The sequence below is a fragment of the Diplotaxodon limnothrissa genome, linkage group LG22 (assembly GCF_057381915.1).
Source record: "Diplotaxodon limnothrissa isolate DT_005_m linkage group LG22, D_limnothrissa_male_GT1.1, whole genome shotgun sequence".
Lineage (NCBI taxonomy): Eukaryota > Metazoa > Chordata > Actinopteri > Cichliformes > Cichlidae > Diplotaxodon > Diplotaxodon limnothrissa.
The window spans coordinates 8,956,367-9,097,929 of record NC_140616.1 but is presented as its reverse complement, the minus strand read 5'-3'; the positions used below and the strand labels follow the sequence as shown (position 1 = coordinate 9,097,929).

At 40.5% G+C, this 141,563-nt stretch overlaps 11 protein-coding genes across 15 annotated transcripts; 5 read left to right on the top strand and 6 right to left on the bottom strand.

Annotated features, from left to right (window-relative positions):
* Positions 1-857: 857 nt before the first annotated feature.
* Positions 858-14,327, top strand: LOC146609384 (sodium/hydrogen exchanger 3-like). The gene is made up of 16 exons (XM_085347010.1): positions 858-1,119; positions 3,375-3,677; positions 6,061-6,221; positions 8,125-8,203; positions 8,394-8,571; positions 8,691-8,911; positions 9,003-9,205; positions 9,315-9,404; positions 9,485-9,555; positions 9,638-9,767; positions 9,873-10,018; positions 10,294-10,414; positions 11,406-11,576; positions 13,309-13,363; positions 13,442-13,525; positions 14,056-14,327. The coding sequence occupies exons 1-16, from the start codon at positions 858-860 to the stop codon at positions 14,325-14,327; spliced, it is 2,547 nt and encodes an 848-aa protein (XP_085203136.1).
* A 6,227-nt stretch (positions 14,328-20,554) lies between these two features.
* ago3b (argonaute RISC catalytic component 3b) lies at positions 20,555-43,864 on the top strand. The gene is made up of 20 exons (XM_085346999.1): positions 20,555-20,666; positions 20,837-21,128; positions 26,904-27,075; positions 27,246-27,366; positions 28,282-28,490; positions 30,403-30,539; positions 33,497-33,631; positions 33,797-33,884; positions 33,981-34,128; positions 35,459-35,578; positions 35,668-35,790; positions 37,826-37,959; positions 38,223-38,407; positions 38,605-38,764; positions 39,993-40,083; positions 40,762-40,956; positions 41,252-41,386; positions 41,993-42,094; positions 42,509-42,708; positions 43,087-43,864. Exons 2-20 carry the CDS (start codon positions 21,110-21,112, stop codon positions 43,193-43,195), a joined length of 2,583 nt encoding a protein of 860 aa, XP_085203125.1. The 5' UTR covers positions 20,555-20,666; positions 20,837-21,109; the 3' UTR covers positions 43,196-43,864.
* A 6,086-nt stretch (positions 43,865-49,950) lies between these two features.
* Positions 49,951-50,913, bottom strand: LOC146609382 (free fatty acid receptor 3-like). The gene has a single exon (XM_085346482.1). It carries the CDS (start codon positions 50,911-50,913, stop codon positions 49,951-49,953), a length of 963 nt encoding a protein of 320 aa, XP_085202608.1.
* Positions 50,914-56,805: 5,892 nt separating this feature from the next.
* On the bottom strand, positions 56,806-57,783 carry LOC146609381 (free fatty acid receptor 3). Its single transcript, XM_085346973.1, has one exon. It carries the CDS (start codon positions 57,781-57,783, stop codon positions 56,806-56,808), a length of 978 nt encoding a protein of 325 aa, XP_085203099.1.
* Positions 57,784-59,960: 2,177 nt separating this feature from the next.
* Positions 59,961-71,208, bottom strand: tekt2 (tektin 2). The gene is made up of 9 exons (XM_085346515.1): positions 71,050-71,208; positions 70,816-70,941; positions 62,795-63,000; positions 62,569-62,712; positions 62,071-62,185; positions 61,346-61,453; positions 61,111-61,254; positions 60,951-61,030; positions 59,961-60,168 (listed from the first exon to the last, which is right to left on the bottom strand). The coding sequence occupies exons 1-9, from the start codon at positions 71,206-71,208 to the stop codon at positions 59,961-59,963; spliced, it is 1,290 nt and encodes a 429-aa protein (XP_085202641.1).
* Positions 71,209-73,958: 2,750 nt separating this feature from the next.
* Positions 73,959-82,592, bottom strand: usf2 (upstream transcription factor 2, c-fos interacting). 2 transcript variants are annotated; one of them, XM_085346817.1, is made up of 11 exons: positions 82,200-82,592; positions 81,474-81,517; positions 80,934-81,049; positions 79,605-79,724; positions 78,902-79,064; positions 78,733-78,820; positions 78,401-78,445; positions 77,439-77,497; positions 76,408-76,499; positions 75,848-75,976; positions 73,959-75,247 (listed from the first exon to the last, which is right to left on the bottom strand). In XM_085346817.1, the coding sequence occupies exons 1-11, from the start codon at positions 82,235-82,237 to the stop codon at positions 75,158-75,160; spliced, it is 984 nt and encodes a 327-aa protein (XP_085202943.1). In that variant the 5' UTR covers positions 82,238-82,592; the 3' UTR covers positions 73,959-75,157. The 2 variants fall into 2 exon arrangements, with proteins under 2 accessions (XP_085202943.1, XP_085202944.1); XM_085346818.1 differs by lacking the exon at positions 78,401-78,445.
* Positions 82,593-85,484: 2,892 nt separating this feature from the next.
* Positions 85,485-92,224, top strand: LOC146609378 (lamin-A-like). Of its 2 annotated transcripts, XM_085346816.1 has the most exons (13): positions 85,485-85,538; positions 85,942-86,297; positions 87,836-87,992; positions 88,278-88,403; positions 88,505-88,675; positions 88,900-89,025; positions 89,764-89,984; positions 90,076-90,349; positions 90,451-90,558; positions 90,647-90,766; positions 90,911-90,967; positions 91,873-92,070; positions 92,189-92,224. In XM_085346816.1, exons 2-13 carry the CDS (start codon positions 85,960-85,962, stop codon positions 92,222-92,224), a joined length of 1,932 nt encoding a protein of 643 aa, XP_085202942.1. In that variant the 5' UTR covers positions 85,485-85,538; positions 85,942-85,959. The 2 variants fall into 2 exon arrangements, with proteins under 2 accessions (XP_085202942.1, XP_085202941.1); XM_085346815.1 differs by lacking the exon at positions 85,485-85,538 and having other exon boundaries at positions 85,951-86,297.
* Positions 92,225-94,828: 2,604 nt separating this feature from the next.
* On the top strand, positions 94,829-99,753 carry naxe (NAD(P)HX epimerase). Its single transcript, XM_085346186.1, has 7 exons — positions 94,829-94,953; positions 96,539-96,728; positions 96,807-96,915; positions 97,844-97,954; positions 98,073-98,183; positions 98,525-98,672; positions 99,310-99,753. Exons 2-7 carry the CDS (start codon positions 96,556-96,558, stop codon positions 99,507-99,509), a joined length of 852 nt encoding a protein of 283 aa, XP_085202312.1. The 5' UTR covers positions 94,829-94,953; positions 96,539-96,555; the 3' UTR covers positions 99,510-99,753.
* Positions 99,754-102,788: 3,035 nt separating this feature from the next.
* Positions 102,789-111,300, bottom strand: scn1bb (sodium channel, voltage-gated, type I, beta b). The gene is made up of 6 exons (XM_085345941.1): positions 111,252-111,300; positions 111,000-111,166; positions 108,498-108,735; positions 106,795-106,936; positions 104,408-104,482; positions 102,789-102,825 (listed from the first exon to the last, which is right to left on the bottom strand). Exons 1-5 carry the CDS (start codon positions 111,298-111,300, stop codon positions 104,413-104,415), a joined length of 666 nt encoding a protein of 221 aa, XP_085202067.1. The 3' UTR covers positions 102,789-102,825; positions 104,408-104,412.
* Positions 111,301-115,335: 4,035 nt separating this feature from the next.
* Positions 115,336-120,813, top strand: zbtb22a (zinc finger and BTB domain containing 22a). 2 transcript variants are annotated; one of them, XM_085345940.1, is made up of 4 exons: positions 115,336-115,483; positions 116,792-117,010; positions 117,680-118,451; positions 118,843-120,813. In XM_085345940.1, the coding sequence occupies exons 2-4, from the start codon at positions 116,804-116,806 to the stop codon at positions 119,916-119,918; spliced, it is 2,055 nt and encodes a 684-aa protein (XP_085202066.1). In that variant the 5' UTR covers positions 115,336-115,483; positions 116,792-116,803; the 3' UTR covers positions 119,919-120,813. The 2 variants fall into 2 exon arrangements, with proteins under 2 accessions (XP_085202066.1, XP_085202064.1); XM_085345938.1 differs by having other exon boundaries at positions 118,840-120,813.
* A 5,577-nt stretch (positions 120,814-126,390) lies between these two features.
* Positions 126,391-134,343, bottom strand: mbpa (myelin basic protein a). Of its 2 annotated transcripts, XM_085346652.1 has the most exons (7): positions 134,100-134,343; positions 132,349-132,444; positions 131,828-131,854; positions 129,431-129,451; positions 128,961-129,019; positions 128,070-128,153; positions 126,391-127,608 (listed from the first exon to the last, which is right to left on the bottom strand). In XM_085346652.1, exons 1-7 carry the CDS (start codon positions 134,217-134,219, stop codon positions 127,452-127,454), a joined length of 564 nt encoding a protein of 187 aa, XP_085202778.1. In that variant the 5' UTR covers positions 134,220-134,343; the 3' UTR covers positions 126,391-127,451. The 2 variants fall into 2 exon arrangements, with proteins under 2 accessions (XP_085202778.1, XP_085202777.1); XM_085346651.1 differs by lacking the exon at positions 128,961-129,019 and having other exon boundaries at positions 127,493-127,608.
* Positions 134,344-141,563: the final 7,220 nt, after the last annotated feature.

Here is a 141,563-nt window from a genome sequence, read left to right as displayed (position 1 = left end):
AAACAAATGTTCTTGGTAACTTTGACCCAAAGTGGTCTGTGATCAACAGGATCCTATATTTTATCCGATTATTGCTTATAGTCAAAATAATCCTGAAATGATCCCTTTTATAACCCGAATTCAAAGCATATAAAGTCAGAATATTGACACATACAGGGCATAAAGTACAAACACATGTTCAAAAACTGTAATGTCCATAACAACTTAGGTTGATAAAAAGATCAACACAAGAAGTAGTGATAATATAGCTATTATAGTTTTTATGAATAGTCTTAAAGGAACAGACATTTTTGGGACTCATTGTTGTAAATGTTCCTGTCATAACACCATACTAAGTGTGAACCTAGGAAAGAAAATATGTTTGGTGGCCAAAGTTACAGTATTTTCTTTCTTTTGAATTGATAAGTTCACATACACATGCTTCAAACAAGCTCATATTAACATGTGTTATTTACAATAGGATTAAAAAGAGCTTCATAAGTTTGTAAATAAGATGTTTCTTCCAAAAATATTTTAATCAACTCCATCAGAGAATTTAAATATTAGTGAAAACTTGGTAATAAAGGGATTCACGGACTTTAATTATACCACTGAATGATGTGGCCACACTTACTGGTCTGGGTACACGAGTGGGAGGAGAAAGACCAACATCATAATGGGCTGAGCTTCACCTGCTGTGAAAAGCTGTATCCTTATCCAGAAAGTAGATGTTGGAGGACAATGAGAGTGATCTGAGTGAGAAGAAGGCACAGCAAAGGGAATGAGACTTTAAGCTACAGTCTGAGGCTGACCTGAGCATTTGTATTAACGGTCTAAATAACAGTTTGATTACAATTTTTAAGGCATTGTATCCAAGAATGGCAACTTCTTGGCAATTTACACTTATTCTGTGCATGCTGCTGATGGCGTGTGGAGGCTTGAGCCTGGCTAGTGAAGAAGCAGAACCCCGAAATTCTCAAACAGACACTGGGACGGGCTCAAACTCTAACGCAACTGAAGAGGGTGGTCATGGAGCGGTGCCCATCACTACACTGCCTATTGTGACCTGGAAGTGGCATCACGTCACCACACAGTACCTGGTGGCCCTGTGGATCCTGGTTGCCTGGCTCTGCAAACTCAGTAAGTCTTGCAAAGCCAAATTGATGGAAGTGCTCTTCTTCCGGCATTATAAACTCCTCTGCACCCAAGAAATTTTGTAATTTTTAAATATGTATGTAGTTTAGGGTTATTCTGATCATCTATTTTTGTCACTGGGTCAATTTCTTAATTGTTTTAATTATTTCTCAAGGAAGTGCTCACAAAATAAATAAAAATAGTTATGAAAAAAGAGTGTGTAAGTTCACTTATATTCAAATAGGGCCAAATCTTATATCACAAGGGAGGATTCAGGGTCATCTGATCCAGGCCTAACAGTATGCTTAGCAAAACGGAAAGTTTTAAGCCTAATCTTAAAAGCAGACATGGTTTGCTACAGGCTCTCCCTCCCATTCTATTTTTAAATAATCTAGGAACCACAAGTAAGCCCACTGTCTGAGAGCAGAGTGTTCTAATGGGGTTATATGGTACTATAAAGTTATTAAGATAAGACGGGGCCTGATTATTTAAGACTTTGTAAGTGAGGAGCAGGTTTTTGAATTCAATTCTGGATTTAACAGGGAGCCAATCAAGAGAAGCCAAAACAGGAGAAATATGCTCTCTCTTTCTAGTCCCTGTCAGTATTCTTGCTGCAGCATTTTGGATTAACTGAAGGCTTTTCAGGGAGTTTTTAGGACATCCAGATAATAATGAATTACAGTAGTCTAGCCTGGAAGTAATAAATGCATGAACTAGTTTTTCAGCGTCACTGTGAGACAGAATGTTAAAAATTACCCCAAGTTTGGTGGCCAAGCTAATGTCATCCAGAGTAAGCATCTGGTTAGATACCATATTTCTATGATTTTATGGCCAAGTACAATAACCGAATTTTTCTTTGAATTTAGAAGCAGAAAATTGGAGGTCAACCAAGTCTTTATCTTTAAGACCTTTCTGCAGTTTGTGTTATCTGGCTTTATGGATAGATAAAGTTGTGTTTCATGTGCATAGCAGGGACAATGTAAGGTATGCCTTTTAATGATATTGCCTAAAGGAAGCATGTTGATCATAATCAGGATTGAAATATTAATTAATGGTAGGACTTCTTTGAGCAGTCTTATAGGAATGGGGTCTAAAAGACATGTTGATAGTTTGGAGGAAGCAATAAGTTAAGTTAACTCAGAAAGATCAATTTGAGAAAAAGACTAAATGAATATCAGTGGTACAGAAAGTGGTTACATCTGTGAAATGATTATGAGTAATTTTTCTTTAATGGTTAAATTTTCATTCGTGAAGAAATTCATGAAGTCAGTACCAGTGCTGTCAGCGTTAATCTCGTTAAAACCGCTCTAACGCTTTTACGCCGTGCAGCCCCGCACACTGCGCTAACTCGCTAATGGAGATTTGCCGCGTTAATGCAGTTATGGCGTTAACATCATTTTAACGAGATTAACGCTGACAGCACTAGTCAGTACCAGTTAACATTAAATGAATGGCTTGTTCAACAGAGTTCTTACTTTTTGTTCGCCTGGAAACAAGGCTAAAGAGAAACGTAGGGTTTTTCTTAATTTCTTTAATCAGTGATGAACATGATTGATGAAGATGTTCCAGCTTCCCAGCAGTCGCAAACACTTTTTAGAGGCTAAATGATGATCTTCAAAATTAGTGATACGCCATTTCCTCTCCAGCTTATGACTAATCTGCATTAAGGCACATCTTTGACAGTTAGCAAAATGTTATAACTTAACATTGTTGACCTAATGAGACAATTTTTATTAAGCCATCAGGTAGGACTGAATAAGGTGATATTATATTGCTTATATTGTAATTACTGATAAATTACAGCTGGTGACATGACTTTTCATGGCTTATTGGAACTCACATTCTCCACCTCTTCAATTATTTTCCCCCCATGTCATTCCTCATTATTACACATGACTTAATTTCTGAACATCTATAGTTTTATTTCATTGCATATGTGAATTGGATGGGTTGTTACCAAGATCTGGTGAGAATATCATTTCAATAGCACCTTTAGAAATATATTTGCTTAGAAAACTGGTGACTTATCTTACCTGCTATATATCTGTCCACAGTCCCTAAATATAAATAAAATATTGCAACAGTTGCAAATGATCAAATGGAGTTTTATGTATATGGTTTTACTTAAAGTGCAGTGAAGGTTTGAATGTTTGCCAGCTCCTACCTGACTACAAGCAGACTGGCTTAAAATCAAAGGTTGTTACAAAGGTTGATAGTATTGATTAATGGTTCTTGTCTTGATCTTTTTTTTCTCCTCTCAGTCATTGAGTCCAACCACCATGTCACCAACGTCATACCCGAGAGCGTCCTGCTCATCTGCTTCGGTTTTGTTTTGGGTGGCATGATTTGGGGTGCAGACAAGATGCAGACCTTCAGGCTGACCCCGACAGTCTTCTTCTATTTCCTGTTGCCTCAAGTCATTCTGGACGCAGGCTACCACATGCCAAACAAACTGTTCTTCACCAACCTGGGTGCCATCTTGGTCTATGCTGTCATTGGGACCTGCTGGAATGCTGCCAGTTTGGGGCTGTCGCTGTGGGGGTGTCACATGGGAGGATTCATGGGTAAGAGAGGATTTTTATTTTGTTTCATTTCAGCAAACCTGCTACCACGGCTCACATAGAGGAAGTGATGTCAAAGCTCAGCGGCCCGAGACAAGAGATGGACTCAAACGCAGATTCAACCTGAGACTCGAGAAAGTGATAAACAAAAGAACTTTATCTAACAATGGCGTGATGCACAAGGTGAACAGAGCTAAGGTTGTGAACTGAGCAGGGACTATGAACATGAACTGTGAGACTAAGGGAAGGTTGCAAATAACATGAAGTGTGAGAGGACACTATGCTGGCTGGAATTGGGATCTTGGTGGGGGAAGCAGAGACAGGTCAAAGGTAAAAAAAAAAAAAGGTCAAGAAATTTCCAGTTAACTCTGTCAAATGCTTTTTCTGCATCTAAAGAAAATATTGTAGTTTTGATGTTTTTACTGTATGAGTAGTCTATTAAATTAAATAATCTACGTGCGTTTGTTGATGAGTGCCTACCTTTTATGAAACCAGTTTGGTCAGGATGAATTAAGAGGGGGGTTATTTTCTCTAGTCTCTTTGAGAGAGCTTTGCAGATTATTTTAAGGTCTACATTTATAAGGGATATTGGACGATAGCTTGAGGGAAATAAAGGGTCTTTTCCTGGTTTTAGCAAGAGATTAATGTTTGCAGAATTCATATTTGATGGAAATCTGCCGTCTTCTTTGATTTCCAACGACGTTCTGTAAAAAACTGGTGCTAAAATCGTCCAGAATTCTTTGTAAAATTCTGCAGGAAAGCCATCTGGACCTGGAGCCTTATTATTGGGCATGCTTATCAGGGCTTCCTGGAGTTCACCTGATGTCAGTGGCGAATCCAGTGCCATTGCTTGAGTGTCTAATAATTTTGGAAGAGTTATGTTGTCCAAAAACTGATCAATTTCCTTTTTAGATGGGTTTATTTGTGGTGAATACAACGTCTTATAGAAATCCCTGAAAATGTTGTTTATTTGTTTCGGGTCACATATTGTGTTCCTAGATGAATCTTGAACAGCACATATAGTTGTTTTTTCTTAATTTATTTTTAGCTGGTTTGCCAGAAATTGACCGGATTTATTACCATGTTCATAATTTTGTAAGCGTAGTCTTTGTACTAAGAATTTTTTTTAATCAATCATCTCATTTAAATCTAGTTTTGTTTTGCGTATTTTGTTCAATGTTTCCTGATCTTGGTGGGACACGTAGGCTTCTTCTAGTGATTTTTTGTTTTTTTATCATTTCTGAATATTTTTGTTTTCTTGTTTCTTTTTATGTGATGGGAAAAAAAATTTTTCTGGTTTTTCTGGTTCTTGCCTGAGACGAGTAAATGTTGATCCAAGGCCTAAGCTGAAAACACAAAGACCGAGAGGTCACACAAGGTTTTAGCTGATGATCTGGTGGAGAGTGCAGGTCAGAGTTGGTCTTAAATACTGTGCACTGATTGCGGTCAATGAGCCAGCATGAGTGGAGTCAGGATCTCGGGAGAGAAGTGGAAAACTACTCCAGGAAGACCAACACTCACTGGATCATGGCACTTTTAATGCTCTAAGTGGGAGTCTATAGAGATTAATTTGCCTTTGGAACGAGCATCAAGTGGCCACTAGAGGAACTGCAGTTTGTAGTACTTCAGCCTTGGCTTTGTTTTTTTTGCCTTGAAATTTGTTCTGGAAACAAAGACACGTCACACAAATGATATTTCTACATCCGTGGTGACTCAGGAAAGCTGCCTGAGAAGAGTTTTCTTTAGTATAAAACCAATCCTTTAAAACATTCCTTTTACTCTTTGTTTGGATACATTAAACATCGACATCACTAACAGCTAATTTGACTTCCTTTTAACACTTCATCAAAATGCAGACAAATGAAAATAAGATTTAAGTGGATTTTTAGTTCATTACAGCTCCAGGTTTGTCTGAGACTTTATACCAGGAGCCCCCAATCCAAGTCCACGAGGGCCGGTGTCCCTGCAGGTTTTAGATGTGTCCTTGATCCATCACAGCTGATTTAAAAGGATAAATTGCCTTCTCAACATGTCTTCAAGTTCTCCAGAGGCCTGGTAATGAACTAATCACGTGATTCAGGTTTGTGGACCCAGGGTGAGATCTAAAACCTGCAGGGACACCGGCCCTCATGGACTGGGATTGGGGACCCCTGCCTTAAACCTTTGGGTGAAGAATACTGAGTCTGACCACTGCCAAACCAGTGCACTGGATGAGACTGGAGAGAGATTTGACATGGACTTTTCCTACCAATAAATGAGAATGTTTTACCAAATGACACAGCATTTCATTCCAGCATTTCAGTTTGCAGCAAAGTGCCAGATTGATCATAGTTACAGTACAATTGAGCAAAACTGAATATATTTCCTGCTCTTTGTATCTGTACAGGTGACCTGGACATCAGTCTGCTGCAGTACCTTCTTTTTGGCAGTCTGATGGCTGCTGTGGACCCCGTGGCCGTCATCGCTGTGTTTGAGCAGGTCCACGTTAACGACGTCCTCTTTATCATAGTGTTTGGAGAGTCGCTGCTCAACGATGGTGTAACAGTGGTTCGTATGCATCATTGCTTTGTTTAGCGTTACTTAAGTAGCATAACAGTTTGTGAGTTTGCTGAGACACCCATCATAGCAATGTAGTAGAGTAAGTAAACACTTGGGCCCTCTAGTGTAAGAGTTTTACAAATTGCACATGCAATGTGCAATTTGTAAAAGGAAACTATGAAAGGTCAGTTTGGTAACAAAATGCATTTATGTAACTATAGCATGTTGTACTGCATAAGGACAGTGAAACAAAATCTGACCAGCTGAATTCTTTCCTCCTTCCTTCGTCTCTGTAAATGTACAGTCGTGGTGAAAAGAAAAAAGCTCTTTTACGTATCAGGACATAGTAAATAATATCTGGTCCTTAATAGTCTCAAAATTAGGTGAATCAAACCAGAGGTGTCATGAGTTTGCAGCGCTTGCAGACCCATTTGGAGTGTTAAGTTGAAGACCAAGATGCAGATATGCAGAAAAAGAAGAAATAAACAGAAAATACACCTTTATTGGTTAAAATGTCCAGCAACAACATAACATTAACAAAAGCAGCTGGAGTAACACTAGGGAACACACTGGGAGTAAAGAGACAGTCTGACAAGGACTAAGAAGAAGACAGAATTATTTATGTACAGTGGTGTGAAAAAGTGTTTGCTCTGCCATGCAGGCCATTTCTGCCCAGTGTCTAACTTATGATGGAGTCATGAACTCTGACCAGGACTGAGGCAAGTTAGGCCTGCAGTTATTTGGATGTTGTTCTGGGTTCTTTTGTGACCTCTTGGTTGAGTTGTTACTGAACTCTTGGAAAAATCAGAATCAGAATCAGAGAGACTTAATTTATCCCCAAGGGGCAATTAAGATACAACAGAGCAGCATGATGTTAAAAACAAGGACGGGGCGTAAACAGGCAAAACGAATGAGAAAAAAAATACTTAAAATACACAGTATATACACAGTTTTAAAATTAAAGTCACTGAATAAGTGAATAAAAAACTGTAGGTGACTAAAAGTGAATAAACTGTCGGCAGTATAAAAAGAGTGTAGAGTAGTTTATGTTTATGGTGTGGGAAATGGGCTTATTGGCTGGAGTTAAAAAGCAGAGTGGCTTTCAGACAAAGGTGGCTCGCTGCATTTTCTCCTCCTGCAGAAAATGCAGTGGAGGCGCCGCCCAGAGAGGGAGCCGTTGAAATGCGGCGTGAAGAATGTGAGAGGGGTCATTAATAATTTTGGCTGCCTGTCTAAGGGCCTGTTGGCTGAAAAACCTGTTCAACAGTTCTGACAGGCAGGCCAATGATTTTAGAGCACACTGATGCAGTGTGCTGCAGTCTGTTCCTGTTCTGAAGGCTGAGGGAGTGGAGCCAGCAGGAGATGGAGAAGGTCATGATGCCTTCCAGGAAGGCATAGTAAAAAGTCATCATGATGGGTGTGCTGACTCCAAAGTAGTTGAGTTTCCTAAGGAGGTATAGCCATTGGTAGTCAAAGGAGCTTGCAAAGAAAAGCGACTGAGAACCTTCACAGACATATAGCCATTGGTGGCACCTCTGTGTTGGCAGAGAATTTCAGGAGGTTGTCAGAGATGGTTCCCAGGTATTTGTATACCTCAACTACCTCCACTGGCTTCCCATGGATGGTGGTGGTGACTGAAGCAGCCAGATCCCTCTGCCTACTGGAGATGGTCACCACCATCTCTTTGGTTTTGCTCACGTTCAGTTCAAGTTTGGAGCTGTTACACCACTCTACAAACTCCCGCATGCTCAGCACCCTCACCTAAATCATAAGGCGTTGCCATGTTGAGAATGTGATAGAAGTTTTTCTCCTGTTGAATGGTACAAGCTAGAATGGACAAGTCTGGAAAACATTTTTACCAGATGACCAGTCATTAATTTTTCTTCCATCCAATTTTTCTTTCATCTCTTAGGTGCTCTTCAATGTGTTTGATGCATTTGTGTCACTGGGAGGATCCCAAATTGATGCTGCAGAAATTGCTAAAGGAATAGGTAAGACATGACATTTATTAAGCTGTTAATAGAGAATTTATCAGTGCATGCAGCTGACTGCATGTTTCCACAACCTTATAAACTAGGGCTGAGTGATGAAGTCACTTGCATGAATCACAAAACATTTCTTCCACTGAAAATGATTTGTCCAGATGAACAGAATTTACTTTTTGGGACTCTCTCTCCACAGTTTCCTTCTTTGTGGTTGCATTTGGTGGTTCCCTTGTGGGCATAGCATTCGGCCTACTAATTTCACTTCTGACCAGATGCACAAAAAATGTCAAGATCATCGAGCCAGGCTTCATCTTTGTCATGGGATACCTTTCCTACCTGACTGCTGAGATGCTTTCTCTGTCTGCTATCCTTTCGTGAGTATTTCACAATTGAAATATCATTTATTTTGTTGTGTCTTATCCATTTTCTATATGTAAAAATGTAGTAAACATATTTAGATGCACACAATTTATATTTGTGTTTCCTTCTGTAGGACTACATTCTGCGGTGTGTTATGTCAGAAGTACGTCAGAGCAAACATGCATGAGCATTCAGTCCAAACTGTCAAATCTGCCATGAAGGTTTTCGCCAACGGATCAGAAACCATCATCTTTGTTTTCCTCGGTATCTCGGCCATCGATAAGGTTATCTGGGTTTGGAACACGGGCTTCATCCTCCTCACAGTCTTCTTCGTCTTTGTGTATAGATTCATTGGTGAGATTTGGTCCTTTTGCTATCACATGCACACATTGTGATTTAAAGGTTTGTGTGTTATACAAAGAAATTTTCTGTGTTTGTACTGCAGGTGTGTTTTTCCTCACCTGGATCCTTAACAGGTACAGGCTGGTCCCGCTGGAATTCATAGATCAGGTGATTATGAGCTACGGTGGCCTACGAGGGGCTGTTGCGTATGGCCTGGCTGTGATGCTGGATGAAAACAAGATAAAAGAGAAAAACCTGATGGTCTGCACTACACTCATTGTGGTTTACTTCACTGTCATCTGGCAGGTAGTGAAAGTTTGGTTTTTGTTATTAAATGTATACATTATTTTCTTTCTTCTTACACAGTCCGCATTAGAGCTAAAGGTTTGCACATTACTGCTTCACATTGTTGCAGGGAATGACGATGAAACCTCTGGTCACGTGGCTGAAAGTAAAGAGAGCTGAAGTGAAAGAGCTCACACTCCTAGAAAAAATGACAAACAAGGTAAATCTTAAAAAACATCTCATGTTTCACCTACACAACCATTTTCTGTCCAGTTATTAGAGTCCTTCTCCTTTCTTTAGATGTTTAATCACACTCTGGTCGCCATAGAAGACATATCAGGACAAATAGGACACAACTGTCAGAGGAGCAAGTATGAAAAGACTTGATACATAAATTCAAAATGCCTTTTCATTTTAAAATAGGCTACAGTGATCTGTTTTCTTTTTGCTAAGGTGGAAGTATTTTGAGGAGAAGTGGATGTCGAGGATTTTGATGAAGCCGTCTGCAAGGAAGAAACAAGACCAAGTCTTTGATGTCTTCCATCAGCTGAACCTCAAGGATGCTATGGAATATGTGACTGAAGTGAGCATCATTTGTACATTTTAAGTATATTTTGCTGAAATGCTCATTTTGGAAAACTAATAAGTTTGCCGCATGTAAAGAAAGCTCTGTCTTCTTCTGTTGCAGGGCGAGCGTAGAGGCTCACTGGAATTTATCCGTAAAGAAAGTGTTGCTATTGATTTCAGGAAAAAGTTTGAAAGTGAACACTCAGAGGACATGCCTGGCATGAGGGCGAACATGTCAAATGGTCACTGTGCAAAGCCCACTACGAGGTAAGCAATCTGGATTTTTCTGATAATAAGAGGAGAGCTAAAAGCAGACTTACAAGCCATTATATAATTGGGTGGTGATGAATCAGAGGCCACAAAAAATTATTTTAATTTGAAGAAAAATCTAACTAGCTAACTAGGAGCACTGCAACTATTCAGTGCCTGAAAACAGCTCATTTCACAACCATATTTTAAAATATAAACCAGAGGGAACATAGCCCTTTTAATATTCTAGTATTACTTTAAATCACTGACACGATTGTCTTCCTCTGTACTAGAGACCCTATTCCATCAGTAAGCGTGGAAATGCACGAGCACGCCATGAAGGCTAAGAACGAAGCTGAGGTAGTTAACGCTCACAACCTTCTGGATCAGCATCTTTACAAGAGCAGGAAGCAGGTAATGAGCACATTCAGTCATCACATGGAGGGCTTACTAAAGCAGCTTAGTGCTGCACTTTCATTTCATTGGAGACAAAATGTTAAATGTTGTCATTGTGTTACTTAAATTTGTAAGTCTTAGTTCAAGCACCATGATCAAAGACATTCCTTTGTTTCTGACCTCCCCAGCCTGTTGGTGGGGGAGGCTGTAGTGTTTTATTATGGGCACATCCTACGGTTAGCGTTCTGTTTCTTATTTAGTGAGGATGTTTTACTTCCTGCCTTTTTGACCTCACCTGTGTTTGTGTATGTTGAGACCATTGGAGGGGTTAAGCCATATACAGGGTAGATGATCCTTTTTGTGTGCAGGAGGTCACACAAATGCACACCCTAACACAAACACACACACACGTGCACACACACATTCTTGCACATGCACACACACACACAGATGCTTGCACATACATGCACACACACATACACATTCACACACACACACACACAGATGCTCGCACATGTATGCACACACACACACACACATAGATGCTCGCACATACATGTACACACACACACACACACACACACACACACAAAATCAAAGTAAAATCAAAACAAAAAATGCATATGTAACACTTTTCTTATGTCCTGCTCATGCCAGTCACTCAATTCCCGTGAAAAGATATGAAAGGTTATTCTACTGTTCTCCTTAAAGGTGACACTAATAAAACGAATAAAAAATATATATATATCAGTCAGGACCACGGTAGAAAGATATTTCCAGGAATCAGCATCAACAGATGCAAATGATCAAGTCAGGCACAGCAGTTACAGATGCAACTGTGAGCAGTTTCATGCACCTCAAATCCAGCTGCCTGAGATTTATATTTGTAGAATTTGTATATTTGTATATCAGCACTGAGACCAGCTGAATTGCCTGGACTGTGGCTGAGCTTGACTTCATGGTCTTCATGGTTTGTTTTTATCAGTGAGTTTTCTTTTCTTGTTCATAGCATCGCCACAGGTTCAGTCGCAGCAAATTCATAATCAACAAAGATGAGAAAGAAGTCCAGGAGATCTTCAAGAGAACCATGAAGAACCGAATGGAGTCATTCCAGCCTGCAAAGACGGGCGTTTCACCAAAGACGGTCATCAAGCACACAAAGAAGGAACACCAGCAGAAGGTAAAGAGAAAGAGAGGGAATGAGTTTACCACAAAGAGCAAAGAGCTGATTATGTCTTTGTGAGGTTCAGTGAAGAAGAAAAGTGTCTTTTGCAAATACGGCCCTTACTGATTCTTTATTTTCAGTTCTGTTTTTTGTTGTACAAAATAGTAAATAATTCCCTATTGAGCCTTTATTAAACTTCCTTGAAATAATATTCATAAACTCTCTTCCATGTGTGAAAGTGGACAAAAATATTGGATTTTGCTTCTTGAAGTAAAATTTAAGTAAAATCAATCTTTTTTTAAAATTTTTCTTTTGTCTGTTTGGTACAGTTTCAATTCCAAAAAAAAGGAAGTTGTTTAAAATATATTATTATTATATATATAATTACTACAAAATTCCAATGATTTGTACATCTCACAAATCTATATTTGATTCAAAATAGAGCAAAATAGAATCATAAAACATATCATATGTTTAAACTGAGAAATTAAACTCAGAAGATGTCAATTTTTAAGAAAGATATTTATTTTGAATTTGATGGCAGCAATACATCTCAAAAGAGTTAGGACATCTCCATGTTTACCACTGTGTGCCAGCACACAGAACAGCCCATAAACTTCCCGACATTCCCTGAAAAATATGTTGTCTGGTCAGTCCAAAACTCAGGACCATGACACTTTGGCCCAAAGAAGATAGAAGTGTCCGGATCATGTTCACAAATGGCTTCTTCTTTGGAGGACAGAGCTCTGACCTGCATTTGTTGATTAACTTGATTAACTTGTTAATGAGCCCATGCAGTGATTTCCATGGCAGAATTGTGTTTTTAATGCCGCGCTGCCTGAGAGCCAGAAAATTACCTAAATCCAATATTGATTTTTAACATTGCCCCTTTTGCAGATCCTTTACATTTCTTGTTGATATTATGTACTATAGATGCTGAGATATTCAGTGTCTTCACAATTTTACATTAAGGAACTAGGAATTAGTGTGAAGTTATCGCACAATTTGTAGACCCAGATTTTTGCAGATTTGTGCCCATCTTTGCTTCTGAGACACTGAGACTTATTTAAGGTGCTCTTTTTCCTTCCAGTCATTACTGACCTGATGCCACTTAACCTAAAAAGCTGAAAAATGTTCCTCCAAGCTTTTCTTATTGTTTTTATAGTTTTCCAGCTTTTAATTGTCCTGCTCCAAGTCTTTTTGTGTTGCTGTCATCCAATTCAACATGAGCTAATATTGTTCTTAAAATGGCAAATTATTTCTGATTTATTGTGAATAAAATCAAGGCGTTGCTGTTTTTTTACTGGGATTATACCATTTTAGCAGACATAAATTGATATTTAAGTGCTTCTGTTTTTTATCATGTTAAAGTATTGTGTAATAAATGTATCATATTGGTTTATTACCAGAGCTCATATAGAACTTTAAGACCGATACCTACACAGATATTTTTAAAAAGTTAAATATTCTTTTATACCTTTTTCTTTTCAGATACATGAAACACTAGTAGACATGATACATTTGTGATGTCTAATTATTTCCTCAATTCAGCTGGTTGTTGTTTGTAGTGTTGCAAACATGCTTGTTGCCATCAGGGAAGTTGCAGAGTGCCCTCTGCTAGACAAAATATGTAACAGCAACATTGGTAGCATAGTTGAAGGCCATTGGTCTTGTCTCTTTTTTTACTTCACCTTCCATGTTTTTTGAAACATAGCGTGTGATCAAATGACTCTTCCTCCTCTTACAGATGCCAAAAGGAAAGTCAATAAGCCAGACTAAACTCTCCTATTCGGGTGATGAAGGTTTGTACGTCTGCTTTTGTTGTTGTTGTTGTTGTTGTTTTATAGATTTAAAACAAATTTTCTCATTTTCATTTATAGATTTTGGGTTCTCAGAGGGAGATAGCGCCTCTGGCTATGACTTGCCATACCCTTCTTTCCCCATGAGAGATTCCAAACCAGGAGGTAAAATAATCCACTTTCTACATCCCGTATGAAAATGAGAGAAAACATATTTTTCAGAAATAATTAAGAGCAGAAAATGCTTTTACTATAAACACAAAGATTACAACATATAACAGAGGGAACTAAATAGACAGTACATATGCAATACATTTAAAAAAGGTGAAGTACATGTGTGAAAACAACGCATTATCATAGGATTATTATAGAATTGCCTAATTCTGTTCTCACTCTGCAAGCGAACACTTATAAAACATTTTGACAGCACTGAGTCATGTTGAGTTTGATTTATGTACACAGACAAGAAGGACCAAGCACAATGAAAATCTGCAGACATAAAGAGTTATATAGATTTAGCATCTAGAGAACAGAGGTAATCTAATAAAATATGAAGTACTGCTCAGGTGCATTAATAAAAAGGAGCAGCCAATAATAGTGTCACTTGTATAAAAAAAATAATAATAATGCAGAGAACAGCAATGTCTCCAATATTGAACCCTGAGGTACTAATTCAGTTTTTTTCTTTCATCAAGGTGGGATTGAGAACTCAGCCTTTGTGTCAGATTTGTACCCCACGGAGTCATTGCAGATCCCTCCTTGGCTGGCAGAGGGTGAGCTCGACAGCAGCATGGTGGCTCCGTCACTGCGAGCCCAGGCAAGCCCGCCCACATCACCGATGGAAATGCGCCACCTGGGGCTTCTTCGTGTCAGCACTCGCTCCACTGACACAAAGCAGATGAACAATGATCAATTGCCGCTGCCACCAACACATCCTCCTCCTTCACCTCCCAGTAGCCACATGTAACTGGATCCCAATCCCAACACCCTGTTCTGTCTCACTTGAACCTGGGACAAAGACATAAAACAAACCTCAGACATCTACTCTCATATTGACAATTTTCCCTGTCAATGTGAGACATACTATTACTATTACTTTTCCGTAGCTGTGTTTAGCTTCTGTGTTTCTACACAGAACATACACAGTTTCAAACCTCTGTGCTCTTCAAACAACCCCTGCTGTTTTTAGGTTCAGCCTTCACTTGACAAAGAAAAACTGCACTGAAACAAATCCTTCATGTTCAACATAAAAGATATGTTGAACACCCTCATATAATCTGTGGTTTGTAGTGAATCTGCCATTGAAAACCATTATTTAAGGATTTTTAAAAATATCTTAATATGATGCCAAAACTTTTCAAATGATGTGGATTTTCTCTATATAGCAATAATAACAACAGGGTTTAAATAGAGTGATTTAAAATAGTTTGTGAATCTATAATCCATAGATTCGTATTGCACAATACAACGAAAGCTTTCACCACCAGGGGGCACTATTTTCCCTGTCAATGTGAGACATACTATTACTAGCATAATAAAATCCTGCATAGGTCAATGATGCACATGGATGTTCACATCTTCCATTCATCACGCAGGATCTTTGTAAGCTTTCGAGTAGGCGTAAGGATGGTTCCACAGTATGTGGCATCAACTTTCACACATGGGTGGATCTACAAGGGGGCATGGGGTCAAATAAAATACTTTTTATTATTTTTATTTTTTAAAAATAAAAATAATCTCTTGCCATCCCTATAGTGCAGCCCTAGTTTTGCATGCGATGGTTTTGTTTATAAAAAAAAAAAAAAAGCTAGCATTAACACTTTGAGCACAGCTGAATATAAACTGAATATGAATTCTAAAACTGAATTTATTGCATAGTGTTACCGCCAACCCCCACCCCACACACACTTCACCCTTAAAAAATGGTTCATCCCATAGTGGTGCCCAGCTTTAATTCTTGTTGTCAGTAGCAATCAACCTATGATTGTGCCAGAGCACATTTTGAATGAACACCATGGACATGGATTGTTACACTCTGGAATTGGAGTGAAGGTGAGTGTTCTTAACCCTCTGGGGTTATTGGTATTTTTTTGTTTTTGTTTTTTTATTTGGTTGTTAAGTAAGAGGGGAACGTTTGGGGAGTGATTGCAGCGAGAAAAAGTGAATTATGAGATGTGAGAGATTTGTGACGTTTAGCGTGTTTGGAGTGTGTAGTTCGTGCGTTGTCTTGTCTTGTGTACACAGTGTAGTGTAGTTGTTGTTTTGTGTGTTGTGTGTGGCTTCTTATTCAGACACCTGATTGCTTTGTAATTTCAATTTTAGTAGTATTTTTGAATGGTTGTACAAAAACACCTGAGGCATTGGCTGCATTTTTAGGTACAACTTTATTGTTTAAAAAATTTGCACAAAACATTTTAAAGTTTATATTTGCATTTCAAGTTATGAAAATAATTCACTAAAAATATTTGTGGTTATTACATTATATTAAATTATATAAGATTTTCCTACTAGGATTTTATGTTTGTTTTTTTTGTGTGATTTCAGATAAACTGTGTTAATACAGTATGTCAATAAAAAAAAATAACTATAAATTTCAACGTGAAATTGTGCTGAAAAGGACGATACCAAGCAAGGCTAATCTAGGTAAATATAAAGGTCAAATCAAAAGTAATCAAAAATGGCCAATTAAATTGTGGGCCTTAGAGGGTTAACCAAGTAAAATATGAAAAATTAGGTTTAAATTTTTGGTCAAAAGTGTGTTCATGAAAGTGCAGATTTCTGTCATTTTGTTTAAATTTAAGCATGAAACAATTTTAACATTTCTAATAAAAAAAAGTTTGAAACTTAAGTTAGAATTGTGTTTGTAAATGAACCATCCCATTTTGAGTAGCTTTCTGGATTTTGTACTTATTGGGCTACATACTTATTATATAGGCTATACAGTATATACAATCAAAATTCACATGTTTTATTGCATGTTTAATTATGTGGGCTAAAGATAAGAAGAAAGTTGTAGACTATATTTATATGAAGCATGTATATACTTACTGCATTTGATGTATGTTAACCATATATGGATGTAGCACTTGCATACGTGCAAACAAGAAATATGGCTTTGATTTTGATTTCCATGTCAGCCTTAGAACATTTCTTTAGATCTAACTGTGAGGCAAACACACTGCAGTGGGAACTATTTAAACATTTGCACAGATTCAATGCACTCATCTCAAGATTCATAGCACAGTTCAGATTCTTAGCATAGCGATACCGCTTTTTAAAAAATCTTTTTAGGATTTTGGGGGGTTCTGTGGTTTTATTTGGGGGGGTGGGGGAGACTTTAGAACCTGAAGTAAATGCTCTTGACACACTCACATGCGCTTCTGGACAGAGACCTCAGATGTTGTTCCTGGGTAAGTATCAGAGTAAGAATCTGGTTAGATACCATATTTCTAGGAATTTTAGGGCCAAGTACAACAATCTCAATTTGATCTGAATTTAGAAGCAGAAAGTTGGAGGTACATCCAGGTCTTCACGTCTTTAAGACATTCCTGCAGTTTAACTAATTGGCGTGCTATATCTGACTTCATGGATAGATTTGGTAGAAAGTTGGGTGTCATCTGCATAGCAGTGAAAATGTATGTTATGCCTTCTAACGATACTGCTTAAGGGAAGCATCTATAATGTAAACAGAATTGGTCCTAGCACTGAAGCCTGTGAAACTCTATAATTAACCTTAGTGTGTGAAGAGAACTCTTCATTTACATGAACAAATTGGAGTCTGTTAGATTGATATGATACAAACCACTGCAGCACAGTACCTGTAATACCTACAGGATTGCTTTAATCGTGCTAATAGAATATTATGGTCGACAGTATCGAACGCTGCACTGAGGTCTAGCAGGACAAGCACAGAGATGAGTCCACTCTCAGAGGCCATAAGAAGAGCATTTGTAACCTTCACTAAAGCTGTTTCTGTGCTGTGATGAGCTCTGAAACCTGACTGAAACTCTTCAAATAAGCCATTCCTCTGCAGATGTTTGACAACTACTCTTTCAAGGATTTTTGAGCTGAAAGGAAGTTTGGAGATTGGGCAATAATTAGCTAAGACAGCTAAGACGTTTAACTACACCAGCTTGAAGCCCTGTGGTACATAGTCGATTATTAGAGATAGGTTGATCATATTTAAGACTGAAGCATTAATTAATGGTAGAACTTCTTTCAGCAGTCTTGTAGAAATGGGGTCTAAAAGACACATTGATGGTTTGGAGAAATTACTGGAGTTAACTCAGAAAGATTACTGGTGCTGAAAGTAGCTGTAGATAATTTTACATCTGTGAGATGATTATGACTAATTATTTCTACTAGTTAAATTTTTATTTGTGAAGAAGTTCATGAAGTCATTACCAGTTAACGTTAAAGGAATGATGGGCTCAACAGTACTCTGACTTTTTGTCAGCCTGGCTACAGCGCTGAAGAGAAACCTTGTTCTTACTTTCTTCAATCAGTGATGAACAGTAAGATGTACTAGCATTAAAGAAGGCTTTTTAAGTACCAAACTATTTCTCCAGGATAAATGATGATCTTCTAAATATGTGAAACGCCTTTTCTTCTCCAGCTTACACATTATCTGCCTTAAGGTGTGCGTTTGAGAGTTATACCTGGGAGTCAAGTACTCCCAGGTATAAGCTATAGTATCCCGAGTCATAAACAGGTCAATTTATTTACAAGATAATCAACCTGTCAATCATTACTAAGGTTGGTGGAAATGTTCCTAAACTAAACGTATTCATTCAACAACCCTAACAATACCATGACAAACTGGAACAAATGGACTGGAAACTACAAACGCAGCAATGACCAGTGAATGTTTAAAATGTCACTGAATGACATCCTTTACTCCTTCTTTAATTCTTCAACCGCACACTCATACATGACCTTACTCAAAGAGGAGTAGTATACATATAAAAGGCTCAGTCCAGGATTTCTAGCCTTTCTGAAGTCACTGCTGACCACAGACTGTGTCAGGACTGAGGACACAAAGTCGCAGACAACGTAGTGAAGCGCGACAGTAGAAAGCCCTTCTGAGGTAATACGGGCACGAGAAGGCTTCTTTTCTTCAGTCAATTTATTTTTTTAAATGCTACACTGTGGATATGCACACCACTGTCTGTTAGGGTCAGTGTTGTTGATCTGTTTTCTTTTAGAGCCTAGTGTTTGATAGAATTTAACTAATGTATAGCCATTCACTACAGACTCATTATTCAGTACTTATCTGATTAATTGCTCTAGCTTTTTCACAGAAACTCTAAATTTCTTCCTCTTTTCATTATTGCAGAAAGTGAAAAGTCACTCTCATCTTTATCCATAAACAAGTTGTTTATCATAAAGGGCTCACTTCTTTCCTATTCTTACTTGTATTTGCCTTCATAATAGAATTTCCTCTATCTGCCTGTGCATTCAGTCTGTATTTCCCAGGTTTATGATTGAGGCAGATGTAAAATTATATGAATGGTTTCTGGGGACATCTACAGTACGGAGTAAGCAACTTGCATGAGGTGTGTCACTGTGTCTTTGACTTGCTCTGACTGTTACAATACCTGAGCAAACAGGTCAAGCCACGGAAAATTACGACAGCTAAAATGCAAATAGAATACGTCTTACTTATAAACCTGACGTACATACTTTAGAAAAAAGTTTCACGGATGTGACGTTACTGCCTACAGATGGTATTTCCTGATGGATTTCCCTCAGTGGAGGAGGAGAGGAGGGACTAAGAGCTTTGTCAAGTTAGACTCAATGAAACAGTGGAAATCCTACAAATTATCCTGTTTGCTTTATATGGTTCAAAATTCTAGCTTACTGTTAAAGTATAATGTTAAAAATATATATTAACAATCACGACAGGTAGAATTTTTACCACTCTTCATTACAATGTTGCTTCAGCTCATTGAGGTTTGCAGGCATTCATTTCTGCACAACTCTCTTAAGATCTGATCACAGCAATTTGCTTATTGCAACACCTTTCCTTTCTGTTTCAGTTATTCTGCTGCAGATTTGCTGTTGTGTGGAGGACAGATGGCCTCGTGTAAAATACTTTTGTATACAGTTTATGGTTGACAGGTTCTATGGCTGCAGAACAAGGCCAAATCCTCAACCTTCCACCACCATGCTTAATAGTTGGTATGAGGTTGTTCCAGAGGTCTTGTGCTTTGTTTAGGTGCAACTTAGCAAACTGATGGTATGTCTTTAGAGAGGAAAGGCATCTTTTCATCTTGTTTGTCTTTTTTAAAAATATACCATTTTAGCAGACAAAAAACAAAGGAAACTAAAAGTTTCTCTTTGAACACTAGTGATATTTGAAACTTAATTTGAAGGTGCTAATCATATTGTTAACATGCACTAGCTATGCCCTACAATCTATGTGGTGGATCAAATGTTCAATAAAGGATAGTAAGATGTGATATATAGTGGATTAGAAGCAGAAAATTGCAGAAAATGAAAATGCTATTCAACGTACAATACAGAAAAAAATGTTACTTTGTGTTTTAAGTTTTGATATAGCTTTTCAGTTAGCACCACTTTCTCAAAAGAACCAACAACTACACACTGTTGAAAAACTGTCACTTCTTCCTGTCTCTAATTCCCTGCACCTGTGCCCTTTGTGCCTTCCTTAATTAGGTCTCAGCTAGTCAATATTAGACACATCAAAACTGGCAATAATACAGGTCTTTTGGGCGACACTGTTGAAAAGAATGTGTTCTTAATGACTACCTGATTAAATAGAGTTAAGACTGACTCACTGCACCATCATGTGATATAAGCATTATGTGAAGGTGCAGCCTGACCCTAGTTCAGCCTCAGTTGGTTAACGCAATACACTGACCTTCTGGACTCAGCAGTTTTTTGAGAAGTAATTTTGAAAAGTTTTAAACTGAGTGTTTTTACGTATATTACTTGTGTAAGTTTCTGTAACATGAGTTTCATGAATTTTAGCCTGTGTGTATGTTTTTTTTTTTTAAAGAATGAGTCCCAATGTTTGTAACACATAATACAAATAAGAAGAGGAGGAAGAAGACTTGAATAAGTATTTTGTTTTGAAAGAATATCCCGGAAGTTGCTATGTCTCGTACCCGTTAGCGTTCCCTTAAGTATGACAGAGGGCGGCGTAAGAGCAGATTTCAGACCGGTTTATCGCCGACGCTGAGGAGGACGCCGAGGTAGAGAGCCTCTTATATTTGTTTGAAAAAAGTTGAAATCGGGATTGTCACGTTAAACAGACTTGACAGTAAACTCAGCAGTCGAGCAGGTAAATATTAATGTCAATCTCGGGTTGCCATTTAGCTGTTAGTTGTCGCTGGCTAAAGCTAACTAACGTCGTTAGCTTACACACAGTTGCTAACGCTACCGTAGACATTTCACCAACTTCGTGTCTTAAAAAAAAGCTTAACACCGATAATAATTCTGCTCTTATTTCAGTTACAACGCCAAAGTCCGGAGTTAAGACATTTCATTCAACTTTAATCTGCCAGTTTATGTAGGTCAGGTGTAGTGGGGAGACAAGAAGACTTCTAACCGACGGGACAGCGAAGCGGCCCGGTTCGACTTCACCGAACGAAGCCGGGGAGAAGATATCACGAACGGCGGAGCTTGGCTGATGCGTGCGGGGCCAGCGGAACCACACTGAACATTTTAATCTACGAGGATTATTGATCATAAAGTGCCGGTTCATCCGGACAGACACCCCCATGAATGGAAATCGGAACAACAGGTGGGATCCCGGACTAACTAACCACCGTGCCTAAATGTGCTAATGTGGTGTTCAGGTGCTGCCGAGTTATTTTGAGCCCGTATGTGGTACTTCTCATACATTTAACATTACAGGTTTTTGAATTAGGAGTTTTCCTTTAATCAATTTGGTGTCATACGTTTTTGTTTGTTTTTGTTTGTTTTTTTGTTTTTAAAGTGTTCAGGTTATCATACAGAAAAAAAGCTCAGTGGTGTCTGTTCCCAGAGATTACCGGTCAGTTGAGCGCCTTGCACAAGGGAGACATTTGACCTCGTGGTTTTCTACCAGTTTTTCTTAGACTGGGTTTGAACCCCAAGCATAACCAAGGAGTTGCTGTTGCCTAAGCCTGAAAAATGTTGTATTAACAAACCCTTAAAGGCAAACTTAGCCCCTTAGTATTTGCGTGTTTGCCCCCAAACCAGTCTCACGGGTTTCTTTTTTGACTGTGTAGGTTGTCAAAAGCAGGTGGTGATGCCACCAGGTGTGCTTGAAGACTGGGAGGGAGGGGGTATGTCCCATCCATCCATCCACCCACCCACACTGCTGCCATAGTTACTCAGCCTACTGAATGCTGTCTTTGTTAATTATGAATCAGATAGGCATGGAGGGTCATAAATCAATTTACTTTTTGCCAGGGGTAGCAGTTTCTGTGTTAATGATTGTGTTGGGAAAAGTCCAGTGGTGGACTGGGAGGGACGAGGTATAGATGTTGACTGGTTCATTGAAGCTGACCCATACTTTCTCCATCCCCTTTACCCGTTTCAGATTTGGGCCTTTTTCAAGCCTGAAAAGTTTTAACAATAAACTTTTTCACTTCAGCGTGTCTGTCTGTTTTCAGACATACCGGCACTACTTTTTTCTCTTTTGCCAGGGCACCATTGTAAATACACTGCTGTGAAAAAGTATTTGTTCCCTTAATGATTTCATATTTTTTTTGGTCATGTTTTCAGGTTTGGGTGTTTCAACTCATCAAACAAATTCTGATATTAGATTAAGAGAACCCGAGTAAAGATAAATTGCAGGTTTGAAATTATTGAATTTATTAAAGTAAAACCATCCATTACCACAGAGTAATGGGCTGTGCCACCCTTGGCAGTGAGAACTGCAATCATGTATTTTCCATAACTGGCAATGACTCTTTCAAAATTTGACTCATTCTTCTTTACGGGGTTGTCTTAACTCATGATTGCAGGGCTTCTAAGAATGAATGCCTGTTTTTAAGTTCATGCCAGTGCATGTCGATCAGATTTAAGCACGAACTCTGACTTTAAGGTCACTCCAAAACCTTCATGTTTGTGGTTGGTGTTTGTTTTTGTTTTTTTTGTAGAGTCTTTCAGTGTTGGATTTGCTGGTGTACTTTGCACATTCTCCTTCAGCATTTTGTTAGAGCAGAATTAATGGATTCAGAATTCAATTATGGCAAGTCATCAAAGTCCTGAAGTAGCAATGGTAGTAAAGGGTGGTAAATGTAAGACGAGCTCAGCAGTGGTTCTTTTCTTAGAACTCTCCCATGGATGCCATTTTTGCCCAGTATTTTGTTGTTGGTTGTTGTGGTTGGTGGTTGTTTTTGTTGTTCTGGGATCTGTGACCTCCTGGGTGAGTCATTGATGTGCTCTTAAAACAGAGAAAACCTGGAACCATTGTGAACCTATTTGCAGTTAATGGAGTGGTTCACTGGAGTCTCAAAGACTGATAAATGTCATTGACTTTATACAGCACCTTAAGCTGTAAGCGGCACAACCCCAGCTCAGCTTCAGTTTATAATTTTTCTATTTATTTATTAATTTTTGTAATGCAGTACACAGATATTTTGGAAGTGAAGTTATTGTGGTTCTCTCATATCCTGTTTAGACTTCATTCTGGAAAGTTTGTTTTTTTTTTTTGTTTTTTTTTAATAAGTTAAACACAGGAAGTATCTGTTTATTTCCTTCAGTAAGCAAGGCTCTGTAATACAATGCAAATTTTATTATACCCAGGATCTTTGTTTTGACTTTGCTTAACCAAACATAAGCAGTCAAGATAAATGATCACACAAAGGTGAATATCAACTGCATGACTGACTGCATGCATGCACGTCTTTATAGGTTGCGTATCCCAAATCCTTCACTCTGCATAGGCTATGCTATGCAAACAGAAGCATGGCAACATGAAATTCACTTTAGTCTGAAAAAGTGCTACTATATTGGTCTAATTGAAGTGTATTTTAAGAAAAAATGGCAAGATCTTTTGTCAACAGATTTGAGTGTCGCAGCTCCATTTTTAAGACAGAATTATTCATATGGCATTGAATTTCTGTTTAAAAGTTTGCAATACTGTTAAGTCCTAGTCTTTCATCTGCTTCTCTTGGGAGTGTGTATATTAAGGGTTTTAGAATAATAAAATTTTAATTGTTTGCAGCTAGTATGAAAATCACAGAATAATGTTGCTTCAGAGAATGTATTTCTTACCAAGGCTCATCAGGAAAATGACAAACTTTAGATGCTCTATAAAGAAATGTTTGACTCCCTTGCATTCCCTCAGAAGAGGTCTTAATGGTGATGCTACTTTTCATAGAATTGATTGGCCAGTAGTTGGTAATTTGTCACGCACTGATCTCTAATCTTTAACATAATCTGCTCTGGTGCAGGGTTATATTTGCAGAGCTGGTAACCATGCCAATGTATTTGTAACAATAAAAACTGAGGCTGAAGTTATCCTGCGGTAATCCTGCTTTCAGTTTTCCCCTCATTAGAGCTGTGATGTTGAGTGTGATGGTAATAAGATGTTTGAACAATTCATACCTATTTATTAACTTGAGAATGAGACATTAAAAAGAGTTCATCTTCAGATTTTATTTTTTCTGCACGTGAGGATTGACTCAGCTTTGCCTATTAAATTCTACTTGATGATCATACTTTGCCTGCTTAATTAAGCAGATTATATTCACACCACAACTATTTAAACACTTGTGTCCTATAAAGTTAAGGAGATTAAACCAACACTTGCTTTATTATTCCAGGATGCACTTTAAAACTTTTAGCTTCCAGTGTTGGTGCTGTGGTGGCTGTACAGTATCTCATCAGTGGAGTTCTTTTAAAATATGTGGGTTAACTACAGCCATGTGTGGGTGGCTGCTGGTTGTGTGGTGCATTTGTACATTGAAGCAGCCTGATAAGTGGTTATTAATCTCTCCATTGTTGCTCAGGCTAAAGTGAGCCTTTGTCTTTTTGGGACATTACTGGTGCAGTAGCTGCTGCCTGTCCTCTGGAAGTGCCAGTAATGGACATTTCAGTTCAACACTTGAAATCAACTCCAGATCTCTTATTTGCCTTAATTTTTCATAAGAATGCAAGGGAACAAAACAAAACTTGTCAGTCAATTGTCTAGTTACTTTCAAGTTTCTGAAAATGAGGGACTGTATTAAGATAATTAAATCCTAAAGATGCTTTTATTAAACCCCTTGAATTAAAGCTGTACATTAATGATATGTTGTTAGTTTATACCATCACAGTGCGCTTCAAAATCAAAGGGGCAACAATTACAAAGATTGTGACATTGTCCAAATACTCATGGAGCTAAATGTCAGCACTTCGGTTACAAAATCCATACTCCGAAGCTTGTTGGGCTGAAAGTTTCTGGGTAATTCCTAACTCAGAATGGAGCTTTTTGGAGAGGCGACTGCATGTAAGAACTTATTAGTCCAATAAACTACATATAAAAACCATGGAAAGTGATAGAAGAGTCCGATATCTGAATAGAAGTCTAATTATAATTATTATTTTTAGTTTTTGCCTTTAGCTGAACTAGAATTTCAGTTGATTAAACCAGACTGGTGGGGGGGGGATCTTAAAATATTTCGTAATTGTGATTTTCTTTAGTCAAAGACGAAAAACCTCTTTGATAGATGCTGGAAATTTATTTGAAAGCAGGAAAAACCCGGGTCATATACTCACACTGAAGACGAAAAGAAATTGCATTCATTTTTTTTTTTAAAACGGCACATATTTAAATTCACCCCCCCCCTTGTTTTTTTTGGGGGGGTTTTTTTGGTTATTTTTTTGTTTTTAATTTTTCACATCTAGTTTCGGTTAAGTGTAGTAATCCTTATCCTTGTGTTGAATAGACATATACCCAACTAGTGTTTTTATAAAAGCTTAAATAGAATACATGATTTTGACATTTTTGATCTTTTATTTTGCTATACTGATGGCTCTTAAATAGATAATGGGCACCCTGTTACCTGCCTGAGCTATCATATCTCTCAGGAAGAACCTTTTTTTTTTTTTTTCTCCTTCTTCATTGCAGCTCAGGGATAAATAAGGTAAATCCATGTTGGCCTGCTCTTCCCTCCTCCTGTCGGCACGGTTGTAGTTACCATGGAGAATTATGGCAGCATGGGTGCCGTCAACATGGGAATGGCACAAGGGAATAAAACAACCTGGGGTAACCATCATGCAGAAAGTGTATTGTTTTAGTCAATAATGCCTCCTTATCACACATTCAGATCCAGATGAGAGTTCAGAACCTGAAACAGTTTAACTTTTTCAACCCCCAGTTTCTCAGTTGCACTGATTTCATAGCCATAGTCCTCACTTCATCACTGTTGTAGAATTTCTTTTCTCTGATTCACACTTTCATTTCAGCAGCAACCAAGTGCTCAAAGTCTTGGTGCCTTTACAGCTTCAGCTGTGTATGTATGCGCAAACATTGTCTTGCGGATCCTCTGAGTCACTTTCGTGGAAATTGTGTGGTTGTGTGATGTCATTTTCATTTTCTTTTTTCTTTCGATGTGTATTTTCCAGTTTGGTATTTTATGAAAATTGATGTCAAATAAGCGTGGTGTGTCACTCGCCGCCTTCTCCTGTCTGGCAAAGGCCATGTCAGTCAGAAATCTGTGACCGCCAAGCTGGTCTTTATTTTAAAATGTCACCCAACTCTGTAACCTTTCCTACAGCCATTATCAGATTGATGTGGGAATCGCAGTGTTCGTCTGTGTCTTTCAGTTTTGTCGGTTTAAAATGAGGCAATGCTTAACATCCCTGACCATCAGAACTGGCTTACACTGTCTGCACTTTTCCTCCTTATTAACCACTTCCTTCCTTCAGTTTGCCTTTCTCTCTGTAAGGGTGCTCTACACTCGGTGGTACTGTGGTGCAGTGGTTGGCACTGTTGCCTCATAGCAAGAAGGAAGGTTGTTTTGAACCTCCTGGTAGGTGGGGGCCTTTCCTCCCCCTCGGTGTACTCCAGCATCCTCCCACAGTCTAAAGACATGCACATCTGGGTAATCGGTGATTCCACACTAGCCGTAGGTGTGAATGCAACATAGATTATGTGCTTTCGTACAAAGAATAAGTGCTGTATGAATTTACCGTACACTGAATACATTTGTGTATAAGAGCAAAAATTGAGAAGTGAGATTAGATTTACAGTAAATACTAGTCGGTAAAAGCTAAAACTCTGCTGTTGCTTAACATGTCCATAAAACTGTTTCCATTCCTTTGAGCTTTTTCTGCTGAAAATATAATTAACAAAATAAACAAATATAGATAAATGTAGACTAAAGTAATCCTGCAGCTTGGGAGTGACTTGGGGGTTACTGCAAAGGAAGGGTGTGTCTCTTTTGGACAGACACCGCTGTCAAATTGAAATAGCATCTTGATGGTTTTATTTCAGTTGTCTTGTAATGATTCATTGTATTAACTGCCCAAGGTTGTGGCCTCTTGGCTACTTTAATTTTGGAATAAAACAATAATTATAATTTTATTGTCACTGCTTTAGGAGCCGTTGAAGCCCAAGCGCTGTTCACATTGCCACGGCGACCGGGCTATGGCACCCTTGGAAAATCCATCAAGCTTCTGGCCAACTGTTTTCAGGTGGAAATCCCCAAGATTGATGTCTACCTGTATGAGGTGGACATTAAGCCTGATAAATGCCCGCGGCGGGTCAATAGGTAAGGGAAAATCCCCAAACTTATTTGGTAATTTGGCTCATATTTAACATTACTGTCTGTGTAGATTTTTACAGAAGAACTAACAGGACATTATTTACTTTTCCTTTGCATTTTACACCTACACTTTTATGCATACATTAATAGTGACGCTGCAGTGTGATCATTTGCAGGGAGGTAGTGGACTCCATGGTGCAGCATTTTAAGGTGACCATCTTTGGTGACCGGCTGCCAGTTTATGATGGGAAGAAGAGCCTCTACACTGTGAGCCCACTTCCTGTGGCCACTGGTGGGGTAAGAAACTAGATCCTCTGTGTGGTGTTGGTTTGTTTAGGTTGCACCTGTCAGCAGCTTCTTATCTATGATATTGATTTCTAGTGCCCGAGAGTTGAACTTGTCAGTACGCATTTGTATGTCTAAAACTCACCTGCTCAGGTGGTTCTTATTTTTGGTAACCAGAGTTTTAGTTCAGTTTTCACTTTTATTGATGTGAGCTTGAGTCTTTTATTTATTAATTAATGTAGGCATTATCAGAAGCAAAATGTAACAAATTGGAATTACAGAAATTGGAATGCAAATAAATTGTACTCCCAGCATCAAAGTAGGCAGTGTACACAAATGTGACCACTTTGATGAAAGGGTTAAATTTGAGCTAGTTTTAAATACACAAGTTTAGGTTTAGTTAACTCCAGCAACCTTTTACCCTGGACATGGGGTTATATCAAAGTATAAAGCTGTTTAACAGTTTAGAAATAAATTCCCCTCTTCATTTCTAATCTTGTTCACCTCCACTCAAGTCTTGGTCCCTCCCACCAAAGAGATGTGCAGAGAAAGCACGGAAAAGAAGTCAAATTGAAACTTGCTTGCATAAAGCGATGTCAGTTAAATATGACGCCTGACTCAGATGTTATCTGATTGGTTTTAGCCTGCTATTGGATTTAATGTTGTCGAATAAGCACATCATGTTCACTTTTATGCTTAGGCCCACTTTTGATGAAATTCATAAAGTGCTCCAATGTGACATGATTGTACAGATAGTTTTTATTCACACACACAAATTAAGGGCAAAAAGTTTGATCATCATAAATAAGTCATATTTTGTAGAGTCCTAGAAGTTTTTGTCTTTTAATTGAGAAATGAGAACTCAACACTTGGTACCACTGATTAAGTATAACCCCTGTATCATTTTTTTTCTCTTTTCTTAAACAGGTTGATCTGGATGTCACCCTGCCAGGTGAAGGTGGGAAGGACCGACCTTTTAAAGTCTCAATTAAATTTGTGTCATTAGTCAGCTGGCACATGCTACATGAAGTCTTGACAGGACGCGGAGCACCAGGGCCAATGGACCTGGATAAACCTCTGAGCACTAACCCTGTTCATGCTGTGGATGTTGTCCTTCGGCATCTGCCCTCCATGAAGTGAGTTTCTTGTCTTGCACATGTGTGAAGGTTTGTTTTGCTGATAAACACCTTTCTAAACTGAACAACTAGAAAATTATATGAAACATTTGTTCGAATTATTTAATGTTATTTCAAAATAACTGGCATTGATGTCTACTGTTTAGCAAGTGTCTTCAATTGGAAACATTCAATTGGAAACTTCCTGGATATTAAGTTGAAGCCTTTGTCTGAATTGTTCTATTTAATTTCTGAAGGATGATCTGGTTTAAAAATCCAGCAGATTATCTCTAAACTATTCTGCAGTTTACATATATAAGGTTATAGCATCATAAATTGCTCAATCCATCATGCTGTCCTCACCATCTTTGGTTAATTCCACCAAAGCACTTGAGCAAATGAAATGCTAAATTACATTCTGAATACAATAAGAATAAGTACACTTACCAAGCTCTTATGAAAACAAGTAGATTTACCTGCAACCTCACAGCTGAAACTGCTGCGAAGCTCAGCTGTGTACTCATGTCCTAACAATGTACTTTTTTCCCATTGACCTTGCTGATTGTAGGGCTGCACGATTTTGCATAAAATGAGAATCACGATTTTTTTTTGGCTTAGAATTGAGATCACGATTCTCTCGATTCTCTTTTCCAGTATAAATATTTATTGCACTTATTAACTGCACATCAACTTCGTAACAGTTGAAACTGAACATAAAAACAATAAACATAAAAACAACAAATGTCTTACGTTTTGTTGTTGCCGCAAAATGTTGTACTGCTTGAAATTCCGTCTCCACCGTTGCTCGACACTGCGTGTATAGAGCAGGTAGTGCAACAATAGAAAAATAGTTGCGGGACGGCACTGTGTAGCGTTTGTCTAGGGTGTTGATCATTTTCCTAAATCCCTCGTTTTGCACATTGTTGATGGGAGCCATATCTTTGGTCAGGTGATAAGTGATGGCCTCCGTAATTTCTTTGTGCCTTGGACGGGGGAAGCGCTGTATAAGGTTCCCGTTATTGATGTTTGGGTGGTTGACCGGGACGGATTTTCTCCTGTCACTTTCTCGTCATCCCTGACGTGTTCTCCGTCGTTTTTTCCCTGCTAATTTTAGCATCACACGTCACAAGGAAGAGTGAGCGCTTGTTTTCATGCAGATTACGTCCCGGGTCAAAATGCGGTGTCGTCGTCGTCTTTTTTTTTTTTTTTTTAAATCGTTGTCATTTGGAAATGAGATCGCACATAAGTATGAATCAAGATCGCGATCTTCTAACGATTAATCGTGCAGCCCTAGCTGATTGGCTCTTAGGGCTGTTCATTTGCCATCTTATTGCATAATTTAATCATAGATTTCGTTCATTTGTCCTATTTCTGTCAGAATGTCTTTGCTTCTTGTTTGCCATTACTCTGTTGCATTTTACATTTAAGTGATTAAAAACTGTAAAGGCTAAATAATGTAATCTGAATTAAACATGTGAGTAGTGTCTTTGTTAGTTAATTCTCAAGTCAGGAAATATGATCCAAAGATGCTCGCATCCTGGAGATATACAGCTCCCTTAATTTATTATGCAGCATTTCAACCACAACAGAGTTGCACATTTCATGTATTGCATTTCATCTACAATACCTCAGGTAGATGTATTTTTAGATTAGTAGATGACCCCACTGGGATTTGAATTTGACATGCAGAGATGGATTAAAAGCATCTTTTTATGTAATCTACCTTGGGATGTGTCATTTGGTGAATCCATTAACCAAAATAACTTTCAGTAACATGAACACAAACCCTCTGAGCCTCCTGTGGTTTGAGACATGAAACTCATGGCTTGTTTTGCTGTACCCAGTGAACTCCACAGGGAATGTCGCTTCCTATCACAGTAAGTGTAATTTCTGTTCCCTGCTTACCTCTGCGTGTCCTCTACATCGTCACCAGGTACACCCCTGTTGGAAGATCCTTCTTCTCCTCCCCAAAGGACTATGACCATCCACTAGGTGGAGGAAGAGAAGTTTGGTTCGGCTTCCATCAGTCAGTACGGCCAGCCATGTGGAAGATGATGCTAAATATTGATGGTAAGGATGGTGAAAGCAGGAACATTGCACCTTAGAACACACATTGCACCTTAGAACACACATTGCACCTTAGAACACACATGCATCAACACTACAATGAGCGGGTGGAGGGAGGTTTGGAGTCTTCTCTCACCCCCATTCTCTGCGGCCTACTGGAGCGGGGGGGCTAGGAGGAGTGGGCCGTCCGACTGCGGTCTGGGGGCCTCCCTGCTGCTGCGGAGTCGGGGCGGTCTGCCTCTCCCCACCGCAGTGAAAAGGGTAACACCACCTGGGTCTGGGTGCAGTCCCCCCCTCCAGGGGCAAGGGTACCTAGACCCGGTTAGTAGAGTACGCTTGGGGAGTGTGATCGTGTATACAGCGTCCCTTTATGTCTGTCTCCACGTCGGTTGAGTGTGAAGTACATATGAGAGCATGAGGGTGGGAATGGATGTTTGTGTCTGTGTGTGCCTGTATGTCTGTGTCTATATGTCAGGTTGGGTATCAGACGCCACCTCTCTGGGGACATCTCGGGCCCTCCAAGGTTTGGAGGCCTATCTCCACCCACCACCACTTCCCCTGCCGGTGGCGGACTCCCTCAGGTATCGGTGCGTTGGTGGTTCTTTGTATCTGGGGGTGGGCGTCCGGGTACACACCGGCTCACTCCTTGGCGGCCGCTTATTGGGGCTCGCTCGGGCCACTTCGGAGGTGGGGTGCCCCCAGGCCTCTCGACCTGGGGCTCGGTCACTCAGGCACAGCTGGCTGCCGGCGGAGCTCACGGGCGCGTCACTGCAACTCCCCCTGGCTTCTGCTCCGCGGCTGCTGAATGAGCTCTCATCTGGGACTCTCCTTAGCTCTTACTGGGACAGTGGCGCGGCTGCCCCTCTGTGGGTCTTCCTTGGTCTCTTGTGTTCTGGGGGCCTCTGGATGTCTGGAGTTTTGATCTCCTCCATACCTGCTTGATACCATAGAGGACAGGGCTGTGGCTCCCCACACTCTCTAGCAGATCATTACATGGAGAAACCTTTGGAATGCAAGCATGCTGATCCACACAGGTATGCACACAGGTGTACACATGGGTATTCACAGATGCGGACTACAGCTTTCTTGGCTGCTGCCTCAAAGCACACTGTGCGCTGTCTATCTTGCGTGCTGCACAATATCGTTTATTATTTAGTAACTATTGATATCTATGACTAGCTAGTTTATTGTGATGGTGCTTTTTTTTTTTTTTTTTTTTTTTTATTATTATGTTGCTCTTTGTTGTTTGCTGTCTCCCCTGTTTTTTTTGTTTTTCTTTCTCTCCATACAGGTGACCCAGGAGGTTTTTTTTTTTGTTTTGTTTTGTTTGTTTTTTTTTTCTCTCTTCCCCCCCTTCTCACAGTCTCTTCTCCCCTTTGGTTTTCTTTCTTCCTCTCCCCCTCTTTCTTTCATTCTTTCCCCCTGTCCTATTAAAAAAAAAAAGAAAAAAAAAAAAAAAGAAAAGGATGAACTGAAGCTCCGCCATCACGTGATGTCACATGCTGCTGTTTCTGATGTCACTTCCAAAAAGAGAAAAAAAAAAAAAAAAAAAAAGAAAGCAGGAACATTTAAAAGGAATGCATGTAGTGAATACGCATATGCTTTCTTGCCCAGATTAGGATGACATGATTGTTACTGTGTGTGCACTAAACTTAACTACTACTAGTTAATCTGTACAAAAGTAAAGGTCTTAAAATTTTTACAAGTTTTACCATTTTTCTCTTTTCTGAGTTTTTTCAGCTGTCTTCTTTTTAGTCACACAGACTTGGAGACAGATTAGCAGGTTGGGGAATGGCTGCCAACCAGTTACTCAAAGAAAATATGATTCCTGATTGGTTGTGAGTGGGCGCTAAATGGTGCAGGCAGTCATTAGATGAAACTAGTTGCTTTATGATTACTTTGGTCACCAGCAGATTGCTGCGGTTGCCCATAGTTTGCGTGGAGGATGCAATTTATGGACCAACGCGTTTGGAAGTTTCACTGCAGTGCAGTAGTGGAACCTCATAATGTGACAGAGGCTAAGAATGTTTGCCTTCAGAGTAAAAGTTGCATCTTATTGCTGAATTATTTCAAAAGGTATGTCTATTGCTTTGATGACAAATGTTCTGTTTTCAGTTTCCGTCACACTTTCAGGAATTTATCACAGTGTGGGTAGTTCGTGAGTGTTGGCAAGCAAATTGGTGTCTTCATGCATTCGGTGGGCAACCAGAGCAATCTGCTAGCAACCAAAGCCATCACAAGAAGGTTTTTGCTGCTGTACTCTCTCTGCAAATGATTTCGGAGACTGCCAGCAACCACTCGCCAGTCAGGGAATTAATTCTGCCTTCCCCTTAGTCACCTATCCATAACCAGTCAGTGATCCCTGCCACGTTGAAAGGCCACACTGACTGGTCTCTAGACCTGTTTGACTTATAAGCAGGTTTGCAAATTCCTGTAAACTTCAGTTTGATTTTAATTCTTCTAGTTGAATTCTTCATGTTAATTGGTAAGCTTTGGATGTTTTGTGTTACATTTCATTACATTTGGAAAGGTCTTCTGAGTGTATGCACATTAACTTACGTATTATAATTCTTTTTTTGGCACGATAGTAAAAGCACAAAACTGTAACTTTTAATGTCATTAGGAAATTTTGGGAAAAGCAGACATTTCAGTATTTGTTACTGTTTTGTCACAACAAAATCCAGAATGTGCTACAGCTCTTGGTGTCCAGCTGTTTAATGACTTATAATCAAATTCAGATTTCCCTTTTTGTCTTAATCAAAGCCTCTAAACCAATTCGGCATGTCTTGGCTGTCTACATAAGGCTTCACCATTCTTATATTGATCTGATTTGTTGTTGTGGCACTGGTCAAAGTTGCAACAATTAGATTTTCCCAAAAGTAACTTTTGGTTATGTGACTGAAAATGAATCTTTCTGGCCTACCATTTTGACTGTCCTAACTCATCTTGTGTTTTCTCAGTGTCAGCCACAGCTTTCTACAAAGCCCAGCCAGTCATTCAGTTCATGTGTGAGGTTCTGGACATTCACAACATTGACGAGCAGCCACGCCCTCTCACAGACTCCCACAGGGTCAAGTTCACCAAAGAGATCAAAGGTACATCACAGAGGAGTGACAGCCTCTGCTTGTTTTTTATCACAGTGTCACAGTAATAACATTTTGTTTATTGCTGCAGATAATTTAAGATCGTGTATGTAATTGAGGTATCAGTAGTTCCACTGTTGGGGGGGAGCTAACTGCTTATCATTTAAATCTTTACAGGTCTTAAAGTGGAAGTGACACACTGTGGAACCATGCGTAGGAAGTACAGAGTCTGCAATGTAACACGGCGCCCTGCCAGCCTCCAGACGTACGTTTCCATATTGCTCCCCCAGTAGATGTTAACTCGCACTCAAAGCTGTTGCTGGCTTACAATAACACATTCTTGTTACTTTCAAATCCTCAGATTTCCATTGCAGCTTGAGAACGGTCAAACAGTTGAGCGCACAGTGGCTCAGTACTTCAGAGAGAAGTACAATCTGCAGCTGAAATATCCCCACCTGCCTTGTCTGCAGGTGGGACAGGAACAGAAACACACCTACTTGCCTCTAGAGGTAAGAACTAATGTTGATCGTAGGAGTTTGCCCTAAAACCCTAAAAGAACAGTCTCTGGATTTTAAATCATTAGAGGTTACTTGCTACTGGGATTGAGAACAATGTGCATTTCTCGCTCTACAAAAGACAGTCGACACACGTTGATTCCTGAGGTCTAAATGAATTTTGTGACATGAATTCTTGGGACTGCGAGGTTTAAACCTGGCAGGGCCCTTCTATGGAGTTTCCATGAAGTTGGCATCTAAGAATGTTAGGTTAATGCTGCCTATGTTGGATGACGACACCCTATGAACACAGATTGTTAATCTCAAGTTTCACTTCCTGGTTAAATAAAGGTTTTAGAAAATGAGCTTTTTTCCGCATCTAGGGTCATAGGGTCGACTGTTTGGCCAGTAAGCTCACAATGATTGTGTTGGATTCATAACAAGAAACGCACTACATTAGTGGGGTTTTTTTGTTTTGTTTTTGTTTGTTTTTAAATGGCACTGACACATTATTTTTAACACTCAGAGCAGCGCACTACCAGTGAAACACTGCCATGTCCTCATCTGGCCTACTTGTTTTTGATTTATTGAACCTGGGCTCAGTTTGCATGTTACTACTCAATAGGTAGGTCATATTAAAAAAAATTAACCTACCTCATCTTGGGTAGCCTACCTTCATGTTTAACGTTTCAAGCCTTTAGTATTATAATACCAGAATCCTTGAATAAGTTTGGTCTATGACACTATGTGGCTCAAGCCACAGCTTCAACAAGCTCCACTGTCTCCTTTGAGAAGGATGGATGGTGTTAAGCAGCATTGGGCCTTCTCTTTTGTGTAAACTACCCTGGTTTGAGAACGGTTTCTTGATGATTAAGATCATACAGGAAAACTCAAAACTTGTAATAAGTCAGGACACTATCATTTTAACTGAAAGAATTTCCCAAATACAGGATTAATTAGGAGGGTTTGTTTTTTTTGTTGGTTTTTTGTTTGTTTGTTTGTTTGGGGGTGGGGGGGGGGTTGTGTTTTTTTTTGTTTTTTTTTTTTTTTGTTGTTGTTCTTACCATTATATCCATCTTGTGATGCTGTTTGTTTTCTCCTACTAATGGAAGTTTAGAAAGGGGTTCTTTTGAGTAGGTAGTTGGCTTGTTAAATACATGAAAATGTAAAATATAGCTTTACAAGTTGATTAAAATTTCACAGAAAAGATATAAATGTGAGATATGTAACTCCACTGCAGTCGGTCTACTGTAGTTTCCATTTTGTCAGTGACTCGTTTGGGTTCAATACCTTCCTGAGAAATGCAGCTGATTAACCGCTTCCACACTTTTGTTTTTACTTTCAGGTGTGCAACATTGTAGCAGGACAGCGCTGTATTAAAAAGCTAACAGACAACCAAACATCAACCATGATCAAAGCCACAGCCCGCTCTGCACCAGACAGACAAGAGGAGATTAGCAGGCTGGTGAGTGTCCTGTAGGCCAAAAGTAATGCAGCATGGGAGATTTAGTTTTTTGGTGTCTTTGAATAAATAGACTTTTGTCCCCTTCTTAGGTGCGGAGTGCAAACTATGACGCCGACCCGTTTGTCCAGGAGTTTCAGTTCCGTGTGCGAGATGAGATGGCTCAGGTGACGGGTCGAGTCCTGCCAGCCCCCATGCTGCAGTATGGTGGCAGGGTGAGCTCTGAACCCTTTATGGTACCTTCCCCTTTAAATCACGCTTCATACGCATGTGTGTGTCCTTCTACATGTCTCTGTGTGTGTTGCAGACAACAGGATTTCCTCCACTTAGCCACAGGAAGAGTTTTTGGGGGTTTTTTGGGTTTGTTTTTTTTTTTTTTTTTTTCAGTTTTATTGATACAGCGTCAAACCATAACAGTCGCCTCAAGGTGATTTATATTATTAAAAAACTCCAACAATTAAATGAGCCCCTATGAGCAAGAGCTTTAGTGACAGTAGGAATGAAAAACTCAAATTTAACAGGAACAAAACTTCAGAGGAACCAGGCTTAGGGAGGGGCGACTTGCTGATTCGACCGGTTTGGGGTGAGGGGAGGAAGACGGGACAAAAGACATCCTGTGGAAGAGAGACAGAGATTAATAAGAACCAATGATTAAATGCAGAGAGGTGTATTAACACATTGTGAGTTGGGAAAAGGATGACTGAATAAGAAATACTCAATGGACCATGGGAATCCCCCAGCAGCCTACACCTATTGCAGCATAACTGAGGATTCAGGGTCACCTGATCCAGCCCTAACTATATGTTTTATCAAAAAAAAGTTAAATCTAATCTTAAAAGTAGAGTGTGTCTGTCTCCTGAATCCAAACTGGACGCTGCTTTCGTAGAAGAGGGGCCTGAAATCTGAGGGGGAGAAACAACCTACACAACCAAAACAGTATGGTCTTATGGCGTGTTTGCAACAAACTAGAAGCACAGTTTTCCTTCAGCGCAGTTGCAGAAAGTATGTGTAATGAGGCAAATTTGCACCAGGAAATATCAGCAGAGATGAGGTTCAGCCAAAAAAAGTGCTTGCCGTTGCTTTGAGAAAACCAAGTGGCATCCTGGGATCGTCCTGATTCCACTGACAATCACAAATGGGGTACAATCTTTGTGGCACCTGTTAGCCTCTGCTTCACCTGGTTTCCTTTTGCTGCACTTGGGATCAGCTGTTTGAACCCTATCTATGCAGAGTCCAACACAGAAGCAGCAAAACCAGAAATGAAGCAAAATTGCCCCCTTTAGCACACCTTTGTGCTACTTTCAAGTTAAATAAACCTAAATTGAGGATGAAGAAAGGAGCTGACTGACAGAAAGCGTTCCCCAACATGTATTTCAGCCATGAGATTTCATATATGTGAAGGTGTTGGTGATTGTTTTTTGCAAATTGTGTATATTTTTTCATGTTAAAAAGATTTGTTCTTATGATTAAAAATGTGCAGTTATGCAACTCTCTCTCAAAGGTCAGTGTGCCGCATAGTCAGAATTATTACATGAAAAACATTTATAAAGCAGGTGAATTTCACTTCAGAACGGCTATGCCGTACCACATCATCCACAATAATACAACTCTAAATGTTTACATGATGTTTAAAAAAAAAAAAAGTTATCATCCATCCTTAACAAAGCACAATACTTTCCAAAATATCCACGAAATCTGTGGCTCTTGACACCAAAATTGTGTGAAAAGGAGGAGATGCTAGCAGGTGGAGATGTGCAACACAAAAGTAAATGAATTTAATTTACTAATTTCATTAAGTAAATGAATTAGCTAGTTTTCCTGTGGAGAAAACCCTGGGAGGAGAAATCATCTTTAATTTGCTTCCACTGTTCGACTACAAACTAATTCAGCTAACATTTTCTCATCTTTCTGAACATGTTTGTGATTTCTGTTTAATTACACCTTAACTCATGAATGCTGTTTAGGGAGATTATCTACACAGATAATGTTGATTTATTTTTAGTGGCTCTGTTTTGCATGTCAATCATAAAATTTTTTTCCCTTTGCATGTGCATGACGAAAGAAAGAATAAAAGCAGCAAAAATATTACCGTACTAAATAATGAGCCAATCACTCAGCCGATTAAGAAAACCAGCTGAGCTCCCACTAGCTGCTTACGTTTTATGAATCCATACATTGTCATTGTCCATGTATTATATTTGTTTGTGTGACTGCCAGCCCCAGCGGATCAACCCTACACTGTCATTGCAGAACCGCACAGTGGCCACACCCAGTCACGGGGTTTGGGACATGAGAGGGAAGCAGTTTCACACTGGAGTGGAGATCAAGATGTGGGCCATCGCCTGCTTTGCCACCCAGAGGCAGTGCAGAGAAGAGATCCTCAAGTGAGCTTGGTTTGGTTATTTATTTACAAAGTGGTTAAACTGTGAAACAGCACTTAGTGGATATACATATGTTAGACTTGCTTTAGAAGTTAATTTAGTAACAATTTGTTGTAGTTTCAAAAAGTAAACTGAAACAAAGTTTCATTGGTTATTTAAGGTATTTGATTTGTTCTATGGAGGTATAAGTTAAGTACGGATTGTTAATCTTCAGAACCATACTGCTCATTAAACTTTAATTCCCCCCCCCCCTCTTCTTCTTTCAGGAGCTTCACTGACCAGCTGCGGAAAATCTCAAAGGATGCTGGGATGCCTATCCAAGGCCAGCCCTGTTTCTGTAAATATGCCCAGGGAGCTGACAGCGTGGAGCCCATGTTTAGACACCTGAAGAACACCTACGCTGGACTACAGCTCATCATCGTGATCCTACCTGGCAAAACACCAGTCTATGGTACAAAGATCTTTTAATTTCTAAACCAAGTGTTGTTTAACAATAATATCTTTGTGTTCTAAAAAAAAAAAAAAAAAAAAAGAGATTTTGAAGTTAAACTCTATCGAAGCAGAAAATGGCTTTATATGTCTGACATATGATTATCAAGCATGCCTGCATAGAGTAAAAGGATGACTAATATTTCTGATTACCCACAGCTGAGGTGAAGCGGGTGGGTGACACCCTCCTCGGCATGGCCACCCAATGCGTCCAGGTGAAGAACGTAGTAAAAACGTCCCCTCAGACCCTCTCTAACCTCTGCCTCAAGATCAATGTCAAACTGGGAGGCATCAACAACATTCTGGTTCCACATCAGCGGTAAGCTCACAAAACTTCAAACTGAAATTAACAGACTTTGATGGTTTTTTGTTTGGTTTTTTTAAACACATTCTCACTGAAGTGCTTATATGCAGTGTTGGGGAGTAACGGAATACATGTACCGCCGTTACGTATTTAAAATACAAAATATGAGTAACTGTATTGCGTTTCAGGTACTGTTTAAAAAGGTGGTATTTAGAATACAGTTACTTTGTTGAAATAAATGGATTACACGGCGGTACTTTCCTGTTTCATATTGTGGCGGTCAGGACCATTTCGGTTTTGTTTGACAGTAGTTCCAGGCGGCAGCGTTGCGGTTGCCATCGTTACAGGGTGACGCTCTCGCTCTGCGTGTTTCCTGGGTGAGAGAGCGCCTTTTTGTTGTTGTTGTGCTAAGCTAATAGGCAGAATGCTACAGGTATCGCTCTAAAGAATGTAGCCTCATGGGCAGTGTAGTCCGTGCTGCAGGGAGAATGGACTGCCATACTCGTTATGTGTCTGTGAGCGCGAGGTGGGAGAAAAAGGGGAGTGGAAAGGTACGAGTTGTCATCGAGCAAAAACGGGAGCTGGAAGCATGTAAATGTAATAATAACCACTGCAGCCAAGAAGAGTGCCTGACGAGCCCAGTTGTAAGTAAGCTATTAAGACTCGACTGTACGCTGTGTTCGTGTTTTCCTCCGAAACAATAAGTTCTGTTGCAGCAGCCTTTCAAGGTCTCTCTCCCTCTCTCTCTCTCGCAAGAAAAGTTGACCCACACAACAAAGTAAAGCTATTTTTCGGCTACGAGCCCGACACGAACCGACCTATTAGCCAGAGGTCCCTTTACCTCCAGTAATAGTAATAAATCACACAGCAATAGTTCACGTAGTTGTAAAAATGCATGATAATATATTAAGCAATCCAAAGTATTCAGAATGCGTTACTCTCATTGAGTAACGTAATGAAATACGTTACAGAATACATTTTGGGGCATGTATTCTGTAATGGAATACATTTTAAAAGTAACCTTCCCAACACTGCTTATGACATTATGAGCTAGAAAAAGCTGTGAAATAAATGATTTACAATGTTTATTTGTTTCAAAGTTTAAAACTATGAAAACAGTTGGCGCTTTTTCTCCTCTGTTTTTCTCCTTGAGGTTTGTTTGCCAAAAATCGTTTGATCTGTGTCATTTCATGACACATTGGTTGGTAGATAATTTTTTTTTTTTCTTTTCTCTTACTTCCAGACCCACTGTGTTTCAGCAACCTATCATCTTCCTTGGGGCTGATGTCACTCATCCTCCTGCAGGAGATGGAAAGAAGCCATCTATTGCAGCGGTGAGTCGTCTCGTCAGGAAACATCTTTTTCCTGTTCTGGTTTCTTTCGTTTAAGAAACACTTATAAATTGCAACATATTCCCTCCTTAGCTGAACTGGAGGAAATTATTCATGTATTGGTGTCATCGTGCTTGGATTACTGTAATGCCCTGATTACCGGCTTGGATAAATCTTTTTAGGCAGTACAAAAGGCTGCAGCCAGGATATTAACTCACTCTATTAAGCAAGCTCACATTATTCCTATTTTTTATTTTTAATATTGACTCTCAGTAGCTCTTTGGATTTATTTTTAAATTCCTGTACTTGAATACAGAGCACTAAAGAGCATTTCACAGGCTCAGAGTGTTAGTTCCTCTTACAAGATTTAAGATTTGTGAGGTCAAGCTGCGACTACAGTCAGCTGACTGTGGGGACCTTTTAAAAAGCAATTAATCGTTGTTGTTGTTGTTGTTGTTGTTAATAGTGGTTTGAGTACTTGTTCTCGGGCTCATGTTTGCAGTGATGAGTCACAAAACAGGCCGAAATGTATCGGATAAATAGAAATGTTGTTGAAGATTATTTGCACTGTTGATACTATTTAATTGGCTAGGTTAAAGTATTACTTTTGAATTTTTAACAGAAAATGATGGCAGGGTTTTGTTTTTTGTATGTTTTTTGCAATTGTCTACACTCCTATAGGTGGTAGGCAGTATGGATGCCCACCCCTGCAGGTACTGTGCTACAGTGCGGGTCCAGAGGCCTAGACAGGAGGTCATCCAGGATTTGGCCTCTATGGTGAGAGAGCTCTTAATCCAGTTCTACAAGTCGACCCGCTACAAGCCAACAAGGATCATTTTCTACAGGGATGGAGTGTCAGAGGGCCAGTTCAGACAGGTACTTTAAAAAAAATATATATTGTTCAAGGCTTATTGTTAGTTTTCCTTTGGGTGGAAACTCTTTCAGGCACCACATAAACACCAATTTAACTTGTACACGAAGTTGTTTATTATTTGGTAAATAACACCAAAGAAATGCTGTTTATTTGTTATACCATGAATGTTTAACTAAAATTAGTAACAGGTAATGTGCACATCAGATACGAAGAATAAGTAATTTTTCCCCACTTGTATTGTAATAAGATTTTCTAAAATCTACTTTTTGAATGTGTACTGTATTATTTTGTGTTTAGGTGCTGTACTATGAGCTGCTGGCCATCAGGGAGGCATGCATCAGTCTCGAGAAGGAATACCAGCCCGGGATAACCTACATCGTCGTGCAGAAACGCCATCACACACGCCTGTTCTGCGCAGATCGCACTGAGCGGGTGAGAAATAAACTACCACTTCTCCCAATTGTCCCATTCCTCCGAGGAGTTAATTAGTTAGTCATATTAGAAACTTACTGTTTTTGTATAATGTGGTTAAAATCTGGAAACAATGGCCTGTAATGGTTAATGGAAAGCTGGATGGAAAAACAACCTGTAACTTTAAGTTAAAGGTACAGTGTGTAACCAGCTGATGATGTTTAGTCAAATCACTGTAAGGTGTCTGGAGACAGGAGGGTTGCATGTTTAATCTGCTGGCAATAAGTAATTGTGATAATACTGGAAAGAAATAGGAATGTTTATGCACGTTTTTGGTTATTAGAGCCCTGACTTCAGTTCAGGAGATCAGGCTTGAGGTGGAGGTGTGAGGGGGGAGGAGGAGGAGTACATAATCAGAGAGAGAGAGAGAGAGATGATGATGATGAAATTATAAATGTACAAATTGATCATATGTACTCTTGAAATAGATTTGGGATCTTTAAAAGATAAGATTAAAAGATGTAATTGGACACCAGTCAATGCATATTTGAAAAAGACTTGCTTTTGTAATAAATAAACTCAAATTATTTTCAACCAGTATATTGTTACGTTGTTTCTTCTTATAAGGTGGGACGAAGTGGAAACATTCCTGCTGGCACCACAGTGGACACAGACATCACCCACCCATACGAGTTTGACTTTTACCTCTGCAGTCACGCTGGAATCCAGGTAAGATTTTAAGGACAGACGCAAACTTTCAGGTGACTTTGTTTCAGCTTCACTTTAAGGCAATCTTGGAGCACGTCTCTCATTTGTGAAAAAAATAAATTATTTGGCTTGTGACGTGTTGATCAATCATTACTTGTTAATTACCAGAATTAATTTCCCTTTCTGCCACCTGTCAGTTAAACCTGGAATCTGCCTCTTTCACTCATGTTCATGTTTGAAGCATTTCCCTAAGAACTACACCTCTCACTCTACTGCGTAACTGAGACCTCAGCAGCTGTTGGAGAAGGGAACCCTGTTACTGTCAAACACACAGGCCTACCAGCTTCACCTAATTTTAGCCGCTCATTGTTTGCTGCCTCTCGCTGGAGCTGCTTTCTCTCCTGGGTGCGATTAACTCCGCTTTCCTCCCTCCAGGGTACCAGTCGTCCTTCTCACTACCACGTACTATGGGATGACAACTGTTTCACCGCTGACGATTTCCAGCTCCTCACTTACCAGTTGTGCCACACCTACGTCCGCTGCACACGCTCCGTGTCCATCCCAGCACCTGCCTACTATGCTCACCTTGTAGCCTTCCGCGCTCGCTACCACCTGGTCGACAAGGAGCATGACAGGTGGGGCCCGAATATTTTAATGTTTGTATTTGTGTTTTTCATGAAACCCCAGAGGACTTGAACTTCTAATGACTAATATTGCCTGTACCCTTCGAAAACAGTTTCATATGATCACCTTTTTGTTTCAGTCAATCCAAATTAGCATTAATATTTTGCTGTTATCTCTGTAGTAGTTTTTGTAGCTTGATGTAGGCCAATAGTATGACTTTTAATACAACAGCATATGTCGTCCAATATGGTGGTTAAACCGCATCAGTGAGGGTTAAATAATCATAGTACCATAGGTTTTCTGGGGGCTAACCATTTCAGGTATCTCTGTATACCTTTGTTATCCTTGTACTTATTTTTTTTAATAACTTTTTTTTTTTTTTGTCATAGTGCGGAGGGCAGCCATGTCTCAGGGCAGAGTAACGGCAGGGACCCCCAGGCTCTGGCCAAGGCTGTTCAGATCCACCACGACACACTGAGGACCATGTACTTCGCCTAAACACCCCTCCACTTCACTCCACCTCCCAGTTACTCAGCCAGTCTTAGTGCCCAACTTCCTCCTGATCCGGAGTGACTCTGTGCTGGCGCAGCTTTGCTGAAGCCAAACAACGACGACGGCTGTGTAGGAATGTCCTAGAGGAGTCCAGCCATGTTATGCTCCGGACCTCCATCTCATTCTCCCCGTGAGCCGTGTCCTCGCCTTCTGCATTTTACAGACACTCAGTTTTATTTTTATGGGATTATTTGGGGTTTTAAAGGATGGTGGAGCAGCCAGTAATCAAAAAAAAAATATTATTTTTGGTGCATTGGTGGTAGAATCACAGAGGACCTGACCTGCTTTGTAACCTCATGTTGAGCCTAATGTTCATGTTTGTTCTTTGGCTTTCTAGAGCCTGTCTGTGTTGTTTCTCTGAGCAAATGTGTGATCGACGTGGCAGCATGTTAGCTTTGGCACCTTTTGTAAATGGGCGGGCTGCCTTAGTGGTTTCTCTTCTGTCTCCCTTTAAGCCAGTTCTGTGTGGTTCCTCAGTCTGTCAGCCAGACAGTAAGCAGCATAACTTTGCACTCTACCAACACAGACACTGAATGAAATCTTCATTTTTCTAAGCAGAACCACGTACAGCCGTTTTGAGGCTTTGTCGCCTTATTGTGAGGCGAGGTGCATAAACAGAACTATATAAGATTCAAAGTCATTGCCATGAAATGGACTTTGTTCTTGTTTGTCTGACTATTTATGATTTTTCTTTTTCAACTTAAATTAAGAATAATTTACAGCAATAGTGTGTAGATGACCACAAACCTTTGGACTTTTCCCAGTTTTTACTTTTAAAGAGAGGGGAAAAAAAACTGACCGATTCAGTTGTGAAGAACTCCTTCAGTGCAATAACGTGTTAAAATGGAGAGCGCAGGTGTGTTTTCATGAGTATTTGTGTTGTTCTTAATGAGATCTGGGAAGTGACAATGAAGATGGAATCAGGAATGTGCAGTATTTGACATTCTGGTGACCGTGTAGGACTGATGCCTCAGACGTGAGGCTCGGTCGTGATGAGGTCTGATTGTGTTTGAGGAGGTTTGTGTTGTTAAAGTGCCTGATATGTTTAGAAATTGAACAATTGGTGGGATGGAAGGTCTTTTTGAAACAGTTTGGGTGCCTCAAAACAGTCGATTTGTTAACAACACACACAGCACACTGGATTGTAGATGATCCTACCGCCAGCCAAGTGTGATTGCTAATGTTTGCTGCGTTTTTTGTTTTTCTAAATCACAGATCTGAATATGAAAAATGTTTGAGGTCCTACAGACTCATCATGTTAACCAGAAAAAATTGTTTTCATGATTTTTACAGCTAATCTTTTTTTTTTTTTTTTCTTCTTTTTTTTCGGCACATAGATGATTTGAACAGTAATTATACTTGACCGCTCTCCTTGGTCATGATGTTTTCTAAATGGTGCTTTTGGTCTCCTGGTTCCAGACCTCTAAATGCATTTCATTTGGTTTATTTACTAAAGAAAACCTTTACATCGGCTAAAAACATCAAAAATACACTCACTGTTCACCAACCTGGTTTTCCCGATGATGAAATGATCAAACTCAAGGCAGCAGCTTTGATTCTTATTTATTTTTCCCTTTTTTTGGTAAATGTATTTAACAATCTCAAACGAGATTATAAATTTTGTGTTTGAGAAGGATTCGCTGTCCCAGCCTTTGAAATTCAGCTTTTTATTGCTGGTTTCTGTCTCATTTGTTTTCACAAACAAATTTGGATTAGTGCAGCTACAAAGGCCTTATTTTCAGTCATTTGCATGTTTAAAAAAATAAATCAGAAGTCTGTAAACTCTGAGGGCGATGCATCAAATATCTTTTGTTGGCCCCCAAGAGTCTAAAATCTAAATATGTGTGGTTCATTATCATGTATGATGAAGAACGGTAACGTGTTTTCCTTGAAATATAATGAAATTAAATAAAAATGCACAATGCATCAGCTGCTATTGGCCCTGCTGACTGATCTCAGCAGCTATAATCACTGATGCAGGGCCAGTATTTATCTGGTGCATCCCATCCATTTTGAGCTAGCCAGACATGAAAAATTTATGGAAAGAGCTTTATTTAAAAGAAGAAGAAATAATGACAACAAAAACCAGTATCTGACAAGTTGATATAAATTGGCCCCGAAAATCGACTAATCGTTGCAGTTTGAGTGCCAAGATGACACTTTTCTCAAAAGCAGAGTTATCTTTACGTTTTGTTTTTTCCCCCTGGAGGGTTTTTCCTCTATTTGGATTTGCAGGTGGTGATGTTGACATCTTTGTTTATTTTTCAACTTTTAGTCCGTCATTGACGTCTCTGCACTGCTGTTATTGTTGGACACCCAGCCCCACGCAGGCTGTTGCTCATCTCAAACCTTCAGTTTACTTTAACACACATGAAGCCTTCAGGTTTCATCCCTTGGACCAAACCCATGTGCCTGGTCGGGGTGAGTGCTGACGCTCTCCTTGCCACGTGTCACCAGAATCAGCTGCTATAAGAGGAGTTTTATTTAATATTTCAGCAGATAAACATAAATACTGTATATTTATACACAAAAAGCAAAAATGATATTTTACTGCACTTAACAGAAATTCACGGGGGAGAGAAGTGCTCGTTAGGTTTCTTTATGTTTGGCCGAGGCTGTTTCTTAATGTCAGACATTACCAGCATTTCTTTTAGTTGTTTTTGTTTTGGGGGGGTTGTTTGCTTTTTACTTGAACAATAGCAAAAGTAATGGCGGGCATATTTAACGTTGTTTGCTGGTGCTCTGGTCGTCTCTGTAAGTTGACCTTTAGACAGCCTTATTACAGGAACCCCCCTTCTCCACTAGTGATGCCACAGGACTTCAGATGCCTTTTTTTTTCCCCCTTTTAAAGAAAAAAAAAAAACATATTTATATTTACATTTAATAATGAAATACATGTATTGCTTATTTTTCTAACAAAGTCCTATTTAAAGCAGAAGCCTAATAACTAATAACGTAGAGGTCTGCGATAACTTTCCAAATTTAGGTTTATGTATGTGATCGAGGTTTGTCTTGTCATAGAGCGATCAGATGAATCCTCAGCCCTCCGCACACTCTGTTTGTGTTATCATCTCAAAAGCTCATCTGAGAAGCTTTAGGACATTGATTTTTATTCATATACTAAACCTTTTATTTTGCATATTAATGAGAGGAGGCTTTATTTTTGGGGGGTTGTTTTCCTGTCCGTTACAGACTGTGCCTTTTTCTGATGGTGCTGGAAAAAAAATGTTCAAAGTGTGCTGAGCCCAGAGTCTACATTAATACGTATATATTAATACCTGGAAATACTGTAATGTGTGTGGATACCTCTGACATGTATGCCAAGAACACAAAAATATGCAGAATTTATCCGTTTTGAGCTGACAGGACCAAAAGGCCTGCAGGGATTGGTTTATTGAACGGGCACTCGAGCACAACCTAAAACCAAACATTTTTCAGTAATACAAATCATAACTTGGGCGAGTGGGTTGGGTAAGAAGCACTCATGACTCGTGGGTAACGAATATCTCAGTGTAGACATGATGTAGCATATTTATTTATTTCTGTGAGGCGTACTGCATGTTGTCCTCGGTTGGCGTTTTGTGTGTTCATTCTTAAATGGACAGCAATAATGAAGCAGCTGTAAAATTTCTGTGCAATCGGTTTGGCCGGCCTTCCCTTTTCTCCGTGTTTGCGTGTCTCTGTATGAAAACTTCATTTTGTTTTCGAATGCGAAGTTCAGACGTTTACAGACTTGGACAAAGAGCTTTTGTTTCTCCACGAGTGCCCGTCTCCCATGTTAAGGGATTCCCCACAAAATGAATGAATCTTTAGATGCCTCTGAAGGTTGGCTGCATATCATTCTTGAAGGAAAAAAAAATTTGAGTTTGAAAATTTTTTTTTTTTTTCTTAATTTATGATATTAATAAGTACAACTGTATGTTAAAGGACTTTTAAAGTTTGTCTTAACACTCACCTGATCCTGGTCCTAAGTTGAGCCTTTTTTCTTTTTCTTTTTTTTTTAATTTGTCATATTTAATTTTTGGAATAAATACTCTATGTATAAAAGTCGTGTTGCTGTCGTGATTTGAAGAAAGTGTCACATCCAGTCTTTGTTTCCAAACATCACACTGAGGCTTTTTGCAAAATCTGAGACGCATGAGTCTAAGGAGAGCTACTTCTGTCCTTCTTAGCTTTAAGCTGAGGCTGATTCTCCAATAATGGCTTTACTTCCACCACCTGACTGCTAGACTAAAAACTGAAGGGAGCCCTCGGTCATCAGTGAAACACTAAGGCTACGTTCACACTGCAGGCGAAAGCGCATCAAATCCGATTTTTTTGACCCTATGCGACCCATATCCGATCATGCTATGACAGTGTGAACGGCGCAAATCCGATATTTTCAAATCCGATCTGGGTCACTTTCGTATGTGGTACTGAATCCGATACATATCCGATGTATTAGAAAGCGACTGCTGTTTGAACGGTCAAGTCGCATTAAATCCATCTTTTACATCACCGACACAAGACTGAAGCCAATTATCAGCGCCAGAGAAGCGCCCGAGAAGACATCGCGAACGCTTCCTGGCCATCCAGTGTAGATGTAAGTGAAACTGTTGGGAAGACAACGTAAACATTTTATTTGTACTGTATAATCTGCAGATTCTGACAGAAATCTGCAGCTATCCTTTGAAGCACCGCTCCTCTCTTAAACAGCAATAAGGATCATTATTAGGTTATTTACATTATTATGTAAATAACAAAATAACTTAAAGCAAAAATTGGGAAACGTGAAGTCCGAAGTCTTTATATTAAGGGCCATCAGTCAAACAATACTGTTGCTCTGGGTCTAAACAGAGCGCGTTGTGTGTGACATCTTCTTTTGCGCATGCGGGCCGCTTTGAGCGTTCACACTAGAGCGCGTTTGCTGTCGCATTTTATTTGTAGTGTGAACGAGCAGACAAAAAAAATCGGATTTGATCAAAAAATCGGAATTGAGCATTAAGACCTGCAGTGTGAACGTAGCCAAAGTGCTGTTGCATCCAAATATGGATGGACTTGCCCTTTCTTTGTAAATCAAGGTGTTGCTCTTTGCAGAAACATTACAAATACTATGTTGTTGTTATTGTGATATCGAAAAATGCTGCTGTAAAATAAATCCCATTAGCTGCAGTCCTAGCTAAACTAATAAACTAGCTGAGCTCTTGGTATGCACTAGTATCTTACTACGCAAGTAATTAAGTAGTAATAAAAGCAGTCCAGAGCAAATGTTTTCAAAATGTATTTCCAGTTTTCTTTTAAACACGTTAGTATTTTTACAGTGCATTATTCGTGTTTGAGGTATTTCTACATCCATGCAAAAACCATGTAAGTAGTACTCAAACACACCTGCTTCCAGCATTCAGCCTGACGGCTCAAAATAAACTTTGTGCACACTGAGTGCAGTGTATACTTGGATACGATAAAGGGCTATGAGCTGTGTGCATCTCTGCACCTGCGCACGAGTGCGGTGTTCATTATTATTGACAGGAAATGGCCTGAAGTCGGTTATCAGTTACTGTCTGAAGTCTCTGCAGAGCACAAATACACACACTTTATAACTGTGTCACTACATCCATGTTTAATCTGTGTCTACACTTCCGGGCCGTCTGTGCTCATAACTTCATATTAGCTCAGCAATGTACAGTCTCTCCGCTTCCTGCCTATATGGTCTAACGTGGGTTTTTTAATTGCTTTATCTCTATAAAACACTTATCTTTAATTAAACGGTGTCCTTGTTGAACTCTGAGTGACATGAGTACAGCACAGTGTATACAGCAGGTGCTCTGAAGGGCCCGTTTCCTGCTACATTTATAGCCAAAAGACAGACGGAGTGCACCTTTAGCCTCTGAGTAAAGATAATAAGCTTTAACTTTATAACAGTCTGGACCTCCATAGATTACCATTCCACCTGAGCAAATAACTAAAAACAAACAAAACACCTTTAGCTATTACTGTATTTAAAGTGTAATGATAAAGAAGTGTTCTTTTTCATCATTAAAATAATAACTTTCATTTTCAAAAGCTGGTCCACAGATCTCAACCAATCCAAAATGGGCTTCCACAGGGCTCCGTCCTTGGCGCACTTATTTTTGCATTTTTCTAATAAGTTATTTCTCCTACTCAATTTTTCAGCATATTATCCACCTAAAAAAAGACAAAACTTCATTTAAAATACATTATCCTCCTTTGGAGAGTTTTGAAACATTTATCAGAGTTTGTTTTCATAGCTTCTTATTTCTTTGGTTGTGTAGTTCTACTAGTTTGGTTTGCAGACTGTGTTTATATCTAATTGTTTTCATTTTCTCAGATCTTAATCACAATAAGACCTGATTCAGGGGGAAAAATAATAATTACTGTATTTTTAGGAGATAAAACTAATCTACTAAACCAGATTTTTCTTTAGCTCTTATTTAAAGTCCTATTTAAGTTGGTAACGAAATACTATGGTCATTTATGACATCAGTTTATAAAATCAACAGTAACACAGTTAACACACATGACAATACAGAAATTAATTCATATCACTCAAACTCAGCTTTAAATATTTTACCTTAAATAAATTAAACCACTGACACCAACAGGAACTGACTCAGTCTCACAGTGGAACAACATTTCCTGGCTTTTCATTTTGTCCATATCTTTTGTATAAAATAAATACGTTCAGAATTTCTCTAGAACTTTCAAGAAGGTTCCGCTTTCTTGTATTTTTCAGTTTCTGGTTTCTGTTGAGGACGGTGTTGAGTCTCTTCACACCGCAGGATGTGCAGCTTTGCTGTGATGTTCCTGAAGCAGTGCTTTAACATGCTTCTAACGGCTGACGAGGACAAGTAGAAGATAAATGGATCCAGGCAGGCATTTAAGGTGCTGGAAAGCAACGCCACAGTCCTCCACTCCTGATTCTCCTTATTGACAAAGCCTACCACATGGGAGATGTTGTAAGGACCAAAACAGACGCAGAATACGATCAGTGTGCCAAGAGCCAGACCAATGCATCGCAGCCTCCGCCGCCTGCTAATATTTGGGATACGGGACAGGATAAGGATTAGGTTGACGTAGCAGAAGCAGCAGATGATGAAGGGGATGCAGAAGAGGACGAGGAAGAGCTCGAGGCGGAACGGCAGCAGGATTGCAAGCTCTTTGTCGGAGAAATTCAGGTAGCAGCTAGGTGGAGGTGTGGCGGGAGTGCTGCCATTGGTGTGTCTCCACTGGAGGTAAGGCATGATGTAGACGACGATGAGGTTCAGAGACGTTAGCAACCAGAACATGACACAGGCCAACAAAGCATAACGAGGCCGCCGATGGAGGGAATGCCTGATGGGGTGGGCGACCCCTAGGTAACGCTCCACACTCACGGCGGTGAGCAGCAGGGTGCTGTTGTAGATGGTGACATAGAAGAGAAACCCAGTGAAGGGACAGAGGGAGTAGGGCAGCAACCACTCCATGTCATCAAAGGCCTCCTTCATTTTAAAAGGCAGCAAAGCCAGGAAAATCAGGTCGGAGATGGTCAGGTTGAGGAGGAGGATGTCTATCGGGGTTGGCTTGCGATACACCTTGCGGCAGAAGGTACCAAATGCCAGGATGTTGGCGGGAACTCCCATGAGGAAGGTGATAATGTAGACAGAAAGCAACAGATTGTATGCCATGGTGTCTTCTTAGGGACACACTCTCACAGACACTGCAGGGAGGAAGAAAGCAAGTTGTGATCAAGTAGCACCAAAGACTCAGAAACAGCTCATACTTACATTTTTCTTAACTTTACATCAGAAAGAAAGAAAGCTTAATAGAAAAACAGCTAATATATTTCATCTGCCATAGAGATGTGAATGTTTATATAACTCCATGCATCAATATTAATAAGTCAGTTTATCTTGTTTGCAAAGGAAACCAGTTCTTGTCTTTTGCATTTGTTTGTTTTTGTTTTTTAAGCTAAAATGTTTAAAAAATACACAAAAGAAGGTTTTTCAGAAAGTCATCAGCCTGCTCTTTCCTTGCCACTACCAGGTAAAGGCACTGAACTTTGGCTTTAAACACAGAACAAATCAAGCAGCGGTCACAACAGCACATTATCTTCTCTAAAGCTTCACACGCTCTTTGCCATCAGATTCAAACATTTGCAAATAATAATTTCCGTAAAAGAAAAGAAAAAAATCCACAGTGGAATATTCTAACACATCAGTTGATTGCTACCTTACCATCTAGAAAACATTTGAATTTAAAGATGCACAAATTTGTTTTTTCTTATTTAAAAGTAGAACATCAGAATTAGTGTGGTGTATGAAGTGTCAACGTTTTTTCTGGGAAACAAAAAAAAAAGGAACTGGAGCAACTGGTGAGCTCTCTGCTACAGAGGAATAAAATACTTTTTATTCTTCTTTGCAATCAGAAAGAAACTCCCCCAAACTTTCTAACCACACAGACTTTTAAAGCTGACTGTTAAAAAGTAACAAACATCTGAGTCCATTTGGCTCAGATTTACCTGCAACATCTTATTGTCAAAGAAATGGAGAAAGTGGGACAAAATTTCTGCATATAAAGACATCCAGAAATAAAATACGCCCCGTCCGAAGTTAGCTGGAGATAAACTCACCTCACTCAGGCTTTGAAATCCAGCCTCTCCATCACAGAGTGCTCTGTAGTGCTGCAGCTCTCTTCACCTCTTGGAAACAGACTGTTTGATCACATCACAAGACTGCCCCTAATATTGTCATCCTTCTGCGCCTACAGTCTCTCCTTCGCCAGCGGAAATTTAATAAACTTCTGGACATTTCGTTCTCACCATTCTCCAAACATCATCTCCCAGCAACCGCTGAGAAGCTCGGCGCAGCGTAGGTGGAAATGATTAATCAGAACTTCTCGTGTAAAAGGCCAAGGCACTAACAAAGAGAGGAGGAAGATTGTTTCCTCTCTCTGCTCTGCTGCGACCAGAGAAGAGAATTTACCTTTTTTTAAAAAGCAAAAAATTTTTTTCTATATCAACACATTTTGGCAAAATGCTGCAGTTTTGCAGAGGAAGCTACACTTTCCTTTTCTTCATTTTTTCGTTGTCGGATCCCACAAAAAGATCTGTAAGTGCATTAAACTACAAGATACCTAATTTTGAAATCCAAGTCAAAATAAAAAAGAAGCCGTAAAAGTGCTTCTTTTTGAGCCACCCCTGATTTCTTTAAGTTTTCTTCAAGTTTCATCTTTCAAAGTTTTTCTTTCAGTCCAGTCCTTGTGCCTAACCATTTTCAGAGGGAGGAGTGTTTAGTTTATTTGTGTTTTGTTCTCTTGTTTTCTTTTAACACTGACCTATGAGTCATTCAAGCAGAAGAAGGCACCAAATTCAGGAGATGAACCAGTGTTGTGTTTACACAACTAGTTTTTAATTGTTTCACTAGGGAGCGCTGATCCATTTACTCTTTGCCAAACCCCCATCAGAAATAGTCTCAGCTCTTAGGCTGCCAGTCTTAAAGGAGGGAAAAGGGGAGAAAAAGCACAGGTGTGCCAAATTACACAACAACTGGTCTGAAAATCAGTTGAAGCAAGTGCGATAGAGTGATGAATCCAAATTTTGTACATCGTATTTCCATTTTATGGCACGATGACTGTCCAAACTCACAACTGTTATCCCAGCTGCTTTTGTGACAAGTAAAAGCAAGCAAACATTTACTGAACCATCCATTTACAAATACATGATTAAGATAAAGCAGCACTATTTCAACAAGGTCTTTTCCAGATTTAGTCTGTTGTCATTACTCTCACAGGGGCTTTAGTGAGAGGACCCCAAAACAGAGAGGAGCAGTTCCAATAAACAAAAGCTAGCCATTTAAAAGTCCAATAAACAAAATAGTAGAGTCCAAGTAGAAGTCTAAAAGCAAGACAAATAAAATCCACACAAGAACACATACACAGCAGAACAGCAGACAACTCTACAAAGGATGGGGGGAGGACTATTTATACACAGACTGCTAATCAGAGGAGTGGAAATATCAGGAAAGAAATGAGACATATTTCAGGGTAATCATGCAGGAAGAAGGGGCACAAGAGATAAACACTATCAAAACAAAGCAGGGGATCAATAAGAGCTGCACTGAAATAAGGACAAACATATAACATGCATGAACATAACAGAAGAGGTGACACAGAGAGGTATATAATGAGTCCACAAACACACTGAAGACCCATGATGCTCTGGAATAAATGATAAACAAACCCTGAACCATCAATAAAACTACAAACCAAACAGAGAACAGGGATTAACTGTGGGGTCTGTGACAATTACATGTACATTAAAAAACATGTACAGACTCCAGTAATGACGATGGAATTGAATTCTTAATGAAGCAACTTGGGATACAACAAATTTCGATCTGATCTGATAACGTTGGAGTTAATTAATGATTTTTCAGCAATCCAGTGAGGTGGGCCAGTTTTGGGCCACGTTTAACACCTGGAGTGTAGCAGAACCAGCTCTGCTTGCAATGTAAAATATAATAAGGTGGGTTTATTAAAAATAATGAAAAATATTTTTTTCTAAAAATATGAAGAGCCTTGTTACTGTTGCCTAACATGAAGCTTGTCAGTCACATTCCTGATTGCATTTCACTTATAACTTCAGCAAAGTTAAAAACAAAAATATGAAACGCATATAATACATGAACAACGGCTGTAAGCTGGTTACACTTTTTAAAATGTTTCTAAATCCTCACTTTTCTATTCATTTCCAGATTTACCTGAAAGTATGACTTTGAGTCATTTTTGATGTCATATACGGCACCAAAAATTCAATAATAGGGATTAAATAAACATGATAAAGACACAGATGGTTTGGTTTACCTGACGTGATGTGATCAGTCTGCTGCCCACTTAGTCCTTCAGCTCCGCTGTGCTCTAACACTGGGTGTGTTTGTGTCTCAACCCCTCCCACCAGCCTCTCTTTTTATATCACTTCAGAGCACATCAAATCTCTAAACAACAAGGATTTATGTGCAGGACAGCGTCAGATGACCCCAGTCTGATGTGCATAAGTGGAAGCTGAACATTATAGGCACATTAAGACCAGATGTGTTTATCATGCGGTGGCTCGTATACAGTAGCGCTGAACGCGAGCCAAGAGTCCGAGTGTTTATTTGGAAATTTTCCACTAAAACCTTTGCATGCAGGTTATCCAAGAGGAACACAGAAGCTTATCAACACGTGTGTTTTAATTGTGTTTTAGTCTGTATGTTATAATTTTTTATTTTTACTTTGCATTGTTTGTATTTATTTATTTTACTTAATACATATTGGTTGGAAGTCTGTTAATTTATTATTTTTTATTTATTAAACACAAAAGTACAGCATAATTTATAACTGAGATATGTATGTATTACATATCTCTTTATTTAAGTATTATCATATGTGTGTAGTGTATTTACTTAAACAGTCTATGTTCTTTTAGCATGCTATAACAAAACAGGTGTTTCCTGAGACCCAAGCTATTGTTTAGGAAGGATCTTTAATTTCTACTAGCTATTTGGGATTAGTGTTACCTGATTGGTGTAACTCTAAGCATCTTTTTTGAACGTTAATAACATTAGTAATTTTTAATGTCCTCATATGAAGACAACGGGTTTATTTACAGCATCAGACAATAAAGTCACCAAAGTATAGCACACTTTAGCCACAGCTGCCCTGAGGCTAAAGTGTAGCTTGCCTCCACCAGTGTGTGAATGTGAGAGTGAATGAATAGTGGAATTGTAAAAGTGCTTTGAGGGTCTCGAAAAGCGCTATATGAATGCAATCCATTATTATTATTATTATTATTACTTTATTGACCAGGAGGAAGTATAAGGTTCAGGATGAGGACACAGGGTCTCACAAAGGTGACAAACTAAAGAGAAAACTTGACCCTAACACTGTTCTGCTGTGAGGAGTGTAGTTATCCCATTAGAGGGATATGTGTCCTGTGATGAAACATATCTATTATAATGGGAATCTTTATTCAATCATTATATTTTTACAAAGTTGTTTTGCTCTTTTTAAGACGTCTTCATTAGTCAGTCTGTCAGTGCACGATGACTCACATCTCTGCTGAACTGATGGTGTTCATAGGTTTCTTGTTTAATATCCATACTTACATGAGGACAGGTATTGTAGGCATCTAGGACTTTCTTTGTTTTCTTAAAGCGAAATGGACTACGATCACTACAAGAGTCTGCCCCCGGATACACTTTACAAGCTTTCACTGAAGGCAATGTCATCTATTTCCAATGATATAGTGATTTTGCTTTATCTGTCCAATAAGATGCTGACCGCTTTTATTTCTTGATCCAAGACTTACCTCTCATCTCCAACTTTGCATTAAAGTCACCCGTGATTGATCACAAGTCAGATTTATTATTTTAAATTTTCTGAAAAGACAAACAACACAACACATTTGTAAACACACTGCTTTATTAGTCAAGAGACTCAACTTTTCAGGAACTGATCAATTTATGCACAAACAAAAAATTTATGATGTTCATTTAAATGTAATTAATTTCAGACATCATATTTTTGATAATTAAAGTTTATCAAAAAGCTGTTTAAAACACACACACAGAACACACATCACACACGCCACACACACACACACGCCACACACACACAAACTCGTTTTCATATCTTAGTGAGGACATGTTTTTAACATAATGCTTTCCCCAGACACTTACCCTAACCTTGACCCTTAGACTAAACCTAACCATAATTTAATTGTAACCCTGACACTAAAAACACATTTTGAGCCTCAAAAGTGCCTTCAAACTTGAGGGGAAGGGCACTTTTTCCCAATAAGTGACTATTAGTCCCCACAAGTAGTGGGGACTAATAGTCACTTATTGGGAAAAAGGCATATTCTGTCCTCAAAAAGATATCTAAACATGTACACACACACAGGTGTAACTAATAACATTAAAGATTTGTTTCATGTTGCCGTGCTGATAATTCTGCCACTGAAAATCAAGGCAGCTGTGTTGTGATTAGCTTCACCTGTGAGAAATGTCTTATAATACTGAACACTTTCCAAAACATGACAGATTTTAAAGTGAGCTTTTACAGCTTGAGACACCAGATGGAGCCATTTAAAATCAGCCGATAAACATTCCTCATGAAATCTGAAATAAAATGTTTAAACATACACAGTGTGCCTGGTCAAAAACAATGATTTCACATACTATCCACACATCATTTTAATCCAAAACAAGGATGTTACAAGAATCAGCAAAACATTACATGTGACACAGCAGTACCTTACAGCTGTATTCAGTCTGCAAAATAGGCTTTTACATCATCTCTTTTCTTTAGAAACATTTGGTCTAAACAGGTCGTTAACGCCTGACGACACAAAGCTTTGAAGAAGTCAGTCAGCTCTGAATTAACTTCATGTAGCTGGACAGTCAGTGTGGAGGAGGTTTACTGGGTCTGTTTGCAGAGGTTACTGGTACATGAAGAGTGGTCATATCAGACTAAATGTTTTTGCACCATTTCTTCTTTTGAATTTGTTGCACAGTCTCCTTGTGACACTCTCAGGTCATCTAAGCCCCAGGTTTGCTCCCCTCAGATGGGACAGTTGGTGGTCTAACTTTTGAAGCTTCACTGACGGCTTTACACCGGTACCGAGAACCCCCCCTGTGGCTGAACTGGCTTTGCCGTCCACAGATTCTTCCCAAGATGCCTCTTGACATGACTGGAGATAGCATCAGCATGACCACAGGGTCCAGGAATACGTTACAGGTGCTCGTCAGCATAGCGTACGTCCTCCACTTCACGTTCTCCCCCATCACAAACCCCACGACGTGTGAGGCGTTGTAGGGTGCGTAGCAAACCACAAACACAGCGAGCGTGGACAGCGCAACAGCCAGCACTCTTCTTTTTCCCATGGGGGACAATTTCGAGCGCCACACCAGCGTGACGCAGCGCATCGTGCAAAAAGTTGACACAATCAGAGGCAAAAGAAACAGGGTGATGGCCATCTCCAGGCGGAGTGGCAGCAGCACGGCCAGCTGGGACGCACTAAAAACTTCATAGCAAACTGAGGAGTTATTACCTGTGGAAACAAAAAACCCCCCTTCTTCGACCATCACGCCAGGGCTGAGGTGTAGCACCACCAACAGCCACAAGACAGCGCTGATGATGCAGGAGTTACGAGCACAGCGCCATCTCTTGTAGACAATCGGGAATGCTATGCTGAAGTAACGACCCGCTGTTACAGCAGTGATGAACAGACAGCTGCCATACAGGGACGAGAAGAGGAAGAAGTTGTAGACAAGACACACGGGAGCAGGCAGCCTCCAGTCCTGAAGCAAAGTCTCCAGAGTCTTGACAGGCAGCCAGACTAACAGCCCCAAGTTGGCCAGACACAAGTTGAGGGCGTAGACCACGTTGGGTGTGGCACCATGTTTACGAGCCTTGCGCATGTACACAAAGAAGACGAGCAGGTTGGCAGGAAGGCCGAGCAGAAAGGTCAAGATGTAGATGATGAGAGCAATGCAGTCCTTGACAGCCAGCTGCATCTCTTCAGATGAGTTCACTAAACTGGTAGCACCGCCTCCAGTTTACCATGACATAGTTTGAAGGTTGAAGAAAAGTCCTGCCTGGAAATATGCACACTGCTGACCTTTTGTCCTCTCCGTTTATCTACAACGTCTTTAAAACAGCAAAGTCTCCGTTTGGAATGTTTTCCGAGGCGGTAAAGTGGCTGCAGAAGAGCCGGGTTTCTCTCGCCATCATGTGCACAAGCAGGTCTGAGGCACAGAGACAGGTGATGCCAAAAAAAAAAAGAGGTGGTGGCCACAAATGGGAGGATGTGTATGGGCACACAGGGGGACGAGGTTCATACGACATCATGACAGAGATGCAGATAACAAGACGTACTCACCCATGCAGAAGCTAGGGGGCATTTAGCCGGCACCAGGCCACCTTAATTGCCTTCTCAGTGAAGGGCAACAGACAGTTAGCATCTGGGCCCTTAAGTGAAATGATTCAGAATAATTCAACCTGTCAGGAAGCACATGCCCATCCTCTTAAATTCAAGGCTGTGTAAATGAACTGGAGGGCCAGGCAGTAAAGTCATAAATGTGCTGAAAACCGATGGTTAGTGCGAGCAGAGGATGGGTTGGGCTTTGGGAAATGGTGATTTGTTTGTGACATGAAGGCACTTTGAACAGTTTTATGGTGGACGGTGTTTTCCTTATTGTGGGTGTTCTGTGTGTGCATGTGGGAAAGTGTGTTAGGCGAGGTGGGTGTGTCATGCGGGAGGCTGCTGGTGAAGAAAATGGAGCAGAAAATTCACTCGACAATTTTTTTTTTCTAAGAATGGAGCTGCCGCCATTCAAAACACAGCTATTAGGTGTTTGATCAGTCTATTGATCCAGTCTTTAAAACCAACGTCTACAGCGTCCAGTCTTCGGATATTTGATCTGAATGTTTGCAATGAACTGACGACACTTTTCCTGTATTGTTAAATGAACGTGACAGTAGCACAGCTTTTATTTACCAGTCTGATTTTGTTTTTCCTTTCAGGCCGTTTCTGTTTGCACTGTCTTGCGTCATTTTCTCCGGTAGCGCTTCCATTTCTGTTATTGGTATTAATGCAGCACCATTACCTATTCGAATGCTCACTATGTTGTAGTTGTGTTGCCAAAATTAACTGCTTGACAAATTTAAAATACTTCAGTTATGCTCTGATGTTTTTCTGAGATATTTCCTGGAAAGAACAGCTTAAAATGGTTCCAATTATTGGGAAAACAGGGGCATCACAGATCATGTCTACATTAAGAAATGGGAAATTTAACACAGCTGTGCAAAAATGGAGAGTTAAGCACTGAAAAGCTAACCAGTAAACAGTTTATCTGTGTTTAAAATGAACCTTTCTTTCACAGAAAGAACTATTTCTGTGTAATTTGCACCTGGTGCAGTAATCGTGTCCTAGAAAGTAACTTCTTTTTTGTCTCACATGGGAGGGTTTTTTGGTTTTTTAGTGTTATTTTCATACAATTTTTTCTCTTATCTGAGCACATCTTACTCACCAAACATCTGTTAAAAACAGCTCACCCGAGATCATCTGGTGACTCATAAAAAGTCAGTGAATGACACAAACACATCCATCTGAAGACTTTACTACAGCGCCGGGTGAGGTTTATTATTTTAGGCAGGCTGTTTACCAGGTTATTTTATCAGAGTCAAAGTTCCCCTCATTATTGCAGCTTTTAAGCTGCCAGCAGCGTCAGTTGATCAAACAGTGTGGCAAAACTAAACAAAGCCATTAAAGCATAAAAGAACCAAACAGACATGAAAACGTGCACTTTCACGTGTGAATTTTGGATAATTATATGATGCCGGATATAGTTTGAAGAGTGAATTTTTATTTTACTCAAAAGACTGTTTAATCCACAATTTAGAGATGATAAATCAATCATTTCTTGCTGGATTATGATACACAAAAATGCAAATTAACCACACAAAACAGAGGTCAGGAGAATAATTTTACAAGAGGAGAAAAGTTGCAGCTGGAGTAAGTTTGTTTTTTTTCTTCGGGACTACTTTGTGAAGCGAACTGTGCCCAGACTTTTACTGAGAGTGTGAGTAGATTTTTGTGTGTCCATTGGTTGTTTATGACTGCAGGGTTAAACAAATTAAACTTAAAATAACTATTCGATTTTTTTCCCTCAAAAACATTCAGACCATCTTCTCACTGAGCCAGCAGCTGCAGGTTGCTCCTCCCACTGGAGTTTGCCAGCGGGACCACGAGCGCCGAGTTTTTATTGTCGGTGCTGGAGGTTGCTGTGAGGCGAGCGCGGGTGTTCAGGCTTCGTTGTTCCAGAGACAGAGCTTCCTGTTTTCTGGAAAGATCCTGCAGCATGCGGGAGTGATGCAGCTTCATTTTCTGCAGAGAGTGCCTGAGAGAGGATTACAGCAGCGAGCAGGGATGAATATCAGCTCCGGTGGCATGCATGCTCGAGAAGTTCTTCTGAATTTGGTTTTATGGTTTATCATTACTTTAAAACATCACAAATCCATAAAATGTATTTCTCTTTATATTCAAGATTGTAAGAGTGACAGATATATTTTTATAGTCCTATGTTATTTCAGCGGTAACTCTATAACTTGTCTGTTTCTCTTCCATTAGATTGTTTATACACTTCCCAATCTAATATTCTATATTATATATAGAATACATATTCTATAATTGGACCTAATATTTATTTAACTGGACAAGCTTGAGATGTGATGATGCCACACATAGTATGATTTCAATAAGATCTCATATTGGTGATGGGAGAGTCAGACCCTTCTGTCTCCAGCACATCCCTCTGATTCTCAAGGTCTGGACATTGTCATCTTGGAATTTACCTGTGCCATCAGGGAAGAAATTGGTGGAAAAATAGTAAGCTGACCTAATTTTTCGGGCATTTAACGTCATTCAGTTACAACCTGCTGAACTGAAGCAACCTCCAGTCATAACACTTCCTTTACAGGGTTATGCAGTAGGCACCAGGCTTGATGAGTGCATCACTTCATCCACCTCTATTCTTACCCTGATGCTTCAACACTCCCAAACAGGGTTGAGAGTATATTACACAAACACATATATGTTTTGTGTAATATATACAATACTTATATATTATTATTATTGTTAATACTACTTAGTTTGGCCACACAAATAAAAATGAAGACTCACTGAGCTTCAGAGAGCTTCTGCTTCAGAGCTGCGATCGTGGCCTCCAGTTGCTGGACTTCATTAACGAGGCCGTGCTGCACCTGCAAACCATCACGATAAAAGGAGAAAAGACTTCTAATGCAATCAGGGACACATCTGCTGCTATATAACTGATATATACCTCGTCTCTGCACAGGTCCACGTTAGGCCTGTTGGTCCTGGTCTCCAGTCTGGTGTGAGCAAGCTTCAGGTTGGCTGTCTTCGCCTGCAGATCTGCATCCAGCCCGTGGATGTCAATTTCCATTTCTGCCATTTCCTCCTCAGTCTACAGACGGATGTACAGGCAGTGGGAACATGCGATGACAAACTATACTCCCTCACCCTGCTGCTAACAGCTATTATTTATAAGATCTTACAGTTTTTATTTGCCACTCCAGCTCATGTCGGGCCTGCTCTTCAAGGTGATTACGTTTGCGGAGAGCAAACTCTGTGGCTCTGCGTTGAGTCTCCAACTCATTCTGCAGCTACGAAATAAAAAGAAAGAAAGAAATTAACAGCAAATATGCCCCACCTACTCTAAGCAAGATTAGTGGACAATATAAGAAAACCAAAATAAAAATAAATTAATCAAATTAAAGAAATCCTTTAACCATCTGCAGCGCCCCCGGGTGTTCAAACACCGACATGTGAAACAATGTTCTTATTAACATGTAAGTAAAACCTTTATCCCATAGATTAAAACTGCCTAGAATATCAATGATTTTTAAATTAAATGTGACATCAGAAGATTTTTTTTAACAAAATAAAAATATAATACACACATTTAATACACAAAGCGCATCTTTGTGATTAATAAATGTGGTAACTACATATCTCCTCTTTAATTTAAGCTTTTAAACATGGATCTATGATGTGTGCATAAAAAGCTTTTAATCATTAAATAAACATTTGTCAAATCTGGAGAACACAGACTGAGCACAGAGAGAGGGTTGCACCAATATTTGTGCACAGTTTAATGAATATTAAAGTCATTAGGTGGTTATCATTTTTTAATTTTTTTTAATTAAATAAAATACTTGAATAGTACTTGGTCGTATAATAAGTCATATTCAAGAACTCCTACTAGTTGCAAACCACCTACCTGTGCTCGGGTGAGGTTCATATCCTCCCTTATTTGCTGGGAAACCTGCATCGCCTCATGGGCACGAGCCACATTATGCTGGCTGAACTGGACCCACTCCTGGGGGGTGGAGGAGCTACACCAAAGACAGCAGTTATAACAGTAGTAGCTGCTATGAATGATACGGTTTAAATAGACAGCGGTAACCAAGCATCACAAAAATGCATAATACACAATATTACAGTGACACTCAGTAGTTATGGTTTTTGTGTGTAAAAGAACAAATTTTGTATATAAATTTCATGTAAAAAAGTATATATTACAAAAGCTTTATGAAAAGTTCTAACACCTTGTTGTGATTTGGCTCTATGTAACTGAAGTTGAATTGAATTTCCATAGTTTAGCAAATGAGGAGTAATATTCAACCAATCTTTTAATTATGATAATAATTATATCATACACTAGCATTTTATGATCTGCATACTTCATATTTCATGCACACCCTCATCTGAAGATTACCCTGATGGTATGCGAGTCGGGTTGGTCTTTAGGGAGATGTGGGGCGATTTTATCGTAAGTGACAGACAGGACATGTCAATATCCAGAGCATCCATCTTGTTCTGGAGATCAGCAGTCAGCTGGTGCCGCACCTCCTGCAGAATGCTTAGCAACCAGGAAAAAGGGAGGAGCTTAGAAGTTGGCTAAAGTCAACATGCATTTTCAGCAGTGGAAAACAGAAACGTACCATAGCTGCTCAAAGGCCCTGCTAGTGTGCTGCTGCAGAACTTGCTGCACTCTTTCAATCAGCTCCACCTCTTTCTTCAGCTGTTCGTCCACGGGGTCCGTTACCAGCTCGTGCCCTTGCCGTCCCTCCCTCAGTGTCAGGCATTCAGTGGTGACCTCCAGAGGAACAGCAGTGGCAGCCAAAGCTTGCTCGGTGTGCTCTTTGGACTGACACCAGCGTGAAGCCCACATAAATGAAAGTTATCTCAGAGACCAGGAGTAAAGATTTTATGAGCACTTGACAAAGAAACACCTAGATGTTTCTTTAAGTATGACACATGTGCACATGTACAAAATGGACAAAGGCACCTCTCAGTCATACTGGGGCCATCTTGGATTTTGAAATCAAAGATTAGCGAGAGGCAAGCTGACATTTCCACTATAGGGCACTGTTCTGAAGGCAGGACTGTGATGCAGTTTTCTGCCTCGCCACTAGAGGGCGCGGCCGTTTTGTGAGTAATGTTTGACTGGGATGGAAAATGGTGTTCATGAAGGCAGTGTGAATCACAAGTTATGCTCGGGAGCAGTTTATGTGGGTTCAATGAGAGTGTGCGTCCATAAGACTGGTGAGTTACAGGATATTTCTTGTGTAAGAAGGATAGCCTGTATGTTTCTTGCTCTGGACGTCCTCTGTTTGTACATTTTCTATAAGCTAAGTTATCGCTAAGCTAAGCGGGCTAAGCTAAGCTAAGTTCGCCTAGGCCAAACTGAGTTCAGTTTGAGTTGGGGATTTGTTATGTGTATTTGCCTTCTTTAGTTGGCATCATAAGTGAGTGGGGCACAAGAGTTAAGTGATGGGAAGATGTTTATTTTCTTTGTTGTCAAATATGGTTCAGACTATAAGTAAAAGCCGCCAGCTTAGTATTAGGGCCTATAAGACAAGTATGTGGCTGTAATATGTTATATGGTGATTATTGTTGTCTATAATTTGATTGTAATTTGTGTTCTATTTTCCATTCTGTTTGTAGAACCACACACACACACATACCCACACCCACGCTAAATCTGCCATTAAAGAGCTGAACGATCATCCCCTGTCCTCGTTAATTTCTGGAGGGTCATAGTGGCACTTGACCTGTGCACACCCTGCGATCACCACCGTAGAACTGAACCTCATATCAGAAATCATCATAACAAAATTGGTCCTTCGAGCCGGATAGGTGATTACAGAGTGAAGATGGATTATGACCCCCAGAGAGCAGGTGCACGTCCACGGAGGGCTGTGCGACCACCAGGATGGATGACTCAGTATGAAGGCTACACACTGCCACCCACTGCTACATTGGAGCAACAGCAGGCTAGAGAGGGATACGCCAAGATGACGCCCCTCACCCAGACTCCTGGTTCTATTGGAGCTGCAGGACAGACTCCAGTGTCATCCAGCATCCCTCAGGAGTTCATGAACATTGTGCAGCAACTGCAGAAGGACAACAGGCAACTTCAGATGATGGTAGGAGACATGAGGAGGCAGATGGCTCGTAATGTCAGCACGTTGGAATCCACCCGCTTACGTTCTGCCCAGCAACCAGGGGGCTACATTTCAGCTGATAACACTTGGGTCTCCACACCTCTAACTACACAGCCTTTTCCCCTGAGACCAGAGCAGCACAATATATCCTACACACAGGATGCAGCTGAAGAATGGCCAGTACCACCACCTCCAGTTTTTCTCCCAAGAGATCATCCTGATCTACCAGAGGTACAGTCTCTTCCACCTCCACCGCTACCAGCCATTGCACAAGAGCTTAGCCAACGCTTACAAGAGCTACAGTTACAGCAACCCTCAGCCACTGAAGCTCCTGAGTTTCAGCCTCGTGCGCCACAGTCCACCCCCTTATCTCAATCACTAGCTGGACCTAGTTTCGACGCGAACATGCTCCCCCCAGAACAAGTGCTGGCTCCCACTACAGCCATAGGTGTAAAGGAGAAGACCTACAGAGGACCATCGCCCTCCATCCCAGAGTTCACGCAGGGTGATCCCAGGCAGTTTGCTAGATTAAGGCTTGCCCTAGACAATATTCTCCCCTTTGATGCAACGGAGAGGTTCAAATATCAGGTCTTATGTGACCACCTTAAATTTGAGGAAGCTCTTTTAATTGCTGACTCCTACAGTAACTCACCTCACCCCTACTCTGACACGATGGCCTCGCTCATTAAACATTACGGTCAGCCGCACCAGCTGTCACTGCAGAGGATAGCAGAGCTTATGGATGAGCCCAGCATCCGCCCAGGTGACACAACTGGATTCAGAAGGTTTGCACTGAGAGTCCGTGCTCTGGTCGGCATGTTAGAGCAACTTGGGGAAGATGGACACATAGAGCTGCAATGCGGGTCTCATGTTGCTAGACTGACACGAAAGCTACCCCAAGACCTACGTGCTGCTTTCCGCCGCTACCTTTACCCACAGAAAGATGGAATACCATCATTGAGAGACTTTGCAGAGTGGCTGGAGTATGAGCTGGTCATTCAAGAGGGCGGAGATCACACAGAGAAGGTAGAGGAGAGCTCGAGAGACAGGAGCAGCATGAAAAGAGATAAACGAGCCACCAAAAGGACTACCACCGTGCTGCATGGTGCAACACACAACACTGCCCCCCAAAGGTCCTCAGCCACAACCCCTTCCACTTCTGAGGTCCAAGACAAGCACACAGCTTATTGTCCATATTGTAATAACACTCTGCACTTCCTAGATCAATGTGTCAACTTCAAGATGCTGACTAAGGAGCAGAAATCAACTTGGATTAAGTCCAACAATCGCTGCTGGCGTTGTGGGCGGCACCACCAGGCCGCTCAGTGTCGACTTAAAGTGCAGTGTAAGACATGCAGGGGAAAACACCTAGAGGCCCTGCATGAAGTGAATCTCAGACCTGCTGCACCCAATCCACCAATGGAACACGTCGCTGAGCTGGGGAGTAAACCATCTACTGAGGTACTTTATCTAGACCGGCGTGCTGGCTGTAGCCAAGTACTTCTGAAGATAACCAAAGTGCTGCTGCAGAACGGTGAGCACACCCTGGAGACATTCGCCATATTGGATGATGGATCTGAGAGGACGATCCTTCTCCCTGAGGCCACTCAAAGACTGCAGTTACAGGGCACGGCAGAGAGTCTTACTCTACGTACGGTGAGACAAGGATTGAGAACCTTGCATGGCGCATCAGTGACAGTCAAAGTCTCCCCTGCCAGCCAACCATCCAGAACATTCACCATTGAGAGAGCCTTCACAGCAGATGACCTAGGCTTGGCTGAACATTCCTACCCTGTGAAGGCACTTCAACAGAAATATAGACACTTGAGAAGGCTTCCCTTGCAGCCCTTCACAAATGCCCAGCCACTCCTTCTGATCGGCTCTGACTGTCCTCACCTAGTAACGCCCATCAAACCTGTGCGCCTAGGCTTACCTGGAGGACCAGCTGCAGTCAAGACTAGACTTGGTTGGGTACTACAGGGACCAATCCCCTCCCTTAAGCACTCTGCTCAACCACAACAGTGCCTCTTCCTCTCAACTGCCTCTCCTCAATCAGAGCTTCATAGTCAAGTAGAGAGGCTTTGGCAACTTGACACTCTCCCATATCGAAGTGAGAAACTAGTGACACGGTCTCGGAGGGAAGAGCAAGCTATGAGGCTTTTGGAGGCAAAGACGACAAGACTGAATGTCGAGGGAGTAAACAGATGTTCAACTCCCCTTCTGCGTGTCAGTGATATGCCTACACTCCGGGTGCCACCTGAAGCAGTACTCCCCAATCTACGTGGCACGGAGAAGCGCCTCAGTCGAGACCCAGAGAAGGCTAAAGCTTATCAAGCGGAGATGGCAAAGTTGATAGCAGCAGGCTATGTCAGACAAATCAGTGAGGAGGAAATGAGGGCCTCCACAGAATCATGGTTCATCCCCCACCACATGGTGACACACAACGGAAAGAACCGTGTGGTGTTTAATTGCTCATTCACCTATAGGGATCAGAACCTCAACGAGCTGCTTTTACCAGGCCCGAACCTGGGGGCCTCTCTTCTTGGTGTGCTGCTACGCTTCAGAGAACGCTCCATCGCAGTTAGCAGTGATATCAAGGGGATGTTCCACCAGGTGAGACTACTGCCTGAGGACCGGCCACTACTACGTTTCCTCTGGCGCGATCTGCAACGAGACACCCATCCCAAGGTGTATGAATGGCAGGTGCTCCCCTTTGGGACAACATGCTCACCGTGCTGTGCAATTTATGCACTCCAGCGACACGTCCATGACCACAGTGACCAGGGAGATGACGTGCGTGACTCCATTGAGAAGAATTTTTATGTTGACAACTGGTTACAGAGCTTCTCTTCTCCAGATGTGGCCACAGAGGTTGTGGACAAACTACGGTCACTATTATCGGAGGGAGGATTTGAGCTCAGACAGTGGGCCAGCAGCACCCCAGATCTCATCAGCCATCTACCAAAGGAAATAAGATCGGAGAGCAGCGTACAGTGGCTGAATCAAACTGATATGGACCCTCAAGAACCTGCTCTAGGTTTGCGCTGGATGTGCTGCTCTGACACTCTGCACTACAAGTCCATGCAGTTGGAGAGGAATCCTCCTACCATGAGAAACATCTACCGGGTTCTGGCGAGTCAGTATGACCCACTAGGGTTTCTCGTCCCCTTCACAACGAGGGCGAAGGTACTAGTCCAGCAGCTGTGGGACAAAAAGCGTGAGTGGGATGACCCCCTGTTACCAAGTGACCTGCTCTCGGCATGGAACGAATGGGAGGCTGAGCTGCAACATCTGGACGACATTAGTCTACAACGTTGTTATGTAAGCCCAGAGCTGGACAAATCTGACAGTAGGCGTGAGTTGCACATCTTCTGCGATGCATCTCAACAAGCATATGGAAGCGTTGCCTACCTACGGACGGAAGATGCTGCTGGAAAGGTGGAAGTTGCTTTCCTGACTGCCCGCTCTAGGGTGGCCCCTAAACGGCAGATGTCCATGCCACGTCTGGAACTATGTGCAGCCTTGACTGGAGCTCAACTTGCTAGCCTGCTGACCAAAGAGCTCACCCTACCACTATGCAGAGTGGTGTTATGGACAGACTCCACCACTGTCCTAACATGGATCCAGTCAGAGTCCTGTCATTTCAAGGTGTTCGTGGGAACTCGGATAGCTGAAATCCAGGAACTGACAGACAGCCAGTCTTGGCGTTATGTGACAACATATGACAATCCGGCAGATGATCTAACTAGGGGTAAAAGGCTACAAGACCTCACAGTCCAGTCCCGGTGGGCATGTGGGCCCCCGTTTCTGCAGCTACATCGAGACCAGTGGCCAGAGCACCCAGCCACACCATGTACAGACTTTGCTGAGGAGCAGCGTAAACCAATAACTTGCTTAGCTGTGTCTACTGACTCTATCTCCCTGCCTGATGCACAGCAGTTTACCAGTTTTAGCAAGCTTTTGGAAGAAACAGCCAGGTGCCTTCACGGGGCGGCTGGTGACAATCTCACATCAGAGAACTACAAGGAGGCTGAGCTTATTCTGCTGAGAGCTGCTCAGAAAGACAGTTTCCCTGATGAGATCCAGTGCCTGACCACTGGGAAACCAGTTCTCTCATCCAGCCGTCTGTTTTGCCTAGACCCGGAATTTGATAAGTCGCTTCAACTCATAAGAGTAGGTGGTCGTCTCAGACGATGCCATGATTTGGAAGCTGCTGTGATACATCCAGTAGTATTGGACCCTAAACATCCAGTCACCAGACTACTCATCCGACAGGCTGACAGTGATTTGAAACACCCAGGAGCAGAGAGATTGTTTGCAGAGTTGAGAAGGAAATACTGGATTCTTCGCGGCCGTGAAGCCGTAAGAAGCGAACAGCGCTCCTGCCCTGAGTGCCAAAAATGGAGAGCCCAACCTGCCAACCCAAAGATGGCTGACCTTCCCCTTGCACGCCTACGATTACATCAGCCAGCCTTCTTCTCAACAGGCATCGACTGCTTTGGGCCAATGCAGGTGAAAGTTGGTCGGAGAAATGAAAAACGCTGGGGCCTGCTCTTCAAATGCTTGACGACTCGTGCCATTCATATTGAGGTGTTGTCTAGTATCAACACCGACTCATTTCTAATGGCATTAAGAAGATTTGTCTCTCGTCGTGGGAAACCAGCTGAGATACTGTGTGACCAGGGAACAAATTTCCGAGGTGGGGATCGGGAGCTCCAGGAAACTTTCAAAGCCCTGCATCCCTCTTTACAAGGCAAGTTAGCAGAGCAGCAGATCAAGTTTCGATTTAACCCTCCCAGTTCTCCCCACTTTGGAGGATCCTGGGAGCGAGAGATCAGGTCCATAAAGGCAGCTCTGGCCTCCACATTGGGCTCACAGGTTGTAAAAGAGGAAATACTCCAAACAGTGTTGATCGAGATCGAGGGAATACTCAACTCGAAACCTTTGGGGTACGTGTCATCAGACGTGGCTGACCCAGACCCCATTACCCCAAATTTGTTGCTGATGGGGCGGCTAGACCCTTCCCTACCCCAAGTGATATACCACGACTCAGAGCTCATTGGACGACGATCATGGAGGACCTGTCAGGTGTTATCCGATCGCTTCTGGACACAGTTCATACGCCACTACCTGCCTACACTGCAGACACGGTCAAAGTGGCAGAAAGACACTGCTCCGATCCAGCTGGGCACTGTGGTGATGATAGTGGATCCCCATCTTCCCAGAGCATCATGGCCTGTTGGGAAGATCAACAGGGTATTCCCCGGAGCTGATGGTTTGATCCGATCTGCAGAAGTGGACGTAAAGGACCGTACCTACGTACGCCCAGTGAGCCGCCTTATTCGACTACCTGCAGTACCAGAACAAAATGGACAGTAAATGACATTCTGCAAACTTGCGAGGGCAAGTTTGGGGGCGGCTGTTCTGAAGGCAGGACTGTGATGCAGTTTTCTGCCTCGCCACTAGAGGGCGCGGCCGTTTTGTGAGTAATGTTTGACTGGGATGGAAAATGGTGTTCATGAAGGCAGTGTGAATCACAAGTTATGCTCGGGAGCAGTTTATGTGGGTTCAATGAGAGTGTGCGTCCATAAGACTGGTGAGTTACAGGATATTTCTTGTGTAAGAAGGATAGCCTGTATGTTTCTTGCTCTGGACGTCCTCTGTTTGTACATTTTCTATAAGCTAAGTTATCGCTAAGCTAAGCGGGCTAAGCTAAGCTAAGTTCGCCTAGGCCAAACTGAGTTCAGTTTGAGTTGGGGATTTGTTATGTGTATTTGCCTTCTTTAGTTGGCATCATAAGTGAGTGGGGCACAAGAGTTAAGTGATGGGAAGATGTTTATTTTCTTTGTTGTCAAATATGGTTCAGACTATAAGTAAAAGCCGCCAGCTTAGTATTAGGGCCTATAAGACAAGTATGTGGCTGTAATATGTTATATGGTGATTATTGTTGTCTATAATTTGATTGTAATTTGTGTTCTATTTTCCATTCTGTTTGTAGAACCACACACACACACATACCCACACCCACGCTAAATCTGCCATTAAAGAGCTGAACGATCATCCCCTGTCCTCGTTAATTTCTGGAGGGTCATAGTGGCACTTGACCTGTGCACACCCTGCGATCACCACCGTAGAACTGAACCTCATATCAGAAATCATCATAACAGGCACAGTCTACTCAGGCTCTGCACATCCCAATTTATTGTCTCCAAACGAGAGCTTCATTTACAAAATGCAAATCAGGCTGTGTTAAACAAGACTTTAAACCAGGGACTGAGATCTTAAACATATTAGGAACATGTTTGCTGAGTTATTAAACCAAATAAAGAGTCAGGAGATTTTATCACATCCAGATGGTGTCACCACCTGCTGGTCATTAGAAAGAAAACAGGTTTAAGGCACTGAAATGTTGGCTTTACTTTTTAGACAAAGAAGTATATCAGCTACCGTATTTCCGTGTTTCTTATACAGTCTACAGATTCAACCTCTGCTTTTAAAAAGTCTGAATAAATCACCAGTGTCAGAGTCTCCATCTCTTCATCTACTTTCTGAGCACAAGTTTCCAACACTTCCTTCCACCGAGCAACATCCCAAACACGGTCACTCAGCCTACGACACGTATCAGTCTCATCCCAGCGTGTCTATGGAGAAAAGGTGCTTTATTAACAACGTGTGGAGAAAGAAAGGACATTGTTGGATGGTCCAGTGGACAGTGTCCTTTGAGCTCTGCCAACAAAACAAGACCCCACCTTAAAGTTAGTCTCGTTGCGTAGTGTCCTCCCTTCCTGTCTGATGACATTCGAAATGTGTCGTTCGTGTTGAGCTGTGGCAGACAGCTGCTGATTGTTGCTGGTCCACTCTGACACACTGCGGTGCAGGCCAGGCTTTGCATTTAGTGAAGGCATCATATTTCTGCTGAAACAAGGCCCAGATTCACTGGATCTTTCACGTACAGCTAAATGTGGGGGATCTTTTTCTATGTCTCTGTGAAGATCAAACACCAACACATATATTACCAGTGCAAAGGTACTACCAGAAAAAAGTGCAGTTATGAGTAGCAATTACAAACTGATATTATTACAAAATAATGGCATTATATCCCCTGAAAAATCTGAACGATCATAAAAACTCATCAAAATTTTGCTCTTTATTTTGAATGTTTCCATTTTATTAAATATCACAATAGTAATTTGCTTTGATCCAAGGTAAATATTGCATTGTTTGTTACTCTGTTTTGTGTCAGTGACTATATTGCAGTTAATCAACTACTTTAGATTTTATGACTCTATCAAAACTGCACACAATAAACCCAATAGTGTATTAATTATATAAGTGCGCCATCTGGAGCGTTAGTTATAATATCATTATGAAATGCTGACAAAGTAAACTGATAGATGTTATTACAATATATATTTGAATGAGTGTGCTTTGTGTTAATAAACCATACTTACAAACAAACCATCCCTGTGTATTTAATAACACTAAATGCAGATTTGAGATTTAACGGGCTGCCAGAAACAGAAACATTAATAAAACATCAGTGATAAAAGCACGAAAATAAACAGATACTACACTGTGTAAATACTCCTTTCAAAGTTACATCACCTCTTAGCAACTGCAAAAACATGTAAGAATATCAAGGACCTTTTTAATTTAATTATTATAAATAATTTGGATTGTGCAATCAAAATAATTCAGGCCAGGCAGGAAGAAAAGAGGAAGACAACAGAGAAGATTCATGGGTGGAGTAAAGGAGGACATGCAGAGGGTTGGTGTGACAGAGGAGGATATTAGGGAGTTGATGAGATGGACACAGATGATCTACTGCTAAAGGGAGCAGCTGAAAGAACAAGATGACACACCTTTGTGAAATATTAGGAATTAAGTAATTATTGGAGTCTAAAAGGCTACACCACCACGTACAATTATTTCTTTTATGGTTGTAATTTTATTGTTATTCTCAAACAGGTCTCTCTTGTAAATGAGACATTGAGTCTCAGTGGGACTACCTGTATAAATAAAGGATAGATTAAAAATATAAGAAAATAAATTATTATTATTTAAAGCGGGAAAACATGCAAAAAATATAAATAAATCAAAGTACAAACTACCTTTGCAATTCTTTTTCCAAATAACATTTTAGCAAAAAGTAGAAACAAGTTCAAAGGAAGATCATATTTGACTTTTTATTATGTACGTGCATGAATAAAGGATCAAAAATGAACCAAAACTTTCTACCAGCTGTCTCCCCGATTTATCTGTAATTAACTGATTTTATGTTTCAGGTACATGGGCCAGACGTGGCCGTCAAAAAGGCCAGGTGGGTCTGGTACCAGGTAGTTTCTTGAGCACTGTACGAGTTATTAATGAACGAGTACAGCATTAAACGCAATAGAGCGGAATCAGAAAATGCAACAAGATAAAAACAGTCAAGTAGGCTAAAATAGCCAAAATGTGGAACGAAGTGCTGCCCTTGATTAAATGTACTTCAATGTTCGAAAATACCAACATTGACCAGCTCATTTGAATATTTATTGTTTTCCCCCTCTGAATCTGGATACCCCCTTTTATGTTTTCTAGATCTAAATCTGAAAAATATTGTAATGTTTAAATTTAGCTGAAATGTTTCGTCACTTCGATCTTACTCACCGGAATTCTTGAACCTTCTGAGCTGAGCTGGTTTTTCCGGGGTTTGTTATCCGTGGCGACCGTCTCTAGGCAACAAGTACACACAACTTGCGCCTAAAAGGCTTTAATAATTAAAATACCTTCATTACGTTTAGTTTTGAGTCAGATTACCAGGAAATAATCATCAGGGAACACGAGCAACTTAAATCCACTTTGCCTAAATGACAGCCGGGGAAAATTCCTTTTAGACTTGTAGAAGCAGACTTAAGTTTAATAGACTTATTCTGCTTCGGGAAAGAGAAAAGGCTCAGTACTTACCTAAACACAATCGGATAAATCCGCATAATTTATTTCAAATGTACTACTGTGGTAGTAGCACCAAACTGACACCTTTACACACCCTTCCTGTCGCATAACTATGAAGGATAAAAAGCTAAAATAGTAAAGCTAAATATTAAAGTTATGATGTAATATGAATAAAAATAATCAAATTATCTGAATAATGTGACCAATTTGAGATCATAGCGTAGCAAAACTGAAAAAAAAAAAAAAAAAATAGGGTCATATAACACTTTGAAGGTTGGAAATATATTAAAGAAAACAATTCAAAAAATTTTATTTACATATTTTTGGGGAGGGAAAGCATCTGTGTATCTATACATATATGCACGTGTAAGTATCTACATGTGTATAAATATATATACACACACATCTTTTTTATTTATTCTGTTTATTATTAAAGCTGGACTATTTTGACAAGCACCGATTTCTGTTGTGATCTATTATATTGTAGTTAAAATCTAACAAAAACAAAAAACAAAAAAAAAACAACCAAAATATTGTACCAGAAGTTTCATTCCAGCCCCAAAACGCTTTTCCTCGTAACCTCGATAATAAACACCACTCGGGTATAAACACTCATTTATTGTAGTATCAGAATTAGTCATGCCAGTGGTTATATTTCCATGCTGTGGTGACTTTCAGTGTAGACAAAAAAAAAAAAAAAAAAATCTAGTTAGGTATAATCATCATCATCATCATCATAACTCGTATCCCCTCCCTGACCATGGCTGTTTTATGGTCATGAATCAGCAGCAATGGTTCCCAAGGTGTAAATAGTAATATAGGGAAAATAAAAAGTCACCAAAACGCAGCAGGACCGGTGGGCCAAAACCGAGGCCGGTCACCAACCAGGACCTCACACCTGTATTCCAGTGACCTATTAAGCAGATACACAACCAAACCATGGTTTAATGCCCGACAGAAAATCATCTCAGTGTTACTTTATCTGTACATTGCACCTAACGGGGGACACATATGAGCTCTAAATTCTTTATATAAGGACGTCATTGAACGTGGGAACCGCTTGCCAGTGCATAATCCCAATTACCTGAGCTATGTTAACACCTATATTCTCCAGTAGGCATCTATTAAGGCCTTACACTAAAAAGAAAAACCTCCATGCCCGTGATGTCAAAGCCACTCCCACTTTGACTCTACAGAAATTATAGTTTTGAATTCACTGACGATGGACGATGTGTGTGAGCTCCGTCTGGTGTGTGGAGTACCAGTGTCGAGAGGAAGAAATTTAAAATAAACAAAAAAAATCCACTGACAGTAAAAGTATTCTTAGTAACAGTGCTGAGCAGGATCAAAACAACTGATTTGCTCATTATTTGTTCATTTCTGGAGATGATTTCAGCTTCTATTTTTTTAAACTTCTGTGTACACATTGTTTAAAGACTAATAAATTAAAACAAAATGGGACCATTTAGTAGCTTCAAACAAAGCATGTCCAAAAAATAAAAAAAACAAACCCAAAGGAAAAAGTTTGTGTGATGATAAAAACGTAAAGACGCTAAAAATAAACTTTGTGTGGCAGGTTCATAATTTAAAGTAAAAAGAAGAGTTTGGCGGCAGCGTGGCGGTGGAGTGCAGAGGTCGATTTCCTTGAAGCAGAAGTGAGAGGTTCAGTTAGCTACTCAGTTAACGGATTTCAGAGCGTTCAAGCTTTTCATGGAGCTGCAGGAGGAGGAGACGTGTTCACTTTGCAGTCCTTCGGTGTTCTTCGTGAGCCTTTTGCGTGTTTCTCTGGTCCAATTTCAGACAGAAATTGTCTCCTGTTATTTCTTCTTTTCTTTTCTTTTTTTTGCTCCTCTCCTGGTGTCGTTCAGCTGTGTGGGAGGACGCGACTCTGTGTTTGTGATCCTGCACTTGTCCAGTCCACAGTCACTGAGGTGTTGCATCTCCGTTGACTTCTATACCGTGCTGCTGCAGCTGTGCTCGAAGCAGTGCGTTGTCATTCTTTAATTCCTCAATCTGAAAACGTAAGACAGAGTATTTAATTTCATTCATCCTTGATCCTTCAAAGACTTTTTTATTAAAATGCCCCTAACTTTCTTGATTCATTTATGGTGTTTTAGGTGCAAACAGGAGAGCGGCGGTGCTTTTCTCTCTCACATTCATGTAAGTGTTATTTTCTATGCCCAATTTTAACCTAATGGTCACAATCGAATGCATGAACTGGAAACAAATCCGTGTTCTGTATCTTGCCCAACATGCAGGCCGGAGGAGCCAGGACTGAACCACCGCTTTTCTGTTGCCCCCGCTTTGGTGTTGAGGCAAAGAAAGTGGAACCTCAGTACTCTACCTCCACTATTAGTCAGAAATAACAGACAAAACTCATATTGAGCAGAATTTAATTCAGCTTATTGGTGCAGTCCTCTGCAGTGTTTATTTTCTGTCATGTTACAGTGCGCTCACAACGTTCAGACTGATCGAGACACTCGAGTTCAACGTTTTTCTCTACTCTTGGCACTGCACCGCTTTGTCTGTGAGGACCCAAAGCCCCCTCCACCTATGTTTGCAAAGGGTAGCAAATCAAAATATGAGATGTGTGCACAATGATGGGAAGTTAACCTGTTGTCTAAGCAGCTCGTTGTCCATCTCGACTCGCTCCACCTCTTTGTAACTGTCCTGCAGCCGCTGGTTATTCTGACGCAACTCGCGGATGTAGTCGCACGCTTTGGACAGGATGCCTCCTTTACTCTGAGGAACAAACAAATAATATAATATTTTTCTTTCTAGTCTTTCATTCCCACTGTGAGCTGACTTTTCTCCAGCGGCTGACACACTTTGAAATTCCTTCCATATAAACACTTTGTTACCTGCTGAGCTAAAAATAAAATAAATAAAGTAAACACTGTCACACGCCCCTGGCTGTAGTAAAGCCTGGTGAAGGCATGAATGAAGTCAAAGAACAGGGTGAACAGGAAGTGAATGAAGGCCTGACAGAGGCAAATTTAAAAAGATCAGTGACATGAAACAGCTGCTTTCAGACTAAATGAAGTCACGTTACATACTGAGCTAATCTAACTAGCAGGAGCTTCTGTAACCATCTGTCAGCACTTACACGGTCATGCAAAATATACACGAGTTTTCAGTGAACGTCAGAGGGTTTTTTTTAATACAACGCTCACCGCTCCGGTTCTGCTGTCGATGCTGCAGTCAGGAATGATTTTTGACAGCGTGACAATCCAGTTATTAATCTTGTCTCTTCTTCTTCTCTCCACTGTAAAGAAAATAAAAAGGATGCTCAGTTTTAGCTCTCGCAAGCTGTGGTTTCACACACCGATCAGCCCCAACATTAAAACCACCGACTGGTGACGTCAACAACACTGAACATCTGCTGGGAAACCTCAGCTCCTGCCACGCAGATCTTACTTCGATATGTGCTACCCTTCTTGTTACATGCACGATAAGTGAAACTGTTTCTGTTCTTCTTCTGTTGCTCTTCTTTTTCCAGGTATAAAGCCTCCGCCTATTGGCCCATTCAAAGTTAATCGGTACATGTCTATTGGCTGATCTGAGCACATGAGGCCAATCACTCGCCAGTGATCGTTACAAAAGCGCAGCTCCCTCGCCAGCTGTGCCTGCTCTAATCCTTAAGTGACATTCTGGTCCAGACTCCATACCAGTTGGTGGCGGTAATGCACCAATTCGTTTGCCAACCGTCAATAAAAAAAAAAGGAAAGGAAATAGAAGAAGAAGCTTCGCCTGCTTCCGACTCTCAGTGACCTTTGTGTTTGGTAGTTTCTGTGTGTGAACAGCAGCAGACTCCCACAGCACGACATTACACCATCCCATGCAACAAAAACTGCTCAGAAACCACATGAGGGACACCAGAAGAACCCAAAGAGTGTATTCCCAGAACACAGAGGCTCTACACAAGAGCCCACATAAGATTCATTTAATGTTGTGGCTAACCTGTGGAGATACACACGAGCTGGAAAAAAAAATGCTGCTGGAAATGTGCACTTTGACATGTTACTGCCATTCATGTCTGTGATTAAAGAGCAATTAAAATAAAATCGCTTTCAAACTTTCATTTAAGTTTAGATCCTTCCTTCACTATTCAAATTAAATCTGGTCTTTCCTTAGGAACTTGAAGTTAAAAAGGAGTGATAGATGTGACAGCCCTGAAATATCCGTAACCTTGGCGATCACGCACCTTCATTGTGCTGTGCTCTTCGCCTCTCATCCCTGGGCGCCCGTGGACCATCTACTTTCCTGTAAAGGCACAAAGAAAAAACACAACAATTGTAAATTAACATTGAAAAAAAAATGCTAAGACACCACACTGAATGCTGATGTGCCAAAACTGTGACCCAAAAGTCTGTTAACAACAAAAAGTATTGATATAAAGGAAAGCATGTTAACCAAAACCCATCTGGTTTTAGTAGAAAATTATCTTTAGTTAGGTTTAATGAGCTGTAAAGAACCCCACAAATATACCAACTGCTAGAGTCTGTGTTAACTAGACTTTCACCTCCGAAGAACAGACCCAGATCCTTTAAGTCCTCTGAAGGGCACGCTCTTTGAGCTCAACCCTTTGAAGGATTCAGGCTCTAACCCCCCCCCCCCCTCAAAAAAAAAAAAACATGAGTATGGTTTGCTGTTGCCCTCTCTGAAGGAGAATCAGTGACAAACTAAACACCAAAGCTCAGTGGTTCCCACACACTTATTACCTGGGAGGGCTGCCCAAGTATAGTAATGGGCCCTTATTATAGTTAGCCTTTCATTTTAGCATTTTTTGCAGTTAATCTTATCCTCCTCCCTTTTATTTTGAAAGTCTCATCACCGCTACACCACTAGTCCTGCGTTAGCAGTGGCTAGTAGGTGGCTCGCAGGCGTGTGCTGCTCATTAGTCATTCAGATGAAGATGTCCTTCAGTGGCTCAATGTAGTCCAACCTCACCATCACAGACTGAAACTGCAAAGAGGTGGAAAACTGGGTCTGAAATCTAAATCTGTGGGAAACACTGATGCCTGAACTAAACCTGCAGCTATTAACCAAAGCCACAGGCAGACCAAAATCCAGTTTAATCCTCGTATCTTAAGCAGCCACCAAACGTCTGATTCTACGACACATGATGGGGGCAGGGTGGGGGGCGTAAGTGAAAGTTCTTCTCACCAGTCTGAACTGCCATGCTGCAACATCTCGCTTTCACCAAGGTCTCTGGGGATGGCAGGTAAGTAGGACATAGTATGTTGGATGTTTTAAATGATTTAAATGATGGTTTTTCTTTTTTTTTAGTATATATTTATTGTTTTACACACAATGACAAGACGGATCACGCCAAGAAGGAAAGCAAGAGGCAGAGTACACCCAGTCCAGTGCAGATTGGGAGGAAAAAGGTGAGATGTCGGCCAAACAGATGTGCAGAGGGATTATGGTGATTTGGTCATTCTGAGATTTTTTGGGAAGTAGCATCAATGTGCGACGAAGCTTTAAGTTGTACTCACGCAGTGTAGGTGTGTGTGCGTGGCGCTATGGTACGTTGGGTCGCCGTCTGCAGCACCTCAGGTGGGCTCATCATCACGTAGAACTGACCTGGATTTGACGAAACACCACGAGGCGTTAGATCGACAACACGAGCCTGTTTTATTTGACGGTTAAAGAAGTGCTTCTCACCTCCCGCTTGTGTAATTGTTGGGTCGGCGGTGGCCTGCACCGACACGGCCGTGGCTGTTCCATCGCTGACTGTGGCTGCAGGGAAATAAGCGAAGCGTGTCTCTCCTCCCACCGTCTCCCCGCCAGGACTTCCCCCGTTGCTGAAAGGATTCTGGATGACGGCCTGCAAAGTCGGAGACAGAAAGTTTGTACAGCTGGAATCATCTCAAATACAAATTCGATTACTTTTGCCACTGGAAAACCAAAATGCTGAAATACAGTTTTCAGAATAAGAGCTCCTTAACTCCTTAACCCATGTTTGATATACAGACTGACTCTGTGTCATCCGGTCACGTCCTTGTCATGCACTTTTTCACAGACTGTGTTTTTAAAATGTCACAGGTGTTCATGGTAAAAGCCAAAAATAAATCTTAAAATAGGGTCACTACCCAAACGTTTCCAGACCGAACCATATACACTTCTCTAAATAATTACAGCCCGTGTGAAATTTCACGTAGAAGAGGTTGACGTCATGGTGATCCAATCCCCTATTTGCATGCCCCTCAGCCTTCCTGTCAGCCACGAGCTGATAGATTAGTCAGATAAGGAAGCGGGTGTATCTGTGGCTTCCTGTACAGACTGATGGCTGCTGCGTCTTGACTGCAGTCTGTTTTTATTTCTAGAGCCTTTTGTGCATCCTGATCATCTTGCAGGGTTAACTGACCTGCGCTACTGCCTGAGGGGCTCCAGCAAATGCTGCAGTGGAGACGACGCTGACGGCTCCCGTCCCATCAGCTGCCGCTTCTAGTTGGTCATCTGTCACCTGAACCACGCGATAGGTCACCTGCAGACAGAGGAGGGCATGAAGTCAGTGACCATTATGGGGGTGTTTGAAATTTGTTTTTGGTACGAGTCGACCTCACACAAGCCTGGTGATGCACATTCATCGAGTAGCCGTCACGCAGACGTTTCATCTTATCGTTCATCTTATCATATCACAATATGTATTCTGAAGATGACAGCAATGATCCAATCACAGCGCTGCTGGGACAGCCACCATCACTGTTCACAGCCTCTCATAAACTCTCTGATCAGAAACTCTTTGTTACCATATTTCGTGAGTTTTTTTGGTTCTGAAACTTCTCAAGTTCACTTTCAAATATTTGGGTCAAAATTTTAAAAAATAGATTTTGTTCAAAGGTGTCAGTGACCGTCTGGAGTGAAAACAACAGTCGTTGCTAATTTTGCATGTGCTTATCAATCAAGTCAATTACACTTTCACCCCACAGACCAACAGTGACACCCACGTTCAATGACCTCAGGCGGCGTGACGCCCGGATTTCGATTCGATCGCTGCCAAAGTTGAATCTGTGGCTACAGCCTCGCTTTTAAAGAAACATAACTGGGATAGAAAGAAAATAAGATCCACAATAAATATGTCAACTGAAGAAAAAAAAAATCACTGACAGAGCAACTATATCACAACTGCCCACTCTCCACATATTTATTACTAAGGTCTGTCTGGCTTTGTTGTAAAGATATCCTCACATCCTTTGTGTAAAACTATGACGCCTGATCCCAGGATACTAAAATCTGTTGTCACAGCTCAGAACAGGAGTAAATTTTTCACCAACAGTAGACAGACGCTCCTGCTGCTGATGGACTGCTACCTTTAGAAATATGGCTCTGTGTCTTGCTGTTGTGTCCGTCTCCCTTGTATAAGACTGTTATACTCCCACTGTGAAATTCTGGGCTGATCTACAGATTTTTCATGTTTAAAATAACAATTTGTCTGATAGCTGACGCCAAAGAGTTTTTTACATTTTTCTCCTTTGGTTGAGGTAAACAAATAATTCTTCCTTATATAAAAATGAGCTGACATCCTTTGAAAGTTTTTCAGCTCCTGATCAACAGATCCTGAACATTGAACCAGGGCACAACTGCTGCTATCAGTTACCGTGGTTACCAGTATCTGAAGCTCTATTGTTGCATTCCAACTAGAAAATATCTGAATGGCAAATCAGCAACAGAGGAAATGCTGCCTGCAGCTCACCTGTCCGCCGCTGTTGTCTGTACGAAATTGGTACTGCACATTGTGGTCAGCAAATGCAGTCTGAGGGACACCGGTGATGGTCACTGCAGTCTGCTCGTCCGTCCCCACAGCTTCCCCTGCAACACACACACCACCACGTTTCAGACCTCGAACACTAAACAAGCGCAGGGCCGTGTAACGCAGGTGCACGCCTTTTGGCTTAACAGCAAGCCTGTTTTGTTTTTCTGCATGGGCAAAAATCTGCCACTGTCCAAACAGGTTTTGGCCTCGTCTGAACTATTGACATGTTACTTTCCAAGTGGAGCTTCGTGTACTCACAGTACTCATGTCCTCACTACCATAAAATTCATTTTTAGTCACTAAATGCCAAGAAATAACAAAAAACTATCCACTGTTTTGTTGAATTAACTATATCCAACTCAATCTTCCTTGTGTGGAGAGTCCAAAAAATGCATTCTGAACCTGGAAAAACTCTATAAAGTCTCACTTTTAAGTGTGTTTTGTTTCAGTCGTGTGGATTACAAGAACAGATGCTCCTACCTTCCTGTAGCTGCACCACCTCCTCTGTTTCCTGTTTGTCGTGACTAAAAACAAAAACAGAGCAGAGCTGAGTCAATTTCAAGTATTTCTCTGAAATAAGATCATTAACGTTTTCTGAACAAAAACCCAGCTCTCCTGAACCAACTGAGGAAATACGGCGCCCCCGGGTGGTTATATAAGGGAATAATCATTAAGATATAAATAAAATGAAACATTACTGGCGTCTAAGACTTAAAATCAGTTCATCTGCACTTAAAAGGGGGAAATGAGAATTATTTAAGACCTAGAAGTCTAGTCTAACTGCTCTGACCAGTTGCGCATGGAAAGGCAAACTTCACAAATATACATAATACTCCAAACAACGCCCTAATGTAGTTGGATTTAAGAGTTTGAAACCTTAGAGATGCTGCATCAGTTACAGTAGCAGTGAAGTGCGTTTACTTGTTAGCCTAAAAACAGTCACAAACTGCAGCTGTGCACTTGTTTTTATTGTGCATTGGATAAAACAAGCGCACAGATTTGGAAACGGGCGCACAGCTAATGTGTGCAGAAATCCTCTGAGAAAAGTGCGCAGACAGTGCGGGACAACACGAAACAAATATTAAAAGTACACTGAGAAGGCAGGTTATTAACTGCACTGCGCTGCAGGGAGCAGGGGGAAAACAGAGGGGTTTATAGGCCGTGGTGGAGCCATGTCTGAGCAGGAAGCGGGCAGCAGCTTCTCACCTCGCCGAGCTGTCCAGACTTTGCTCCAGCATATCCATGAAGCTTTTGCGGGTGTAAAACGCCGATATTCAACGACACCGAATTACGGAGATGGAAGCGCTGATCACGGGGACAAACACACGGGTCATGTGAGGAAGACAGTCCAGGACACGTGAGGCGCCGACCGGGCAAGGAGCTAAAATGGAGGCCGCTGAGGAGCAGGACGGAGCTGTCTGCGTCTGTGCGGAAAAGTAGAAAAAAAAAGAGTCCGGGTGTTTCCGCAGCGGTGCCGAGGCGGTGGAGGGAGGCTGAGTCCTGGATTATGATCGTTATTGTGTTATAAATTCGGATCTGAATGCACGGATTGAGGCTGGTTTGCGGTTAAATTGGTTTCTTTATGTCCTCCGTGTCCTCTGTTTGCGCACAGCTGCTGTTTGTCCGCGCAAAGCGGCTGCGACATGCGCTCCAGAAGACACGGAGTGGATTAGTTTGTTCGTTTTTTGACAGAAGGAAATGCGTCTTTTTTGCTCTAAATGTCGCTTTGTCTTTGTAAGATTTGGAGAGCTTGTATTCACGTGACTCCTGGTGTGCAAACAGTTTGGTTAGAGACGGATTTTCATGGGATTTGTTTGGTTAATTCTCTATTAAAAACGATTTACTCGCGAATTATTTGACTTTGGATTTAATAGCGCGGTAAATATTGTCACTGAGAGTCATTTTTTGTGCTCGTTTTTCTCTCCCAATCAATCAGTTCCTCAATGGGATTTTTTTTTTTCGGGTCTCTTTTGCCCAGGTGACCACAGAGATCCAATACGGGTTTTCTCTCAAACCACATGACAAAAACTGTCTACATAACAAGGCACAGCCGAAGCTCGCATGGTTTTAACACATCGGGCAGCTATGGTGACCATTTTACTTGAAATTCAGACCCAGTTTGTACATCGCTGAGCTGCTAAATGAGTGAAAAAGACAAATAAAACGGGTTCTTGTTTCTTTACAGCCAACCTTCCCATCAATTTCTGACAGTAGGAGGCGATGCTGAGTGTCAGCGGCAGGAGGCACGACGTCTTCCACAGCTGATCTGCGCAACTGAGATCAGCAGATTTTCTTTTACAGTCTATTTAATTCACAAATAAATGCACCTTTATCATACACAGAATCTCAGAAGCTGTCTATAAAATAAAGCACGAACATACTGAAGCTTGTAAGGCCTCACAAAGCACATCACATTTATTTAAGAACATGTTTTACACATTAGGCCCCTGTTTGTTTGTTTGTTTGTTTGTTTTTTAAATACTTGGTAATTTTACACCAGATATCCATAAATCCTTTGATTGAAACAATATTCATTGCCGTTTAATTTACTTGTATAAAGGCTTTAACAGTGTGTCCAAAAGTCATAATTCATAGTGTTTAATAAAACTGTCTGCCATTTATTACATGTCAGTTTTTAGAGCCAGCACAAAGGGGAAAATGAATTTTTGCAAGCATAGCTTCAACCCTTTAAAGTCCACTATTAAAATGAACCACTTCTAGCTTGTGTTACAGGTTATAAATGGGATAAAAGTGCATATGAAAAAAAAAACCCCACATACATACTCATCGGCCACTTTATTAAGTATATCTAGTTAGTACTGGGTTGGACCCCCTTTTTCCTCCAGAACTGCCTTAAGTCTTCATGGCATAAAGTCAACAAGGTGCTGAAAACGTTCCTCAGAGATGTGGCTCCATATTGACATGATAGCATCACAGTTTCTGCACATTTGTCAGCAGCACATTCATCCATCTCCCACATCCCAAAAGGTGCTGTACTGGAGTAAGATCTGGTGACTGTGGAGGTTATGTTATGCTGCTGGAGGCTGTCATCCTAAGATTGGTACACACTGGTTATAAAAGGCTGAACATAGGAAGATTGTGCATTTAAAAATGCTTAATTGGTGCCAAGCGGCCAAAGCGTGCCCAGAAAATATCCACCACGCAATTACACCATCACCAGCAATCTGAAGACATTTTCTCCCAGAGAAAAATACTGCTCACGGGATATTTTCAGTTTTCTAAAAACCCCATGGTTGTGCAGTAAAATCCAAATAGATCAGTAGTTTCTAGAATACTCAGACCAGGTTTGCACTGTAAGGGCGTCCAAAGAAAAAGAGAAACATTTGTTGCCCATTCTGATGCTCAGTTTGAACTTCAGTAAGTTGTTTCACATTGCTTAAATGCACTGAGTTTTCATCATGCGATTGGCTGATAAGAAATTTGCATTAACAAGCAGTCAAACAAGTGTCCCTAATAAAATGACCAGTCAGCATATAATCTCCATCAGCTTGTTCATCAGTTTATGAGATTTAGTAAAATGCTTCAGCCTCAGTGTCTTTGTAGTCACTCCAGCTGTCCAGCCATTCATTTTCCTAGTCAAATTTTGGTCTCAAGCAAGGCAGACTGACCTGGCTGATATAAGAGAGGCGAGATGGAAGCGCCTATAGAGGAGCATGTCTGTGGTTCCGAGTGTGGGAGGAGACTGGAGCACACAGGGAGAACCTGTAAACTCCACAGAGAAACACTCCAGCCGACCAGGAGGTGAGTGCTAACATCTGCACCACTGCGTAGTCCTCTCATCCTGCCACTGAAATGTAAAGACACTGTATCATCTGTATCTGTAACACTGTATCTTGTATCTTCTCATACATATTATATGTATGATGTTTAGTGATGTTTAGTGGGCTACAATCAGAATAATTAAAGGTCTACAAAAGAAAACCAGTCTGCCAGAGCACACTTTTGGTGCTGTTTTTGTTTTATGACTCGGAATCTCTTAGTTAAGGCTGTCCAAAGAAATACATTTCTGGCCATTTAGGTATTTAAACCAAAGGCTAAGTAGGAAATTTGTGTAAGAGCTTAAGAAAAGATGTTGCGTAAATGCATCCTTACAGGATGTGAAGACTCCAGCTCTGTGGGGTTCTTCTGGAGTTAAAACTTTTGCAGAGCTTTTACAAAACGACTACAATTCAAGTCTCAGCCAACAGATCTGCTTAAAATTATCCCTTATAGGCATCACATGGCTTTGTGCGTGGCTTTGTGCAGAGGGTGACTCATTTATTCAGACTGTACACCCATTACAGTGAGACAGAGAGAGAGAGACAGAGGGAGGGAGGAACAGCCACCTAACAAGTGCCAAACTTGAGGCCAACCTCTCCTCCCATCTCATTCTTTCCTACATGGGCACTCTGATGGGTTTGCAGACAGCTCAGTTTGCAGACTGAAGAGAGAACCAAGACGAACACTGGGATCACGTAAGGAAATCGTCAAACTACTCTGCAAAGATCTCCAGAGATTTCTCATCCTCTAACAAACTTTAAAAAGGTAAATCGAATTTTATAAGTTAGTATCTTTTGGGCAAGGACATCACTTTAATTTTTGGGTGGAGTTGTTAACCCCACCCATGTCTTTTGATTAATTGTGCTTTGTCGTTTGTGTGCTTAATGTTAGGGGATTAAAAAGAGCCGGATGTATTTGGAAGTAATCAATATGTTCCAGTGAATTAAGCTTTGTTTTCTTTTTAACTTTGAACTTTGAGCCAAAAAGTTGCCTCATTTTTGTGTGTTTCAATGAATATTTCTTGGGCATATTTCTTTCATCTTATTTGTGACACATGTTCCACGTCGACTGTCGGATCAAACTGAATGGTGTGCATTTGCACTTGAATAAAACCTGCTCAAATTGACTCTTTAGACTCAAATGAATATAATCATATCTGTTTTGACAGCAAAATAAGAAAGTTACAATGGCGACACCCAAAAACACTCCACGAGGTGCAAACACACCACTTTCTCCCAACCGGATCACCCGTCTCCAGGAAAAGGAGGACCTCTGCAACCTCAACGATCGACTGGCCGTCTACATCGACAAGGTCCGCTCTCTGGAGGTTGAGAACGCCGGGCTGCGTCTGCGCATCACCGAGTCGGAGACAGAGGTCAGCCGGGAGCTGACGGGTCTGAGGGCCGCCTATGAGACGGAGCTGGCAGATGCCCGCCAGACACTGGACTCGGTGGCCAAAGAGCGAGCACGGCTGCAGCTGGAGCTGGGCAAGCTGCGAGAGGACCACAAGGAGCTGAAAGCCAGGTATAATGTTTACTGTGTTTGCACGTGTCTGCAGGAGCTGCTGAGAAAAAAGATTGATTACTTTGGGTTTGTGCCCTCTCATCTTGGGTCCCCAAATTCCTTAAACTCACCCCTGTGTGTTTGATCGATGTGGGTGGGGTTTTTTTTGTTGTTTTTTTATAGCTATAGTGGGAGTGTGTAACTTTAAAAGACAAAATAGTAACAACAAGATGAAATCATGAGCTGCAGAATTCACCCTTACTCATTCCTTACACTCAGGGGCTGTCACGGCACGATTTAATGTGGTTTGACCTTTAGCTTCCAGTATCTAATTTCAGCAAGTCTTAGGAGTTTCTTGTCATTCTGCTGACTTCATAACTCATTTCTGTTTGTGTTATATTTACATTAGCAGTTACTATTATCCCATAATTATCACCTGTCCCACAGTGTCTGCTGTTCAGCTAAAGTTATACGATACAGCTTTTGAAGTCAGGATTGCCAAACTCTTCTCAGAAAGAACTCTGCTGCAGAGTGTCTGGTGATCATGAGATGTCTCGCTGCTGCGAGGCATCTAAAATCCCCCTTTTCAAACAAACCCTTTCAATTGAAGGCATCTATTTGTCCCTTAATACAAATGTGAAAGGGTTTGGACTTCAGTGTTGATACATATTAAGCAGCAGTTACTCATAATCTTTTAATAACTGATGTTTTAACTTGGTGATGCACTGAGAGTTGTGTTACCCTGCCGCTGGGAACACTCCCTATAACTGTAACATATTCTCCTCATTGCTCACTGGGCAAGAGCTGGAGTGGGACTCCAGCTCTTTCCCATGCTTCCACATCCAGAGGCTGATGACTAACTCTTTCCCCAGCTTCTCCTCCTTCACCAAAGTCATCATTATACACAATACGTGGCAGTGTTTAAAGAGCTCCACTCTTGCCTGGATTATTTTTCCGTAAATAATAAAATGACGGCCACAGTGTGTTTGGCAAAGCCATACCGTTGCCATGGCAATATCTCAGCTAAAAACCAACGGCTGTGGCTTGTGGCTACCAAATCCACGGGACTTGATGAAAATCACTGTGGTCTATGACTCATATGCACCGAGGTCTTTCCCCTGCTTCTGCTTCTTGTAGACATCCTCATTCAAAAATAGCTCATATTTGTTTGATTAGAGTGTGTAAAGGAAACTATAGTAATTCAGTTTTAGGTCTTAGGTCACTAAAACAAATGCAGTAAGATGCTTAAACTCTTAAACTATGGATTCTCAAAGCTTGAATGAATTGAGTGTCATTTGAGTAAAACGAGAGAAAATGTACACATTGAAAGTCTCAGTGGCATTTGTAATAGTAGTTTAAGGTTTTGTTCAAGTATTGTTGCTATGGTGACTAATGGAGATAAACATGAATGAGAAATCCTCCCTTGATCTCACTCAAAGCTGTCATAGAAAATGTAAAGTAGTGCATTCTTTCATTCATGCTTGCTTGCACTAAAAATGAACAAAAGCTGCACTTTGAGAACTTAAAGTGGAACTTAGTCCCCATTTTTGTTTTCATAGGAACACTAAAAAAGAGTCAGAACTGGGGGGAGCCTTGCAGAGGCTCAAAGACCTGGAGGCTCTGCTTAATTCGAAGGATGCTTCCTTGACTACGGCTCTTGGAGAAAAGCGTAACCTCGAGGTGGAAAACAGGGACTTGAAGGTGCAGGTTGCCAAGGTAAAGTCAAACCCACGCTCAATTTAAAACTCAATAGAAACACATCTGGGCTCAATCTTTCTGCAGTCAGTCTACAAGCTCAGAACCTCTCTGTTTGTCCTTCATAGTCCTCCTCTCTTTCTTCCAAGTTTTGTTAGTAAATGTCAGCTAATTCAGATTTCAGCAGGGGTTGAAGGACAGCCTCTCTGCATGTTTTCCTGCCCGCATACTCCACTGACTGCTTATTTTCCACTCCGCAGCATTACTTTGTACTCATACTCGGCCCATTTTGTGCTTCTTTTTTAGTTGGATACCAGCTTGGCCGATGCCAAGAAGCAGCTGCAGGATGAGATGCTGAGGAGGGTGGATGGAGAGAATCGCATCCAGACTCTGAAAGAGGAGCTGGAATTTCAGAAGAACCTCCACTCTGAGGTCTGAGCGCTTTTTGCATATGTTCTTATCATTAGTTAATCATTTTAAAAAGTACCCATGCTGGACTTTACTGATAATCATTGCTGGTAAATTTTCAATAGGAGCTGCGGGAGATAAAGAGGCGTCATGAGTCCCGCGTGGTTGAACTGGATAATGGCCACCAGCAGGAGTTTGAATGCAAACTGGCCGAGGCACTGGCGGATATGCGCAACCAGCATGAGCTGCAGATTAAAATGTACAAGGATGAGATCGAGAAGACCTACAACACCAAGGTAGACCATCAAGTTACTGTTACTAAAGGTTTACTTTGCAGCATTTATGTCTTCTGTTTTGGTCCTCAGTGGTGAAAGAAAGCTGCACTGAATAATTGCGCAGCAGAAATATCCAGTTAAAACATCGTGACATGGTTGTGTAGTTCCGAGTTGTTGGGCTTTCGCAGTTTCACAAATGTCTTGTATAATTTGGTTACAGTCCATGTTTTATCTCCCTCCATCAGCTGGAGAGTGCTCGTCAGTCAGCAGACAGGAGCAGCCACCTGGTTGGGGCAGCACACGAGGAGCTCCAGCAGATCCGAGTACGCCTGGAGTCCACGTCGACTCAGCTCAGCCAGCTACAGAAACAGGTTCTTACAAATAATCAGCACACACTTATCTGCAAGCATACATCACTTAAAGAAAAGGGTGATATTTTTCATATTTCAGAGCAGGGGTGCAAAACATAAGACACAATCGACCCGCCAAAGCTGTAGAAAATGTAAAGAAGCGCATAGATTTTGAATTTTTAACTGCAGTTTCATAGGTTTTACAGATGTTCCTGATAATAAAGATTGCCCACTTTCATGCTAAATCAAAGTAATTAAGCAACTAAATGACAAGAAAGTTTGTTTTTCAAATATTGAGTCCATAGTAAAAAGAACAACAAAAACTTTATATTTTATCATTTCAGAACAGTCTGTGGAAAGAAGTAACATAAATTATTCTGTAGTTTTGCGTATTTATCATGTAGTTTCACTGGTCCGGCCAATTCAATATCACCTAAGATCAAAGTGGGGTGTATGTGACTCACTATGTAAAATCAGTTTGACATCCATGTTTTAAAGTAAAAACAGACCCCAACAGAAATCAATTTAATTTAAAACAGAAGTTGTTTTTATAGATTCACATGAATTAGGCTCTTCAAATTGATGCTGGCTGTAAACTCCATTTATTTGTTTAAAAGTTCAGTTTTTCATGGTTTCTCTAGATTTCCTTTGTTTTTTGAGCTCAATTATTAACTCACTCCTTGATTGCTCTTGAGGTCTCCAGACTTGCTTGTTTGATCCTATCAGGCAGTAACTTTGTGACTCTTTGGTTTGATCCAGCTGGCAGCTCGTGAGGCAAAGATCAGGGACCTCGAGGATGCTCTGTCGCGGGAGCGGGACAGCACGCGTCGCCTTCTGGGTGAGAAGGATCGAGAGATGGCAGAGATGAGGCACCAGATGCAGCAGCAGCTCGATGAGTATCAGGAACTCCTCGACGTTAAGCTGGCCCTGGACATGGAGATATGCGCCTACAGGAAGCTGCTGGAGGGAGAAGAGCAAAGGTATGTGTAACGACGCTCATCGTTTCCTCTGTGTGGTTCATAAACTTTTTCATTTATCTCATCATCGTCATCAACATGTTTCTCTCTGCAGACTGCGTCTTTCGCCCAGCCCTCCTCCTACCAGGGCGGCGGGAAGTCGATCCTCTACTTCTGGAGCTCTCTCTCGATCTATCCACCACAGCGCTCAGAACTCCCCTGCTAAGAGACGTCGCCCTAACGACACCGACAGCGAGGCCTCCAGCTTCGCCGGTGGAGCCGTTTCCCGCACTCGCATCACCCAGCAGGCTTCGGCCAGTGGACGTGTCACTGTGGACGAGGTGGATCTGGATGGGAAATATGTCAGACTCAGCAACAAAGCTGATGAGGTGAGATGGAGAAGTTGGAGGTGGACTGACTACATTACTATTTGTAATGTAGTGACTTTGAACTCTGACGTTTTTACCCAACTACCCTCTTGCTCTTGTAGGATCAGAATCTGGGGAACTGGCAGGTGAAGCGGCAGGTGGGATCTGGCACTCCCATCGCCTTCAAGTTCCCAGCTAAATTCACCTTGAAGGCTGGTCAGAGGGTGACGGTTAGTAGCGTCTTTATTCAGCAATCAGAATCACCAATCAACACCTGATTAGCACAGATGATTTACTCTGTACTGTCCATGTGGTCAGATCTGGGCCTCTAATTCTGGTGGAACTCATAATCCTCCATCTGACCTGGTGTGGAAGAATCAGCCCTCCTGGGGCACCGGAGACCTCTTCCAGACTACTTTGATCAGCACTAATGGAGAGGTATTTTGAATTAAATCAGCTTATTGGGCTTGATAGACATTTCATTCAGACCTAAAGTGTCAAGACATCAAAACTCATGGCCAGTATATTTAAAATATACCGAAACTGAATGAATAAATAAGAACTACAACACTTTTCTTTCAGGAAATGGCAATGAGGAAGGTCACCCGCACTCACCTTGAAGAAGAAGATGATGACATGGTGAGAGAAATGATAGTTTTCCTAGCATGTGCATAATGAGATCATGTGCAGGACCAGAATCCAATTAGCAGCATCCACTGGTTTTGCATTGAATTAAAATAAGAATCACATTAATTCAGATATTAACATTTCAAATGGATCCGTATCACTGTGTGGGGGCGGTAACATTGAAACTGAGCATTACGTGTTGCATGATAAGGTGATGGTTGGTAAGTAAAATAAAGATATTTAAAAGGATATATGTGTTTTTAGTTAGGTGAAGCAAGGACACATGTGCGTGTGCAAATGAAGAAATACAGCAAAATCTCACACAGTTGCAGCTCCCAATGGATATTTTACATTCTTACTAGAAAAATGATTATCAGTAGTGAAGAATAGTTGCAAACACACATATTTCATCAACTGTTTACGCAACTCAATGTTAACTGTTAAAAGAGACAATTTAAAAAAAACAAAAAAACAGTTCACTTATTGTTTTTAGGCTCTTGTTCATTGTATCAGGGCTACAAAAATACAGGAGACAAAGGCGGTTTAATAACAAAAGCTGTTACAAAACCAGTCCTCCCATAGATACAGACTATTTACACACACAGGACTGAGTAGATGCTCATTAAACAAATAAGGGTGGGGCAGGCAGTCACAAAGGAGTGTCAGAGGTGGGGGGGAAGAGACAAAGACAGGAAGTCAATCCCAAGAGACACAAAGAAAATCACATACCAAAATAAGACAGGAAATGGAAACAAGAAAGACAAAACAGAGACCAAAACATTAGGAAAATATCAGTGAGAAGGAATGAAAATTAAATAAGCACAGACACCACGACACATACTTGACCTTTATTACCACTGCAGGGTTTTTTGTTTTTTTTTAACACACACTAATTAAAAGCTGTGTCTGTGCCTCAGCAGGTGGCTCACAGCACCTGTGGGGACGGCGAGTACAACCTGCGGAGCCGGACGGTCGTGTGCGGCTCATGCGGACTTCCTTCAGATAAATCCAGCAACTGCTCCGTGTCCTCTGCTTCCCGCTCCTTCCGCAGCGGAGGCATCTCCGAGGGTTTACTGCCCCACTCCTACGTGTTCAGCACGAGCACACCTCGCAAGGTGAGTACCGCAGCTCATACAGGAGATATATGACTTCCCTTTCATGCAAAGATTACCTCTTTTTTGTCTATTAATATGCATGTGTGATAATTCTAATTTTGTTAAAATTTCTTCCTAGACTGGAGGCAGAATGGAGAGCTGTCCAATCATGTGAAGCCCTGGGGCCACTACACTACATTTTCTATAGCTTCTTAGGTATCAGTTGTTGAGTTATCTGGTATAGTTTTTAGTTCAGTTTATGTACTTTCAATTTAATTTCAAGTTATTGAATGCCAGAAAATTTTATACTGCTTTTTATAATGTACATATGCATGAATAAGAATAATTTTCCAGAGCCTAAAGGTTAATTGGGGTTAGCTTTGTTTGTTTTTTTATATTAGGGACATTTAAGGTTGGAAAATGTAAAACAGTTACTTTAACATTCATTCGTTTTAAAAACTTAATTCAAATTAATTTCATTATACTCTATAGACACTCTGACACAGCGGGGTTGTGATCAGTTTAGGGGAGACCGGGGATAGTTGTAACGTGGGTCAGTTGTAACACTTCCAATTTCTCCAATCAGGGCTAAGTTTCAAATGATGTGACTCATCCTGTGCATGCCCAACTCAGTTCTGCTATCACATGTGAAAAATCAGCACATTTTGCCAAACACAGACAATTTAACATGAAAAAAAGTAATTTGTATGCCAAAAAGTAAGTTTTTCTACTTTATTTCAATTTGTAATAGCATTATCTGCTTTGCAGTTAAACTCATCAAACTTAAATTATGTTATTTGTATGTCTATGGGAATATATTCTGTGTAAGTCTTTAGTGCTAATGTTTTAGCCATTGGCTGTAATGTTAGCTAGTTCATGGCTATAGGAGTCTGGGTCAGTTGTAACAGCAACAGTCTGGGTTAGTTGTAACAATAATGCAGATGTTACAACTTACCACACTATTACTTTAACTTATATTAAACAAGTTGGTGCAGCAACATCAGCGAGAGAGGTTCACTGGTCGCTTTTGTATATGCGGTTAATGCCATTGGCAACACAATTCCTCCACTGTTTGTGTTCCCACACATACATTATGCAGACCACTGTGTCAGAGATGGACCAGTAGGAAGTACTGGTAGTGGAAATAAATCAGGATGGGTGCAAGAAACAGATTTCCTCATCTTTCTGAAGCACTTTGCAAACCTCACCAAGGTAAGCCATGAAAAAAGTAATGGAATTGCGATGCTGGTGAACAACTACATTTTTTCAGCTTCATTGTTATGTTCAAAATTGGTGCAAGAGTTGTGGGTTATAATGCCCACTGAGCCAATGAGGCCAAACTCAAGGAAGACCAACCAAAATTAATTAAATATTCAGTTGCAGAAAATTCCATAACTTGTCTTTTTTGGGGGGTTGGAATATGTTCAAAAGCTAGATGTCTGCATTCTGTCACACACACACATAGCTACATAAATGGATGTAAGTGCATTCATGTGTTGAATAAACAAAGATTACATGTAAATGTTTTGTTAGTACCCTTATTTCATTGTGTTACATTTCACCCCAGGATATGTTACAACTAACCCAGAGTATGGGGTTAATTGTAACATTTCACTCTTTGTGTTTGAGGCCATACCATGCAATGGGTAATTGTGCTGCAGAGAAAATAGCTGCACTATTTAATAGCTGAGACATGTAAATACTTTGCATTACATTTTGAATCCACTACCTTAAACGAGCTCCAATTTACAGACAGAAATGTCAAAAATGTTACAACTATCCCCGGTCTCCCCTACAATTTTACCAAAATTGAAAACTTTTTTTTTCTCATTAAATCTTCTTACATGGTGAAGGTAAAATGAACCCAACCTTGCTACAGATCTACAGAATATTGTCGGGGGTTTTTTTTTTATTAAAATGAATAAACGTGTTTTCAGAAACCTGCCTTTTTTCTGTGTCTTTCTATTTACTCAGTTTCTTACAATATTTACTGCCTCACCATAGAATCTAATACAGGGGTGGGCAATTCCAGCCTCTAATAATTCCTCTATTAGGACACAGTCAGGTGTTGCTATATAGTTCATCTGTTTGAACGAGGCCAAGAGTTTTATTGATTTAATAAAAATCAATAATTTAAAAAAAAAGTTTCATTCAAATGAAGAAAAATATGACATTTGTATTCAGGCTCACAATTACATGATAACAATAATATAAAAGAACAGATTATAACTGTTCAGTATTCATACTCGTCCACGGTATTATAAAACTATAGGTGCATTTATTTCACCACCTCTTGAACTTTACTTGAGTATTTCATTTATATTTTTTGTACCTTTTCTCCGCTATTTAGAAGGAATTCCTGCTTCTTGAAATTACAAAAAATAAATAAAAATATTTTCAAAATCAAATCGTTCATATATATAATGAACATTCCAAATCATAAATGAAGTTTCTGCTCATAGACCTTCTGTTTTTATAAAGAATTATTTACTGGAATATCTTTAATGGAAATGTTTTTGAACATTTGTGCTTTACTAGTTATAGTTAAATTAAGGATATAAAAAAGAATGTATAAAATGGGCTTATATCGTGTGTCACATGGGTCTGATTCTATATAGCTGGCATATAGGGATTCTACTTCATTTATATATAGTAAGGGTTACGCATATTTTCTCATTTTAATTAGAAAAGTGTGTCTTTTACTGCAGTCTCTCCGACTGAGAGCAGGCTTTTATTTTGGAATCCTGGTTTTCAGGTCGCTTTCAAACCCGGAAGTAGCCTACAAGGTCAGGGTGCAAGTGTTGCTCTTGCACAGCGTCAAAGTTCCAAAACTAAGAGCTCTGTGGTTTAAAAGGACAAAACTGCATGTGAAGCTGTCTGCAAGAAAAAGGGTGTTAAAATTTGGTGAGTGTCGCTAATGTTTTGACACGAAGTGGAGCAAATGCTAAACGTTAGCTAGCAAGTCAGAGCTAGATAACAGTGAAGTGGACATGAGAGTGCTCCTACTGTAGCCCTGCGACATTAATGTGTACACAGTAATATCCACATAACCGTGTAATGCAGATAAAAAAAAATACAAATGCTAATAAACATTTACAAATATTAGTCGCGTTGATCTGAACATAAATCGAACTGGATGTTAGCAAGTGAAATCTGTTTCACTTCAGTGTTCATAGTTCAGACACTTTTTATTTCTGTGCAGTCATGTGGATTAATAAGTAAACCCTGACTGCTTTCATTGTAATTAAGAGGGTATGTAGCAGTAAGGTGCTGCTAATCACGATTAATTGATCATGAGCACCTCTGTAAAAGCACAAGTTTAGGCACTTTTGCTGGTCTGCAACATTCAGGTGTGTCAACACAGTACCACAAACTTCCCAGCAAATTCACCAAAAGATCGATCTGTGCAATGAACTGTTAGAGAAAGATTAAACAAGTCTGGCTCGTTTGGAAGGAGTGTTTTGCAGACACAGGATGTGGTCACCTTACAGTCACCAGGTTGACTGTCTGCACCAGTTCATATTTGATTCAACTGTTCTTTAATCTGTCTGACAGCTAAAGCCTGACCCAAATTCAGTCATGCAACAGGACAGTGATGTCTAGCACAGCAGCAAATTTGTGAAAAAGAAAAGAATCAAGGTGTTACAATGGCCAGGTGAAAGACCTCAGCATGATTAAAATGCAGCAGGCTCTTAAGAAAGCTGTGCATTAATAAATACCTGCAAACCTCAAGGAACCGAAGCAATGTTATAAAGAAGAGTAGGACAAAATTCCCCCTTAGTGATGTTAGAGGCTGATAAACTCATACAGGAAATGATTGCTGCTAAAGGTGGTGCTACAAGCTGCTGAATCATGGGCTGTAATTAGTTTTTCACAGGATTGCAGAGATTCCTGTGATAATGTTCCTTTTCACATAATTTTAGCGATACAGATAATAGTTTTCTCTGTATTGATTATTAGTGTATTTACATAAAATAAGTTACTTGTAATCTATTTACATTTGTTTTTATTATTGTTATTCTTATTTTTTTAATGCTGCAGTGGTCTAATTCAAGATGATTTTCTCCTGTGGGAGGAAATAAAGCAGTCAGATCTGTAAATATTACTGCACTTAGATTATTTTTTTGTTTTGATGGTTACACAGAAAATACACTCAGTTTATCTTTACTGTATTAGTTTTGTAATAACACAGTATCATTTTAGTTCATTTTTGTTGTGGAATTTTGTTTTTTAAATGCCTAGTATGGGTTTTTTTATTTAGTTTTAATCAACCATGTTCTGGTGTTGCACAGACTGTGTGAGAGTGGGGTGTCTCACCTCTTTCTTTAACGCATACTAAGCAGCAACGCAGACGAAGGGAATGACTGATTCTAAGTTTGCAGTCTGCAGGTGTGAGCAAATAAAAGCAAGGAAACAGCGAAAGGAGTGAAACCTGCGTCATCAGCAGACTGAACATTGCTCACTGTGGTCTTTTCTTAAATTTCCTCAGGAGCTTGTATCATCTGGATGTTGAGCGTTCGAGCTCTGTTTGGGATCGGCTTCCTGGTGACCTCACGAGCCGCGACAGCCCTCGCTCAGGCAGGGACATGCCCGTTGCCCGCTGCAGCTAACAGCCACAGAAAGGACTGTTTCAGCAGCACACCAGCGTCCACCATGGCCCAGGCCATCAAATATCTCGGGTGAAGGTTTTAACCTTTTCACACATAAGAGTAAAACCAGACTTCATGAGCCTAGACTGACCTGTAAATACTTCACAGGCAGGAGGAGGCCCAGCACATCGACGAGGAGCTCTTCAGTGAGTACGGCTTCAGTGTGGATCAACTGATGGAGCTGGCTGGACTCAGCTGTGCCACAGCCGTCACACGGGTGAGCGTCACCGTGGGCTCTTATTTTTGAAATGCAAATCTAACGGGAGGAATATTAGTCACTGGACTGGCAACAAACTCTTTTATAATGTAAAATAATTATTTCAGGAACTAATGTGAGACCTCTACCTATTCCAGCTGCTCAAAAATGAGTTTGGTGTCTTTAGGGTTTGAAGAAAGAAACAAGGGTCGAAAGTGGGGTGTAGAAATATTTTCACTTTTTTCTTCTATTCTATGGTTGAGCCACTTAATCCAGTTACAAAAATAAAAGTTTAAACATTGATGTAAATAGACAGCTACCAACCAGTTACGCAAAAATCGTGTGATGAATTTCCCCCAAAACTCTGATCTAATCTTACTCGTCAGCCTTTATTTTTCTGTAGTCAGACTAAAGTAACATTACACTTGATGACGTTATAGTAATGTTGAAACATTCGTCTTTTTGCACAATCAAAGTCTGAAATATTTTCAACTGCACTTTTAAGTTTGCTGTTGTGGAATTGAGATGCACTTGATACAACTGCATTTTGCTCGAAGGTGCAGGAAGAAGCTTTACTTGGTTTGCGTAACTAACACAGAACGGGCCCTTAACCTCCTAAGACCCAAACTCTTCCATGACATGCATTTTTAATTTCTCTTTGATATTTGGGCTGATTGTGACCCAATGAATGTAAAAACAAAGAATTGCCATATTTTTTACCTGATTTTTGTTTCTGAGAAAAATTAGAGCCACATATGAGGATATTTGTCTAAAATTTCGATAGAACAGTGGCAGTATAATGTCCTCGTAAGTGGATATCAGGCCCTTGTAGAGCAAAATTTAGGATTTTGGTCTAAACAACCCAAAATGTGATGTCCACATATGTGGACGCCAGGTCCTAGGAGGTTAAATATATCAAAGTTTATTTTGCTTTCTTCTTTTCCTTCAGGCATATCCACTTACTTCTCTGGTGAAAGCCAGACCTTCTCTGCTAGTGATTTGTGGACCAGGTAACAACGGGGGCGATGGCCTGGTCTGTGCCCGGCATCTGAAACTCTTTGTGAGTGTCTCTCAATTTCACAGAAGAGGAAAGTAAACCATTTATTTTCACATCCTCGTTCAGCCTTAAAATCCTAAATTCCTTTTTCCTCGTTAGTACTTTGTGTGTCTGATTTCAGGGTTACGAGCCGACCATCCTGTACCCAAAGAGGCCAAACAAGCCGCTGTTCCAAGGCCTAACCACACAGTGCCAGAAAATGGAGATCCCCTTCCTGACTGAGATGCCTGAGGTTTGGTGTTAATAAAATATGTAGCTGCAGCTTTATCCAATGTAAACACACAGACACACTGCTTATTGTTTTCTGACTGTGCATTTTGTATGAAGCTGTACAAATGCTCTGTTACACATGAACAGAGCTAATGTAATTAGGCTCCAGTTTAAATTAGCTGTCTAAATGATACTGAGGGGATAATAGCTCTGTTTTTATTACAGCAAACTAGATAGTGAATAATTTCATTGGTAGCTAAGAGGAGCTTTAGTTGATGGATTTACTCACTGAAATAAATGTGCTTTCAAGCTATTGATTAATTCCTTTGAAACTAACTTATCTGGGTAAAACTGTCTCCTCAGGCCAAAGCGATTGATGAAGCATACAACCTGGTGATAGACGCCATCTTTGGCTTCAGCTTCAAGGGAGCTGTGCGAGAGCCCTTTGGCTCCATCTTGGACACACTGAAAAAGTCCACAGTGCCCACAGCCAGCATCGACATCCCCTCAGGTCAGTCCTCACCAGTCCTTGGGTGACATTACTTTGTGAAGTAACTGGTTACAATACAAAATTACTGCCATTAAAAAGTAATCAATAAGGCATGCACCAGTATAGTGGGGCAGGGGTTAGCACATCACCATGAAGATGTGAATGTGAAGTGCTGTTTTTCTTTGTTAGCCATGCTGACAGACTGCTAACCCTTCAACGATATAACCCGCCTCCCAGCTCATGGCAGCTGGGGAAAGCTCCATGTCGCCACAACCTTGAATTGAAATGTCTCTTATAAAAATGGATGTATTAACTTTTGCTAGCATTACCTCTTAAACTAAACCCAATGTATAGCCAGCTTTTAGCTGAAAAACATGTGGTTTTGCAGTCCTCCTCGCTGCAGTACGGCTTGCCAGCAATGTTGTGGAGTTCTGCTTATTGTCAGTGAGGATTTATTAAACTGCAGTGCATCTGTCAACAGTCTGGAATGATTATAATCACTAACTGCATGAAGCCTGCTGCATGTCCGCGCTCCCAAACAGAGGATATTGATTTGGGTCTAACAACTGTCGCTAACAGACATACTGCAGATTATCTCAGGAAACAGAAATTTCAGCTGGTTAGTGACAGCCTTCTTTTGTTTGTTTTCATGTTAAAGGTTGGGATGTGGAGCAGGGTAGCACAGATGGACTCCAGCCTGACATGCTCATCTCTCTCACTGCACCAAAGAAATCCGCCTCCCTGTTTAAAGGACGATATCACTTCTTGGGAGGCAGATTTGTGCCACCTGGCTTGGAGAAGAAATATCAACTCAACCTGCCCCAGTACCCCGGCACAGACTGTGTTTTGCAACTCTAAGAGATGTGGGCCATCACTGAAGGGAAATAAGCTGTCACTGGCGTTATAAAGCAATCAGCTTAGCTCAGCATAAAGGCTGTAAACTGGGTGAAACAGCCAGCAGCGTGACATCCGTTCACTCATTAACACGTCTTGTTTGTTGATTTTAAGAGAGCTTATGTGACATAATCGTATGCTGTCATCACACCTGCAGCACAATGGCAGCATCAGCTAAAGTAAATATGAAAATAAAAAAATTCTTTCTCTGACAAACTGACAAACTTTTTAAAGTTCATATATTCTGCTTTTCCCAAATTTTTTTTTTTACATATACGTACACGTATATACGTGATGGGAGAAGGGAGCGGGAGATCGACAGACTGATTGGTGCAGCGGCTGCAGTGATGCGGACGCTGTACCGGTCTGTTGTGGTGAAGACAGAGCTGAGTGTAAAAGCGAAGCTTTCAATCTACCGGTCGATCTACGTCCCTACCCTCACCTATGGTCACGAGCTGTGGGTAGTGACCGAAAGAACGAGATTGCGAATACAAGCGGTGGAAATGAGCTTCCTCCAAAGGGTGGCTGGCCTCTCCCTTAGAGATGGGGTGAGAAGTTCGGCCATCCGGGAGGGGCTCAGAGTAGAGCCGCTGCTCCTCCACATCGAAAGGAGCCAGCTGAGGTGGTTCGGGCATTTGACAAGGATGCTCACTGGGCGCCTCCTGGGTAAGGTTTTCTGGGCATGTTTCACCAGGAGGAGGCCCGGGGCAGACCCAGGACACGCTGGAGAGATTATATCTTGGCCGGCCTGGAACGCCTTGGTGTTCCCCTGGATAAGCTGGAGGAGGTGGCTGGGGAGAGGGAGGTCTGGGCTTCTTTGCTTGGGCTGCTGCCCTCGCAACCCAGCCCCGGATAAGCGGAAGAAAATGGATGGCTGGATGCATATACGTACACTCACCAGTCATTTCATTAGGTACAGCATGCTAATAATGGGTTAGGCCCTCTTTACCTTCAGAACTGCTTCAATTCTCTGTGGCATAGACTCAAAAAGGTGCTGGAAACATCCCTCAGAGATTTTGGTGCATTGACATGAAACAATCTGCCGTACTGCTCCTAGATCTGGTGACTGGAGGTAATTTGAGTGGACTGAATTCAGTATCATCTAAGAAACAAGCTGGAGATTATTTAAACTGTGTGACGTGGAGTATCATCCCCCTGGAAGCAGACATCAGAAGATGGACACACTGTGGTCATAAAGGGATAGCCATGGTCAGCAGCAATTAAGCAATGCTCAGTTGGTATTAAGGAGGCCAAAGCGTACCGAGAAAATATCCCCTGCACCGTTACACCATCACCAGCAGCTTAACCACTCACGAGGCAGGATGGGTCCATACTTTCATGTTTATGCCAAATTCTGACCCTGTCATCCAAATGTTGCAGCAGAAACTGAGACGCATCAGATCAGACCATGTTTTTCTAATTGTAGCCTCGGTTTCCTGTTCTTAGGTTTTTTGATTTGATTTGATTTGATTGATTAGCATTCAAATTCAAATCTCAGTGAAAACAGTGAAAAAACAAACAAACAGTGAAAACAGAACAAAAATCTACCATAAAGAAAGAAAGCATGAGACAAGGCTAATCAAAAGGTATTGGCAGAAGCATTTGCTTATTACTCCAACCCTTTTCACAAAATATCTTTTTGTATGCAGCTCCTGTACACAGGGCTTGAAGAAAATAATAAAACAAAGCAAAAACCAACCAACCAACCAAACAAACAAACAAACAAACAAAAACAAAGAAAAAAAAACTTTCCACCTTAGATATTATATACTTGATTTAGAGCAATACACACTGATGGTCTTAATAAATGAAAGAGTCCTTGTAGTTGCCATGTTGTGTCTCAGCAGGGTACAGACGGTTCCAGGAGAAGGGGGGCAGTTAGCGTCTGCCCTCGGGAAGGAGACAATGTTATTCTTTGTGTTAAATAAAATTGTCAACATTGATTGTATTACACCTGTCACTACGCATGAGGGGGCGTTCTAATACCCTGATTTCATAAAACTATGATGATGTGTTTTTTGAGATGAGATCTGAGACTGTCTGCATACAGTGTCCATCTCCCACGTGTGTGATCATTAAATCATCGTTTGACTCAACCCGACCGGACCAGTGTTGTTATTGTGGGTTTTTCCTCTGGTGTCCATCTCCAATATTTTTGAACCATAACAGTAACTACATCAAAGCAAAAGAATCAAGAGGTTGTTTTTTTTTTTTTCTCCTTTTTGCTCTTTTCATTCTTGATATATATATTTTTCTAATACTCTATTTTTAAACATGTTTTTAAACAAGGAAAATGAACTACACCTTTTTAAATCACTGTCATAACTATTCCACAGGTTAACTCCTCTAACAGAAACACATCTCTGCTTTATATTTGTCCTCATCTTGTTTTTCTTAAAGGTGAGTGTCATATAGTGTGGTGTGCTGCTACTGGAATCAACAAGGCGTTTTCAGCCAGAGAACTGCTGCTCACTGGGTATTTTCTCTTATTTGGACAATTTTCAGACTGCAAATCCAAGAGATGTTTGTGTGGGGGAAAATTCCAGTATATCAGCAGTTTATGAACTACTTACACTGCTCCCCCTGGCACCAGTAACTTTCAAAATAAATCACTGGTTTCTAAATATGGTTACAAAAGTGGACGCTCATATTAGTCAGGTCCAGTAGAAGAATAAAAAAAAAAAGTTGTTTTGAACATTAAAAATGGAGCTGGAGCTGAGCAGACCTCACTTGAAATCTTCATCATAATCATCAATCATAATATCCAAGCACGACAATTTTCAACCACGTTTTCTCCATTTTTATTAATACATCTTTATTATTGACTGAATCTATAACTAGCAGTTAATTTAGAAATACAGTCTATTGTAGCCCATCACATTCTATTTTAGAAATCACTTACACATATGGTGTTTTTTATACATTATGTGGTGATGATTTAGAAAAAAGCTTTCTTGGACAATTAGCCTCATGGACTCTCCACAACACCACTCATATTAAATGCATGACTACATATACTTAAAGACAAATACTGAACGTACAGTATATGCTTCAGACAATGTGGTTCATTAATGCATAATGGTTTCTCATATAAGTGCAGAACATGCTTTTTGTGCACAGGGTACTATATACAGTGCTGGTACCATGCTCTCCTAGTGTGTTGTCCTTTGTTCGGTTTGTTAAGAAGGTAAAATAGAGGTTTGAGACGAAGAGTTTTTCCCTCAGGTTGTCATCGTGCAGGTCGTTAAGTGGAAGGATGTTTTCAGTCCATGAAGAAAGCCTGAGGACAAAGACGGCTCACGTAAATGGAAGTGCTGGCGCAGAATCAAAGCGACTGAGCTTGTAGAAAATCCAGTTTATCTCTAACTAATCCAACCTCTACAGCCACATTTAAATAATTAAAATGATCTCACAGCTGTTTTCCATTAGTTTCAGCTTTGCACACCTAATCAGTGACAACATATCTGTGTTAGATGGTGCCATAAATAATGCTTTTACACTTTATTAGAGAAAACAAATCAGTTTTATATTTAGTAATGAGGTTTGGAGTACATGGTGGTGTAGCCTTTTGGACTCCAATAATACTTAATTCCTAATATTTCACAAAGGTTTATTATCGTGTCCTTAGGGGTAGATCATCTGCATCCATCTCCTCCTCTGTCACAACAACCCTCTGCATGTCCTCCTTCACTACATCATGAATCTTCTCTGCAGTCTTCCTCTTTTCTTCCTGACTTGCATCTTCAACATCCTTTGTCAGATATATCCACCTTCCCTCCTCTGCATATGTCAGCCTTTCCTTTCTAACTTTGGCTCCAAACTGCCCTACCTGAGCTGTCCCTCTGATGCAGTGGTCTCTAATCCTGTCTATTCTGGTCACTACCAGTGAAAATGTTAGCATCTTCTTTTTGTTAGTACCACCATCTCCAAAACATGCATCACAGCAGGTCTCACTACCATCTTGTACATTTTCTCTTTCACTCTTGCTTCTATCCTTCTGCCAGAAATCACCCCTAACACTTGCCTCCACCCACTTCATCCTGCCTACACTCGCTTCTTCATCTCTCTTGTACATTGTCTTTTGCTTTGGATGGTTGAGCCCAGGTATTTAAATTCATCTACTTTCACTACCTTTGCCCCTTGCATGTTCACCTCTCCAACTGTGTCCCCCCCCTTGCACACACATGTATTGTGTGGGTGTTAGTCTGACGTCTAAAACCCACACATTTTCACCTAACTGAAGGTACAGTATTTGTATCACACAATTAGCAAAGCTGGGCCCACTTTAACACTTTAGCTGTGAAAAAATATAGTTGAGCAGAAATTCAAGGGATCCACCTTTCTAACCTGTCATTAATTTCCCTCAAAAATATACTTTAGTGCAAGAACTCAGTATTTAAATCTACAAAGTTTATTTTGCACTTTCTAGTAAATGTTAAGTTAGCAGCCTAATAGCCTAGCTTAGCTTCATGGACATCCATAGAACAATTTTGCTATATCCATAGAAAAGTGCAAAAATGACCCTTAATGACCTTTACATAATGTTTTCAATAAAAGTACACAGTCTAGAAATAACAAAACTTTCACCATAATAATACAATCAGAAAATTGCTAGACTAGATAATAAGTAAAGAGCAATTTTTTCTTTTATATTTTATACTTGACGTCGTTATTGTTGCTACAGGGACACAGTTTACATAGATCAAACATGATGTTTGAAACAAAGCCGTGGTTAGGAGTGGTCAGCTGACAGGGTTTAATGACATTTATGTAGTGTTTCTAATCATTCTAAAATACATTGTAACAGTAGGTATCTTTTATGGAAAGATGACATCCATTTTCATTAAATGATCACAACGTACCTGTGCTATTCTCCGACTTGTACCCCTGCACAGTTATCTTTACTTTCCGAGGCTATCGCTAAATATTCAGCATTTCTGGAAAGGAAAAAAAGAAAATCATTTTCAGTAATCATCTGCAATGTTTTCTTTTATCACAATGACATGGGTTAAAAAATGCAAAAATAAAAAGATACAGGTTTGATTTTCTTTTCGACTTACAGGAGGAAGGTTTTGGTTTTGACTAGGGAGGAGGATGGCAGGATGAAAACACGACAAGGCGACAAGAGGGAACGGGACAAAGACACACAAGTGAACGCACACAAACACGATGGAGACAGCGACAGTCTTATAGTAAAGGAAACAATGATATAGCAGGCAAAGGCAAAAGTTAAAATTATAGGTGTGATTATAGCAGGACAATAAACAATGACATGACTCATGGGGAAATACACACTTTTCACAACTTCCGACTCACACCAAATTTGTTTTTGAGGAAAGTACCATTCACGTCAAACACTGTAAGCCAAAATAACACCTAATAAACAAGTATCAATGAGAAGGAAACCGCAACTGCTTTCACATATCTCTTATCATTTCTGCATATAAATTTGTCTCTTTGGCAGTCTGCCAAACCATATCCCTCTTCTGTGATTCTTCTCCTTTTGCACACCGAGGAAAGTTAACTTCTTAACATGCAACAGGTCATGAGTTAAAATGAGCATTTAGGGTTGAGTTTGGGTTGGGTTAACATCCACCTTTTTATGATGTCATTTTCTCCTGTTTGGATTCAGGAGACAAATACCCTCTCAACTCCAAAGAATGCTCTCATTTATTTTATAAAGCTTATAGTTAGGGCTGGATCAGGTGACTGAATGATCCCTTAGGTATGCTGCTTCAGGCTGCTGGGACACTTCCCATGAGGCACTGAGCAGTTCTTCCCACTCTCCTGGATGTGCTTATATGCAACTACTGCAACCTTTGTCTACTTCCTCCCATACTTTGTGTCTGCTCGTGGTCTCTCTCTGCTTTCCTTTCCTTTCTTCCTTTTACCCTCATCTCTCAACCATTCAGGCCAGGTTGCTGCCCTCCCACAGCTTGGTTCTGCCGGAAGGTTCTTCTTGTTAAAAGGTAGTTCTTACTCACAGTGGATCCTCTGATTTTTTGTGGGTTCTCTCTATAACGATGTGCAGTCTTTACCTTGCAATAAAATAACATAATCTGTGGATTTTGTTGGGTTTTTCCTTCGGTAAGGATTTCTTAGTTTATCGTTGAGGTTTTTTGTAATTATAGCAAAAATGTAACGGATGTGTTGATTACTTCTAGGTTCTATTTCATCTCAAGATTCTCATTTAGTGTTTTAGTTCTTCTTACTTTTGAAATCAGTTTTTCTTCAACGTTTAGAATACCCCTATACTTGATTTGATTTGGTTTGGTCTGGTCTCTCTGGTGTCTTCTTGAATTTTGTTGTCAAGTGTTTCTCTTTTCCTTGGTTTCCCCATTTGGGTACTTCCTGTTTTATTTTGTTGCTTTTCGGTCTCTTGTACATTATCATTAATATTATTTCCTTTCTTATTGTCTTAATTAGTTTCAGCTGTGCCCTGTTAATCTAGTGTTTCCACTTTTCCTGATTGCTTCCTGTGCCCATTTAATGCCTCAGTTTCTATCAGTTTTTTGTTCAGTTACACTCTAACCCTGCTGCCCTCTTTAGCTTTATGTCATGTTTCTGTTTCTTTAATTTTCCACATTGTCTCAATAATGTTTTAGGTTTTTTTCTGTTTAATTAGTCCATCTCTAAAAGCTGTATTTGGTTCGGCCTGAAATCTGTGACATTTAAAGCACCTTGAGGTGACTGTCAGTGTGAACTACAATTATTTTAATTTAATTTTTGCCTAATTGGAACACCTAAAATGTTTTTACCCAACCTGCAGACACAAAATTCTGGAATCCCTAGCTTACACTCACACAGTGTTTACTTCCTTCAGCTGGAGACCTAAAATTTTCTTTCATTTGCACCTCTGAGTGAGTTTATAATGCTGGTGTGACCGGGCCTTAACCCAAATTTGTCTTTCATCAATATCTACAAATATGCATGCCAATAAGTGCCAGAAAATAAGGAGTCTCAGATATGTTTGTTTCCTTTTCAACTGTAAAATGACTTAATTACACATCTTGGTCCACAATAGCAACGCGTGACTCATTTTATTTTGAGCTACAAACTAATATTGGCCAACATATCTGCATCCAGTTCATAACTGCACTCAGAAACACTTTTATAAGCCTTTAACATATAAGCACATCTTGTATATCTTTTCAAGCTGAATCTTGAAATGAAAAGGCTCAACTGTATATACAAGATTCTGACATGCATTAAGTCAGCATGCATTTAGGTGTAAGAGAAAAATACTTACGCCGCTTCTCGTAATGCTTCTTCTCCAGCTGCTGCTATCTTTCTGTAACAGTATATCATCTCTATGAGGAGCCAGAGCTGCAGGCCGATGATGGACACGTACATCATGACCTCTGACACGATGGAAGCTGTACCTCTGGTGGCTGCATACAGGAAACCAGGAAAGACGAGACAAACAAACAAAACAAAGGTGACCTGACGGGGTCGAGAAAAAGCTGAAACCACCTAAAACCTAAAGAGGAAACATCTGTTCTATCTAAAATCTTTTGTTTTCAACCACAAGAGCCACACGCATCGAAATAAAGAATTCTGTGCTTGAATAGTCTTAGTTTTTCTTGCAGAAGAATCACTTTTGTGACATTGTGCAGTCTGCCTGTGAGACACTACTGAGTTTAATCAAAATATATAATATATAATAAAATGACTTTAACAGTCTCTCATGTTCTTGCAGAGGAATTTTGGACCACTTCACAACATTGCTTCGGTTCATTACAATTTGCAGGCATTCGTTTATGCAAAGCTCTCTTAAGAGTCTAAATATTTGCAAAATATCTATTAATTAATCATAATTTGTTCCAAAGTTACAGTTAAGAGACAGTTTTCCAGACGTATTTAAAGCCTAGTCCTAGATTCAAAGGGAAATTAAATTAAGATCGCCGCAAAATGGTAAATGGCCTGTATTTATATAGCGCTTTACTAGTCCCTAAGGACCCCAAAGCGCTTTACATATCCAGTCATCCACCCATTCACACACACTGGTGATGGCAAGCTACATTGTAGCCACAGCCACCCTGGGGCGCACTGACAGAGGCGAGGCTGCCGGACACTGGCGCCACCGGGCCCTCTGACCACCACCAGTAGGCAACGGGTGAAGTGTCTTGCCCAAGGACACAACGACCGAGACTGTCCAAGCCGGGGCTCGAACCGGCAACCTTCCGATTACAAGGCGAACTCCCAACTCTTGAGCCACAAAGTCTAAGACTAGACTTGATCCGTGTCTGGGAGACTGAACCAAAGAGCGCACAGTTATATATGCTTACTGTTATGCTGCCTGATAGTAATGCATTTATCAGGAAACATTAAATAATTCAGCTAAGCTGCTGAACTGGCAGCGTGTCAGTATCCACGATTAGACATGTTTCTTCCATCTATTGAAAACTGTAGAGAGTAAATATCAGCCACTGATGAAATAGAAGTGAAACAAAATGAATGTTGCTTCCATTTTAATCATAACAGAGACTAGGAGGCTGCTTTATTGACAGTGCCAGAATCTTCAACCTCTGAAAATGGAGGCAGGCTGCATTCTCATAATATTAAAGCTCCGTTGTTGTTCAGGGACCTCCAGGTTAATAGGAATGCACACTGCACTCACAGTGAGATTTAAAAGAGTGACGGTCTGTATTGTGTGAGTGTGAATCAGTTTGTGAAATGCTTCTGCAATGACAGAGTCTGCTTAAGTCTAATTAAGGCCTGAAAATGCTCAGCCATCTCCACCATTGATCGCCACATTTACACGTAAGATAAATTCATTCAAAAAAATTCAAAAAATCTAAATCTGACTGCTCAAACCACACTTTTCAACCTTATTTCAATATGCATAATATATTTTAACATTTAGCAATAAATTAGCTTTTTCTTGTTAACTGTCTTCAGATGTCTTTAAGTCTACTTGCTCAGATACTAATGACCTGTATAAAGTCGTACCTTTCCCCACCACACTGAGGTGCACCACTTTGCTGACAACGTCATTGTACTCGTAGTTTTCGTAGGAGAGGATGCGGTTGAAAAAGCACCGGTAAGTGCCCGAGTCATTGAAGGTGACATTTAACAGGTATATGGACGCATCTTGAATGTCTCTGCTCCTTTTGCTTCCGTTCCAGTCGACACGAGCCTCAAACTGGTCACTCTCAATGGTGGGGCCATCCTCATTGTAGGTGTACATCTGGACGACACAGAGATCATTTAAGGTTGTGTTCATTACCAGTTACATATTCTTATGCAACACCTTTGCATGAGTGACGGTTAAAATTAATCTTTCATTATTTATGTTATTCTGGGCCTTGGTGTAGCCGCTCAGTTTGTTTCCCCCCTTAAAGAGAACTTATTTCTGATTGGCTGTCCCCCCCTAAACAGAAGATCGGAACAGTTGTGGGTGGAGCTTCTGTTCTCACAGCTAATACCAGGTGTCTGAGATGACTCTATTGGGATATACGCACTCCATGACATCACACAGAGCCAAGGGTAGAAGAAACTGTCAGAAACAGAGCATTTGGCTCACAGGTGTTACTTTTAAAAACGCTGAAACTTTGGCGGTGTCTAATATGAACATCCACCAATGAGCTATTATGTTATTTAGGCTACGATGTATTATTATTATTATTATTATTTTGGAAATGTGTTTCATATCTCTTGAAAATCAAGGATTTAGTGTAAAAACTGTCAGTAACTCGTAAACATTTATTGCTAAATGTTTGTTAAACCCTTGAATTAGAGCAGAAAGTCTACACTTCAGCTGTACCCTGATTGTTTGATTTCAAATTGGAAGCAACAATGAAAAAAATATGTCCAGGTTCATGAGTAAAAAACATACTCCATTTTTTAGATTTTCAGTTAATTGGTTAAGTAAACACACTTGACAGCTCCAAATGGATATCATGTGAGAGGAAAATACCTCGTTACCATATTGTAGATGGATGTGTTGCCTCCGATTTAAATTTGTCTACACCCCCAGTCACCCCATATGAAACACACTTTCCCCTGAAACTGTTCAGGCATATTTTTGTAAATTATAAAACGACCGTTCAGACACTACTATACTGAAATACATCCACGGCTACATTAACACAGCATGCACTGCGGCATCAAACAGAGAATCCAGCACAAGGTCAGCAGAGCTCTCTCTGACACTTTGATGACTTCAGTGGAGTAAAATGTTCCAATTGATTCCCATCTGAAGCTCATGACGGTCTCATCACTGGGTGCTATTATGTGACTGAGGACCGTACTGTAGGTGTCTATGTGCGAGTAAGTGAGAGCGACAGGAAGGAGGAGAGCTTTGGTGTGCACTATATATAAGTGCATACAGCTCAAGTCCTGAGAGAAGTAGCCCACAAGTTTGATTTTATGGATGCTTGCATGACTAAGACTTCCTGCTCCAAACCTCCCATATAGTCAGCAGTGCTGCTTGTTGTGTACAAAGCAGAATTTAAGGTCCAGCAGAGGTAGCGGCTTCGCTGTGTGTCATTGACATAAATGTATTTTTCAAGGGATTTTGCAGAAATTGCAACAAGCATAAATAGCACCATAGTTCTGTAAAGATATTATTAAATTGGCCAAAAAGGATTGGGTTGATTAGAATTTAGGTATTATTTTATAGATAACCTCTTCATAAATCCAGTTAATTTACCAACACGAGGAGCTATTACACATACATACATCAGAAACATCAGAAATCTTTTTGGTGCAACACCGGCCCACTTGTTGACGTGTATGTCATCCAGTTCAGCGATGCACAGTGAGGATCTTGGAAGACTAAAATTTGTTTTAATCTCCATCATCAAAACTGCAATTAGGAAATGAGAGCTCTTTTCCTGAAGGATATTGCTTCTCCTTCAAATGTACTGAAATCGTTTTGTGTGATAGTAACTGGAAGAAGCTCTGGCTTTTGCAGTTATTTTCTTCTACTTTATTAACAAGGTGAAAGAAGCATCCTTTAAAGTGCTCCACTGGTTTTATCCTACCGAAAGTGTCCTTAAAAAGACTCAAACCTGACATTATGTAATCTTACATGAGTTTGTCTTTCAGTTATTTTAGCTTTACCTCTACTCCTGCCTACTGAAACAGCATGTTTACGTTTATGTAAGTGATTCCCGATTGGTTTGGAAAGATATTTTATTTGGACTCCATCAAGACAATAACGCAAACTCTTGTGAATTTCAGATTAATCTGATTTTTTTTAATTCTGTGCCAAATTTCAGATTCACAAATGTAAGTTTCTAAACTGAAAACGAATGCAGTTCCACAATCATATTCCTACTGTCGTCTCCCCTGAAAATATATTGAACAGTGTTTATTTTATATAAATAAAGCAGCAAGTTACTTCTATACTTTGTTCCTTCTTCTAATAAATGTTTTGTTTTTTTTTTAAAAGATGGGGGGAAACCCAGATCTGCAGGGCCATAAATCCCACTTCATGGAAACACTCACCAGAAAAAAGTCAGCCTCCCCTTTTGGCCTGAAGTACCATTCGACGCTGGCTTCACCTCTCACCTCACTCCTTCTTTTGCAGGAGATGCAGCCCAGTTTAAAACCCTTGCCTGCTACAGCTTCAGTGTCCGAGTCCACCTCTGCACAGGCCCCGTGACACTGGTACACTGTTTACAAGAAAAGAAGAGATGTCATCAGCCTGGGTTAACAAGGTGTCATAGCAAAACACTGCCAGGAATCCCGCCCACTCACCAAACAGCGTGCAGAGGAAGGAAAATAGCAGAAAACGTAGTAGTGCCATAACTCCAGATGTTTTATCGAAGGAGGGGCCTCAAAAAGTACAACCCTAAAATGGTTCTTGAAGCTTTCACGGAGCCTAGTGACACTCACGCACTGAGCACCTCCGAGTTTGCAATAGCAGGATGGATATTTGCAAATGTTTTCTTGTAGATTTCAGGAAGCTTATCTGTATTGTTTTTTTTTTTAAGTGCAGGCTGATGTCATGTGTTGGTGACAACTAGCAGCTAAACATGCATTGTAAAGTGCAAACCGTATACGCGTAAATGTAATGTCCCGTGGAACCACTCAGGTCTTTGGCTCAAGCCGGCAACAGTTTCCAGAATTCTGGTTGCAGAATTTATTGCCACAAATTATTGCTCCTTTTGAGACAGTTCCCCCAATTTACACACCCACTGGCCTCCCGCATCCACGCGGTGACCTTTTCTGCTATCAATAATCAAATAGCTTATGAAACGATCCAGATATCTGTTAACTCACAGTGCTCCCCAGATCCGCACCCTGAGGTTATGATTTTTTTTTTCCTGAGGTCCTTTTAATATGAGATGCAGAGAGCAATCAGTAGACCTCCCTGGGGCATGCTCCGCTCTAAATGTTGGAAAATTACAGAGAGTATAGACGCTTACGAGGTTAAAATGAATGTGTTCAAGAGTGCAACATGCCAGCTACTGAATAAACGTCAACAATACATTTACATGCCAGTGCATTTATAATCAATTTGCATGCTCTACGGCAGGAAACAAATGGCTACCTTTTACAGGGTACACGCTACCAGTATTTAATAGAGACCAGTCTAATGGTCTAATGGTAATTATCCTTAATCGGATCAATGAAATCAGAGCCACTGTCCTGATCAGGCCTCCTCTCCTCGAGCAGAGTCGTCTCTCCTGGAAAAAATATAGAAAAATACTGTCCTCTCCTGTGATGGCAGCTATATATTTTTTTTGTATAATTTCAGCTATCTAATGACCCCGTGCTCGGAGAAAAGATGTTTCGTTCGCGTTGGCATTGCAGGTCAAACTGCGTGAGCGAACACGCAGGCATATAAGCCAGACACGCAATTAAAAAAAACACACACACAACCCTCAAATAAATCCGTCCAGTGCTCAGTTAACGGTGTTTTTTCCTGCGCCACAGCGGCACCTCTGTTGAGAGGCTGTTGCTGCAGATGCACTGCGGTAAAAACAGCCAAGCGTGTGTGAGACAGGGCAGGTGCTGCATGTGACAGCTGTTTGAGCCTCTTCTGTACGGTTTTTTAAACTGATGCTCATTTAACCCTGCCTCAAACCTGCTGCAGGGATCCCGGTGTGCGTTGGAAGCAAATTAAATGGAAAATGATAAATAAGAAAACGAGAACAGGGCGAGATGGCCCTTTAATTTAACTCCATGTTGATTCATACAGGGCATCAGAGAGCTTCCACTTTCTGGACTTCTTGTTTTATAGGGGGCGCTAATGGGAGGTGACTCAAAAAATCCAGTTAAAATTACAGTAGGCTACAGTGAAGGAATTTTTCGTGAAATTATTTTAATGTATTTCCCAGTGTTTATTACACATTGAGTTTTACCATTAGATATTTGTGTAAACTTAAAAAAATTATAATAATTTTGATGTTTGATGTCTGTGGTCCCCACATGCTTCAAAAGATCCACCATCATCCCTGTGCCCAAGAACAGCAAACCCTCATCCCTGAACGATTACCGGCCAGTTGCACTGACCTCGGTAGTAATGAAGGTGTTTGAGAGGCTGCTGAAGAACATCATCTCCTCCTCCATCCCAGACACCACAGATCCGCTGCAGTTCGCCTACAGATCCAACAGATCCACAGAGGATGCCATCGCCCACGTCCTACACACCACTCTCAGCCACGTGGACAAGAAACAGGGTAACTATGTGCGAATGCTGTTTGTTGATTACAGTTCAGCGTTTAACGCAATAGTGCCCTGCAGACTGTTCACAAAGCTCAGGGATCTGGGACTTAACAGCCGTCTGTGTGCATGGGTGTTTGACTTCCTCACTGGCAGAACTCAGGTGGTGAGGGTGGGCAGGTGCTTCTCCAACAGCATCACCATCAACACAGGAGCACCTCAGGGATGTGTCCTCTCGCCACTGCTCTACTCCCTCTACACTTCAGACTGTGTGGCCACCCATGGCTCCAACACCATTGTGAAGTTTGCTGACGACACAGTGGTGTTGGGTGCCATCTCCAACAACGATGAGGCGGCCTACATGGATGAAGTGAAGAATCTGGCATCGTGGTGCCAGGACAACCACCTCCAGCTGAACGTCTGCAAGACCAAGGAGCTGGTGGTGGACTTCAGAAGGGGTCAGCACAGAGACTACAAGCCCATTATCATCAATGGAGCTCCAGTGGAGAGGGTGCAGTCCTTCAAGTATCTTGGTGTCCACATCTCCTCAGACCTGACATGGGCTGCCCACATTCAGGTCCAGACCAAAAAGGCTAGGCAGCGCCTGTATCACCTACGACAACTGAGGAAGTTCAGGGTCCCTCCAAAGATCCTCAGGATTTTCTATACAGGCGCTGTGGAGAGCATCCTCACACAGAACATGACACCGTGGTTCGGGAACAGCTGTGTGAAGGACCAAAAAGCTCTCCAGAGAGTGATCCGTACAGCAGAACGCTGCTGCAGGATTGCTCTCCCCCTGCTTCAGGACACACCAGGAGATGCCGGACTAGAGCAGCGCAGATACTGAAGGACCCGTCCCATCCTGGCAACAAACTGTTCCAACTTCTGCAATCTGGTAGAAGGTTCCGCATCTTCCGGGCAAGGACAGAGAGACTCAAGAGGAGCTTCTATCCCCAAGCCATCCGTGCCCTAAACACACACACCCGCCCTCTCACATCATCTATAATTGACTGAGACAGGACTCTCTTCCAGACACTCTAAACCAAGGCACAATGTACATTCCAAATTCCTTTAATTTTAATGTTTATATTGTCTATCCTGTAAAATAGTCAGATGTCTATTCATATTAATGTACAGAATTCACCTGCTTGCTGCTACTACTGCACATTCACCCAGTGTATATACTATATATATATATATATATATATATATATATATATATATATATATATATATATATATATATATATATATATATATATATATATAAAATGTTCTTCCTCTACACCCCCCCAATTTTTGCACATGTCGAGGAGCGTGTCAGGCTACATTTCACTGTGTGTTATACTTGTATAACTATGCATGTGACAAATAAAGAACCTTGAACCTTGAACTTTATTTAGGTGCAAGGGGTGGGTGGGGGTATTTCATTTTCATTTTATCTTTTGCATTTTTAAAAGTGTAAACTTCATTGAGGAAAATTTGAAATTTTTATGATATTTTGTTTGGAGATAAACGTTGGCGGTTTTATTTATTTTCACAGCACTATGAGCCGCTTTACCGCATCCGCCATTTTACTTTTGGGCATGAATCCACCAGTAGCTGAGAATTTCTAGCAACTAACCTCCTGGCAGCGTCCCGTTCAACCACCACAACCATCACACATGTTGTTTTCTGTTGCGGTTTAACTTTTCTTCCACTGTTTATTTAACGCTTGTAGAAACGTGTGTCTTAGTAAAATGCTAGCTTTTGGGCAGCATAAGCTTCTCTGTGAGGACTAACTAAAGGACAGGAACATCGTTTTATTTCAGTACAGGCCCATTATCGATGAGATATGCGAAAATTAAATTACACATTGACCGTTTTGTCTAGAAGCTGTTGTTTTATCCGTGTTGCACTGTCAGCTAATTGAATATCTCCGGAGCGCCCCCTGCTGGGCCTCCAGCTGGATTGCAGCCAGTTTCTCGGGGATTGGGCTCTGTCAATACATGTAACAATGGGTCTGTCAGTAACGTTTAATAATTGTCCATGCAGCTATTGTTTATTCAGCGGCAGGTGAATCAACAGGTTAACGTGTGATGGCGTTTCGTGACAGTTCTAACCGACGTTTACACTAAACACCCACTCACACCGTATGAGGATGCTGCTTAGTCAACTGGCTATAAGCAGCAGCTGCGCCTGCGGGCAGGCTGCCGTTAGCCTCGTTTTATTAGCGTGATTTTTTTGAGATGGCGGTTAGCATGTGGAGTTTACCAGTGACGTTTTGCTGCAAATAGTCAGCGAGGCTCCATGTAAAACAACAAAATCTCGGCTCATCGAAGGTAAAGTCATTAAACTAACGTTTACTGGGCTAACTGTTGACTGGCTAATGTAGCTAAAAGCTAGCTTAACCCAGGGAATATAAACAATGAACCAAAAACTAAGGAGCGAATGTCTTCAGCCCTTCATCGTGTGAGTGCCGCCTTTAAAAGTAGATGGTGAAATAGTAGAGCATCGACGTGAGCAGTAATCACCAGGTGGTAAATTATTCGGGATGAACACAGGTGGTTATTAATAAATCAGCCCTATTTATCCCATATTCGGGAAATGCTATCGTTACAGCACTTAAATTGAACATTAAAGATAACACCCGGATTATCTGGCAGATGGCTTTCTGGTAGGCGGATGTATTGAATTATAGAGTGTGATGGCATGTGGAAGGGAAGATTTTGTATATCTCTCCTTGTGGCAGTGTATCTGAGGCAGGCTCTGCTGTCTGTTTAGTAAGTGTTGCAGAGGGTGGTCAAGATTATCTATGATGGATAGCAGACTGTTCAGTGGCCTCGTCTCGACCACAGCTCTTTCATAAGTGTCGTGTGTGCAGCCAGTCACAGAGCCAGCCTGTCTGATCAGTTTATTCAGTATGTTGGAGTCACCAGCTCCCCAGCAGACTTCAGCAAAGTCTAAAATTGGGTGATCTGCAGCATTTTGTTGGATGCTTTGAAGGATCTCAGTTTCTTTAGGAAATAGAGTCTCCTATTACCCTTCTTGTATACAATCTGTGTTGGTTTTCCTGATTTGGATGCCTGGAGTAGCCCTCTACTTCAACACCTTGTCCCAGGATAGGTCTTGGCTATGTAGCTGCCCTCTTCCTTCTGAAGTTAGTCACCGTAACTGTGGTCTTATTCACATTCAGAGGTAGACAATTCCTCCTAGACTACTTCACCGGTGGGCCCAGGCAAGTCTCTGGTGTGAGGGAGCTAGTCAATAGTTGTTAAGCCCTGATAGTGTTGAGTTCTTCGGTACAGGAACCAAACAGCATATTTTCCATAACACTGATATTAGCAGCGTTTTACCTGACATTTGAGGTAAAATGATGAGGTAAAATTGGTCTTCATGAAATTACTCGTAAGCAATTAAAGATCAATCAGAGGATAATAGATTAATGTACCAGCTGATCTTTTCTGCGGTGAATGTTATCAGCCTTCTTTTGTGGAAACCAGACAGTGTTATTGCATATTTTAATGGCGTAACAAAACATATATTAGTCTATAATGCATTATATGTATAAGTGTGGATTAGAAAAATAATAACTACATGTGTAGTAAAATATGAGAAAACAACTGACAACTTTTGTGCCTTTCCTCTAGGTTTCTCTGACCATGGATCCGACCTGCAGTGGGTCTGTGGCTCCGGCCGGTTTGACGGTCCAGGTGTGCTTCCCAGGCGCCAGAGCAGCTGTTTTGGACAATCTGAACCGGCAGCGGGAGGAAGGCAGGCTGTGCGATCTCTCCATCCAGGTGCAAGGTCAAGTGTTCAGGGCTCACCGCTGTGTCCTCGCTGCATCCTCACCTTACTTTCATGATCAGGTAGGGCAGAGCATATTAATGCAGGGTTGAAGTTGTTGGGGTTTACTGTCTGATGTTGCACTCCAGTAATATAGCACTATTAGAATACCTAAAATCATCTCTGCATGTAGAGTGGGTGACAAGAGACGAAGGGAGAGACACCACTTCACAGCCTTTATGAGCATATCACCCACATGTTTTCTACTCCACATTTTGAGCTTTAATATTTACATTTTGGCCACAGCTGGCAAACATGTTTAAAAGCTGTATTATTAACTGTTGGAGTGCAATCCACTGAAAAAGATACCTGCTAATTAATACGTAGTAACATAAGCTGATGGTTATGATAAAATACTTGAATTTCACTCGCCAAAACTGAAGCAGAAAATCCTTGGGTAGTCTGTACCTCACAGTAGCTCAGATAATTTCATCAAACAGCACAAACATGGTGGAAATGTCCACATCAGTGACTCCAGTTAGCGGAAACCTAGCTTTTGTATAAAAAGCAGGTGTCTTAAGCCTCCCTTATAGTTTCTTTAGCTGTTTTTCTATGTTTAAAATGGATAACAAACTGAGCAACAGTTTGTTTTTGTAAAGGCACTGGGTTTGTAAAACACTGGCAGAAAACCTGTTTATGTGTATATTTTAGTCCAGATGTCAAAGTGTGTCTTTGTTTCTGTCTCTTCACAGGTGTTACTGAAAAATGTTACAACTGTCTCCCTGCCCTCAGTCATGGACCCAGTTGCCTTTGAGAGCGTCCTGAGTTCTGCGTACACTGGCCAGCTGAGCATCGTGCATGACGATATCGTCAACTATGTCACCGTGGCCAGTTTCCTCCAGATGTGGCACATCGTGGACAAATGCACCGAGATCCTGAAGAGGCCTCGGTCCTTAGCAGAGGGCGCCTCTGGGGAGGCTGCCGCCGCAGCTCACCCCGGCTCTGCATCTCGCCAGCAGTCCCCGAGCAGCACGGAGTGCCTGTATGCAGAAAGGGAGGGAAGGAGGAGGGAGAAGAAGCCAGATTCACTGCCTCCTTTGGCTACATGGAGACGCCCACAGCAGTTCTCAAGATGGGGACGCCCTCGACCCTCGTCAGCCCAGCACTTGGCTGATTCACAGCTGGACAGCCTTCCTGGCTATGTGGAGACTGATTACACCAGCTGCGAGGAGACATGGGTATCGTGCAATGCTAAGACGAGTCACTTTACTCATGACGGACCTGGACACAATGCCCGGCACCATGGGGGGTTTTTGGGTGCTGAGGCTTTAAAGCAGAAAGTCAGATTTCAACAGCGGGGGGCACCACAGACCTCTGATCGACCACTCGATAAGAATAGAGAGAGTGGGGATGGTGATGAGACGCAGGATAAGAGGAGGAGTGAGAGAAGAGAGATTGAGGCAGATGAAGGAGTAGGAGAAGAGACGGGGAAGAAGGAAGGCTTTGCACAAATGGGACACTGTGGTAAGATGGACAAATATGAACAGCATTAAAGAATCCTTTTTAGACACTATTTGTTATTAGGATTTTTACTTTTCTTGAACAGCAGTTTTTTTCCAAATATAAAGAAATTTGCAGCTTTTGTGGGGATGATTTGGACTGACAGCAGTGCCCTGACATTTACTGTAAATGTTACTGAAAGTTAATATGTTTATATATTATAAAATAAATACAAGAATTTAAATATTTTATTTATTGGTTTCAATTTAGTGAAATTCTGATTTACGTCAGCAGTGGATATAAATATAAATAATGTTGAATCTGACCAGATAGCTGGGTCATATATTCTTTCTCTTTGTGCATTTTCCCAGTGAATTTAATAAACTGTGCTTTTGTTCCTTCTTGTCTTCAGCAGACTTTCACTCAGTTTCAAATGAAAATGACGAAGCTGGACATGTTGCAGGGAAGCAGAGTGCAGACGTGATGAAGCAAAGAGATTTGGTAGGAAGCGATCCAGCCACAGACCTGCCCAGTCTTCATAGTTGCCAAACAGGTGACGCAGTTCCAGACCCTTCCTGCCCGTCCTCAGCGAGGCTTCAGTGGCAAACAGGTGCCTGGTCTCAGCAAGAGCAGAGGCCTCAGGAAGGAGAGGGCGGCAGCTGCAGTAAAGATGAGGATGATGAAGAGGAGGATGTGGATTTTGAATGTTTCACAGAAGCGACCTATAGGAGAGGCACTTACGATGAGATTGAAGATGGCACAGGACAGGTTTCCCAGCGGCCTTTGGTCCCCGTGTCTCCTGACTTTACAGTGGCGGGCGCGGAGGTGAATTGGCAGGGTGGCTCTTTGACCCCTACCTCCAGTCGCCATTTGTCCTCATCTTCTGCTGCATTTCCACCGCCCCCTTCACCTCCAACCCCATCTTCATCATCCTCAGTGTCCCTCGCTGCTGCGCCCTACACGGGCAAAGTACACTTCTGCCACTGTGGGAAAGCCTACACCCTGAAGAGTATGCGTGACCGGCATGTGAAGATGCAGCACCTCAATTTACGGCCCTTTGGGTGTCCTGTTTGCACAAAGTCCTTCAAAATGAAGCACCATCTCACTAAGCACCTTAAAACCCACGGAGGGCTGCGGCCCTATGAATGCAGCCTCTGTGGGAAGAAAGTCATTTGGAGAGACAGCTTCCTGAGACATCAGGCCCGATGTGAGAGACTTGCTTCCAGCTCCTCGGCGAACAGCAACAGTGCAAGCGCAGCAGCAGATATGGATGATGGCTACAGTTATGGATTTGATGAAGGGGAAGCCTTTCTCCCCACTGGAGGACAGGTGAAAGTTGAGGAAGTGGATTTTCATAAGGAGATAGAGGATGGGATGGGTGGGCTTTTGGGTAGTGTTTCTGGGATAGTTGCTGAGCTAAGAACCCAGACGCAAAACTTGGACCCTGGCAGTCACGTTTTTAAAGAGGAGGCCAGCGAGAGCTTTACCTGAAATTAAACGTTTATGTGGAAAACGGTGATTTAAAGCACTTACTGTAAAGTTTGAAGAAGGATTTTGCTTAAATTGCCATGAAATGTCATCCGATCTTCACACAATCTGAATAAACGAAGAACACAAGCAGTTATACTTTTCATTCTTTTATTTATGAAACATTGAGCAATCACTCAGTGCTGGATGGAAAGAATAAGCGAACCTTTGTGCTAATGAGTTCTCAGAAAAGCTGCTTGGAGTCAGGTGTTCCAATTAAGGCAATGAGATTTGACTTGTGGGATGTAGAGGCACTTATCCCTATAAACAAATGTGTACACAGTCTGATTACTTACAAAGCCTTTTCTGAAATTTATATAAAGTGGAAATATAGGACAGGCACTACTCTTTTTTTTCCAAAGGCCACAGAGACCACAATATATCTGCAAACAATATATCTACACTTACTAAAATAATTAAAAGATATACAGAAAACTTTTGAATAACAAATAGTGTTAATGGAAGGATTTTGCTAAGTAAATAAGTTTGCAAAAGACCAGATGGATGTTCCAAAACAGTTCTGTAATAATTTTCTGAGCACAGTTGAGACAAAAGTCAGTCTTACCATCCACCAACTGGATGCTTTGCAGGCATTGAGAGAGTAAATACGTTTATAGCGGCAGTTCTAAATCTGATGCTTAGAAGAGTTTGGGAAGATGCAGTAAAACAGGAAATATTATTGGCCTCAATGCTGTTAATGTTTGTCCAACTAAATAAATTCAATAGTTTACTTACCGTTTTAGAATAAACACTGTGGGATTACTCAATGTGTTCAATAAAGACATGAAAAGTAAAACTGATATTTTCCGAGTTTGATCAGATAATTAGTAATCAGTTAAAGTGTTGGTGATCCCAAAGGATTTGTCAGCTTTCTGCTGTATGTACATAAACACTTTAAAAGATGGAAATGTATAACGCAACAAATCTTTGAGCCACTGCTTCAGTTTTGTCCATTACATGTGCATTATTTACAGGCCATGGTTATTTTGAAAAACATGAGAAAAAAAAATTCTAATTTCAAGTGATCCTTTTTCATTTTGCAGCGTCACATAGGCTCAGTTTTTGTTTAGTGATGCTTAAAACTCTACCAAGCAGTGTTGTGAATGTATTTCTCGCATTTTGCACATAAATTATTTGCCATTGACCTTTAACACAAGGATAAAAATGCTTTTTTCCCGTGCCATGCTGATGTCACTTATGTGAAGAAAAAAAAATCATGGTAATAAAAGTAGTTTTGTTTCCTGGTTTTGGTGATCTGTGATCATTTTAAAACATGTCACTGAGGCTCATTTTAATATTGTGTGTTATTTTAGAGCACTGAGGCCATTTTTAAATATTTTGTTAAATGACTTCTCAAGAAAGAAACTTAAAATCAATGGTGATGAGATTACAGCTTTATCTAGCAGTTGCTGACAAAGCCAGTCAGTGTATTGGCACCTGAGAGGCTAACACTGGGCTCCCGAATAGCTTGTTAGATTTATATGAAGTTTAGCATCTTTTCCAGGTTGAAACAGGTGACTTTGGGTTTCTAGTAGATAAGTGTGATCGTCTTCCCTGTGAGACGAGCTCTACCAGTTACATTTAGGCTTGCAGGGTGTGAACACTGATTTATAATTTTTCCATTTTAGGCTAACACAGTGGATTTTAAATCAAGCTATTAAGATATGATTGAGGTGGAGACTATCAGTTTAAATTCAAGTGGTTCAACAAAAGCAATATATAACTGGGAAAGGCAGTTGACTTAAAAAAAAAAAAGTAATTCCGGTGACTGGAGTCGATTTTGTTAATTTCTTCTGTTGTATTTGGGAACCATTTATTTTTGCTATCAGTATGAGGTCCTTAGAGATGTTGATGTAAGTGAAGGAGGCTATGATTAGACTTAAAAAAAACAAAATGAACACCAGAGGGAGACATTATTTTAGGAGTGACCAGTCGACTGTTTGGTACTTTTCTAAAACGAAAGAATGCAGTAAACACCAATAAATCCACAACTAAAGTGGATTCTTGCAGTTTCTTTCATCGGTTAAGAAAAATCCCTTCCTAGTGGAAATTTGACCAACATAAACAAATCTTACATTTTTGAGGAGTTAGAAATGTTTTTAGATGAATAGCCTCTTATCTAAAAGTATTTGAAAAGTACTGTATATGCGGCATTTTCCCACTGGTCAATATTAAAAGATTTTTAAGCAACATTCCACACTGCTGTGTGTTTTTGGAGGACATAAAACACTGAGGTTTAAAGAAACATTGCAGATAATTTTAGAACCCTTAGGCTGATTTGAAACAATCTGGAATTCATGTTTTAAACAATGCTGAGATTGTCGTAGAGCACTAGTGTGTAGATAGTGGTGGCCATTCTAGAACAACGGTGTGCAACATTCCAGAATGCAGAAGTTGATTTTTAAGCATTCATGGCCATTCTAGAACACAGATGCTAATGTGAAACATTCTAGAACTCTGAGACTGATTCTAAACTTACTAGAGCACGGCACATTCTAGAACACAGGTGTCGAACTTGAGGCCTTGAGGCCCGGAGTTGGACACCCCTGTTCTAGAATGTATGTTTTAAACAATGCTGAAGTGCTGTGTATATTGGTGATCATTCTAGAACAACAGTGTGCAACATTCTAAACATTGATGGTCATTCTAGAACATTTTAGAAACATTTTAGAAACATTCTAGAACACTGAGGCTGATCTGAAACATACTAGAATGTTTTCTTTTTAACAATGCTACAAGTTTATTGAACACTAGTTTTTCATTGTAGCTAATTGTAGAAGACTAATGCATGAATAATGCTTCATTGGGAAATCTACAATGTTAACCCTTCACTGTAACCTTCCATGTAGCCTGATGTGCACCACCTGATGTGCACCTCCTGAAAAATATAACTACACATCGGGTTGATGCAGGCTGCCTCGACTTCAATGGCATGGAAATGTGGTGGACGGCTAAAAGGAGTTTCTGATTACGACGTAAGTTAGGATGCAGCTTTCCTGCAGAAGTCTAAATCGAGCTTTAGGCTCATCTTAAAACCTGGGTCATTTATGGTCATTCTCATAACAGTCTCAATAACTGTTTGTTGGCTCTTAGTCACCTGCTGAGTTGTGTGCATAAGAACATATTGCTTTTTTTATAGTGGAGAAATTCTGAAATTCAAATTTCAGTAAACAGGTGCTGCTTTTGGATATAGTATTTGCCCCATTAGAACACATTTAGAATGCTGCCTTGCAGCACAATGACGGGGCACAAGAGGTCTCTGTAGCTCAACACTGCATCAAGCCATTCTAGTCAAAAACTACACTATCTGTGATAACATGATCTAGAGATGCCAGTGAATGGGACTGCTGATTAATATATTTGGGTGTTTTCAGAAGGGATAGTCTATAGAAATAGCAAACATGAGGTCCTGACCATCAAAGAAAGAAATGACATAACACAGAAAATACACATTTTTGGCTTGCAGAGCCCTATAGCTTAGAGAGAAATGTTACTGCAGTACAGTTAAAAATCATTTTATAGTAATGTTTTGTCACATTAGACACTTGTATGGCTGGATTAACTGTGAAGATGAACTGGCTGAGTGTACAGTTTGCTCTTTATATGAGTGCTCAAATGTGCGTGACGTAACATGGATTATAGACCTCTGAGCCAATTGTTGAATTATTCAGAGAATAAGCAGCTCAGTGATTATTCTGCTTTTAGAGGCAGTAGTCCATGAAAAGTTCTATCTCACCGTTATTTCTAATGATGAGAAACACTGTTTTTCCCACTTCTCAGTATTGACAAGGGAGTCTAACGAGGATGACTCATCCTTGTTTAGTGTTTAATTAAATGTAGGACAGAGTGTCCTGCTTGATGTAGTTGAGATCTTGTTTTTTTCACTCTGCAAAAGACTTTGATATTGGGATTATCGTCTGACGTAGACGACTGGCCTCGAGAGAATACTTCAGCAGTGTTTGGGAGCTTTTTATGGCATGGATCATCGCTGAGTTACAACAGGGGCTTATCAGTTTACATTTTTTTCCTCTCAGTTTTTGAGCTGCTAGGTCAAACTATAAGCCTTCTAAGCTGCAAGAAGGTAACAGGGTCAAATTTTGTAATTTTTTAAAACAATTTGGCAATTCAACAAAGACTCTTAATGGGTAAAATATTGAAAATTTATGAAGTATGGTTACAAATCTTCCAGTAGAAGGCTATTACTTACCTTAAATGAGCTTAAATGAGCAGAAATGTAATTTTCTTTTTCTTTCATAGTACTAGAAATTTATATTTCTTTATTTATTTGAGTTTATTTAAGACGTTAGAATATATAACTTCATAATAACGGGAAGCGGTGCAAGAAGAAATCTTATAAGCCTGCCCTTTGTACAAATGAATAGTTTAACATAAGGTATTTCACAATTGCACAATGCCTCTATGCATACTTGCAAATGTACCTCAGCATCAACACACATACAACACATACACATACAGAGCACACTATATTTCATACATTCATGTGCTCAAGGACAAAATAGAAACAAAATAGGAAGTAAGCATGATAAATTGGAACGGAACCAATGAACAGCTCATTTTCTACATTATTATTAGGGACACTTTGTGTACATTATCTTTGTGTAGTGTGTCTGTGTGAACTATTGTGTTGTTTGTTTACATTAAACTAATGATTAATTTAATATGTGTGATGTGAGGCACGATAACTTACAGCGAATGCAGCAGCAAGCATGCCAATGGTACTAAAACAGTCATTTCTGTTCTGAGCCTGTCATTTTCCACGTCTCTGTGTCAAATTGCTTATGTCTCATGCTTTGTGTTTTATTTTGATAGTCCTTGTCTCATGTCAGTGTATCTAGTTTTGCGTCCCCTTGTCTCTTTATGTCTGATTAGTTCCAGCTGTGTTTCCACCTGTTCCCCGTCGTCTCGTTATCCTGCCTGTGTATTTTAGCCCTCAGTCTTCCCCTGTTTGTTGTCACGTCATACTGTCAGTGCTAAGTGCTGTGTGCGAGTCTTCGGCGCTCCTAGTATTCTCCAAGTTCTCTGTTGTAGTGTACTTCCCTAGGTTTTATGTTTCTGGTTTCGTTTTCTTGTATTCAGTGTAGAGTTTTTCCGGGAAATAGAGCTGCCGTTTTAATTTTACTTTTCCGTGTGCCAAGTCCTGGATTTGGGTCCTCATCCTGCCTGCCACACAGCGAAACATGACACTATACAATATTTTATACTGTTTTTTGCATTACTTAAATGGAAAAAGGCATAAAGCTTTAGAAGTGCAGCTATTTTTATGGTCTGTTCAACCTTAAGAATATAGACTGTATATAGGTGGTTATGTTTTTCTTCAAGAACGTAACCACCGTGACATCATCATATGATTTGATTTGATTTGATTTGATTTGATTGATTAGCATTTAAATATCTCAGTGAAGACAGAACAAAGATCTACCACAAAGCAAGAAAGCATGAGACAAGGCTAATCAAAAGGTATTGGCTGAAGCATTTGCTTATTACGCCAAGCCTTTTAACAAAAGATCCTTTTGCATGCAGCTCCTGTACACAGGGCTCGAAGCAAATAATAAAACAATAAAACATATGGTTATTATAGTCCTAATGTGAGGCCCTGTTCTGAGAATTTGTTGCTGTTCCTAACTTCATGAGGAGTGAGAGCTCGGTCTGACTGAGACACCAATAAACAGCAGATACACCTCATACACCAGCGACTTATCATGCATAAGGTAAACATGCCTTAAAGCAGGGGTGGGGAACTCCAGGCCTCAAGGGCCGGTGTCCTGCAGGTTTTAGATCTCACCCTGGGTCATCACACCTGAATCAAATGATTAGTTCATTATAGGCCTCTGGAGAGCTTCAAGACAACTTCAGGAGGTAATTTAGCCATTGAAATCAGCTGTGTTGCACTAAGGATACATCTAAAACTTGCAGGACACCGGCCCTCGAGGCCTGGAGTTGAACACCCCTGCTCTAAAGCGTCTTGTGTTTTATCCTCCTCCTAAACTCTAGCAGAGACTATATTTCACATATATTTGAAACTACTGACTGAGAAGAAGCTCATCGGGAAAGTTTTTAACTGAGTTCAAAATAATCTAAAAACCATTTTCTCATCACTTTCTATGAAATCAAACCTTATTAAAAGGAAAAGAAAAAACAGTTTTAAGGACTTCTGGCTTGATCTTTATGACTAAAGTCCATCTTTTACATACAGTCTATGCATTCGACTAGTTGTGTCCACTTGTTTTCAGGCATTTTAAGCCTAGCAGACTGTCCCCTTACCACAGACGTGAAAGTGTTATTATCTGGTTAACGTTCAGCAGGAACGCTAGCGTGCACATTCGTTGTCACATTTTTTGCTCAGAGCTCATTTGAATCATATGTTTGGTAAATCATAACAATTAAAATGCAGCAAAGACAAGGGAATGATCTGATTTTAAAACATTTAATAACTCTTAAATGTGAAAAAAGTAAAGGTGTTTATTGCAAGTTAGGCTGTACATTACAAACAGGAAATTTACATTAAGAGGAAACACAACACTTATTTAAGTATCAGTTCCTATTCCCGTAGCACCACCACACATTAGCCATCTCATCTTTACAGTGCTTTTGACCATTCAGTTAAAGTGAACATACAAACATCAAGTAGAAATAAGAGTGGCAGTGTAATTTATTACAAACAAAAAAAAAATAAATCACAAAATATTTGTCAGAACACATGAATCCAACATCCTGTCCTACAGTACTGTGCTCCTCGTGCCAACTTGCTGCTTCATCCTTAAACCTTTTGAACCACTTGCAAATTAACCATCAGCTATAAAACATGTCAGCCATCCTCTGGAAAAACACAAATCACCATAAAACTTAAATGACGACAGAACAGATAAAGAAAATCACTAAATGAGGCAAAAGCTACAGAAAAGACAACAGAATAGTTTTAGCACATTTCTCAGGTGTGAAACAGTGCATTCGAAAGGGCATTTTTATCTTGTTTTGATAGAGTTGGGAAGCATCAATATCATACATGGTGATTAATTACACTGAGGCAAAGAAAACTTATGCAGTGGTGTTAAAAACAATATTAGAGTCCACTACTTCTATAGGTTTCCAGTTGCATTTTACAAACGTGTGGCTTTGTGACATGCTCAAGCAGAAACGGGACCACCCTCTGTCACGATTTCACATGTGAAAGTTTGTTTGGCTTGTGTGTCGTGTGAGCTGTGTGTTTCTAGGAAGCAGCGAGATCCATAAAGCATCAATCGTGTACAAAATGCAGACGACAGCAGACATAGAAGAAACAAACACCTGCCATGAACAAACCTCAGACAGCAGACACTAGCACCATCAAACAATGATTTTTATGGTAGGAGACTTTACTAAAAGCATGACTGAACCTCTTACAAACAGCTAAATAATTCCTCAGAAGTAGGATTAAAAATAAAAAGAGGATTTTTACACTAATGTTGTGTCTCTGTCTAAAGATAAAGGAGGATCGTGTTAGTTTGTTAACATCTCTTGAGGTCGTGAGTCTGCCGCAGGCGTATCTGTCTCTTCTTTTGGTCTCGTCAGTGTCGGATCTGCGGTTTGGTCCTCAGTGGAGAGCTTAGAAGATGGTGCTCCAGCGTTTAGAGGGTGCACGGGACTTGCCTTCTCCCTGGAGAGAAGAAGAAGTGGACATGAGGAGGTTGAGAAAAACATTAGTTTTCCTGCCGCAGCCACAGATAAGAGCAATCTGGGAAGATATTTGGTTAAAACAGTGTTGAAAGTTCATGAACGAGGTGATTGTCAAAAAAAACGTTGCATTTAGTGGCGCTGATCCACACTGAAAATAAAGCCTCAAAAACATCGAGGTAGATGGCATTGGATGAATTTGGGCTTACATGTAAAAGTGAAAATGTGGCTCTAAAGCTTGTTAGTTTATTATGATGACAGGCTGCAGTAAAAGCATGATGATGAAATGATCGTATTTACATCCTACTCACTGATCTCTGACGAGAACATCACTGTTGCATTTGAGCAAACACAAACAGGAAGCAGTGATCGTGAAATCCAGGTTTACAGGCAGAAAGGGGGAATTCTGGGTAACGCAAAGAGGCAAACGTTCTGCGAGCTCACCAGGTTGAAGAGTCTGGACAGCGTGCTTTGGTCTCTGCGCCTTCTGACTGGTGACTTTGTGCTCTCGGCACGCGGTGACGTGGCCTAGAAAAAGATGCCTTATAAGCACAGGTGGAGAACTGGAACCAGCTCCAGAATCCAGCATTGCCTCACTGCATAACCTTTAAGCAATTCATTTTACATGGACGGCCTTTTCCTCTCCATGAGATTAAAGATATTTTCCCCCAGACAATCAGAGATATCAAACTACTTCAACAAAATGCCAAACACACAAAAAAACTACTTAACATTTTGTTACAAAGGGCGCCGTTTTTGCTGTTGCTGCACAAAAAACACATAACCACCCGTAATATGACTGCAAACCTTCTTTTTAATGATCTCCATCCTCTTTAAATGCATTAGGATGGACTCCTTGGTATTTGGGTTTGTGCTTTCATTGTGTTTGGCTATGAGTTGAATTTCCTTCTTTGATATTTAAAGTGAATTGGTGTGCAAAATAACAAAGTGCAGGTATGTGGTTTCTCTGCAACAGCAAAGAAGAAAGTTGTCTTTGATCTGTTATTGTGAGTAGACATGAAAGGAGAGAAATATGAATGTGTGACTGGACCAGATTTCACCTAACAGTAACCTTTAGGGGAAAGAAGATGGATGACAAGGAGAAGATGGGGTCCATGAGAAGAGACACTGACACAAAGGGTGTAAGTGGCTGATCAAATGACACACAAAGAGTTGTCCACAGTGGCTGGACAGATAAGAAGACACAAAGGAGGTGGCAGACCAGAACAGATGGATCGGTGAGTCATCTCTGGAGAAGTTGATGAAGGTGTTACAGAGAACTAGAGGTGTGAAAGAGGAGAGGGGGGGGAGAGGTCCTAAGAAAAAAGCGTTTACCGGCTGTGGTTCATAAATAGTTGAGCGATTTCAAAGTCATCCAGAAGCAGTGAGTCGCTCTGGATTGAAGCAAAGAAGGGAGGGAAATTGAAGTGTAATGAACTTATCAATAAGTCAATAACTGTATCAATAATTTCCAAGCAGCAAGTCAATGAATGAAATCGATTTTCTGTGGCATTCATCCAGGCTGATCTGCTGTAACTGTGCCTTTCAGGCCTTGTGTGTGAATGCTGGTGAATCAGGACGTGAATGCGACTTGATTCATCGCGCTCCGGTATAAAATGTATTTCTCTTCAGGGAGGAAAGCAGTGAAACACAAAGTAGGTTAGGAAACAGGTGCACTGCAGACAAAGGACATGTTGCAAAGAAGAGGTTGACAGACAGATTTAAATGGGATGATTGCAGACGCACAGAGCGGCGCAGTCAGCAGTGGGGCTTTTGTATAATTTGAGATGGATCGAGTGACGTACCAAACCCAAGACGTCTCTCCACTGGACATGAAAAAGAAACAGATAACGACATGGTGAGATGAGCAACAGTAAGATTATGATGCCACCTGCACTGGTCTCAGATTAGCTTTGTGGTAGCAGACAAGTCGATGTGAAAACTCTGATTTTATCCAGTCCCTCCATGATCTCCACTGCTATGATCTAGCTTTTAAAAATGTTTCGGTAAAGGTTCCTAAAAAAAAACACGAAGAAACTGAAAATGGATGCACATATAAAAAAAAGAGAAAAGGTTTCATTTCCTGTCCAGTTATCTCATGATCCTTTATAATGTATTTATCCAGTACCAGAGTGGGAATCTGCATTTTAGAGGAATATGTGACCCTTATAAAGAAATTGCTTTGCAATAATAAGACAAATATAAGAATACAGATAGATCCCCACACAGAGGATTACTAATAATCTAGTAAACATCAGCATAAATAAGATGACTTGCTATGATATTTTTTTTCCAGATATTCATTCAATAAACGTATGAACTATAACCTTAATATTACATAATGGCACCATCATCAGGTCACAGTCTTGGTTTGCTCAGTTATAACCAATTATCTATTTGTCTCACTAAAATCAGCCTCAGCTTTAGTTTATGTTACCATGATAACACCAGGATAGCAACCATGGTGATGTGTGAAATTAGGTACACATTACATTTTAGCTTTCATTAACCCTTCAAAGCCCAAACCGTGTTTATGAACCCTTCTGACAAATATTAAAAAATACATTAAATATCATTTTTGTGCAGTTTATTGCTGGCAGTTTGAAAAAGAAAAACAATAAGTGGGTTACGGTTAAAGAAAATCTCGCTGGTGATGCAGAGGTCTCTATCTATTATGATCTTATTATCTGATATTTTCTTATTTATGGCTTATAGTGCTGTCTGTGATTATATCAGCTTTTTCCTTTGTAGGACATTTAGATAATCTCTGTGAACACAGGTGAACTCTGTTTCATCCATTTGTTTATGGGTGAAAGACCCACAGTGCACATTTAGATCCACAGGACACTTCATGGCTCTCCAGTGATTTTGTAACCATTACATGAAGGCACCTTCAGCAAAATGCTGAAAATGAGTAAAGTGAATTTCCACAATAAGATGTGAGATGCAATTAGCAGAAATTGTGGTGGGAAATTTGCAGTCATGACAGTATCAGTAAAGTAACCACTGAGACAGATTTTAGGTCAAATATCCAAATCTCATTTTTAGGCTTCTCTAAATAAAGAACTTTGATTCTGCTGCTTTTATAGCAGAGTGTATTTATATCGGCAACAGTTGAGTATTGATTTCAGTTTTACTTCTTTGAAGTCTGGGTGCATGTGCAGTTGGTGCATTCAAGACACAAAAAATGAATTACGTTAAAAAATAAAAATAAAGTCAGGACTGTAGATGTCCTCATAGACCTTCATTATCTAACACTAAAATTTGTATCTCTCAGGCCTGAGCAGACCCTAGCAGACTGACAGTAAGCATAATCGATGCCTGCAAAGTGCAAAATTCTTGATGTAATTTCCAACAGTAAAATCTGCTAAATTGGCTAATTTTAGCTTGCGGTTTTGTATCTCCACTTTTTAAGATAGTATTAACAAGATTTCTGAAATAAACTCAATTTTGGATTAAATATTACCCAAAATAAGTGACTGAGTCCATAGACTCAGGAGGAAAGTGTTTGCAGAGGTCAAAAAGGGAGTTTTCATATAAACTTGTATAGGACCTGAATCGTTTTTGCTTCTACAACTGTCGCCATCTTGTGGTCTTCGGATAGAATGCAAGTTTTAGGTACTTCCCCTTTTGAGGTTAGCATAAAACATGAATGTAGCTTCCTATCTAAGTGACAACCAATCAGAAGAGGTTTTGATTTAAAAAAAAGGTGTGGCCTTAGAGGGAAATGAGCTTAAACAGCTTAAGACAGAGGAATGAACTGAGGGGCTTTTGTAACATTCAGTTTATCTTACTATATAATGTCTTTGTCTCTATATTGATCCTTTCTCTTTCTTCTCCTTCACTTCACCCCCCTAAAGACTGCAGCATATGGCTGCTCCTCCCTGAGCCTGGCTCTGCTGGAGTCCTCTTCCTGTTAAATGGCAGTTCTTTCTTCCCACTGATGCCAAGCGCTTGCTCACAGGGGTTCATCTGACTGTTAGGCTTTCCTCTTTAAAATGACTGGATCTCTATTTAACTATAAAAAGGTGAGGTGATTGTTTTGACTTTGTTTTGGCACTTCATCAACAAAATTGAATTTAAACCTGAAATGATAAAGAGTGATTATTTTAACCTTTGATTGCTGCAAAAACACTTTATCTTCATCCTGTGGTTAAACCTTTGGAATAATTAAAAACAGATATGGGTAAAGTGGGACTCACCCTGGATTTAGGACGAGGAGAGGAAACCTGAGGAACACCAAGCAACAACAACAGCAACAACAACAACAAGAGAGTGACTGATTGTTCAGAGCAAAAAAAACCAAAACAAAAACAGAGCAACAAACTCAGATATGAAATAAACAAAAAGTGCTGAGCTGCTGATTGAAATTTCCCCAAAATCTTTTTTAACAATATGCAAATGAAGGAGTCATGCGCGCGCTAATCACTGAGATAGGCGAGGAAAAACAATTTAACCAGCTGTTTTTAAAAAAAAAACAAAAAACATTGCCACACTGTTGATGCCAAGAGTTAGAGCCAAAGAAAATACTGGAGGAAATTTGTTTTTTCCGCATTATGAGTTATGCAGTTTTTGGCAATTTCAGGGGATTACATCAAACAAATTTAACTGAATGACGCTCGGCGGGGTTAGCGTGACCCAGCAACAAAAAATAGCTTTTATAAAGGTAAGTAAAACATGTATGGAATGGCATGAATAACGTGTGCGTGCAAGTGGAACTTACAAAGCTCCTGAAGAAATGCACAACAGCATTTTCATTAGTCCGACGGCGGGAAGAGGACTGCTGGGGTGAGGCGGCCAGATGACCCCGGAAAGACCCCTGAGAAGATAAGCAGAGGTCAAGTAACTGCATATATTTGTTTAACACATGTTCATCTGACTGTATGAAACATTCATTTTTCTGCAGTGTCTTCATGATAGAACAGATTGGGATGAGCTCACTTTCTCTGATGAAAGTCAGCACCATGCAGCTGCAGAATTATAGCTTTGATATTTCCTAATTGTTGTCAGATCTCAGTGACAGAGAGGAAATTATCAAGATGATGTTTTTAAGACTGATGATACAGATTAAACCTCATATATGCAAATCAATTTTTAATGATTTTGTAAATGTTCAAGGTTCAAGGGTTCAATAAACACTCCTTTTAGAAAAAAATTGAGTGTTCTGGGAATTAAAGACTTTAAAGTTTTAAAGGCAAAAGCAATGAAGACAATGAGAGGAGATGTATCCCTGATGGTCATCTAAGGCGAGCTGTGAGATCAGAAGCAACCCCTACATATTGCTGTAAGCCTCTGTTTATGTGGGAAGCCAATCAGAGGAAGGTTTCTTATATTTAATGAATACAAAGAAGTCCGAATAAAGAAGCGAGATATGTGCAGGCACGCATCTTTTTGCTTTCTGTTGTTTTCTGTCTGTCTTGCAAATGAGTCACATAAAGGCTGAAATACAAGAGTGAAACACACAAACAATAAAATTCAAGAAATCTCTGAGATCTGGCGTCCTTGCGCTCTGCCTACTCAGAATAACAGCCTCAGATAGCAGATGAAAGCAGTTTGAAAGCAGCAGAAGGGCCCCTCCCATCACATACTGTTGAATCTTGAAATCTGAAAGGGGTTTTGTCTGATGTTTTCTATCTGCTGCAGCTCATGGTCAGACAGATATTACAGACTAAATTTACATGCATCCACATTGAGGCCTGTTTTTTCCTTCACAAGATCTCAATGGGACTGTATTAGAGCCTTTATATTAGATTCTTTGCAGCATTTTGCAAGATAACAAGAAAAACAAAATAAAACAGTGCATCGGGGCAAAGCTACCAAAGCAACTGGATGGATTTTTGAGTTACTCATACCCTCCAAAAAAATATATATATATATATTTTTTAAAAAAGCTGAAGATGGGAGGCAAAAAAAAATCCACAGCCCACAGTACATACAGTAATTTTGAGTGTGAGCTTTTACATAGTGCAGTACTCAGTGAAACATCACAGAGATGGTGTCTGACATACAAAACAACCTCAGTGCTTTAGGACACTGACGCTTAAATAAGTGGATTTTAATTAACAGATAAGGTCTGCAGGTGAATGTGAAGTACAAGCAGTAAAACCAAAGAAATCTCAACTCTGCTCATGAAAATTCAAAATTGCTTAAATATTTAAAAGCAAACTGTCATAATATAAACTGCAGAAGTGAATTATCACCTCCCCTAACCTCTAATCATCCACAAAGTCTCACTTTAGTTTATGAGGACATTTCTTTTTAATATTTCACTTTTTAAGATAAAAACACAAGTTATTAATCATATTAATTGCATTATTATTGTAACCACATTATTATTTATATGTAAAAATTAATATATGCATGAATTGGCTTACAGACCACAGCTTGGCACAAAGTATCTAATTAACTAAGTAAAAGTTTAAAACTGGGTTAAGCTGAGGATGAAACTGTCCTTTTAAATGGATGGATGCTCACCTTGCTCCTCTTCTTTTTGTTTCCTCCAAAGAATTTGCTAATCTGATCCATCAGACCGGGGTTCTTCTTTTTCCTCCCGAGCCCGAAAGCGCTCTGCCCTGAGGTGCTCGCTGTAGCCATGCTAGCTGCTGCTGCTGTTGGTGGCGTTGACCTCTCTGTTTACTCAGTAGTCCTCTTCCAAGCTATTCCAAAGCTCACAGTGCCAAAACCCGTCTCTGCTGCTCCTTCAGGGTGGTTTGCAGCCCATCTGACGCTCAGGGGCTGTCTTTGAAGGTGTCATCCCCTTGGCCCAAGGGCACCATGGGACATACTGAGGGTCAGGTTGGTGAGGGTGGGGGGGTTTGCATTGGTGATGTCCATGGTTCTGGCTCAGCTCCAGGCATTCTTTGGAGCTTCAGTGGCTGTGTCAGTCACTGCCGCCCTCCGCATGGGCCCGGCCATTGTTCCTCTCCCCATCTGCCTCACCCCGGCCGCAGGGACAACAAGGGTTATCTCTGAGTCTGAACTCACACCCTGATGCAAAGCAGCCCGAAGCACTGTGGGGCCATTGTTGCATCGGCCCCATATATCTTCTTCATGCATTGTGTTTGAATTGGATGTACAGTCACCAGATTAAGAAAAGGAAAGACTATGGTGTGAAAGAGACAAAAACCTGTGAACACAGGCCAATTATCTGTCTGCACAGTAATAAAATAAACTTGAGGTGACTTTGCACATTGCATTTGCTCCGTTTCGGTGTCTTTAAGCCAAAGCCATTGAAGAGCTCCAGTTATTTCAGTTTATGACTAACAGGAGAACAAGATCTGTGCCATGGACTTGAAAACTGCAGCTTTATGCTTTAATGCCAATAAAAGTACAAATGCACCAAGTTTAAATCTGCAAAAAAATAAATAAAAGGTAGCTGCCTTGAAAGCATCTGCAGCTTATTGATGATTGAGCAAACTGCATTTGCTCCTGAAGACCTTGGAGTGAATATTTTTGTTAGCCGTCAGTGTTTCACAGAACGATCCATGGCTGTTTAGCAGTGTAGAGTGTAAATTTATTTTCTCATTGTACCACTTAACAACATTACAAGGAGTCCTGCATGTGTTGTTTCACCCAGAGCGGCTGCGGCGGTCGGCAGACAAAGCACGATCTGTTGAGCAGCGAGCTGTGTTAGAAAACACCCATGCAGCATCAGAATATTAATATTTTGCAACAGATGTCTTTTTGTTGTTGATTGTTTCTTATTTCAAGTCAAGCAGAAATGTTTATAGAAAACAAACAGGTTAAACTGGAAAAACATGGCTTAAATTCATATGTGTTCATATCGCACAACATAAAGCAAGTGAAAAGTGGGGGTTTTGGCCACGTTACTGAAGTGGAAGTTTTATAGGAACAGTCTCCATATTTTTAATAACAATGTTTTAGTGTTTTAATATAAATAGTAAGACATTCTTTCAAGCTTCTGAACATTTTCTAAACTTTGTATCCAATTCAGATTCAGATACTAAGCCAGAGATGCAAATAACACACACATATGGCTAATGATTGAACCACCAATGACATGCATGTCTAACATACCACTGTGGGAGGAAACTGGTATGCAAACATGCAAACTTCACAAAGAAGCAGGTTCAAACCCAGAGCCATCTAACCGCTGCAACACCATGCCACCCATTTTTAAACTCTGAACTAATTTTCAGAGTAATTCATGTGCCAACCTTGGGAGCCCCATTGGCTGATACACGCATGCAGGTAAATCACACATTCACCTCAGCAGCTGAGATCTATAGGCTATTGGTTCCTGCCTTTTCAATCATCTACAATCTAATCAAAACCACCATCTGCAGATCACTTGCACACAACAAACATTTGTATATTTCAATAAAAACCTCTATTATGGTAATCACAGATAAAAAGACATGTACATAGTGCATCTGTGGATACCAATGACAAACCAAGCCAGTTGCATATCCAGTGGGTTGCAGAGGCAGGCCTCTAAATAACTTGGATGTTGAATGAATGGCCGAGCTTGATGAGTGGGTGAGCTGTCATGTGGCCTGATAATGAAGAGATCCTGCTGGCTTCTCAGTTTCCACCAACAGTCTTATTTTTAGCTTTTCTTTATCATGTGATCACAAATTTTAGTTAACACGTTTTTAGTATTTATATTTTACTTATTGACTAAACTCTAAATATTATGTACCACAAATATATATTTGTGGTACATAATGGTCTATTTAGTGTTGACTGTTGTGAGCTGCCTGGCTTGCGCACTTTTTGGTTTTACTTTTAAGTAATATGTGGGGCGATTGTGGCTCAAGAGTTAGGAGTTCGCCTTGTAATCGGAAGGTTGCCGGTTCGAACCCCGGCTTGGACAGTCTCGGTCGTTGTGTCCTTGGGCAAGACACTTCACCCGTTGCCTACTGGTGGTGGTCAGAGGGCCCGGTGGCGCCAGTGTCCGGCAGCCTCGCCTCCGTCAGTGCGCCCCAGGGTGGCTGTGGCTACAATGTAGCTTGCCATCACCAGTGTGTGAATGGGTGGATGACTGGATATGTAAAGCGCTTTGGGGTCCTTAGGGACTAGTAAAAGCGCTATATAAAATACAGGCCATTTACCATTTTTTAATATGTGTACGCGGTGTGCTAAACGTGGAAATAAGATTTAAAAAAATCTTGTTCTGCTTGATGGGCATATAATTTTGAAACAAACAAGCTCTGAACTGTTTCTCCTCACTCGTGCTGTCATATTGTTGTGAATCATTACAGGATAATTTGTTTTGGGACTCATTTCTCTTTCCTGCTGACATCAGAGGCTGAATGTCTGCAGACAGTTTCAGTCTGGGATGTTAGGGCTTATTTTCTTTTCCTGCTTTCACCCAAATTCAAAAAATCTAATCATGAAAGTTTCAGCCTTACAGCAGTATTTCTATTTATTTATCTTTCATCTCAGTCCCTGTTTTGCAGCAGACTGACTGTTATCATGTATATATAAGAAAGAACTTGAGAAATCTGACAATCCCCTATGAGCAACACTTGGCAAACGTTGGGAGGAAGAACTCCCTTTTGACAGGAACAAACCTCCAGCAGAGTCAGGATCACGGAGAGGCAACCACTGGTCGAAACTGGTTTTGGGGTGAAGGGAAAGCGTAGACAGAAAATCAAATTAAGTAACATTTTCTTTAGCAAGTAACACATTTGTAACTATTCCAGCAAGATTTATGACTTGCTGAGTTTGTTGTATTTGAACATTTTTATTCTTTTATTGACCCTATATTAGCTACATCCTAGGTAGCTGTTTCTGGGGTCTTTCAGCTTATAAAACTAAAATAAACACATTGAAATAAAGAGAATTGAAAGTAAGCATGAAAGTTAAATACCAACACTTGAAATTTGACTATATTTTGCATATCTTATATATCTGAAAATTAAAGTTTATTTAACAATAATAATTTAACTCTGACATGAATGTTCAGGTTTGGATCTTGTTGATTGCATCATATGTGACATGGATCTTGTCAGTGACCATTGAAAGTTTTTTATTCAAATCAAACCAAAGTTTGAAAAAATGAAAGATACATTTCAAACTTCATTATTGTTTTTTCCCCCCTTTTTTTTTAGAATGTGAGTTTCATTTTTAATTGTTTACCTTTGGGTTTGAATCATGTTTATTGCTCCGAACTCACTGAGCCTCGTCTCAAGTGGAGTTCGAGTTGCATTCCAACTAATGCTAAACTGGCAAATAACGATGATGAGCATGGTGCAAAAACAAGGTTGACAATGGCATCCAGAGTCTGGAGCCCACTTGATGATGACTTGACCTTTAGATGCAGAAGGGAACATTGCTGCCTGTCAACCTGTAGGTATAATGAAATGTTATGCTGGTCTTTGAGTACAAAGTGAACTATTCTTGGAGGGTTTGCAGATGCATATACTGTCATATTTTGTTACTTTTGTTGAAAGTGAATGGCTCAATAAATCAACCAAAAAATAAAGCCCTTAAATTGATGATGTAAATCTGTCAGATTTAGCTACTAGCTAATTTTGATCTGCAGTCCCAGGCAGGTTGTTTTTAGGTTTTTAGGTTTTCATGGCTTGCTTACAGATTCTTTCGATTCATTGTGATGTGGTTTCATTTGTCTGTGTCCAACTAATGAGACAAAAGGTCATAAGAGAGAAAAGTTTTGAGGCCTCAGTCGTTAAATTGTTCCCAACAAGCCTAAAATTTCCCAAACCAAATTTGACTATTCACAACTTTTTAAAAAAATGTAAATTCTGGATCTATTATTATACCTAAATATTTATATTTATCACCTGATACTGACTGATGATGATAGTAACTGACAGTCTTGTCCCTATTACTAATTACATCTGAATCACTATTTCAGGACCGTGAAAAAAAAAACACAGTTTAGCTGAAATTAAGATGCAAACATGAATTTGGCAGGCAGTTAGTTACATTGATCAGTGTAAATGACAGTTCTTCAGCAGCCTGGTTCTTGGTTTTAGCATGTAGCACATGTAGCACACAATGACATATATCTGGCAATATCAGTAGGTGGACAAAATACAAGTCAGCCATTAATTTACAAATAAATGTAAAGCAGATGTTGCTATTGTTGATTATGCAAAGCTAGCTGAATAGCCCCTTGCAGCTAACTGTCCAATAAAACACCAGTTGTCAAACAAAACTTCAAAATCATTTACGACTAATCGCACAACTCTAAAGTGAACTTGTTATGATTTCTTCTTACATTTTCTGTTACATATAAATTGTTACAATGATGCATACCTCAGATTAAGCATGGCCGAATTTAAAATAATGGGATCAGCGTGTAGACAAGTATAGCCTGTGAGCTCAAAGCTCAGACGGCTCTGAACTCTCAGTTTCAGAAAGATTTTTCTACTCCTTGGTCTTTGTTATGTCGGTAAGAATGGAAATCCTAAATACACCCACTTACTCCTCAAACCGTTTGGTTTACAGATTGTCAGAATAATAACGGAAAAAGTTAAAATGGCTTTTTTCAGTATGTATTCAGTAAGTGTAGTACATCCTTTTTTCCTTTTTAAAGTACAAACTTTAAATTTAAGCCACATATGTGCAGAAGGTGCAAAGAGGAGAGATTATTTGTTGATATCAGTTTAATCCATAAATCTGATTAGACTGCCACCATATTTAGGGCTAAAGTTGGCTGTTTTGGGCACTCACAGCTCAGTTGAGCCTCTCACAAATGTTGTGTGGATCAAATGTCATGATAAACCTGACATCTGGCCAGTGTAAGATGGATTTGTGGCTAATGTGAGTCACCCTGAGTCAACTCTGTTAGTCATGGTAAAATGTAACCTGCAGATGTAAGCTAAATTTTGGCTGAACAGTCACTACTTTTTGGGAAGTTGCTTGCTTTGTACATTTGCTAATCCAAAATGACGCATTAGTTGAAAATGTGATGTCTTTCATTAATATCACTCATCGCTTACATACAGGTTTTCCTCCTGATATAAAAGCTAGTGGAAACTTTTGAACTCTTGCAGCTCTAAATGTTGCTCATTCACTTAAAACGGTGACTCAGGAAATCTCTAGACTCGTAAAAACGTAGAAATGTGAGGCCTTTATCTGAACTCATCCGCTGAGAAATCTCGAATAAGTGGGTGAACGTGCCCTGATATCACATACCACTGCCCGGGCAACATGGCTGCCCAGTTTCCTGTACAGAGAATCTAAAATGGGGACATGGGAGACGTGTTTGTCCACTCTGAGCTGTACACTGTGTTGTTTGTCCTGCAAAAAACGATATCAGTGCAGCACCCACAGGCCTGTCAGAGGTAGGGTGCAGGAATGCAGAGAGTGGGCTGACCACACTGCTTGTGCTCTCGTGTCCAGAAGAGTCTTGGATTTGTTCCTGGGAATGGATGGCTGAGGACGGAGCGAGGACAAACAATAGCAGCCATGGAAGAGAGCTGTGGGACACAAACACGGGAGATATCCTTGAACCCCAGCAGGAATGCTGATCTAAACCAAGTCACCCACTCAGAGCGAGCAGCCGAATATCTATCTGCTACTGGAGAGAGGAAGAAAGACGGCCTCTGTTCCATCACATGTACTGTAGAAGAACGCATGAAAAAGTCTGCCTTGTTTTACATTATTAAATTAAAACTGTTTTTATGACTTTTGCAACCTTGCAGATGCGGGAGTCAGCCTGAGAGGTTCCCAGAATTAGTCTGACATTGTCACCATTTTAAAGGCTTGAGGTCACTTGAGTTATAATTTGGTAAAGATGAGCTTAAATTGAATTTTGGTTATTTTCTGGCACAGTTTAATGAAAAGACCAACCCTGCCACCCAGAGAGGGATCCTGCTGTTTGTGAGTCTCTTCAAGACATAAAAAGACAAATCACAGGGTCATAAACACTGTTTATGCTTGCTTTGTACATTGGTTGTTGCAGGTAGATTCCAGTGGAGGGCACATCAGAGATCCCAGTCATTAGAAACCACACTTGAAACCATATTATTTTGGAAAAACGGGTTTTGATTTATAAAGGTACTCAGCAAAATAGTTGCCTGAAGACTGGTGGACAAAATACACCATCATCACCGTTTCCCCTCATTTTTTAAGTAGACTGACTTTTTTTCTCCCGTATTTTTGCAGGTTTTCTGTTCACTTTTTGCAATTTTGTCAAGTATATTTGTCCTTGTGCAGTAGCAATGGCTCACTGTATGTTTTAGTCTTGAAGTTTGTCTTTTTTTTAAAGAAAAGAAACAATCTGGCATGTTTATTGCTGCTGATGCGCCTTCTGAACATGTCAAAAGCCCATATTTGTATTAAAGTATTTGAAGTGTGACACTAACCCTCTTATTCTGAGGGCAGCAATTTCTGGGGTGATGGACGCTAGATGTGTGAAATTAAAAATGTGATGGTCTAAATCTGTGACTCAAAGTTAACCAAGATATTAAATGTGCCTCATCATTGCTACAACTCAAGAAAATCTTAATAATGGAAATATAATTAATTACAAATATCAAATCCAAAGATGGGATTCCTGAAAAAATAAACAGAACAAAAGAGCCACCCACACATTGAGCCACTGGATCAGGCTTCTCGCCTTAATATTATTATTAATAAATATTGAAACAGAACCAAAATAAAACAGGATAGCTGTTAACTGTTAACTAATAAAGAAAATGACAAATTAACAGTAAAATCAGACCAATGCTAGTGGTGGTGAGGAGAGGGAGAGGAAGAAACAACCATCATGCTGCACCTTGTCTAGCTTTCTGTGAGTGCAGGTGAGTCTTCTGCAGTAGAGTGCAGAGCGTATCGGCAGTAGGAATAAATGACACAGGAGGCCAGTTTAGTAAGGACAGAAGAAAAACAACAGCAGGACGAAATAGCCCAGGACATTGAGGCTCGTGTAAGGAAAAGCGTTATTATTTCTTTAGACTGGTTTAATGTGAGACCAGTGTAAAATTTAACTTATCCTGGAAA

Bases quoted from the DNA above. Each gene is read 5' to 3' on its own strand.
- LOC146609384 (XM_085347010.1), top strand. From the start codon at position 858: ATGGCAACTTCTTGGCAATTTACACTTATTCTGTGCATGCTGCTGATG. The intron at 9,206-9,314 runs GTAGTGAAAGTT...ACATTGTTGCAG, and splicing joins ACTTCACTGTCATCTGGCAG to GGAATGACGATGAAACCTCT. The intron at 9,405-9,484 runs GTAAATCTTAAA...TCCTTTCTTTAG, and splicing joins TAGAAAAAATGACAAACAAG to ATGTTTAATCACACTCTGGT.
- tekt2 (XM_085346515.1), bottom strand. From the start codon at position 71,208: ATGATGCCTTCACTAAATGCAAAGCCTGGCCTGCACCGCAGTGTGTCA. The intron at 62,186-62,568 runs GTAATCTTCAGA...TCTTTGGTGTAG, and splicing joins CCGACTCGCATACCATCAGG to CTCCTCCACCCCCCAGGAGT. The intron at 61,031-61,110 runs GTATATATCAGT...GATGGTTTGCAG, and splicing joins TGGACCTGTGCAGAGACGAG to GTGCAGCACGGCCTCGTTAA.
- LOC146609378 (XM_085346816.1), top strand. From the start codon at position 85,960: ATGGCGACACCCAAAAACACTCCACGAGGTGCAAACACACCACTTTCT. The intron at 89,026-89,763 runs GTTCTTACAAAT...GGTTTGATCCAG, and splicing joins TCAGCCAGCTACAGAAACAG to CTGGCAGCTCGTGAGGCAAA. The intron at 90,767-90,910 runs GTATTTTGAATT...CTTTTCTTTCAG, and splicing joins TGATCAGCACTAATGGAGAG to GAAATGGCAATGAGGAAGGT.
- LOC146609382 (XM_085346482.1), bottom strand. From the start codon at position 50,913: ATGGCATACAATCTGTTGCTTTCTGTCTACATTATCACCTTCCTCATG.
- zbtb22a (XM_085345938.1), top strand. From the start codon at position 116,804: ATGGATCCGACCTGCAGTGGGTCTGTGGCTCCGGCCGGTTTGACGGTC. The intron at 117,011-117,679 runs GTAGGGCAGAGC...GTCTCTTCACAG, and splicing joins CACCTTACTTTCATGATCAG to GTGTTACTGAAAAATGTTAC. The intron at 118,452-118,839 runs GTAAGATGGACA...TCTTGTCTTCAG, and splicing joins TGCACAAATGGGACACTGTG to CAGACTTTCACTCAGTTTCA.
- usf2 (XM_085346817.1), bottom strand. From the start codon at position 82,237: ATGGATATGCTGGAGCAAAGTCTGGACAGCTCGGCGAG. The intron at 81,050-81,473 runs GTAGGAGCATCT...TGTGTGTTGCAG, and splicing joins GGTGGTGCAGCTACAGGAAG to GGGAAGCTGTGGGGACGGAC. The intron at 79,725-80,933 runs GTGAGCTGCAGG...CTCTGTCTGCAG, and splicing joins CAGACAACAGCGGCGGACAG to GTGACCTATCGCGTGGTTCA.
- ago3b (XM_085346999.1), top strand. The intron at 30,540-33,496 runs GTAAGGATGGTG...GTGTTTTCTCAG, and splicing joins GATGATGCTAAATATTGATG to TGTCAGCCACAGCTTTCTAC. The intron at 41,387-41,992 runs GTGAGAAATAAA...TCTTCTTATAAG, and splicing joins GCGCAGATCGCACTGAGCGG to GTGGGACGAAGTGGAAACAT.
- LOC146609381 (XM_085346973.1), bottom strand. From the start codon at position 57,783: ATGCAGCTGGCTGTCAAGGACTGCATTGCTCTCATCATCTACATCTTG.
- mbpa (XM_085346652.1), bottom strand. From the start codon at position 134,219: ATGGCTACAGCGAGCACCTCAGGGCAGAGCGCTTTCGGGCTCGGGAGG. The intron at 132,445-134,099 runs GTGAGCATCCAT...TTATCTTCTCAG, and splicing joins ACAAAAAGAAGAGGAGCAAG to GGGTCTTTCCGGGGTCATCT. The intron at 129,020-129,430 runs GTACGTCACTCG...GCTTCAATCCAG, and splicing joins GGAGAGACGTCTTGGGTTTG to AGCGACTCACTGCTTCTGGA.
- naxe (XM_085346186.1), top strand. From the start codon at position 96,556: ATGTTGAGCGTTCGAGCTCTGTTTGGGATCGGCTTCCTGGTGACCTCA. The intron at 98,184-98,524 runs GTTTGGTGTTAA...CTGTCTCCTCAG, and splicing joins TCCTGACTGAGATGCCTGAG to GCCAAAGCGATTGATGAAGC. The intron at 98,673-99,309 runs GTCAGTCCTCAC...TTCATGTTAAAG, and splicing joins CAGCATCGACATCCCCTCAG to GTTGGGATGTGGAGCAGGGT.
- scn1bb (XM_085345941.1), bottom strand. From the start codon at position 111,300: ATGGCACTACTACGTTTTCTGCTATTTTCCTTCCTCTGCACGCTGTTT. The intron at 108,736-110,999 runs GTGAGTGTTTCC...TGTGTCGTCCAG, and splicing joins GGGAGGCTGACTTTTTTCTG to ATGTACACCTACAATGAGGA. The intron at 104,483-106,794 runs GTAAGTATTTTT...TTTCCTTTCCAG, and splicing joins GAAGCATTACGAGAAGCGGC to AAATGCTGAATATTTAGCGA.